The 139,210-nt window shown below is 46.5% G+C and overlaps 11 protein-coding genes and 1 long non-coding RNA gene across 18 annotated transcripts; 11 read left to right on the forward strand and 1 right to left on the reverse strand.

The window, feature by feature from the left end:
• Positions 1–945: 945 nt before the first annotated feature.
• HOXA13 (homeobox A13) lies at positions 946–3,900 on the forward strand. Its single transcript, XM_056484246.1, has 2 exons — positions 946–1,687; positions 2,298–3,900. The coding sequence occupies exons 1-2, from the start codon at positions 1,015–1,017 to the stop codon at positions 2,540–2,542; spliced, it is 918 nt and encodes a 305-aa protein (XP_056340221.1). The 5' UTR covers positions 946–1,014; the 3' UTR covers positions 2,543–3,900.
• Positions 3,901–15,222: 11,322 nt separating this feature from the next.
• HOXA11 (homeobox A11) lies at positions 15,223–21,804 on the forward strand. Its single transcript, XM_056484416.1, has 2 exons — positions 15,223–18,081; positions 19,540–21,804. Exons 1-2 carry the CDS (start codon positions 17,415–17,417, stop codon positions 19,770–19,772), a joined length of 900 nt encoding a protein of 299 aa, XP_056340391.1. The 5' UTR covers positions 15,223–17,414; the 3' UTR covers positions 19,773–21,804.
• A 7,295-nt stretch (positions 21,805–29,099) lies between these two features.
• Positions 29,100–32,992, forward strand: HOXA10 (homeobox A10). Its single transcript, XM_056484415.1, has 2 exons — positions 29,100–30,124; positions 31,559–32,992. Exons 1-2 carry the CDS (start codon positions 29,305–29,307, stop codon positions 31,831–31,833), a joined length of 1,095 nt encoding a protein of 364 aa, XP_056340390.1. The 5' UTR covers positions 29,100–29,304; the 3' UTR covers positions 31,834–32,992.
• Positions 32,993–38,144: 5,152 nt separating this feature from the next.
• HOXA9 (homeobox A9) lies at positions 38,145–41,564 on the forward strand. The gene is made up of 2 exons (XM_056484417.1): positions 38,145–39,003; positions 40,161–41,564. The coding sequence occupies exons 1-2, from the start codon at positions 38,457–38,459 to the stop codon at positions 40,397–40,399; spliced, it is 786 nt and encodes a 261-aa protein (XP_056340392.1). The 5' UTR covers positions 38,145–38,456; the 3' UTR covers positions 40,400–41,564.
• A 5,803-nt stretch (positions 41,565–47,367) lies between these two features.
• On the forward strand, positions 47,368–50,798 carry HOXA7 (homeobox A7). The gene is made up of 2 exons (XM_056485879.1): positions 47,368–47,889; positions 48,969–50,798. Exons 1-2 carry the CDS (start codon positions 47,514–47,516, stop codon positions 49,250–49,252), a joined length of 660 nt encoding a protein of 219 aa, XP_056341854.1. The 5' UTR covers positions 47,368–47,513; the 3' UTR covers positions 49,253–50,798.
• A 610-nt stretch (positions 50,799–51,408) lies between these two features.
• Positions 51,409–97,328, forward strand: HOXA3 (homeobox A3). Of its 7 annotated transcripts, XM_056485868.1 has the most exons (6): positions 63,275–64,190; positions 78,260–78,445; positions 82,060–82,141; positions 92,549–92,802; positions 93,467–94,055; positions 95,542–97,328. In XM_056485868.1, exons 5-6 carry the CDS (start codon positions 93,584–93,586, stop codon positions 96,309–96,311), a joined length of 1,242 nt encoding a protein of 413 aa, XP_056341843.1. In that variant the 5' UTR covers positions 63,275–64,190; positions 78,260–78,445; positions 82,060–82,141; positions 92,549–92,802; positions 93,467–93,583; the 3' UTR covers positions 96,312–97,328. The 7 variants fall into 7 exon arrangements, 6 of the variants coding, with proteins under 6 accessions (XP_056341848.1, XP_056341843.1, XP_056341842.1 ...); XR_008839967.1 differs by lacking the exons at positions 78,260–78,445; positions 95,542–97,328 and adding an exon at positions 51,409–52,114 and having other exon boundaries at positions 64,086–64,190; positions 93,467–93,568; XM_056485867.1 differs by lacking the exon at positions 92,549–92,802.
• HOXA6 (homeobox A6) lies at positions 56,124–59,595 on the forward strand. Its single transcript, XM_056485877.1, has 2 exons — positions 56,124–56,754; positions 58,112–59,595. The coding sequence occupies exons 1-2, from the start codon at positions 56,319–56,321 to the stop codon at positions 58,369–58,371; spliced, it is 696 nt and encodes a 231-aa protein (XP_056341852.1). The 5' UTR covers positions 56,124–56,318; the 3' UTR covers positions 58,372–59,595.
• On the forward strand, positions 60,205–63,181 carry HOXA5 (homeobox A5). Its single transcript, XM_056485876.1, has 2 exons — positions 60,205–61,078; positions 62,069–63,181. The coding sequence occupies exons 1-2, from the start codon at positions 60,517–60,519 to the stop codon at positions 62,317–62,319; spliced, it is 813 nt and encodes a 270-aa protein (XP_056341851.1). The 5' UTR covers positions 60,205–60,516; the 3' UTR covers positions 62,320–63,181.
• HOXA4 (homeobox A4) lies at positions 74,254–76,770 on the forward strand. Its single transcript, XM_056485875.1, has 2 exons — positions 74,254–74,911; positions 75,473–76,770. The coding sequence occupies exons 1-2, from the start codon at positions 74,329–74,331 to the stop codon at positions 75,799–75,801; spliced, it is 912 nt and encodes a 303-aa protein (XP_056341850.1). The 5' UTR covers positions 74,254–74,328; the 3' UTR covers positions 75,802–76,770.
• Positions 97,329–98,014: 686 nt separating the features above from the next.
• HOXA2 (homeobox A2) lies at positions 98,015–104,042 on the forward strand. Its single transcript, XM_056485874.1, has 2 exons — positions 98,015–102,020; positions 102,701–104,042. Exons 1-2 carry the CDS (start codon positions 101,639–101,641, stop codon positions 103,453–103,455), a joined length of 1,137 nt encoding a protein of 378 aa, XP_056341849.1. The 5' UTR covers positions 98,015–101,638; the 3' UTR covers positions 103,456–104,042.
• A 1,101-nt stretch (positions 104,043–105,143) lies between these two features.
• LOC130250327 (uncharacterized) lies at positions 105,144–106,688 on the reverse strand. Its single transcript, XR_008839968.1, has 2 exons — positions 106,603–106,688; positions 105,144–105,255 (listed from the first exon to the last, which is right to left on the reverse strand). It is a non-coding gene; the product is annotated as an uncharacterized LOC130250327 (long non-coding RNA).
• Positions 106,689–107,735: 1,047 nt separating this feature from the next.
• HOXA1 (homeobox A1) lies at positions 107,736–110,733 on the forward strand. Its single transcript, XM_056485880.1, has 2 exons — positions 107,736–108,876; positions 109,308–110,733. Exons 1-2 carry the CDS (start codon positions 108,258–108,260, stop codon positions 109,661–109,663), a joined length of 975 nt encoding a protein of 324 aa, XP_056341855.1. The 5' UTR covers positions 107,736–108,257; the 3' UTR covers positions 109,664–110,733.
• Positions 110,734–139,210: the final 28,477 nt, after the last annotated feature.

Below are 139,210 nucleotides of genomic sequence, written 5' to 3' on the forward strand. Positions count from 1 at the left end.
AAAAAACGCCGTGGGTCCGTGCACACACCATGCAAGTCGACGTGATATTTTACAGCCGAAAAAGATTCAAGTCGAATCGTAGGCCCAGGTTTTTATTATTACGGCAATAAATAATACAGCGGTATCGCGATGAATATCCAGTTAACTCTCCCGCTTCCCAAGACCTTCCTAAAAGATAATAATAAATAAAATGGGGATTTCCCCGTCTGTTCATCTTATCTGACTTCTGAGACTTTGTGGCGAGAGGAGCGAGATGGGTCTCGGGCTTTCGACGGGCGGGAAGGAAGGAGGAAAACACCCAGAAAAGACCCCGGGAGGCTCCGTTTCCACAGCCTTATGCGTCCCAGCGTTGCGCGGGGAGCGATCCTCCTCCCTCAGCTTGCCGTGGGCTCTCCGCGCCACCCGGACGGGGCCCCGCCAGCGCTCCCCGGGGACAGGCGGCGGCTCAGGCCGGCGGAGGAAGGGGGCAGAAGGGGTGCGGCTCATCTTCCCCCCGAGACGAGGGGAGGCCTCCGGGGTTCCCGCGGCGCTCGGGGCGGGGAGGGCTCAAGGAAAGCGGAGCAAGGAGAAACCAGGCGGGGTGCCAAGGGGAGCCCCGCACCTCGGGGGGTGCGCCGCGGCAACAACGGGGCCAAAAAGCTCACGCCTCGGTGGCGAGGGAGGGCCGGAGGGAGGAAGGGAGGGAGGGAGGGAAGGAGGAGGGACGGGCGGCCCCCCCGGCGCCCTCGTCCAGCGCGGCGGAGGGACCGCGGCGGGACCGCGCCCGTGCCCGTGCCCGCGCCCCGGGCCGGGACCCGGCCCCGCGCTGATTGCGTTATTTAATTATCTCCACTTTATTCCCTCAGATGTTTATCAGCTGCTTTGCATATCACGTGGGGGCGGCCGGGCCAATGAGGGCCGCTCTGGCGCGACGCTGGCGCGTCAGCCCTGGTCAAGTCCCGGAGATTGAGTATCTCTTTTTTCAGTCTTTGGGGCTTTTAAAAAAGAGCCACTAGTCTCAATGCGGAGCGGGCTATGACAGCCTCCGTGCTCCTCCACCCCCGCTGGATCGAGCCCGTCATGTTCCTCTACGACAACAGCCTGGATGAGATCAATAAGAACATGGACGGGTTTCACGCCGGCAGCAACTTCGCGGCGGCGGCGGCGGCCAACCCTTGCCGCAACCTGATGGCTCACCCCGCGCCCCTGGCCGCCCCCAGCGCCGCCGCCTACAGCTCCAGCGAGGCCCCCGCCGCCGGCATGGCCGAGCCCGCTGTCAAGCAGTGCAGCCCCTGCTCGGCCGCCGTGCAGAGCTCCTCGGGCGCCGCGCTGCCCTACGGCTACTTCGGCAGCGGCTACTACCCCTGTCGCATGACCCACCACAACGCCATCAAGTCCTGCGCCCAGCCCGCCTCCACCTTCGCCGACAAGTACATGGACACCTCGGTCTCCGGCGAGGAGTTCACGTCGCGGGCTAAGGAATTCGCCTTCTACCAGGGCTACGCCGCCGGGCCCTACCAGCCGGTGCCCGGTTATCTGGATATGCCCGTGGTGCCCGCCATCGGCGGCCCCGGCGAGCCGCGCCACGACCCCCTTCTCCCCATGGACAGCTACCAGCCTTGGGCCATCACGAACGGCTGGAACGGGCAAGTGTACTGCCCCAAGGAGCAGAGCCAGCCCCCTCACCTCTGGAAATCCACCCTCCCGGGTAATACACCTGCATGGCTCCCCCTGTCTCTTCTTTTCGTTCTGCCCCGCTCGCCTCTCCCGGCTATCCCGCCGGCGGGCAGGGCTCCGTGATAACCCCCTCCGACGTCCCGCCGGCCGGTCCCGGCCCCATCCCGCCCCGGTCCACACATGCCCCAGCGCCGCTGGAACGGCACCGGTGCCGCCCCCTGCCCCCCGCCGGCGCACGGCACATCCCGCCTCGCCTGGCCGGCCCCGGCGCCGGCCCCGGGAGAGGAAACAGCTGAAAAGGGCCGCGCGAAGGTCTGTGGTATTATTTTCCATAGACCATGAAGTACGCGAGCTGTGTAAATCCCTGCAGCCCCTCTCGGTCCTTCCCAGAGTCCCTGGCCGGGCTACGTGGGGTTCGTTACTATTTGTCTGTCTGAGAGAAGTGGGTCTTTCCCTGCCTAAAAGCTGTCTGCGGCGGCCAGGAAAGAGGAATCCCCAGTTCTGAGCCGGGCTTTAGTAGCTAAACCGGAGCGGGGCAGGCGGAGGAGTGCGCTCTAACCCTAACCCTTGTACCACTTGAAGATGTCCTAACCGGTTCGAGCGATTTTCTAACGCTTCCCTGCATGGTTTTTCTGTTTCAGACGTCGTTTCTCATCCCTCGGATGCGAACTCGTACAGACGTGGAAGAAAGAAACGAGTCCCTTACACAAAGGTCCAGTTAAAAGAACTCGAAAGGGAATATGCTACAAATAAATTCATAACCAAAGACAAGAGGAGGAGGATATCGGCGACTACAAATCTATCAGAGAGACAGGTCACAATCTGGTTCCAAAACAGAAGGGTCAAAGAGAAAAAAGTGATCAACAAATTGAAGACTACCAGTTAATGGATTAAAAATGGAGAAGCAGCAATTCAAGAGTTTCAGAACTTTTTTTTTTTTTTTTTTTTTTTTTTTTTTTTTTTTTTTTGTGTGTGTTCAGATTAAAGTAATTATTAATAATAATTAAAAAGAGAAAAGACAATGAACCTCTTCTTTCAGAGCAAGAGATCTGTATCTTTGGAATTATAGCCTTTCTTTTTCTTCTTCCTTTTTTTTTTTTTTTTTTTTTTTTTTTAATATTGCTGTAGCAAAATCGTGAAAACTGACAGTTCTCCTGAAATCCCAAACAGCCAGCCAGTATCACTTGCAGACTGTACAGCCCACACGCCCAGCTCCAAGAGATACATTTTCAATTAAGACAAGATTTTCTGAGAAACTTGTAAATACTTCTAAGACCTTACTATTTGAAAGAAGACCCTTCGTGGCCACGATGCAAGAGCTGGTTAACGTGAGGAGGTCGATGTGGACACATGATCTGGTTTTCTTCCATTGCAATCCAAACTGTATGTTGAATGACTGCTCAGGTAAACCATAGTGAAAAAATTACAATTACTGTATGTTTTTAAGCAATGCATTTATTGTCAAAAAGTAATAATAAACCTCAAAGGTACTGAATAAGGATTTCAGAGACATCAATAATGAAGGAAGTTCTGTGGAGGATCTATCTTGATAGTAAATTTGAACATCACAAATTAGTGAGAATAGAAAAAAAAATATTTGCTTGGAGATGTGTTTCGGTTTTATTTTTTATTTTCCACAGATGAATTCTTGTCATCTAAACTGGGGGTTTTTGGGGGGCTTTATTTTTATTTCTTTTCTCCTGCAGACCATACAATAGATACATTTTAAAGGACTCTGCCTATTTTAAACCTGAAATAATCTTCAAGAATTAGTATTTTAAGTCCCGGAAATTTTAAATATTTGAATATTGGCATTTCTTTACAGTAGGAAAAAAAAAAGGCCTGGGAAAAAATATCCAAGAACTTTGAACTGAAATACTTTTTTTTTTTCCCCAGAAGTATTTTGATTTATGTAATCTATATTTGATCTATAAGTAATTAGTTGTTTCTCCTTGTTTATTGTCTGTTATGAGGCCGCAGTAGAATGTTTAGGGGTTCTTTTTACAGCACCTTTTAATCCAATCAGTTATTTCAACCAGCACATTATTTTGTTTTTATTCACTATAAGAAGCTATCTTGTAAATAAAAAAAAAAAATCAGCGCACTGTGAAAATGTACTTATGCACCCTTTTTTTATATATTTCTACTGAAAAATTAAATCCCAAGACGTGTAGAAGTATAGTAGTATTAATACTGTTAATAAAATAGTCACTGTAATAAAACCTGAAAGAAATACTCTTTATTTTTTTCTATTCCTACTCACATTTAATAGAAAAATATAATGTATCTGCCTTACAATTGTAATACTGATGTCTTTCAGTGTGTAGCTTGCGTATATATGGTGGATTTTGTTTTATTTTTCTTGGCGGTATTTATCTGCGGGCAGGCACGCCTGATAACCAGCTTTCCTAAACTATAAATGTTTCGGTAACGTTAAACAGTGGTTTTGCAGCCGCGCTGGGGGACGGGGGGTGGAAGAGCAGGATGATACGAGCAGCGCTGCAGCTCTCGCCGGGAAATGGAGGCCGGCGGCCGACCCCTGGGATGGGGGCACGCTGCCCGGCCTGCCGATGCCTCGACGGGGAGGTGTGGGGGGGCTGCGTGGCGATGACAGGACGGGGAAGGCCCGAAACCTTGACCTTGAGGGGGAAAAAGCCGGTTTGTGACCTTGACTTTTGACAGCTCCTGGCGCCGGCGGCATCCGCGGGCCGACAGCGCCACCGCGTGGCCAGCGCCGGGTGGCGTCCGCACCTGGGCGCGCCCGCGCAGCATCCTGCCGGGAATCCCGCCGGGATCCTGCCGGGATCCTGCTCCGCGCCGGGACAGCCCGCAGATGTTCATACAGATTTGTGTAAAATGCCTCTGGGCTTGCGAGGCAGAGCGCGGAGCTGGTTATGCTTCCCGTGCTCTCTTCTGTCTCCGGCGGTGATTCACGGTGCTCACCCGGTGCTCGGCTGAGGGATGCCTGGGGCCGTGCGAGGAGCTGCCCGCCGGCCGGGATAGAGAGTGGCGGGCGACTCTGGTCGGGCACAAAGCGAAGTTTGCTTTAGCCGCCTGTCTCCTGCGGTGGTCTGTAGCTCTAATTAGAGCTATTGGGGAACCTTTACGGTACATTTAGAGGGTATCATATACCGCGCTCGCTGTGCTTTTCTAGCCTTACATTTCTGAAATTCAAAAGGACCCACCTCTGCAGGGATCAGCGCAGAGCGATTTCCGTCCCTCAGATCTGACTGTAACGCATTCGTGCAATAACTGACGTGAAAACTACCTGCAGGAGCTGGATTTATTTTCCAGGAGGCTTTTTAGTCGGGGGCTTTGCCCTACGCTCGCGATTTTAGATTTTAGCCTTGCCGCCGTGTGCGGCCGCGAAGGGGCTGTGAACCGCTGTGGTTTCTCGGGCTGCGAAGCCCTGTGGTTTCTCAGGCCGCGGGAAACCCGCGGCCGCGGAGCGTGGGAATTTCGGATGCATCTCTTCGGAGACCGGTCAGGGAATTACTGAGAGAGAAATTTCGTCCTGCTGCGAAAATAGCCTAGGAGTGTCACATTATTGGCAGGCGGTTTCCAGACCACGCAAGTCGGTTGCGCTTTGGGGTGACAGGATGACAAGCGCCCGGTCTCCCAGTGGGCTGCGGCACCGTGCGAGGGACACGGGTAAAGATCCACGGGCGGAACGCCACTCGCCCATGGCGAGCAGGGCCTTGGGCTGCCCACGGGCGAGGGGGACCACTGAGGAGCCGGTAGTCTCCAGGACCTCCGCGGTAGCCCTGCGGCCTGGGATTTTCAGCAGAGCTGGAGCAGGCAGAAAACTCCCGCGCTGGAGCTGTTCTAGCTGCGGGAAGCCCTGTTACCCTGCTCGAAGGTCCAGGATTGTGGGCTGATGACGGGGATCTGTCTCCCCCCGGCCGTACCTGCTGCCCACGGGCTGTCTGCCTCGGCTGCAGGCACGGGGCAGCCGCCTTTCCATCGTCTCCTTGCGACGTTTTCACCTGAAGGAGAGGAATTGCCTGAAGAAGGCCACTAGTCAGTTACACTTGTTCTCGCTCCGAGTGAATAATTTTGTTTATTTCGTTATATTTCGCAACCTGTGTAATTTCACAGCCTGTGTCATTATTGCATGAGACACCGCAAATTATATGTACTTCAGGTCGGAGTTGGGGGTGATACAGGGGGCTGAATCCTGCCTACCTTAGTCAGGATCTTCTATTTTCAGACCATGCCCGGGAGCGATATAATTCAGGGACGTCTTGAAAGAAGGCCACAATGAGAACATGGCCGACACTAGTGTAACTGAAATTTTTGGTTATTTGTTGGGGCGTTTTTTTGTTTTGGTTTTTGGTGGGGGTTTTTTGTTTGTTTTGTTTTTATTTTTTAAAGTAACTTTTAATCGGAGCTAGCGCTGGAAGATTATGTTTTCACACTGAACTACCTACCGTTCAAATTTGCTAAGCATTTCAAGACTGGCTGCGGATTAGCGAATTTAAATTCCCACTACTGTTCAAATAGCTCAGCCGCATATATATTTCACAGAGTAAAAAGGGGAGCATTTGACTCGCGATCGCTGGCAGGAGTAAGGTAACATTTTGGATCCGACCCCTGTTACCATGTAAGTCAGCGTCGAGGCTCCGAGGCTCTCGCAGGCTTTAGCACGACGAGCAGGTCATGTTTCCCGGCCCAGTGGTGGAGAGTCCCCACCAGGGAAGCAGAACCCCAGGCCAGCGACAGAGCCCCCCCACCCCACCGGGCTCCCCCAAAGCCTCTGGAGCGGCGGCCGCGGCCGAGGTTTCGCGCCCGGTCCCGCGGGGAGGCCGCTCGGAGCCGCGCCGCTGCCTCCTCGTCGGGCCCGGCTCGAGGCGCCTCTGGAGAAACATCCCACGGTGCGAATGGTGGGGCAGGTGAGCAAAGGCAGCGAGCTCCGTGCCTTGCTCCGCAGGGCACCGAGGAGAGGGACCGAGGGGAGGAAATGGCCGGCGGAGCGCTCCACGGCTGTGCGGCGACTCAGGGCACCGAGCCGGGAACGTCTGCGGTTTTCCCAGTCACGGAAGATTCACTCTCTGCCAGCCCTGCGTGCGCTCCTGCCCTCGCCTCGTTCGTCCCGCGTGTCGCCCCTACCCACGGCTGCACCCACGCAGCCCCCCGCGCCTCCATCGCTCCATCCCTTTGCTGGGTAGATGTGGCCTGGGAGCGTGGGGGCCTCGGAGCGTGTGTGTTCGTGTTATTTATTGCCTTCATTTACCGTCCAAAAGCTGTTGGCACATACATTTTCAAGTACAAATTGCTGTTGTACTACATATTCCCCTCTCACCAATCTGCCGCCAGAGCCCTAAAATACATCCCTAATATGTTTTACAAGTGAATATTATCACCAACGAAAATAATTAAGCAACGTGATACGTTAATTCACGACGTCCGTCCTTGCACAGGATTCAGAGAGAATTGTAATTTATATTCCCCGCGTTACAGAGAATGTTTTAAAATGGTGGTAGGGAACTTACTATGCCTGGATTGCTGGGCAGAGTTACGTGTACAAGGAGTTTTATTTGCAAAAGTTAAGAAAATGTGCCAGAAGAAGGATTTGGAAGGAAAACAAAACACAAAATTAAAAAACATAACGTATATAAACGTAGTACAGTCTTTATTTTCTCAGCGTCCCTTGAATCGAGAATGTTAGGTATCATATTTTAGCAGATGTGGAGAGAGATGCAAGGGATACAGGGAGCAAGTTATTATTTTATATTTAATGTATTTATTGGAGCATTAATATCAGAGCAGCATTTCATTCCTAGCTCAAAACGCGCAATATAATTAATGACAAAAAAAAATCAGTTTCACTTCAATCTCCACGTTGTTCACTTTCAGTCTTGGATTCAGAGACATACATTTTAATTCTCAGTGTCTGGAAATGTTAGCTTGATTCTTGGCGTCGTGGGTCCCTCAGTTTTCCCATGGGCAGAAAATGTCCTTATGTCTTTGACGCGGACAGACAGGTATAACAAATGTTACACTTTTTCCCACCCAGCGAATAATCTCGTATTTAATCTATCCCTGCCTAGAGCACTTGGCAGTAGCAAAGGTGGTTTGCTATGGGAAATAAACCTTGACAGGAGCATATTTCCGAAAAAGAATAACTCTAAATCTATTTTTTTTGCGGCTGCCTTTTTCTCAGAAAGATTCTCGTTTAAATATCCCAGAATGTTGTCCTCAATATTGAAATGTTCAGAAAATCGCCCATTACTTCCAGAAAAACGAGTTTATTTTCATACATATATATGTCTGAGAGAACGGGTAAGAATCTCGGCCTCTAGCCTATATATTAAAAATATCTACGGGTAAATAAAATCCCATTCCTGGTGCATTTCAGCATTCTCCTTGGGCAGCATGAGCAATAAAATCAAGACAGCGTTTAATACAAAAAAATATTGGCAGGCGCTAAAAGGCCGTTTGTCGCCATTCATAACATTTAGATGCGTTTCAATGCACTTTCATGAGGATTTGAAGAGATGTCCTTGCTCAATCTCGGCCGGTAAAGGAGTCCAAAAAGATGAGGGGGAGGGAACCAGGGGGTGGTTTTTCCGTGGGGCCGGGGGAATGTGGGGCGGTGGGTGCCGGGACGGGCCCATGAGCCCCGGCCCCGTCTGCAGGGTCCGGCCGGGGGTGTTCCGGCCACGCCGTGAGCCTTTCCCTGCCCCCTGGGCCCCCGCCCCCTTGAATGCAGTTGATTCATGAACTAGGGTACGAAATGCTAATGTTCATTAAGTCTATCCTCCTCTCTCCTCCCTTCGGCCTCCTTCCCGCCCCCGCACCCCCAAAAAAAAATTTTTTTTTCCTCCAGTGAATAGCTTCAACATGGCGTACTGCAAGGCAGAAGCTTTGCCCGTTCCTAGATCTGAACTGTGATTAAACATCCCCAAAGAGAGCATCTCTCTTCCTCCCGCAGCTTCCCCCTCCCTTCCCTCCCCTTAGCGTAAAGCGCCCTCTTCTACGTAGGAAAGGTCAAGTCCTACAACGCACAACCCACGGTCATTACTGTACTGTGACCCAGGGTGTACTGGGGAGGAACGGCCGGGTGTCTCGTGATCAAAAACACTGGGACTTTTTTTTTTTCTTTTTTTTTTTTTTTTTTTTTTTTTTCCATTTCTCCTACTCGTGCGATGGGAATCCGTGGAATTAGACAGCATTTTAGCCTTCTGCAATCACCTTGTGTGCAAATCGCCATCGGAAATCCTAAGGGATCAGGAGAGAAACAGAGAGAGGGGGAGAGACAGAGAGGGCGGGGGGAGAAGAGAAAGAGAGAGAGGAAAAAATGAATAGCTATAATAGTAGTAGTAGTAATAATAACAGCAATAATCGTCATTAGCCTTTGATATCGCTGCATTTTGCCTGAAGCTGGCAGGAAGGACGATGTGCCCCAGTGGCTAGATTTCTCTCTATCTAAAGGCAAACCAACAACAACTAGAACAAAAAAAATATAACCCCCCAAATCAACTGCAACCCAAGACACTGAAAAATCGAGAAGGAATGTTTGGTGGACCGTGTATATTTAATCTGTAAGAGAGGAAACCAAAAAATATGCAATCCATCCTCACTGAACTGGAGATCTACAGCCCAGCGCGGGATCCTAAACTGTCAGTCTCCGTGGGGATATATTTTTGCACAGGCGAGAGACTTCTGGATGCTGGGGTAAGATTTTCGTGCTCTTCCTGGAAGCGGCTCAATGTTTCTCCTCTCTCCCTGCTCGGTGGTGAACTAAGCAAACAAGCCAACAGCAAACACCCACCCGGTCCCCTCGCAAAAAGCCCCCTGCATGACTGGAGCGAAGTCATCGGGGAGGCCTTTGTGGAGAGTTTCCCAGGCCCCTGCTTTCCCCCCCAGCCCACCCACCCACCCCACTCCGTTTCTCCCACGGTGTATGAGGCCGAAGTGCCGCTTCTCCTGCGGGGACCTGGGGGAAGCTGCCTGAGCTGGTGCTAATAGAGCCGAAGAGCCGGTTGAGTAAAGCACGGCTGTTTCTCCCAGTTTGGGTGCCGGCTCCACCTTCCCCAGGGATGCTGCTTTCCTCTCTGGCATAGGTGGGAAGTGAAGAGGGCTCTTGGCAGGAAAGTGCGCCAGGAGAGGCTGGGGTCAGAGCCCAGGACGAGAGCAGACTCGCAGATAGAGCTGCTGGTTGTTTGGCTTTGTGCAGCGCCGTGTTGTATTGCAGAGCTGGGTCAGGCTGCGTGGAAAAGCGTCTCCTGCTTTTTATCCCCGGTTGTTTTATTCTCGTGTTCTTGCCTCTGAAATTATTTTAGTCATTCAAGTGCCGGGGAGGAGGGTGGACGGCTATGTGTGGAAGAAATACGGGGAAGGATGTTTAACCTGTCTGCTTTTCGCCATTGTTTGTGCGTATCTAGAGAGAGAAATGCCAGCCGGGCATTGTAACCTGTCAGTTTTAATTAATCTGAATTTCCTCGTAATCGCCTTGATTTGAACCCACTAAGCAAATTGCTTTCATTTATTCCTGATCGTATAAAACGACCTATATGGTCGGCTTGGGTGACGAGTAATGGGAAAGCGGGTTATTTCAAGCCTGGCTTCGAAATGCCTTCGGGTAGGCAAAGAAAAATAAAATTAAAAAAAAAAAAAAAAAAAAAAAAAAAAAGGAAAAAGGGTTTTCTTAATACAAAGCAATCTTGGATGGACTTTGCCACCAGACAGTGGCTGGTTTACGTTTAAATATGTGAGGATTTCTAAATACTGTGCTGTATGAACACTTGATGGGAAAATAAAACCGAAAGAGAAAGAACGAGTAACCCCCACACTTCGCCTGGTCCCATTTTGGATGTTTTGCCCAAATTCCCCCGGGCTCTGCAATGTGGATCTGTTATGCTTATGCGCCCCGATTTCTGGAATGAGTGATATTAGTATCAGCATTTGTTGAAAAGTCGGGAAAAGGAAACAATCAGGACAGAGCGGGCTTCCACCCGGGCATAGGCAAGAGCAGCCATATTAGGTTTAGAGGAAGAGCCGTTTTTATGGGTATCTTTGCGTTACATATGAGAGAAAAGGCACGAAACGATCCTTACGAGCTGGCTGAGTTGAACATGGGCATGTGATTGCATTCTAAATTGCAGCACGTACTTTAAGCTCGTGTTATACAAATAGCTTCCAATAAATGTTACACAAGTACAGGTACCTTAATTATAATACAATTCTGATAGTCCATCAAAATATGAAGTTGGAGCTTTGAAGTCGTTGATTTGACAGTCCTGGTATAGCGATACTTCCTGTACCCGCCCCCTAAAGCAAGCATTGATGAAGAAATGTCTTTAGTTCGGTGGGTTTCATGATATGTGAATAAGGCTCTCCTATAAAGTTAGCAGTGGTACAGTAAAATCTGATGTGTTTCTTGGCGAGTTGGGAAAAATAATTAAATAAAAAATTGAAATACCTTTATAAATCATTGTTAAAATTTAATGTGCATTAGAGAGAACCCTATATCCTATAAAATTCAATTTAGCTTAGAATCCCAGTCAATTACCTTGACGTGAATTTCTGTGGCATCGTGTGGATCTCAGCATCTCAGAAACAGTCTGGTTACGACAGACTGGTCTCAGCGTTGAAGCATTTCACTTTCTGTAGCTTTCTAGGCTTAATCCAGAGGGCACATTATATGTCTCATAACTCTCATGAGTTGTTTATACCCTGAACTGGTAGGCAGAAAATGCTCGTTTGCCAGAGACAACGCGATAGGATTATTTTTTTTCCCCTCACTGAATATATTTCCTGGATTAACAAATCTAAGGTCAAGTTCAAGGCATCGATTCTAGCAATACTTTTAAATGTAAGTCGACATGGGAATGTTTTGGTAAACATTTTTTTCTTTTTCTTTTTCTTTTCTTTTTTTTTTTTTTTTTCTTTTTCTTTTTTTATTTTTTTTTTTTTTTAATGTGTAAAGTAAAGCGGCACTCTCGGTTGCGGGTGAATTTTGCATGGGAGCATCGCCTGGGATATGGCCGTCGGCGGGGATAACTGTCGATTACTAGCACCTCACTTTCAAGGGATCACTGGGGATGCTCCCCCAAACCGCTCTGCTTATTTCTTCATTAAATACGTTGATACGAAAAGGGGACTGGTACCTGTTTACTACAAACGGTGCTAACGGCACGGTGCTTTGTAGGTCTGGGTGGGAGTAGGTGGGAAGCGCCTGCTCTTCTGTACCGGCGGATTATAATCAGGGAAATTTGCTTTCACACCAGTTTAGAGCCCGCCGCTGGCTCTAGACATCCCTCTCCCGCAGACTAAGTTTGCTAGAAGTCTCTTGCACCTGTATCTGGGTAGTTGGGGGGAAAGGAGTGACCGTGTGTATGTTTTCCCGTGCCGGGAAAGACTCCGAGAGTGTTCAGGTGGAGAAAACGAGACATTTATAGAAACATCGTGAGTCAATCAATTTCTGATATACTAGTTGGTCTGAGAAAACCCCTTCTTGCGTCCATCTTATTGCCAAACCCGCCAGCATTGTCTTTCAGAATCAGCCTCCGAGCAGTAAATATAAACATTTTAGAGGGGTTCAGAGCCCCGGGACCCTGGAGCTCAGGGCTGGGGAACCGAGGGGTGAGGAGACAGACATTGTGAGAGACTCCCCGCGTGTTGGGAAGGCGCCGGGAGGCTGTCAGAACAACAAATCGTTTGTCTGCTGGTGAGCAAGAGAATAGCTGCCGAAACATGAAGTTTTCTATCTAGAAGTAGGTTCCTCTCCCGAAGAAAACCAACCAAAGAAAAAAAACCGAAAAAAAACCCCAAAAAACCAACAAAGCCGGCAATATTTCGGCTACTTGCAGCTATCAGAGTCAGAGAGCCCTCAGATGTTCATCAGCTCAAAGGGATGCAAGATATCATGATTGGTGGCCAACGACGAGTATATCTCTGGAGGTCCGTAGTAGTTTAATCCTAAAATTCAAACTAGACAGGAGGTTCGGTAGGAAAAAAAAAAAATCACCCTCTTCACTTCAGCAACTTCAAAAGACACAGAGGAAAGGAAAGGATTTTGCTAAATGATACTAAAAATTAATCTAAAGTATTCTAGCCTAGATGAGTGCAGCCTTTTGAGGTGTTCAAGCCTCCGAAATAATGTAATGCGGGGGAAAAAAAAAAAAAAAAAAAAAAAAAAAAAAAGTCTGAATTACATTGAATCCTATTTATATCTACTCGTTCTCTTTACACGTATTCTGCAGTTTCCTAGCAAAATCACAACCACACTGTCTTACGTTTTGGAAAATAAATAGCCTGTTCCATGTCACACTGATATATACACATACACATATACATGTATAAATAAATTCACCTATTATTTAAATTATTTAGCTAGCTATAGTAGCACTTCATTCTACTGTAATCTTACGGAAACACATTTAGTTAAAATTAAAAAAAAAAAAAAAAAAAAAAATACACGTATAGCTTCTTTCCATAAGAGACAAAACTGCAAAGAGAAAAGAAATGCCTTTTAAGAATTTCTGAGCCCGAGATATTTGAAATCCAAATTATTAGCAGGTTTTTCTGAAGCTGCATTCCTGGCAGATTTTGCTACGAATTATCGCCTCGTGCCCCTATTTGCGTTGGTAAAGGTGGGAAGACGGTGCGCTTTTCGTTGGCAGCAACATCTCGAACTCTCTAATGCTATGCTTTTCTAATAAGCCTTTCTAGACTGTAATCAACCCTCCATTTTACAAAACACTGCCATAATTCCTTAGATATTTTCTCCTGCTCAAGTCGTAATACCTCTCACCCTCCCTGTGCGAGAGAAGCAGTAGAGATTGAAGCCAGCCATCCTGTAATATTTTAATTAGCTCCTCTTGACGCAAATTCCTTCTAGCACACGTTCCTCCTGTTAATTAGAGGCACCCACCCTACTGGCAAGGTAAATGGTAGGCTTCAAATATTTTTCAAGCAAAGCCCGGTACAAAAAAGACAACAATTTAGATACAATAGAACTTGACCTTTTGGAGAAGCAGCAGTGAGTTAAACAGTTCCCTTTGCGCACCATCTGTATATGTATAAGCTAGACTATCGAGGCGTCCTAGTTCTGTTTATATTCCTCCAAAGAAGAGATGTAGCTTTTTTCTCCTCCCTTTGTTTAGCTTAGCTATGGGTAACAGTCTCCCCACCTCTTGGCCACGCTTCTCCTTTGCAAAACCGTCCTGCAGCAGAGGTTCCAAATTCAGAGCGGTTTTACCCTCTCTAATCCGGTCGAAATACATGGGAAGGCGTAACGAATGCATTTTGCTTCTCCAAACGAAATGCCTGCCTTTGTTTATGTTGTTCTCAGTGAGGTTAGCGAGGGGAAGGCTCGGTTTTCCCCCTTCCTCAACGCGGAAGTCCCAATTACTGTATTAAAAGAGCAATTCAACATTAGACCAAATAATCAACATTGATAATTGTGCTGAACACAGCAACTTAACAGCAGGCTCCCTGCAATTACCCACACATTCCGGGACTTTAAGCGTACATTATCTCTTGTTTCACTTAACAGCAAATAAAGCAGAGAACAGCCTGTGCCTTGGGTGTCTACTCGCTCCCAGACGAGCTGTGCCCGCCTCGGTTTTCCCCATCACCCTTCCCGCTTGTTGTGCAGGCGGCACCCGGAGGCATTTTGGGGTACCCCTGCGTTACAAACCCGCTTGGAAAGAAATAGGCTGCTTGCTTTGGAGAGGTGGGGGAGAGAGCTCGAGCGGTTCAAAAGCAGGCATCGGGGCTGCACGTGTGCATGCTGTGCAAGCACATATATGCCCAGACACACGCACACCCACGCACACACACTCTGATTTCCAGTTGCCTTCTCGCCTTTCTTGCCTTAATTTCCCTTTGTTTCCCAGAGGCAGCCCCGACCTCTGGCACGGCGGAGCCTCGCACGGCGCCGCAGCCCCCGCTGCAGAGAGGAGCGGCAAAGAGCCCCCATACAAACCTGTGCCAGCTCTGCTCCCCATTTCTAGCCCCAAGGTTTGAAATTTATTGAAAAGCAAGAGGGCGGCTGCAGTGAGTCCGAGGAGGTGGCGTCCCGCGATTAAGTGTTGGGCAGCTCTGTCATGTCTGCTCTGACACAAGCTGAAGTTGACTGCCAAAGTGCTATAAAACCGCAGGTCAGTCTAGAACTGTTTTCGGTTCCCCTAGACGCGCCGTGTTCAATTATAGCCTTAAAAGCCCTAATACAAGTGCAAGAATTTGTTTGCCATCACACAGAGGCGGGGCGAGGCTCGGCAATGGTGGCGCCTTTGTTATCTCAAAGTCACTGAAATCCTTATACATTCCTTTTTGTTCGAAGGGAGGAGTGTCTGCGTGTGTGCAGGGTGTGGGGAGAGGTTTTCATCGACGGAATTGAACGGTGAGGGTATACAGGGAAAATAACCAATGTTCGGACACCAGAAGAGGGCTTTCAGTCCACTCCACCCACCGCCCCACCACGACCACCCCCCGCAAAAAAAACTAGGGGGAAAGTAAATGAGAGCAAAATTGCAGCTTTAAGGAAAAAGCCAACCAGAGCTCTTGCTCACCCCTCCCCACCTCAAGTTAAAAAAAAAAAAAAAAAAAAAAAAATAAGGAGGGAGAGGGAAAGCCCCCAAACCTTTTTTACAATCCCTAAACGACATTGCAGTCTTCTGCTAGCGGTTTTGACGACATGCAATCTCTTTCCATCCACTTTCTAGCAAATACGTCAAGCTGGAAGATTAATTCATTAATTTCAAGTTCAGCTCACAGACGTGCAGTAAGCCTAAGAAGTTCTTGCAGCAAACCAAAATAAAGAGTTCATTACAGGGATACGTCCAGAGCATTTGATTTGTGAACAGTAACCCTTGTAAAATAAGAAAAAGGCATATAAACATTAATGCTAATAAATTAGTTTACTCCACTACAAAGTAATTACTTGATAATATTGAATTTACAGCTTGAATTCAAACGCAATAGTTAACTATAATGTAGGGGAAATACATAATGAGAATATTTTCTCTCTGCATAACATGATTAGATTTGTTATTGAGTCAGTTACGATAAGCTAAGCAATAAATAAACAAATCGATGTTGACATTTAAATACCGAGGATCTCCAGAATTTACTAGAGAACTTTCTCCGGATATATAAATACTTCCACCAGCACTGCAGAGGAAGAGGGGGGGAAAATCCAAATATTATTTCCCTAACATTTTCGTTTCCCTTCTACTAGCCTCCCAAGTCCACGGGGGCATGGATCTTGAACTACGTCTGATTTCCTAAGAGTACTGACTTCACAATAGCCTTTTGCCATTCTGTTTTTCTATTTTGATGAAATCCAGCCGGAACTCAAATATTTCTTTTCTGAAATCGAGCATCAGAATAGCAAAAAAATACTTTTTCCGAGAGCTTAGGGATGTCCGTGCCTCAAAAGGTGCTGTATTCTTTGGCGTATTTCTCTGTTTTCTTTGGCTCTGCTCATTCGGTGGGGTGTGCATTTTTATTGGCAGAAAAGTACGTTTTAGTCTCTGCCCTGTACAATCCGCTTTCTATATCATCCCTTTCATGCAACAATAGTAAAAGTTTAACCAGGTTTTTAAAATAGGTCTCCCTGGGTCTCAGCCTTCAGCGACGACACAAAGCTAAAAAGAAAGTATCTCTGCACGGCGAGTTTGTTCCTACGGGTTAACAGTATGTCAAATAATTTTAACTAGGCTTCTGGCAATTAAACTCGGAGTATTTGTCAAGCTGGGGTAGCCCAATATCCACTGGTTTTCCAAGCATTTAGCTGCAGAGTTGAAGTGGAGAGATCAGCGAACAGTCTTTAGCTCCGTGGTCTGCACTTTAAAGGGCTTGCTGGCTTTCTGGAGCTGCGAATGAGGCGAGGGATGATTTGGAGGGGATGAGGAGGGGAAACCTGCGTGCTGGGGTCCCGACATTGTTAACTACCTCCAGTAAAGCTTGGCTGAAGCCGCGCGGGGTATTTGAGGTTAATATGTAAGTAAGGGAAGGAAGACACTAAGCGCTTCGGAAGTGAACATGAATGCAAGCATGTAATCTATTCACCATGAAAATCAGTAAAGACTTGACCCTGGCACATTCTTCCTAGTAAGGTTTCCAGAAAAACCCTGAAGAGTGAGGGCTTTTTTTTTTTTCTTTTTATAGAGGGGAGCAGGGAAAACCCAAACCGAACCCTCCAAAAAAAAAAAAAAAAAAAAAAAAAGAAAATAAGGGGAAAAAAAGGAGGAAAAAAAAAAAAAAAAAAGACGTTTTCTTCGGGAGCGTTTATCTCCTCGGAAGCAGCTTTCCACGAGAAAGCGTGCGTGCATCTCTACGGTGCCCTCCTTCTCGGAGCCTGCCGGCGAGCCGCCGAGCGCCCCAGCAAGCCCACAAACAAACAGAAAGGTCTCACCTAACCCTGGGGGAAACTGATAAGCCTCTCTGCTCCAGAGCCAGAGGGTGCCAGGGGCCGGGCGGCTAAGTCTGGGGGGCAGTGGCAGGGCGGCTGTGTGTCCCCCAGGGCTCCCCCCCGGCCAACCTGCGCTCGGCTCGCCCCTGGGCGCTGGCGACGAGCTGTTGCTTTCTTTCCCCCGCGACGGCCACAAAGGGAGCGGGGCCGGGGCCCGCCGCTCGTCAATGTCAACGTCGGGCCACGTGACCGCACCTCCCCGCCGCCGCCGGGAGAGCTCTCCACGTCAGCCTACGTCTCCCCATCCCTTACTTCACGGATCCGCTTCAAAGGGGCAGCTGCGTTAGAGAATCATGTTAAGCTCAGCTAATGCGGAGAAGCCGAGGTAGCCCTAATGATGGATTTTGATGAGCGTGTTCCTTGTTCCTCTAACATGTATTTGCCAAGTTGTACTTACTACGTCTCGGGTCCTGATTTTTCCAGCCTCCCTTCTTTTTTGCCCCAAACCCCGTCTTCTCGCCCTATGACATACTCGTACTCCTCCAACCTACCCCAGGTCCAACCTGTGAGAGAAGTTACCTTCAGGGAATATGCCATTGATCCCTCCAGTAAATGGCACCCCAGGAACAATCTGCCCCACTGCTACTCCGCAGAGGAGATCATGCACAGAGACTGCCTGCCTGCCACCAACACTGCTAGCATGGGCGAGATGTTCGGCAAAAACACAGCTAACGTCTACCACCCCAGCACCAACGTCTCCTCCAATTTCTATAGCACGGTGGGCAGGAACGGGGTCCTGCCACAGGCTTTCGACCAATTTTTCGAGACGGCTTATGGCACGGCGGAAAACCTGGCCTCTGCGGACTACCCGGTAGACAAGAGTGGCGAGAAGGCGCCCGCGGCCGCCGGGGCGGCGGCGGCGGCGGCAACTTCAAGTTCGGAGGGCGGCTGCGGCAGGGCGGCGGCGACGGCGGCGGAGAAGGAGAGGAGGAGGCGGCCGGAGAGCAGCAGCAGCCCCGAGTCATCTTCCGGCAACAATGAGGAGAAATCCGGCAGTTCCAGTACGTATAAAGGCAGCGCCGGAGCGCTTTTAGGAAAGGCAGCTTGAAATCTAGCGCACCGCCGCTGTTAAATTTTTATATGCTGTTTTATAAGCATATAAGGTTTATGAAGGGCCTTTAGATTTCCCCCAACAAAACTTTGTTATAAAAGGCGAGATCACGTGTTTAGTGCTGAAATTGGCCGTGAAATACCCACCGGGCAATGGATGCCTAATTTTTTTTTTTTCTTTTTCTTCTTCTTTTTTATTTTTTTCTGCTTTTTAAAAAAATAATCATAAGAAAAGAGTTCAGTGGTCAGCTCTTGAAAATATAATAACGTTAGTTCTGTGCCTGTAAATTCGGCCAAAAAAGGAGATCCTGACTCCTTTGGTATCAATGTAATCCAGTGATTTTATAAAAGCCATGTGTTGCACCAGAAGTCTAGTTAGGAGCCGAATTCAAAGCCTTCGCCGGTTTAACGATTGCGCTAGAATAGCGTTTAACAGATAAAGTAGCGGCCTGAACTGTAGCAATATATTAAAAGAAGCAAATTAACCTAAAGCTGGCCTTTTTGTCTAAAGGAAGCCATTTTACTAAGGCACTGTGGCAATTACGTGTTGCCTTCTGTCCAACAGTTTGTTACTTACAATTGTTATTCAATCTGTCAAAGTCTGATTTTTTTATGTGGGCTTTTTAAAAGGCAAAGCTAGTATACGGCCGGGGGAAAAAATACCTCGACAATGAACTGTACCAGAAAAGGAAGTTTTTAAAGGGATAGCAGCTACGTTTAATGTAAAGAGCTCCTGAACCTTGAAACCTTTTATATTCTGCTTAATGAACTTTAAAACCGTAATGGCTAATCGAGAGGAGAATACCTCGATGCGGTGGAAACAGCCGGCTAGGGAGAGAAGGAGACGCCTCAGCCTTGGGCTCAGGGGCTTTTCCTCTGCTCGGGACGTAGAGACGGGATTAGGCCAGAGAAGGAGGGCGAGATCCCAGCGGGTACGGGCTCGGGGAGGCTGGGCGCGGGCCCCCCCGCCCTCCGCAGCGCTGCCCGCTGCAGGCAGCCAGGTGATGGCTGCTCCCTGGGCAGCTCCGCGTGGAGCCTACAAAGGCTTTCCTCCGGCTCGTGAAATCCGCGAGAACCCCCCGCCACCGCTCCTTCCTGCAGCCGCCCTCCCCGCGGAGGAAGCGAGGCCGGATCCCCGCGTCCCGGCGGGGGTTTCGCCCTGCCCGCTGCCCGGGGCCGCGGCGCTGCAGGGGCCGGGCTGTGCGGCGGGTCCCGGCCCGGCTGCGCGCACCGCCAGGGCGGGGGGCTGGCGCCGAGCCCCGGACCCACCAGCGCCGACCCGGAGCGGGCAAAACGCGCCTTCTCCGCGTTACCGTGCTCTGCCTGAGAGTCCCCCCGTCCCTTCTCAGCAGCCCCCGCCGCCGGCCACAGCCGGGTCTCAAATGTTTCTGCCTTTTTTCGCTCCACAGGTGGACAACGTACGCGTAAAAAGAGATGCCCATACACCAAATACCAGATTAGAGAGTTAGAAAGGGAATTCTTCTTCAGTGTCTACATAAACAAAGAGAAACGCCTCCAGCTCTCCCGAATGCTCAATCTGACCGACCGTCAAGTCAAAATATGGTTTCAGAACAGAAGAATGAAAGAAAAAAAAATTAACAGGGACCGATTACAATATTACTCAGCTAATCCACTACTTTAAAACTCATAGCGTTTTTCAAGACGAGATTAAATTCAGATTTCGCCCTTGACAAGGTCAAGCCACGGGGTTACGTGGAGGAAGGAGGTGTGTATCTGACGGGACTAGAAGAATCTAAGGTTTTACACACATGTAAACCTACTCTGGAACTGCGATTATGATTTTTTTATATATATATTTACATATCAACTGGAATCGATTTGATTTTGACACACATGGGATCCATTTCTAAACGTGCACATCACCTCTGAGTGCAAAATCCATACCTCTTACCTTTCCAGGCACTGCGGCTCACCCTGCCACCGCTTTCGGCAGGCACGGGCGTGGATGGTCCTTCTCCATCCCCGGACTCGCCCACCCTCGGCCCTTTCTCGCCCCTGTGCTGCTGTGGAACAGCTGTCTGGAGATTGCCAGGTCGGGCTCACCCAGCCAGGACCACTGCAGATTATAAACTCTGAGAAATAATCTTTTGTTCTTCCTTAGGAAAATACCTGGGTTAGAGGCAGTGTTCCATTGCTCGTGGGTTTGAAATAAGAATTGAAGGACGGACACACACACACACACACATACATGGAGAATTAAAGAAAGGGGGAATGTCATGTCTACACCTTCGCAGGGCCAACCGCGAGTAGTTGTAATATGGATGTAGTGATGGTTATAGTAGTGTTTCCTTTGGGGTGTGGGGAGGGATGGGAGCGAGGGAAAAAAAGACCTAAATGAAAGAGAAAATTATTTACTTTTAAAAATCAGGTATAAATTCGCCATATATCGTAAAGAAACAATCACTAAAAATAAAATTAGAGGAATTTAATTAGCTCCTGTTTTATTTATGACAACAGACTATGCGTTGCCATCTTTTTGGAGACAAATCATACAAATATTAAAAGTAAATCGGCAAAAAAGTGTGAATTTCAGCATTTTAAAAGAAACAACTCCATAAAGGAAACTAACCTTCTGGCTTCTGGCTCACGAACTTTCTTCAGGAAATACCTGTGGAGAACGACAGTTAAGCAAATACCACACAACACTTAATTGAAACTTGGAGTTGTGCAATGTACTAACATTGGATGATTAAAATAACGCGATTGCATGTTCGTTTAAAGGTGACTAGTGAGGAGTTTAAACAGAAGCCAAACAATGTAAATATGGTAATTTTGTTGTTGTCTACTTTAAATGTCATGAGCTCTACTTTGTCGCCCAGTCGACGTATGCAAAGAATGGAGAGTTGTTTGGACTTATTTTAAATATATATATATATATATATATTTCCCTGCAGGAACCAAAGCGTGAAAAAAAAAATGCAATTTAAAAAATGGAAAAAAAAAAAAAAAAGAGAAAAAAAGGAAAATATTTAAAATTCTATATCAGTTTACAAAGGATACGGTGTTCTATCGTTGAGGTAATTTGCTGTCGAGAATATCTGAATGTATATTTCATACGAGAACGGTGTTTTACAAGACTTGTAAATATTAAAAAAAAAGAGAACCCATGACCTATTTTGTTCGAATGTCCCCCCTTTTTTTTACCCTGGTTGTTTTTTTTTTTTTTGTTGGTGGGTTTTTTCTTTTATTGTTCCTTTGGGGCTAAAGGGTGTGGGATTTCTTTACATGTGCAACAAAGTGGTGATAAGAATGTTTTTGATTAATAAATTTTACCAAATGGATGTAATTTCTTTGTCACAATTCACAACATGCAATATCTTTATATGACGTCACTGTTTTCAATATGTATCATCTATATGTATATACAGTTTTCTTTTAATATGCGAAAGTATTTGGTTGCATGTATACAGTGGAACGGCGCACAAGGAAAATAAAAAAAAAAAAAAAAAAAAAAGAAAAAAAGGAAACTTTATATTTTTACTCTGGTGTTATGTTACTGCATGTTCTTTTATCCGACGTAATTCTGGGACCCGAAATTCCTCATGACCTTGTTCGTTCGTTTTGGGGCGAATTGCTCTTCTTTTGTGAACTTTGTCGTTAAATCTTCTACTCTGGAGTTAACAAGCGAACCTAGGCTTGTTCGAGCATAGATTCAGGGCGCCACAGGAAAAGGAAAATTAAGTGTGCTCATAGCTCGCTACGTGTTAGGCCTTCTCCTTATCCTGCCAGAGCTGGCGGGGCAAGGTTCTGTGCTAGAGGGTTGGATGTGCCATTGCGGTTTGATCCCCGCCACATGTGTCCAGGAGAAATGTTTGTCAGTAGCATTTGGGACACAGTTTATAAAATGGCACCAAAGGGAAGGCTCGAGCCAGCTGATGGATGTGGCCAGAATTTGAGAGCCCAAAGAAAATTGTTGTCTTTGGGGAAAAAAAATCCACATGGCAGTGTGGTGGAAATGGACTGATTGAAATTGTCCTTGATCTCCAAGGCAGGGAGGGGGTGGACTGAGGCGAGCAGCGGGGGGAGGAGGGCTGGAGGGAGAAAGTTGGAGGGGGCGGGGGGAGAAAACCCCAAACTCCAAACAATAGCTGAGATAGGAATGTGATTTGAAAAGAGTGCTTGAATCTTTAATGTTGGCCCTAATCCTAATCAGGAGAAGAAAGTGGATTCTGTTTTTGCATTGTTTACTGGCTTTGAACTTCTGTATTGCTTGGACATCACCCATAACCTTGAGGTGAAGGACTTACTGACTTCGGGCCTTTGTTGACCACCGCCACCCAGCCAGACAACGTTTACCCAAAGGGAAGGTTGAAAAGCGAGGGGGAAAAGCGAGAACTGTGTTTGTTTGTTTGTCTAGTATGCAAGGGGAAATGCCAGTTAAAAGGAGACACACAGATGGACGGACAGACGGTGAGAGAGGGATAGAGGGATGGATGGAGAGCTGAATGGCAATGAAAGTTAAGCCTGCAAGCTTCCTTTCCTGGTTAAAAATTAACTGGTATTCAGAGCCAATCCCAGAGACAGTAAAAACATGGAGTTTCTGTGGTCGGGGTTTGGATTTCCTAGCCCAATAAAATCGCATCCTCTGTGTTGCTGTGACATTACGGCCATAAAAACTGTCCGTGACTTGTCCGCTCGCCTGTACCAAATGCATCACTATAAAGGCAGCAGAGGCTCGCCCGGAGGTTTTTTACACCGGGAGGTGAGCGACCATTGCTCTCCGCCGCCGTCTGTCCGTCCGCCTGCCCGCCCGCCGTCCTGCCGCGGGGCCCCGGCGGGCGGCCGTGTGGACGGACGGAAGGACGGACGGACGGCGGCCGCGGTTAAGGGGCTGCTTTGCCACAAGATGGCGATCTTCAGATCAATGTCAAAGCCGCCCGGGGCAAGGGGAGCAGCCCTGCAAAGGAAAAAAAAAAAAAAAAATCTTGGCCTTTGTTCACTTTGCATCCCTGGAGCCACACGGGTAATTATTGCACTTACCGGGCTCCGCTGTACAAAAAGCCGCTCGGGATGCCGGGGGAGGGGGGAGACGCTGGGGCTTCTCGGTGGAGTTAAAGCCTGTGGGCTTTGGGTTAGGAAATCCGCGAAGGTAAGTGTTTTATACATCTACCCGGCATGGAGAACCGCGAGGAGTATGCGGTGACCGGAATGGTACTCTGAGATGTGGGGTGGCCCTTGCCCCCACCGCTGAGCACCGCGGAAAAGAACTGTAGGGAGGGGAAGGGATGCAAAAAAGTTGGTGATTAGGATGTGAAATAATACAGAAGGGACTTTCTAAGTTGCAGTTGACCTTTTATTTTCTCTTTGTTTTGGCCAGCCGCGTGGAAAATCCACGTTATCTGGAATTATTTTTCCAGGATAACTTGTAGCTTTCTTCCACTTATTAAAAAAAATTAAAAAAAAAAAAAATTAAAAAAAAAAAGAAAAAATAAAAGAAAAAATAAAAAGTGTAGCATTGGAAATATTATGAAACTTGACATTTATGTGTGGAACAGTAGGTGTCTTCAATCAAATAGATCTATGGCAACACAGTCTGCAAATGACAGACAATTCTGAAGATCTTATTAGTCTTGAACTATGGTTTAGTTAGGGTCGTTTGGTAACTTTAAAGGGTAGTCTGCTTCCTTGCAGCTGGACACAGATTGTGGTAAACAACTTTTGACATACTTATGCTAAAAACTGTTCATGTGATTGCATATTAAGTCAATGTTCGTGCAAGAGCAGATTTAGATTTCGATTTTCTTTCTTTCTTTCTTTCTTTCTTTCTTTCTTTCTTTCTTTCTTTCTTTTCTTAATCAGCACATGTGCTGTAAACAAACAATAGTCACTCATTCTCGTGTGCTCAGGGCTGCTCTGGATTGTAGCTTTGAAACTCTATCCTCTTTACCAGTATCCCTAACTCCAGGTTACTTTTCATGCCCATAAAATTTTCACATGTTTTTCTTATGTCTCCATTTGAGAAGGGCGGGCGGGAAGGTAGTATTACACGGAGGAGATGCTGGTTTGGCTACATATTTTAATACACGTGCTTCTTAGGACAGAGTTTTAAGTATTTGCCCGGAAAAATGTAAAATATTGTTTTATCCTTTCTCTTCTATGTATATAATGCCAGTTGCCTGCAGTATTTTTTTTAATTGTGCTTCCAGGGAACTGTTGCAAGTGCAGTTAAAAGCACATGCTCAGTCGACAGAGAGCAGTTTCATATGATTATTGGAACCTATCGATTTCATCAAAGATGCTCCATTAAAAGCTCGGGGATGTTGATCCCTTTTGACTTCCCCTCAGTAATGCCAGGACGAGAGAAGCCACGTGAGAAGCAGGGAGATTTGAGGGTCCCTTTGCAACATTTCATTTTACACCAGTCAAGTTAAACTCCGCATATTTGATCAAATATTTATTTTTCCCCTTGTTGTTTCCCTGTCCCATTCAATACTTGGCTGAATAAATCAAAGGGACCCCAGCAGCAGTTAAAGCGCCCTCTGGTTACGAATTGTTTACTGACGGCCGCGGTCATAGGATAATATTTAAAAAAAACAAGCTTGTTTCTTACAATAACTGTTTATTATTTCACATTATTTGGGTTTGCATGTTTTGGAGGGAAGAGGGGAAGCCAGCTCAGTGTCTACACTGTGTTTAATTAATCGTGTACTCAACTTCAGCTCACATACCACATCCAAACCCCTGGGAGGCTTTTTCATAAGCTCGTTGGGTTTATGTTTTGTTGTCTACTTTTTTTTTTTTTTTTTTTTTTTTTTTTGGTCACAATCTTTTCATTAAATGCTCTGAAATCGAAACTTCTGGCCAACGTGTGTGTCTGACAGCCAAGCTATACCACAACAACAGCAAAAAAAGATATTTGTGTATGCATTCAGATCTTCTTTTAAAGGAAGACAGTTACAAAAAGGGAGAAGGGCTACAGTTTCAAGTACTTCATAGAGCTGCGCGGCCCATCTCTCGCAATAGAAGGGGTACACTTAAAAGACAGACTTGGGTATGCAATATTTTCCCCATACATATATAACCTGATACCGTTGTTGCTTCTGCATGGTGTTTGGGGCTCTCCGGACAATAGAAAGCCCCGTTGTTCTCGTCAGTGCCGGAAAATGGCGAGGAAATAAAGCCCTAATGAATTGGTTTGGGTGTATTTTGTCCTGCCGCACACCAGCATTTGAAGCTCGTCAGAACTACTCGCAAAATATGTTCCTAATCCAAATGAGTAAAACGATACATGTATAATATAAAACATAGTTAGGAGAGCAAGCCGCCGGATGGCTGGAATAAAATTAAATAGCAGCCTAATTTTTAACAAGATAATCCGCCAAAACAAGCCAAACTCCCCAGCACCACCACCAGCGTGAAAGAATTTCTAGTAAAGATAAAATTAGTGGGGCCGTCATTTGTCACCTAACTTGGCACAGACGCAGTTCCTGAACCTCCTGTCTGAAATCCGCCTTCTTTGGAGCAAATCCAGAAAAAAAGAGGGGAAAAAAAAAGTAAAAATAAAAAAGGGGAATCTGGCACACACACACACACGTTCCAGGGAACTGACAGTTCCAATATTAAATAACTATAGTCTGATCGCATTAATTTTTGGAGCTGTATAAAATGTAGTCCACGGCTGTATTCTCAGATAGGCGGCGCATGCACTCCTGCACAGACTGCATAGCCGTTTACGTTTTCACAAATTGCAGCTTGCCCGTGTCTACAAATAAAAGCATATTTTAATTAGCTCGCAAAATGCGTCTCTGGATTAACAGCGCTGATCTTTTGGGTTATACGGGCCAATAATAAAAAGATAAATCACGGTTTAACACGATACGTTTTGAGATTTCCAGTCAGAGTTTGCTTAGGCTGAGCTGTCGGTTTTTATTTATTCCCTTTTTGTTTTTAATTTTAGTTCAACCAATAAAACAGCTTAACGACGCTATTAATGCATCTATTATATTTTTCTTAGATCAATAAAATTTTATTTTGATAGTATTGTCTATGTACGCCATGAATTTAGATTCTCCACGAAAACACCTTCTCGCCAGCTTTGATATTTATCAGAATTTTATTTGCTCAGTTTTATAGACCCTCGGATAGCCTTACTTACAGAAGTAGAATTAAAAAGAAAGTAATTCTCGTCCCCTGGCGTCCACAATATTCTTTAAAATTTATTTTAAATAGGGGTTAAGTTCCAAGGGACACATTGTTAAGCGCTGGTAATGCAGTAGCTACATAGAGCGCATGCCAAATTAGCTCAGTTTAGTCAGAATTGACCATTATCTTTTATAGTTACGAATCAAGTGAACATTATTAGTTTTACTTCGCTGGGTTTGATGATGCTGGTTACTATTTGCCTTGGCCTTGTTAGCGATTAAAGAAAGCGGAGATAATGCAACGCCGAGCTGAGTTCATGATCTAGACGGAGTCGGTGCCTTGACCATCAAACCGGCAGCGTTTTACTGCTGTCAACACAACACCCACGGCACCTCCCGCAGGACCTGACACGGGCGTGGGGTAACCCACTGCTGCAAAACCTAAACGGGGAGGCTAAAGAATACCTTCAAAAACTCTCATCGGCCTTTTGTCTGATTCCCCGGCATTAGATCGCACAGGGAGGAGAAGCCAGCTCGCCGTCTCATCGATGCACTTCCAGTTATTTTATTCCTGACTGACGAGGATTGCACCGTACTTTTTATAGAACTTTCCTTCACTTTAATCCAATTTTTTAAAGGGAGCTGCTTATTTTAAAAACAGCTTTGGAAGGATTTCAAGCGTTTCTCCTCGGTTGCGTATGGCTTTTAGATTTGCAATCCCTTTCTATTTAATTTGGCAAATGCAAAATAAACATACCGCAAGAGCGGACTTCCCCAGAGTAATTTTTATACCTGACTTGTGTAGAGAAATGTATTTGGAAGGCGGCGCTGGGGCTCGCGTTTCTTTTTATTTAGATCTGTATTTATGAAGCTAAGCCTATTGATAATAGCCTTCCTGTATACCAGCCAATAAACCAGTTCCTTATGTGGTATTAATTTCGTTAGTAATGATATGGCTCTCATAGGAATCTGATAAGGGTTCGTCCATCGCACATTAACACATCCGAAGTTAGTCGGGTTGGAAAACTGCGAACAATGTTACAGGATGAAATGCGGGAAGGAAAAAAATCCTCGAAGGGTTTCTATAGGCTGGGAGATCTACCCCTGTCACCGCATCCCACGGGCCGGTCCGAAGGGAATCGCGCTGTGATGCTCACCACGCCACGCTGGAAAAATCAGGCGCCTTTCCACAGAAATTTTATGGATGTTTCAAAGTTATAGCATCCCCTGCCTGCCCTGGTGCTCCGCGGGGGCGCGAAGGGAGTCTGGGGAGAGCCCCACGGGAAGGGACACTGCCCTCCTGCCGCAAGGAGGGAATCCTCCAGGGGAATATCACGCTGTGGAAAAAAAGCTTTTCCCCGTGGCAGGCAAACACTGCGGGACAAGACCACGTGGGGCTTGACAGATCCGTGGGGCGAGGGGAAAGAAGCGTTCCCTGGGGGTTTTGGAGGCCGAGGGTAGGGGCTGGAGAATTCGGGGCGCCGCGCCTGCCCCGGCATCACATCTCCACGCAGGCAGCGACGCCCATCGCCGCCAGTGCCCTCCCGGACAGGCAGCGGGGTGTCCGGCGGCGGCTCTCGGCCCCGGGCGGTGACGACGCCCGGGCGGCGGCCGCTCTCACCCGCCCGACCTGCTGGAAGCGGAAATCGGCCGGCGGCTGCTTCTCCAGGCGGCGTGCGGGCGAGAGGAGAGAGTGATGCTCCTCGGGGATGGGCAGAGAGAACCGGGCAGCCTCAGGCTCCCCTTGAACTAAAGTGCCCTTAGTTCCGCGGGCCAGGCAGTGAGGCGACTTCAAAATGGCATAAGCGAGAGATGATGGAAGTGAAAGCAAGTCATCATTAAGCATTTCATTACGAAATCTATCTGTCTCTCTGCCTGCGTCCCTGCCTGTCTGCTATCTGTCTGCTACCTCCGCCACAATTACATATTGACTGGACTGGGCTGTCTAGTATCTCGGTATTTATCTAGCTACTCTTATTTCTATTATTTAGTACATTGCTTAACGGAGACGATGCTTTTGAAGAGGCGAAAAGTGAAAAGACCCAAATGGAGCCGGAGGGAGGGGAGATATAAAAATGATCGTCCAAATATAAACACATCAATAAACACGGTGCGCAGCATCCTGCGAGGATCCATTTGAACTGCTCGCGTCTGGATTCTTTCTGTGACATATGTCTGGGTTTATATTTTAAATGGTAATCAGACCTCAAGAAGAATCCAGCGTTAACTAAAGCATTAGAAGCTGCAACCGCACAATCAATCCTCCCAGAGTGGTATTGCTCCCTAAGAGATTCCTCAGCGCAGCGGCGAGCATTTTATCTCCGGGAAAATTAAGCCCAGCCTGGCGTCGTGGCGGTGATGTTAGGCTGCAAGCAGCCCCCTTCCTCGGTAGTTTAACGCGGGAGGCACCAGGCCCCTTTACGGTTTCCAATGATCCGTGATAAACAATAACACGTCTTTTATTTCTTAAAAAAACGAGACAATCAAATAAAATGAGCAGAGGCTGAGCATAAAACACCGGGCGAGCCGTGGCTTTATTAATTTCGTGTGACACATAGGCTGCGCAGGGAGGTGAGCAGGCATTGCTGCTGGAAAGCCCAACCACGGGGAGAAAGGAGCGATAGTAAAAGCTTCATCTGGACACCGCTTCAGCCTAGGTATAATAAACATCAGGACCGCCGGGCTATTTTATAGCGGTGCGTGTGATAAGAGGGGAGCAAAACTTGGAGCCAGTACCAGCACAGCCCGCTTCTTCCCTTTCCCCTTCCTCTTCCCCTTCCCCCTTCCCCCTTTCCCGTTCCCCCTTCCCCTTCTTCCCGGGAGCGCGGCTCCCGCCTGGGCGCAGGCGCTCGCCCATGTGGTGGAAGCGCGCGCGCCTGTGTGTATGGAAATCCATATTACACATTAATATACATCTATCTTCCAAATTCAGAGGTCGACCTGAGAGCAGCTCTGTGCATACGAAACCAGACGGGGAGGGGTTGCTGGGGAGGCCCGGGCTTCCATTGGCTGCGGGCGCCTGCCGTGGTGCGGGGGTATCTCTCATCATATTCAGCATGTTTTGCACAAGAAATGTCAGCCAGAAAGGGCTATCTGCTCCCTTCGCCAAATTATTCCACAACAATGTCATGCTCCGAGAGCCCGGCTGCAAACTCTTTTTTGGTAGACTCCCTGATCAGCTCGGGCAGAGGGGAAGCGGCGGGAGCAGGAGGCGGAGGCGGAGGCGGAGGCGGCTACTATCCCAACAGTGGTATCTACCTGCCACAGGCGTCCGATCTGTCCTACGGGCTGCAAAGCTGCGGACTTTTCCCCGTTCTGGGCAAACGCAATGAAGGTACTTCTCAAAGCATGGTCCCCAGCTCGCACTCCTACGTGTCAGGGATGGAAGTGTGGCTAGATCCCCCCCGGTCCTGTCGCATGGAAGAGCCGGACAGCCAGCAGGCCACATCGTGCTCCTTCGCTCCGAGCATTAAGGAGGAGAGCTCCTACTGCCTCTATGACTCTGAGAAATGCCCCAAGGGCTCGGCTGCCACAGACCTCGCTCCTTTCCCCCGGCTGAGCGCCGAGGTCAGCCCAGCCAGCAGCGGTGGCGGGGTCCCCGTCCCGGGCTACTTCCGCCTCTCCCAGGCTTATGGCACTTCCAAGAACTACGGCGCGGGGCCGGCTGGGGCTGCCCCTTTCCCTCCGCAGCCCCCCGGCCGCTTCCAGACGCCTCCATCTTTGCCTCCCGTCCCGGACGCGGGGAGGAAGGAGGATGAGGAACGCTCCCCAAGCCCCTTGGCGTGCGTTTCCCAGAGGGAGGACGAGACTCAAGCTTCATCTTCCACCGCAGAGGAGCTCTCACCAGCTCCGTCAGAGAGCAGCAAAGCTTCTCCCGAGAAAGAGCCTGTAGGTAAGCCAATGATGATGGTGATGGTGGTAGTGATGATTAAAGAGAGAGAAAAGGAAAAAAAAAAAAAAAAAAAAAAAAAGAAAGAAAGAAAGAAAAAAAAATAGTCGTTGAGGATCATAGCGGCATTGAGATGCGAAAGGAGGATCCCAGCTGCCCCGCGGGGCTGCCAAGAAGCGCTGCTCAGACTGACCTTCTGAACTTTGTAATATTCGGGCATGGGGTTGCCGTAAAAATTAATGTCCATCCTATAGTTTAAAACCCTTAGAGCCTCCGCTATGGGCAACGTTAGCCTGCATGCTGCTAAAACATATAGAAAAACAAGATCAATCTCTCCCCCGTGATGTGAAGGTGCCTACCAGATAACAGAGATGTTTGTAAAGCATCCAAAATAAGCAATAGGCAGTGCCAATAAATAAACCTATTAACGCGGTAAGTTATATTTTACGATCCAGAATGCTTTTCGGAATAACAACCGCGCTGAAATGTGCCATCTATGAGCTGCTATCAAATTATACTGATGAATGCACGGCGAATATCCTTCAGTATCTACACTAGATAACAGAGCTGTTATTTACATATTTCCTTATTTATTTCGCTTTCATGTTCTCATGCTAAAAAATAAGTCCCCTTCCCCGGACTGCAGACTTTTCAGGAGCTTCTCTCCCTCCGCCTTTCGGACGCCCTGTTATTCCTTTCAGGAGACCCGTTGGAAAGTAGTATTTAGAGAAAAGCGGGGGAAAATAGGGTCAGCGAAAAACTGCTAGAGAGCCAACCCCAAACCACTAACCACTCTGAGCCATCAAGTGATTGGTGTTACCTCTTTCCCATCCAGTTCCACTGATAGAAACCACAACGAAATCTTTTTATTATTGTTATGACTGTATTTTTTCTTCCCCGAAATGGTGAGAAAGGAGAAGGCCATGGCGAAACTCTCCGGAAAGGCAGGGGCTGAAGGCAGGGAGGCTCCAGCTCCCCAGCTCACCTTGTTTTCCACCTCCGTAGCACACGTACAAAGTCCAGATCCGGAGGCTTTGTTTTTTTGGAAGCAGGTGCCTGGGGGGAAGGAAATAAGACTGCAGGCCTTTCACCAACTGCCCCCAGTACCAGAATGGCCGAGAGGGCGAGGGTAGGAGCTCGTTTTGGAGGGTCGGAGATGAACTACAATCTGGGGCACGCTGCCCCACCAGCGGCTGTCCGGAGGTTTTTGAGCAGTGGCAGTTCTTACCCGGACATATCCAAAACCTTTGGGAAACCGCTTAGAAGCTCTCGGTTCCCTCAAGGACACCCCACATTCCAATTCTCCGCAGCTGGCGGAGTGAGCCCTTCGCACACGCAGACACAGGCACACGCACAGATGCTCCTTCCACCCTCTCCCCCACAGCTCTTTGCCTCCTACCCGATGGTAACGTCCATTTTTTACTTTCTCAAAACTAGGCAATTCAAAAGGAGAAAATGCAGCAAACTGGCTCACGGCAAAAAGTGGCAGAAAGAAACGATGCCCCTATACCAAGCATCAAACTCTCGAGCTGGAAAAGGAGTTTCTATTCAATATGTACCTGACTCGTGAGCGTCGCCTAGAGATCAGCCGCACAGTCCACCTCACAGACAGACAAGTTAAAATCTGGTTTCAGAACCGCAGAATGAAACTGAAGAAAATGAACAGAGAGAATAGGATTCGGGAGCTCACAGCCAACTTTAATTTCTCTTGATGAACCCATAAACACATCTTTATGGTTTAAAGAGCCAGTATCATTTTCCTAGGCTGTATTCATCCGCACCTGTATGGATTAACGATTTTAGGCGCTCTCAATATGTCTTTAACCTCTAAGAGCTACTTTGGGGGGTGGGCGGACTAAAGTCACGCTAAAGCACAAAATGCCGTGTGTGAACCTCCCCTCTTCCTTCAGCCTTTCCCGGGGCCAATTTGTTCCTCTAAGCTTTGATACACAAAAATACCATTTCAGAAGCTGCAAATATGTTTCCCCTATCTCTCTCTCTAAAAAGTAAACAATCCTGGTTAAGGTGCATTCATTTAAAATATAAGTGCTGTATCTTGGACCGTACGTAGCTGCACAATGAAGAATTTAAGCGTTGCCATATTTCTATATATTGGGAGCTTTCCCCTTCTCTGTTTGCCTTTTCTCCCCCTCCCCCTTTTTTTCCTACGAAAAGCGGGACTTAAAATAATGAAATGCAGGCATCTTTTAAAAGGGTTTCACGGGAAGGGGTGTTAGGAGTGATTTTTTTATTTTTTTTTTTACACTTTACCTTAAAAGCCAATATTACAGCTTTAAATTTGGCCAGGAAAATGAAATATCTTCTCTTTAAAGGTATAAAAGAGTTCGTTTTACTCATGGACTAAATTATTACAGTTACCTCTTAATTTCTCTCGCTGGTTGTAGATATTTACTTAATGTAGTTTTGCTTAAATATGTGAATTTGGTGATTTTCTTTTGTGTCTATATATAACGTTACCATTGGTAACGCATGACAAGCACACAGAAATTCCCCCTTGAGAAGAAAATAGTCACTTTTTTCCTCACTAATTTCACTGAAAAGTATATATATCCTGAACATCAGATGGACTTTCTGAGCCAGAGTCTGAGATTGCGAGGGAGAATATGTTCGTCTTCCTTTATACTGTGAAGTTACATGCATTAAAGGGTCAAACATATAGGTGAAAAAAATTAAAAGATTTTAAAAAAAGAAAGAAGGGGGAAAGCTATAAATACAGATATGGATAAATGTCTATTATTATTAAAATGCCGATACTGTTTTAAGCAAATGCATTCTATCGTAATTATAAATGTTAGTTCTAGCTATATCTAGTTCTTACCTTAAATCGGAATAAATTAATATTGTAATGCTGCTGTGCGTGAAAAAGACGATGTTTATGTTCTCATAGAAGAATAAAAAAAAAAAACGTGGAATGAATCCTTTTAATTTTACCTCTTTTTGTGACTGTTTATCCTCAGGTTCTACTTTATGTCTTCGAGAACTTTTACAACAGGAATAGTTGCCTAAACCCCCTGCAATTACTTTAGGAATCTATTTAAATATTACCTAGACGGTCGTAATTTGTCTGGGCCATATAGCGATGGTGCTCTAAGGTTTGTCGGCTTTTGTTCAGTTTTATGACTTGCTAGTATATCTGGATTGTTGCTGTCTTGAACGAGTGGTTTCAGTTGACTGAGGAACTGCATAGACTGAGGAAGCAAATTACTATTTCTTGAGGGTAGGGAAACGATATATTTCTTCTCTTTTTTTTTTCCTTTTTTTCCTTTTTTATCTTTTTTTTATTTTTTTGGTTAATCGAACACCTACAAGTGTGCGGAGATCTTTAACTCCAGAGGACGTTGACAAAATTCTAGCTTTATCTCAGGGCTGAGAAGAAATCGTAAAGGTGAGCTCATGGGGAGGGGTGGGGGGGGACCCCAGCCTCGCCTCCCTGCCAGCGGGCCCCTCCAGACAGGGCTATTCCCTACCTGGCTGCATGTGGAAGAGCTTATTTCTCACAGGCTGCTTTCCTTTTTTTTTTTTTTTTTTTTTTTTTTTTTGGTCCTTTTTTTTTTTTTTTTTTTTTCCTCCCCCTTCTGCATCCTCTCTTCCTTGCTGCATGTTTAGCTAATAGGGTCTTGCACAAAGGGAAGGCAAAAGGAAGGCTGGAACAGAAGAGTCAGCTAATGCTTCCTTGCAAGGGTATACGTATGTCGGGAGGAGGGAGGGGGGAACAGACTTTGAACCCGGGATTCTTGGGAGCCGTTAGCTTTTCGTGATGTAACATTGTCGTGCACGGCCCTTTTTTCCCCGATTACATCTGCATGGAAAGGCGAAAGCTGCCCGCGCGCGTGTGTGTGGGTGGTTGTTATTATATTTTACTCTTGTTTTCATTAACCCACCCGAGGCTGGCCGGGGGGCGCGGAGGGGCGCCGGCGGGGTGGGCGGGAGGGCGAGAGGGATGTTTTAGTCACGTTTCTGGTTTTATTTTCGTAGCGGGATCCTTGCGTTAAGGACCACGGCAATGGGGAAAGTAATAATTAGCGCCTGAGAACTGCTCTGTGGTTTAGGTAGTTTCATGTTGTTGGGGCTCCACCTTTCTCTCTACAGCACGAAACTGCCTTAATTACTTCAGTTGATATCATCACCAGGTATGCTTGGTGCGAGGGTCCTTTCTACCCGAAGAAATCTTAGCGCTGAAGTGAACTGTAGGCGTCAAGTCCCAATGCCATTGTTTCCCATCTGCAGCGGAGCCTCCTTTGATTCCTCAGATAAACACGGCAGCCGAGGGGGGAAGCTTGACAAGTTCTTCAAGGTTAGCTAGCTCCTAAGCGAGTCCCTGCCTGCTTGCGGGTTTTTAATATATCTCGCTGGCTGCATTCAAGGTCAGGTGCGTTTTCGCATTCCGCTCGGCGTGAGTCGAGCTCGGGGGGCCGGGGGGAGGTGGGTGGCTGTTTAATTTTTCAATCTGGATTTATTAAAAACCAGGAGACCTGAAAGCATGCCTGGGGGAAGGGGTGGGGATAGATCAAATCTTCCTGCCCCGCTCCAGGCGTCATCAGAAACAAGGGCCCGGAGCGCAGCGCCCGCGGCCGGGCGGACCCTCGGGCGGCTCTGGGTGCCCGCGGTGCGGTGGCCGATGCCGCCGGAGCCTGGCGCCCGGCTCCGCCCGCTCCGTGCCTCCGCCGTCGGGCCCGCTACCCCGGGCAGCTCCTCGGCCCGCAAGGCCTCGGTTACGATCACGATTGCGGTGCGGGCTCTCCGCGGCGGCGGAACGGGCAACAGCGACCTCTCCGGGCCCGCTGCCGTCGCCGCCACCGCCGCCTTTTGTGTTCGCAGCGCGACCGCGGGCGATGGGCGGGCTCCCGCCGGGCCCTCCGCCAGCAGCCAGCGCCGGCGTGGCCGCGGAGCGGGGCACCCTTCGCGGAGAAAAGGAGGGCGGGGAAATGAACAGAAAACTCACTCGTTGCTCATTTATTTCTATTTATTTTTTAGCGGTCGTAATTATTTTTGCCTTAAAAAAATAGCAATAGTAAAACCTAAAAAGTTTTTCGAAACTTCAGGCTTGGCTGCGGGAGCTCAGATGGGTTTGGATAGCGGATTTCAGCCATCCTCTGAAAAGCTGCTGTCCCCAGCCGGGGCAGGAGCAGAGCTCTGCATTGCAGTGAAATTGAAGTGCTTGTGTTTGCCTCTACACACAAGGTCTGCATGGTCTGTGTACATTTCGGGGAGTGTGTTTACAGTGCCTGTGTTTCTGTGTGCCTGTATGGCGTCTTTTGCCTTTGCCCTTTCGATCCCCATTTTAATCGCCTCATCCTGATTTTGGACTGCTTCCTCTAAATTACGAATCATTTTTTCTCTTCGCCGTGCCAAAACCCCTCCGTGGCTTCGTACCACCACTGGTTCCGTGAGAGAGGTCTGCAGTGGCAGGAAACCCTGGGGAAAGGCGATCCTGAACTTCCCGTTCAGGAGAGATCGCCAACGCCCGCGAATTCCTGGCCTGCGCCCGCGTATGCTCCGCGCCTCCGGGGTGCGTGGCTAATGAAGCAGCGCTTGCAGATGCCCCCCCGCTTAAAAACTGACGAGACCCTTCCTGATGCAGCCGGGGGTCTGAGCTAGCGGAATGGGAGCTCTGCTAGTTCGGTTATGTTGGGATGGAGGACAGGGAGTACTTCTATTCGGACACGATCGCTCCAGAAATGCTTAATTCCTGGGAATTCTGGTTTCATATAGCATTTTAATGTCAATGTCTGTTTCTGCCCTGTTTGGGGTCTTTTGCCTCTGAAGGTGTAAGTCACCAGAACCTTAAGTCATTTGCAAAGTAAATTGACGAAGCGAAATCGCCTTCGTGGCTCGTATGAAAAATGCACTTTGGGTGAAAATGGATCTAAAACGGCGATAAAAAAGTCGAATATCTCAGCGTTATTAACAGCAACGTGACCGCGTGGAAAATGTCTAATTATTTGCTGTATTTCTCCTCTTACTTTCTGTACGACCTCTCCTGCCTCTTGGATGCTGGCAGTGAACAAATGCGGAATTTTACAGGGGAAATAAAAACGCAGTCACGTTCTTTTAAACGCTATTGTTATTGTTATTCATTTGCTATTAGTTTTGGTGAGGAACCAAAAAAATAAAACCCGCTGCTGAAGTTGAGAACCCAAATTCGAATATAAACATCCAGGACTCCTGCAGCTAAGATTATTTTTTCTGAATGGAAAAAGGAAGTTCTACAATCACATTTCACCACAGCTGACTCTTAATAATAAATACAAATGACGTGGAGTTCCGTCTTTCCAGGAAAGAAATACAATTATTTTTTTCTATTACGGAGTGTCTACACAATGGGAGAGAGGGAAAAAAAAAAAAAAAAAAAAAAAAAAGCCGAGAGAGCTTTATTTGAATTTTTTAAATTGTTAGAAAGTAACGGGCCCTTGTTTATTGAGATCTTGCAAATGTTTCACGATTTTCGAACTCTAATGGGCGATAATAGTTTCATTATGGGCCTTTTTAATTTTGGATGTGGGAGAGAGCGGTGTTAAAATAGGACCTCTGTAAGATTTCGGATTAAACTGTTGAGAAGACATGAAAAGAAAAAGAAATAAGGAGAGAGAGGGAGAGAGACAGCCCACACTGCGATGTAAAACTAATTAGAACCACACTTTCGCATGCACAATATTTACACGCGATTTTAATCATTACTCAGTCGTCCCTACCATTTGCTGGGCTCTATTTTCAATACAAGATATTTCGAGTAAATTGAGCCTCTCACGGAGATTTTTTGTGCCCCCTGCATCTTAGTGACCGCGCTCCTTCGCCAGCCACGGGGATAAACAGCGTGAATGTCCGCCAGGGAGAAACCAGGGAGTCGCAGGCGTGTTTGCCAAGAGCTCAGCCACTACTTTAATTCCTAACACTGGACTTGGATCTGGCCGCCTCTTACTTTCCCCCGCGCACCCTCCCCTTCTTCTGCGGAGGATTGTAACCCTCCGCTCGGCTTCCGATGCCGCTAGCGTGTGTCCTGCAGTCACAGGAGGTGCCAGCAAGTAAATAACTATATTTGCACATAAATTTGATTCACCAGAATGCTGGACGGCCGACTGCGAGCGCCCCTTTGATAGCCGCCCGGAGAAGCAGGGTGCCTTTCGGCAGAGGGGAGACGGGGCATTTTCTCCCCTTTCCCCCCGCTGCTTCCCTGCATAGTTGAAGAATTAATAGTGGTGATAAATACCGCCGCCCGGCTCTGCCCGCGCTCCTTCTCTCCCGGCCAGGACGGCGGCTCCTCTCCGGCCGCCGCCGCCGCCGCCCAGCCCCGGCTCCTCTCCCCGGCCCGGCGAGGGGGTCCCGGTCCAAGGGCAGGGGAGGACGAGGAGGGTGTTTCGGTCACTGCCGCGCCATGCCCGGCCGGGTGGGGTGGTGAAGTGCAGTTTGGTGCGGGCCAGGCTAAATACCGAGCCAGCGCCTGCCCCTGTCCTTCTCCGGCCGGGCGGGGAGGGCCGGCTCTGCGCCGGGCTTTCGGAAAGGGGATACGTTGAATTTGACTTTCCGCTGCCAGCTCTGAGCCGAACGGAACGGTATTATTTACAGTGGGTTCCCAAACTAAACACAATAGTATAATTTAACCTTTCCAAGCACTCGTAAATTTTTACTGCTGTGAAACACAGCGATGCAAATGAGCGCGCTCATAGTTACTGACTTAATAACAACCCCGTGGCTCCCGAAACAATAACTCCTTATGAAATATAATAAATGTATATTTAAATACAGTATACCGCAACTACTATTTTGCTCTTTTTATTGCTTCGGTTATTGTATCATTTTATGTGAAGGTCTCCGATCACAAGGGTGGCGGGATTTTTTTTCGCGGAGAGCACGACCCACTGATGGGATGATTAATTTTGATTTAAAATAGTCCGCTTAAACGGAAAAAAAAAAAAAAAAAAAAAAAAAAAAAAAAAAAAAGAGAGAAAAAGAGAGAGGGGAGAGAGAGAGGAAGAGAGAAAGAGGGGAGAGGGGGGCTGTAATACGGAATCTGATCTTTTAATCTCAGTTGGCCGCAATTAAAACAAACCCCGCCGTATAACTCAAATATCCCTTTGCATAAAAACATATGGCCTCGCTATAAAAATTATGGCTGGAAAACACTGACCCATTAATAGCCCGCGGACTGATTTATACTTTATTGTTCTGCTCCCCCGCCACGTGACAGGCGCAGCCAATGGGCGCCTGCGCTGCCCTCAACTTATTACTGACTCTACTTCTCCGCCAGCACCAAGTTGTTACGTGAAACCCGCAGCCCCGAACCGCGGCGGGTCCGCCGCCCGCCCGCCCGCCCGCCATGTCGGCTCCCGGGACCCTCAGCAATTACTACGTGGACTCCTTCCTGGTGCCGGAGGGGGACGAGCTGGCGGCGCCCCGCTACGCCCCCGCCCCGCTGGGGCCGCCGCCGCGGCCGGCGGCGCTGGCCGAGCACCCCGAGCTGGCCCCCTGCAGCTTCCAGCCCAAGGCGCCCGTCTTCGGCCCCCCCTGGAGCCCCGCGCACCCCGCCGGCGCCAGCGGCGTCCCCGCCGTCTACCACCCCTACGCGCACCACCAGGCGCCCGTGGCACCGCCCGACGGCAGGTACATGCGTTCGTGGCTTGAGCCTGTGCCGGGCTCCTTGTCTTTCCCCGGGTTACCTACCAGCAGGCATTACGGCATTAAACCTGAACCGCTGGCGGCCAGGAGGGCTGACTGTACCACGTTTGACACTCACACTTTGTCTCTCTCTGATTATGCTTGTGGTTCTCCTCCAGTTGATAGGGATAAGCAAAGCCACGAAGGCGCATTCTCTGAAAGCAATGGAGAAAGTGAGGCAAACGGAGAGAAACCGCAGATCGATCCAAGTAAGTGGGACGGCAAGGGTAATGGACTTCAGGGCTCTGCGCCGGCCGCGGGGAGGTGTCGAGGCGCTGGGGCTAATTACGCGGCCGAGCGCCGGCCGCTGCCGCCGCCGCTGCGCCAGCCCGCCGGGGTCTGCCATCTGCAGAAGCCAGCGCTGCCTTTTCCAGGCTCGAACGGGATCTAGGACCGCTCTGGCTTTCCAGGGTGAAAGGAAAGCAAAAACTCACCCTACAACTGCAGCTTAAACAAGCATTAAAGAAAAAAAAAAAAAAAAAAAGGCAAATCAAAAAAACCCCAAAACAAACAAAAAAAGCAAACAAAAAGGGAGAGAGAGAGAGAGAGAGAAATGCAATAGCCGCCTATTCCCGCTCCTGCCACCCCAGCAAACTCAGCAGGACGTGTCACATCCTCCTGCCTCGCCGCGCTCCCAGGCGTGGGCAGACGCCGGGGAGAGGGGTGCCTAGAAAGCACTGGATGTGAATCTGATCTTTTTTGAGACGGCTCTCAGGCCAGGGCGGCTATTGCTGGGCTGAGAACAGAAACCTCGCCGTTTACTTGGTTCATCCCCTCCCCCTTTCATCTCCTCGGTGGAAAACCCCGGGCTGGATGCTCCCAGGACTACGAGACTGGTGGCAGAACGCTTTGGGATTATTATCGCGATTAACGCCGTGCGAATAAGGGTACCAAGAAGGCGAGGGTATAATTATGCCAGCTGTAGATTAACTCGCCAGCTCCCTGGGTCTTGCCAGGGATGACACAGGAGAAGGTAGAGATTAAAAAGACAAACAATTTCGATGACATGTTGTTCTGGCACTTTGAGGTGTGGGCAGGCCAGAAAGGAGAGAGGGAGTTAGAGACAGAGGAAGATAGAGGAGGAGAAAATATTTTAAAATTGTATTCTCCAAACAATAAAAAAGGCAAGGGGAGGCGGGAGCAACGGGGCTTTGCCGCGTGTGGTTGCGTGTGACCTCCCCATGTGTCTGTATTTTGGAATCCATTGTGCCTCACGAGCCTCTGTGCCTGGGGAAATGAGAGCCACGTCCTAAACACGAATACCGGGACACCTGATGGGCTGTTTCTGCGTGGATTTCCCTCCCAGCCCCCTCCCTCCACCTCCCACCCTCCCCCTCAGCCTGAACTTCTGTTGTTTTCGTTGTAGATAATCCAGCTGCAAACTGGCTCCACGCAAGGTCCACCAGGAAAAAGCGATGCCCTTACACCAAGCATCAGACACTGGAACTGGAGAAGGAGTTTCTGTTCAATATGTATCTCACTAGGGACCGTAGATACGAGGTGGCCAGACTCCTCAATTTAACAGAGAGACAAGTGAAAATCTGGTTTCAGAACAGAAGGATGAAAATGAAGAAAATCAACAAAGATCGAGCGAAGGACGAATGATGGCGACACGTGGGTTAAAATGAAAATGCATAATGTAAAAGAAAAAAAAAAAAAAAAAGAAAAAAGTTAAAACAAAACAAAAAAATCATCCCCTCGAGCCCTGCCATGCAATGCGTCTGGGTCCAGGCCTCATTTTTCCCTTGGCAAATTCTGATTATGGTTGTACAATGATAGTCACAGAGGCCAGATTGCCAGGAGAGGTACAGTAAGACTTTTAATTTTCTAATAGGAAAGAAAAAGGGGGCATTAGCACGAAAAGGCTGTTTAACTGGCTTGTATAAATCTACCTGTTTCTTCACTTATGGAAAGAAAAAAAAAAAAGAAAAAAACTACCTTTTCATAATGCACAACTATTTACGGACTGTATAGTTTAGTCTACGTAGTTAATTTTATTCGCTCTTTGCGTGGCAGAGAGATCTCTGCTCTAATACTTGAACACTGTGTTTTATTGTGGTAATTATGTTTGTGACTCAATTTATGTGCTTGGGTGCTGTACCGGATGTAATGGTGTAAGCTAGGATTCAATTTGAACTCAGGTTGTTTATTATAAAAATTGCATAGAGTATAGCTCTGTAGTGTATTAAGTCTTTTCTGTATAATTAGACAGTTAACCTTTGATTGTAAAATATATATATTATATATATCCCAATGCAAAATAATAAAAAAAATGGTAGAAAAAACGTTCGTTCGGGATGTCTGGGAATTACGGTTCTCAAAATATGAAGCAAGTCATTTTAGTATGCACAGTTGATATATATATAGTACTGTCTTCGTCGGTTGTATATATAATCTATATATTAAAAAAAAGTAAATAAACAGACTAGCTTAAATATTGTTTTTGCACCAGTAAGCAGTTAGCAGATTTCGGAGCTATACGTATATGTGAAAAGGGTAACTACCTATGGTTTATGTTTGAATTTTAATCGAATGATTTGATGGTTATTGTAATGAAGGTTAATTTTATTGATAATAAATTATACGTTATAAAAACCTACATTTGGTTATTGTAAATTTGTATCGATTTAAAAAAGAAAAAATCTGGGAAGTTATGTTGATGCAGAACGTACACTGTCTATTTTGAAACAGTTACCTCATGGCCTACTGACCAAATCGTTGTGTTGAAATGATATTTAACTTTTTGCCGAATAAAAGATATTGATTCTTTTATATTTTGTGATGTTTTAACATTATTGAGGAGAGGTTCTTCCACGGCGCACCAAATCTCGCCAGCAGAAGTGGCAGGGCTAGGGCAGCTGCAGAGGTGAGGCGAGGAGCGGTATTATTTTCGAGCCAAGGCAAACCCACGGTTTTATAGACGCAGCCCCCAGGTGATGGAAATTTGGTCTTAATTTTATCCTAAATGGACAGATTCAGGTCCTAAATGCCGCAGCTTCGCGGAGAGTTGGGAGTTTTCCCCCTTTTCCGGTGTGATTTGGTAAGCGGGTGCTTGGCGGTGTGCGGAGGGAGCCCCTTGGATGGCAGCGGGGCGCGGTGCCGAGCTCACGCCGTTTTAATAAAACTCGCCGGCGGGGCGGGGGAACTAGGACCAAACCAAAATGTCCGACGTTCTTTACTGCGGACAATAATGTAAATCAGCTCAGATAGCGACATTTAAACTGAGATTGTTAATTAGCCCCCTCCAGAAAATGTCTAGCGCTAAGTGTGCTTCCACAACCCATGTGAGAAGGCTCGCCTTACCAGGGCGTTCATTTCAAATTCCCTGTTAGAGATAATTGTCCATGCAAAATATGTTATTTCAAACGTCATCCACTTTTTTCCTTCCCTTACCTTCACCTTTATATTTTTCTTCCCTTTTAAATGTCCCGTGGCAAATAAATACAACCCGTCACGTTTTACTAGCGCCTCAGATTATATATGTATTTATAGATAGATATAGAAACAGATAAAATTTTACTGACAATTATGGTCGAATTTATGGTGTCAATTTTAGTCGCTGATTCAGCCGAAGGAAAGAGGTGGGCTGGCAACAGTCTACAGCAGAGAGCACGAAATTGTATTTATTTTTTAAAAAGAGAAGGATGGTTTCTTCGGAATGGAAGATTTCCATACATTCCCTCCCCATTGCACCTACCCCTCCTCCGCCGCCCCAAGCCAAACCAAGCTCAGCAACAAAAGAAAATAGCAAAGTCTATGAGCTTGCTGAAATTTACCCTTGTTTTGGGCGGACATCTTACTGCTCACAGTGGATATCCTCCATAACATGAATGGCAGTACAGCTCTGCATCACACCGAGCCTTGTTTGCAAATATGGCGAATAACAATAAAATGCTTCTTGTTTTATTAAGGTACATTTACACATATGTACATATGTACATATATACATATATACTTATATACATATATATATATACACATATATATATATGTGTGTGTGTATTTGTATATGTATTGAAAGCAAAATAGGACGGAACATGCTTATGGTCTTGGCAGAAGTTGTTGTTAGGAAAATTCAGAGCCATACTACAGTGCAATAAAAGAAAATGACTGCTGTAACCGTTTATGGGGTGTAAAACGCTGCAGGGCTGAAGACAAAACTTAGGGAGCCGGCAAGAAGTTTACAGATGTGCAGAACTGCGAGAGGAAAAAAAATGCTTTCGACTTCACCCTGGAAAAAAAAAAAAAAAAAAAAAAAAAAAAGGAAATAATTCCGAGGTAAGATTTGATGAAGTCTAATTAGCAAAAGGGAGCTCGTTCTGGCGTGCACACCACAAAAAAAGCCCCTAATTGATCCCCGAGCCAGTATTTGGGGATGCTGGGACGCCCTCTGTTGTTGCAGACAGAGGCAACTTCAAAGAATCAGCATTAAGAGTGTGTAATAAATGACGGGTCTGCAAACTGTCTGGAATTCGGCTCTTAATGAGTTTACAACTGTCCAGCCACAATTAAGATTTTCTACAAAAGCCTTTTCATTTGTTTTGTCTGGCTGTTTTAGATAAAGCGGGAGAGCGGAAATAACAACCTTTTATTGGCCTTCCCGTGCTTAAGCCCAGGCTGGGCGCTGGACATTTATCTTGCCGCGGGCCGGCGGGCCGGGCCAGGCGCGGGCTGCGGCGGGCCGGGCCGGCGGCGGCGGCGCTGCCCTGGCGGCCGAGCGGCGGCAGGTGGCGCTGTGAGCCCGCGGAACAGCGCCCGGCCGCCCTCCGCCATCAAGCGCTCGGCCGCCTCCCCGACAGCTCCTAAAATGTCGACTTTGTGGGAGCATAACTGCGCTTGGAAGCGCTGAGATGGTTTTGACGAAGGGCGATAGGTTTGAGGGTGCTTTCCCCCCACTTATCTCCGAGTTTTTTCCCATTTTATCCGGCCGACTTAGCGCCGTCAGGGTGGCGTTTGCCGTCTGGCCACGCTCAGTGCACTCGTGGTGAAAGTAAAAAGCTTGGTCTGCACCAAGGTTACGCTGTGCATTTTTTATTCTCGAAATACCGAGACATTTTCTACTATGCGATAGAGACGGATGGAGCCCTGGCACCGAACTACCAGCTTCTCTTTTTCTCCCTTACCCCAAACCTTTGCCCTTCTCTGAGCCTGCAAACACGGTATCCTGATTTCCCGAAAGGCTGGTGTGAAATGAAATATTGGGAGAAAGGGGGAATTGAAGGGTTCGGGCAGGATGTGAGAGGGTCTCCCCGGCTCAGCCTGAGAGGGGAGCGCCCGAAGAGCTTCACCCTTGGAGCTCTGGGGCCAAACCGATGGATTTTCCAATGTCCTTGTCCGCTCCGCGTGGCTGAGACAGACGTGCGGGAAACCGGCAGTGCTGCAAAAATCTTGTTTGAAAATTATTTACCGGCGGGTGAAATTCTTCAACAGCTGTCTTTGATACAAATAAAAAGCCCTGCTTGTGTCCGAAGCAATTTCAGCTCTGTGGGACCCGTTGTGATTATATTACACAGATGTGAGAAGGCTGATGCTCTGCAAACTTGACATGTCTCTCAAAGTCATTCCTAACTTGTTCTCGCCGTCTATTTTGTTTCCTCGAATCGTTTTCCTATTTTTTTCTTTTTTTTTTTCTCCCCCCCCCCAACTTTGCTTTTGTTGGCTCCGGCGTCTTGAGAATGAGGCTTAGTGTGGAGTTGTGGAATATTTTCAGATGGCAATTGCCAAAAGAGACTGGGGAAAAAAGTAATTGGAAGGAAAACAAATGCAGGAGGAAAGGAAGCATAAAATATGGGCTGAAGTATAAACGTTGTATTTTGTAAGTTTAAGCCAGACAACTAAACAAATCGCTGCATAGTATTCTGTAACAGAACTACTTTCTCTGCATCTTACTTACATTTCCTTAAATCAAAGCCATTCTCTTTATATCGAAATTCAGCACTGGGTATGCACTGAGCTAGTTTTTTCCCGCACTGATTCAAAGATTTAATTCTTTCTAGGGATAAAGACTAACAGCCACTCCCTGCTTTCTAACAAGAGCCTTGCTATCAAATGTTTGTCTACAATGGCATTGCTAAACTTATTATGATTAATTTTTTTTTTCCTTGGGCAGTAAAATTATACTGAAATTAAAAAGTGTTTATGCATCGTCATACTAAGTAATAACTTGGCACAGCATGTTCCATTATAATCGTGGATAAATTATGGTGAGAACAGATTCCAAACCAACAAAATCTTCTCTAGTATGAACCACATCAAGATACTGCTTAGTACACAAGCCATAATCATGTAGTGCTCCCAGGTCGCTTATAACTTACGAGCACCGTTTTATCACTACATTTTACTTCCCGGAAAAGCTCAGTGCCAAAGAGGGGTAGTCCAGAGCATACAAGGAAAAAAAAAAAAAATACAACTAATCCATCGTAGAGGATTATTCGTAAAGCATGTGAGAATATTGCCATGACCAAAAACTTGAAATCTGCGCCTGTTCACCCTTTCTCGATTAGAAAAAAAATAAGTTCAAATGAAAAGCGCGTTTAAAGGCTCGGGGATTCAGCTAATCCTGTAAGCGACAGAACGAGAGGTTTCAGAGGATATTTTAGAAGCAGAGTTATGCCTAACTCGCACAGGGTGGGGGGAGCCAACAAGGTGGCGGGGACCCATATCCAGGAGTCTTTCTAGCATTTATTCAGCGAAGGATTTTTAGATAAATCTAAAGGGTTGGCAGGAAAAAATAAGCTGAAAGCAAAACACATTTTAAAAAAACGTGGCGGCAATAAACACACGTAAGCAAAGGAAAATACATAAACGTGCAAATTGTAGAGAATCAGAGAGCTCGAAATACAGCTATCCAGACAATCTATTCGGTCCTACCCTATCCAAATTTAAGTCTAGACACTGGTTATATTTGCTGTTTCTTTTTTCTTGCATCTTGGTATGTTGTCACCAGAGGAGCAATTTATTGGTCTAATGCCATCTAATTCAGACTCTTTGATCTTTTTGGTCGTCGTCTTGTTTGCATCGCATTCGTTTAAGTTCTTGGGCCTCTATTCCCTTCCAGCAGCCTCTTCTGCCGGCACGTTCCCGCGCCGTGATTGCGACCGCAGGGATATTGTCTAATATTGGTGAATTGGATGAAATAACCGAAGGGGCTCTTTCGGCGGCTTCTCCCTTGTGCCTGCGAATAATAACTGCGTTTTCACATACTTAACACTTGGCAAACATTTACATACATCCACCACATCAGCATGCTCTGAAGCACCAGTATCTCAGGGATCTGGCTTTCAAGAATTGACTTGCTTCTGTCAGTAACCTGTGTTCATGGGGCTGCAATAACCACCACGCATAAAGGGTGCCAAAGGGTGCGCGGGTGTGTGTGCGGGTGGGTGCTGGAGGTGTGCAGGGGGGGAGAGGGTGCTCCACGTTTGCAAAACATAAAGTTTAGGGTCCGTGCGAAATATCGCCAAGAAAAATTTTAACTGGTGAGAAAGTCTTTGTACACGGGGCACCAAACTATAATTGAAAGGAGAATTTCCGGGGCAATTCCATTGTGCTTCTTCCAGTTTATGATGTGCAATACAGGCAGGCAGTAAAAGCTGTCTTTACCAAGACTCCCTGTCTGAGGGAAGGAAACTCATTTTACGATCCGTTTAAAGGAAGGGCACGGAGCAGCATCCTCAATGGAGAGCCATTCGCATTGTTGGGGATCCCAGTGTTTAGAAAAGCAGCAACTCTCCCCGTCATGCGAGCGTACCGCTGCCGCCGCACGCTCTGGACTGCAAGGTATGTAGGGCGGAAAGGTAACTCGGGCAGTACACAGGCGGCGGCGATTTGAAGCCATTTGCAGGCGATTTCTTCAACTCTACAGTTTCGGTTTATTCTACTTTTTCTTCTTGAGACATTCAGAAAGTTGAATCCTCTATTTTAATTTTTTTTTTTTTTTGGCCATTATTTGTGGCGGGTGGTAGGGGGTTTTTGTGTGTTCTGTTGTTGGGAGGGAGATTTTTGTTTAATTGGATGTCGTAGTTGGTTTGGGGGTTTTGTGTTGGGGTTTTTTTGTTTGTTTTTTTTTTTCTCCTTTCCTTTCTCGGGGAGGCTGACTGCGATTTTTTCACCCCCCCGGGGCTGACTGCTGGGTAGCGCTCTGCAGCGGATGGGGGGGTGCCCTCAAACCCTGTTGCCCCTGCGAGAAAACAGCGCGGGGCGGCGGGGGGGGAGCGATCCGCCTCCTTTATCCCTGACACATACAAATAAATTGGTAATTTTTTTTGTTTTGTTTTTTTGGAAAGGTTAACCATCAGATTTTTGCCAAGCCCCCCTGCTCGGGTGCGGCGCGCCCGGGGCCGGGCGGGCGGCGGCTGGAGGGCGCTGCCGGTCCCGGCGGCCCCAGCCCCGGGCCCAGCCCGTCCATGGCCGGGCACCGGCGGGCGCGGGGCCGGGCGGGCGGCGGCTGGAGGGCGCTGGCGGGGCCGGCGGAGGCGGCGGCGGCCCCGGGCCCAGCCCGTCCATGGCCGGGCACCGGCGGGCCCCGGCCGGCACCACCTGTGAGGCGGGCGGGGATTGGCGGGCGGCGTCACATGACCGGTCACGTGCTGCGGGGCAGCTCGGTCCAAAAAGAAAATGGGGTTTGGTGTAAATCTGGGGGTGTAATGTTATCATATATCACGCTACCTCGTAAAACCGACACTGAAGCCTGCCGGACAACAAATCACAGGTCAAAATTATGAGCTCTTCGTATTATGTGAATGCGCTTTTTAGCAAATATACGGCGGGGGCTTCTCTTTTCCAAAATGCGGAGCCTACTTCTTGCTCCTTTGCAAGCAACTCCCAGAGAAGCGGCTATGGACCAGGCGCGGGTGCCTTCGCCTCCTCCATGCCCGGCTTGTACAATGTGAACAGTACCATATATCAAAGCCCGTTCTCTTCCGGATACAGCCTGGGCTCTGATGCCTACAACCTGCATTGTTCCTCTTTTGATCAGAACATTCCCGTCCTCTGCAATGAGCTAACCAAACCCAGCTGTGAGAAAGCGGAGGAAAGCAACCTGCACAACCAGGCTGAGCCTAATTTCCGGATATACCCCTGGATGAGGTCTTCAGGTAGGGGCGAGCGGAGAGGGCTCGGAGCCGTGGCAGCCAGGCAAAGCGTGTCGCCAGGATTACTGTCAGCACAGCCTTTATGGTTTTAATTATAGCCGAGGCGCCATTGCGTAGAAAGCCCGTGGCATTGTATGTAAATGAGTATCATAAAACTTTTTATTGCCCAATTAATGGGTTCTAGCCTCGTAAATTTATTTAACTCCATTTGCTATGGAATTTTAGCATTGAGTTGATTTGCGCTGTTTGCTATGAAAAAGCGGAGAGTTGGCTGCGGGCTCCCAGAGCCCCCACGGATAAGAGTCTCCCCTACCCTCTTGTCGGAGTTGGGGAAAAAAAATCCCACTCGCTGGGTAAGGCGGAGGGGACAGAGGCGTTTAGGACCGAGGGACGGCATGTCGAGGACTTTGCCAGCCCGCGTTGCCGAGACGTGCCACTCTCGTCCCCCCTGCCCTTTCCACGGAGATAAGGATCTATAGAAATGTACTAAACAGGAAAACGGAGGGGGGAGGAGGGGGCTGGGGGACGAGTGTGTGTGTGTGTGTGTGTGTGTGTGTGTGTGTGTGTGTGTGTGTGAAAAAGGAGAGCTCTTTTCTGGAGCTAAATGCTATGTATTGTTTACGATCCAGGCGGGATGGGTGGGGGGAGCCCACGACATTAAAATAAAATAAATACAGCCCAGCCTTCCAGCTTTTTATTTCCCCTTGCGAAACGTGAAAGTCTGGAAGGTTTTAGGGAAATACATCGCCTGGGGGAAAAGTTCCTCCTCCCAAAAGCAATTTCCTCCCCCACCTCCTCTCCTGAATGCTTTCTCTTCACTTTTTCTAGGTCTCGAGCAACTTAATTTTTGCCCTGCCTGAGCAGGGCAGGTCGTGTGGCTGAAATGTCTTTGTTAGGGCAAAGTGGGGGGGCGGGTGGAAGTCGAAGAAGGGGATCGTTCACTCTGGCTCGGCCACTTTTTTGTTTATTTATTTATTTATTTATTTATTTATTTATTTATCAAAACAATCAACAAGAAAAATAAAAAGAGAAAACTTTCAACTTCTTGTCTAACTCCTGGCCGTGTGTGTGCCTGTTTTCAGGTCCAGATAGGAAGCGAGGGCGCCAGACCTACACCCGCTACCAGACTCTGGAGCTGGAGAAGGAATTCCACTTCAATCGTTATCTGACTCGGCGGCGAAGGATAGAGATCGCCCATGCCCTCTGCCTGACGGAGAGGCAGATCAAAATCTGGTTCCAAAACCGGAGGATGAAGTGGAAGAAGGAGCACAAGGAGGAGAGCTCCAGCACCCCGGCTCCCAACGAGCCCACGTCAGCTGCAGCCTCTGTCGAGAAAGTGGAAGAAGATGAAGAGGAGGAAGACTAAGGAGTCCCAGCCGAGGAAGAGATCTCTTAGAATAGTGTATGCACATGACAGTTGGAAAAACTCCCTTTAAAGGAGAAAGGAAAAAAAAAAAAAAAAAAAAAAAAAAAAGACTTACGTTTTTATTAAAAAAAAAAAAAAATCAATCCCCTTTAATAATCATCTTAAAAGCGAGCGTTTGCAAACATGAAAACATTTCTTGGGTGGGCTTTCCAGCCTTCTCTCCACTCTCCCATACTCCCCAAACCTGCCCTATGCCGAACTTTTCGGTAATATCTCCTAAGAGCATCTTACCATCAGTTTGGTTTTTTTCTTCATTAACCCAAACCTGGGTGGGCTTCTTCAGGGGACATTTCAAGGGGAGAACTGCTGCTTGCACAGATAGTAAACCATGACCTTCCGAAGTAACTACCTGACTCCATAGTCCAGATCGTGTTTAAGGGGAAAAGTGCATTAGGCTCACATTAAGAAAAACTACCTAATTTTGAATAAGTAGCTCTGCACTTCTCTTTTTGTTTTCTTTTTTTTTTTTTTTTAATTGTTGTTAGAAAAGTATCATAAGTAACAGCTACACTAACAAAAGGTTAAACAGCAACTAAGGGGGGGAAAATGTTCCACAAACCACTACAAACTACAGCAATTATTTGTACTACCTATTTTCCAGACTACCTACCTATATATCTTGCTCTGCCTACCTATCTTCGAAAGTATACTGTATTTTAGTAGTCAAAAGGATGTTACAAGATTACTAATGTGAATCGCAAAATGCTTTTAGACATGTAAGTGTAGTCGTTCGAAAAGCACGCATCAATAGCTTTGGCATAGAATTTGGTACCGAAAAGTCTGAATATATTTAAATTTAAAATAATATATTTATTCCAAAGCAATTATAAATGAAAACCATATGCTGCAATACATCTTTGTTCTCGATTTTTTGCTATTCTGAGAGAGGAAGCAAACACACGCCAATATTGTACAAAGCGGTTTAATATCTCCCGTTGGCTTCTACCTTCAGCTGCTTCTGCTAAAGGCCGTTTTCTTACTCTGTGTTGATCTTACTTAATATAGCGGAAAGTGTTCTTTGAAAAGTGAATTTAAATGATCATGTAACCACCTTTAAAAAAAAAAAAAAACAACAAACTGTTTGTCCTGATTATCTGAAAGTGTTAATATGTAATACCATGAATTTTCCTGCAATAGTAGATATTGTAATTTTTTTGTCATTTATATTCGTCTTGAACCTCATTTGTAAGATCATGTCATAAATTGGGAAGTATGTAATTAATTTGGAAACTTCGTAGCATGATGTATTGTTAAGAACTCTGTATAAATCCGTCTTGAAGGTTTGGCTAAAGTTTATTCACAAATTGTATGTTACAATGTGTTTCGGTGTGTTCGTTGTGAACATTTGGGTATGCCGTGTAAGTATTGGAAGTGGGAAAAAAAATGTCTGTGAACTCTCTTTGGAAGTGATACCGTGTTCAACTATCTCCCACGATAAATGTGTTTTATGTTACACAGAAAATAAATATGCTTGTTGACAAGGAAATGCGTTTCTTTATTAAGGAACCAGTTCGAGGGAAGCAAAAAAAAAAAAAAAAAGTTACATAGACAAATATAGAAATTAGACCATCTAAACATTTTTTGAAGGGAGTGGTAATCTGAACGGGGAAAAAAAAAACAGCAAAAAACAAAAATCACAACAAAACCCCAAGGTGATGAATTGATAGGAATCAGTCAATATCTCTATCTCTACTTTGTGATTTTTTTTTCCCTAGCGTTGTTGATTAATAAAGCGGAAAGCCTTTTTTATGGGAGAGCTTCCTTCCACCGTGTTCCCGTGTCCTCTTGCAGTCATAACCCCAGTCCAGACGATCGGCGATCAAGTTGAAATCGCACGCAGTGAAAGAATATTTTGTAAAGAACAGAAAGTGAAATGCGAAACTTCCAAGTGTAAATGATCTGATCGGGTACATATGTGGTTTGTGTGCGCGGCTTTCGGGGGCCAGGGGGCATCACGGTGGCACGAAAATGGGGGGAAATTGCCCCGCTTTAGAAAACGTCTTATTTTTGCCAGGTACAACGTAATGTCAATGAGGTCCAATAGTCCCTCTTTTTCTTTTTTTCTAATTAAAAAAAAAAAAAAAAAAAAAAAAAAATTAACCCGAAAAGTCCTTTTATTCGGCCGGATAAATACAGGTAAGACCTGGAGCATTATTTGCCCTGAAGTTCCCTTTTTTCTGCTACACTCCATTCCTGCTCAACGCACTAATTGTAATTTTAATAAAATTAGTACAAAGTCCAGGTCTTTTAAAAAACTCCAGGGCTGCCTCTGTGGTAAGATGGCGCCTCTCTAAGACCTGCCTCTTCTTAGTGATGAGGAAAAGGCCATAAATCCGTTGTTGTTTATGAAAATTTACAACTTTGCAATACAACTTTATGAGTTGTTCGGTTTTTCCATTGGTCGTTGTCGGTCATGTGGATGGTAACCGTGAACATGAACTTTTTTATAATTTCCCTTGCGAGAATAGAGCCGCATTCTTTTGCTGAGCTCTGTCCTGCTTCGGATCTCTCTGGCTTTCAATCCCCATTTCATTTGTTCTTTGTAAGGCAATAGTGAACAAAGTGTGCGGAGGTTCGGCATAAGCAGCCGCCTAGAACACAGATCCGGGATGGCAATTTCCAGTTCCCCCGCTGGAAGGTGTGGCATATTGGATTCAAAGCACTGGCGTGGCAGATTTTCAACTTGCAACCTGGCTAATTTCCTGCTTCTTCTGGCACCAAAAGGAGGGCGATTCGTCTCCTGTGCAGCCAAAGCGACAGCTGTCAAAGTCGCAGGGGCTCCTGTGAGCCAGAACCTAAAAGGTGAGAAATGTATATGACAGTACTGTAAGCAGGGAAAAATTGTTTAATACGTTTGAATATTAGACATGTGCAATTAAACCAAATGGAAATGTTACCGGCCAAAAATAGAGATGGCTGCAGCTCAGTTGATTTTGACTTAACCAGTGCATGCAAAAATATGCCTAAATAAAATGTTTATTTGATGTGATTTAGCAAGGAAGAGGTGATTTATTTTTTTTTTTCCACGAAGTTGATTTCTTTTTGCGTTAGCCAAGGGTATGTTGTGACGTCCAGGTTATTTTCTATTAATTCAGTTTTATAAGTGGAGGGGATTTTTTTTTCCCAGAAAGAGGGGGGAAAAGTGATATCCCCAAACAATTTTGAATATTAATTTGCTGCATTAACTCATTAGCTTAAATTTCATTTGCGGTTGACGAAATTTAGATGTAATTTATTTTTTACTATTTCATAAAAAAAAAAAAAATCAAACAGCACAATGTCTCTTAGCTTCTCTGCCGTGTCCGGGAGGAAGGTTATTTCTAGACAGGGGGAAACAGCGCGAATGTATCTTAGATTTTCTTTATCAGATCAAGCGCTGCTTGCGTAAATCCCTTGCCCCGCCGTGGGTGCGTTGCCGGCGGTTCGCGGCGCGGGCGGCTTGCGCGCCTCGGCTGCGCGGAGCGGGCTTGGCGGCGGCTAAACCCATTCCAGCGCCGGAGACGGAGCTTTCCCCCCCCTTTCTCTCCTTGTTGTGACTGTTACGGTGCGGCGCTGGGGCGGGGGAGCGGCGGCCGGCGGGCCGGTGCCCCGCGGTGTGTGCCGGCGGGGGGCAGCGGGGACCCGGGGACGGCGCCCCCGGGACCCCCCGCCGCTGCCGCCCGGCTCCGATCCCGCCTCCTCACGGCGAAGGAGAGGCTCGGAAGGGCTTGAAGCTGCGGCCCCGGCTCTGCCAGCGCCGCCGGGCTGATAAAGCACTGCATTTGCATTGCATTGCGGTATCCGCCGGACTGGAGCTGCAGTGAGCGCCGGATTATTTATTGCGGGTCGCGGGTGCTCAGTGCTGCCACGGCGTGGCGGCGCGGCGGAGGCGGGCGCGGAGCGGAGCGGCCCCCGCAGCCCCTGGAACAGCAGCGCTGGCAGCCTGCGCTGCTCGGGGGAGCCCAAATAAAAGACCGAGAGGGAAAAAAAAAAAAAAAAAAAAAAAAAAAAAAAAAGATGCGGCCTATCTTTTTTTTTTTTTTTTTCTTTCTTTTTTTTTTTTCTGTGGGAATATCGGAGCTCACCCCCGGGCAAAATATTCCGGCAGGACCGGCTCTGCCCACTCCCCTTCCCCTCCGCTTCTACCTCGGTGTGTGTCAACTGCAAGTCACCACGGTGGGAGCCGGCTGGGGAGGAGCTGCCCGGGTCCCCCCGGCCGAGCTGTGTACCCCGCCAGTCTAAACAACGGTCCGCCTTGCCCAAACTGTTTGGATTAGGAGCTATTAGTTAAAGGTTGGTTTTGATGACGCTGGCGAGCACGAGAATGATTTTAAAGTGGTTTTATATACGAGGAGAAGGAGGCTTTTAAGTTTAAGAGGGTAACTAATCCCGCACCTGTATCCGAAAGTGGCTGGGGTCGCGGACGCGCTTTCGGCGGGAGGAGGAAGGCGAAATGTTCTGTGAAGGAGGTGCTGGGGGTGCGTGGAATTATGAAAACAAATAAACGGGTTATGAAATGCACAGGTATCGTGAAGTGTGGCTGTTACGGTGGCAAAATGCAGCGACTGGCTTTTTTTTCTGCTTTCCAGAGTGGGGGTGGGAATGGTGAAGGAAAACTGGTGCGAAATGTGTCCAGGCCGGACATTTCCTCGGCAGACCTGGGGGGTAGCAGATTATTGTGATTCGGGGTTTTCTGGGGTAGGGGGAGGAGCGGAAAGGACGCCTGAATGTGACTGAAGCAGAGATTGCGGTGCAGATTGTTTAGCTGTCACTGTAACTACCCGAACACGACTCAGTCAGGCAAACGTGCAGATTTCATTCCTTTCCATATTATGGGATCAACGAAGAAATATTTTCGCTGCCTGCGGTTGTGTTTTCACAACTTGGTTTGGATGCAAACAGCAACTTGAAAAACGGGAAAGAAACAAAAAGAAATAGAGGGGGAGGGAAATCCGAGTGTAACCGATGCTATAAAATGTAAATATAACTAAGCCTGGAGCGAGTTCTATTTTAATTTTTGTTTTGGTCTTCGTGTGATGGATTCAAACAAAAGATTGTCTGCCCACAACTTTTTAGAAGTAAGGCCGGTGGCGTTTGTTTGTCCCGAGTATTCATTTTTTCATGGTGCGTTTTCGTTCTGACCTAAACTGGCGAAAATAAGCTCTTTTAAAAGACTTTTCGCATTTAGCGTTCTGTGTATGAGTGATTGCTTGTTGGTGTTTCCTCCTTTTAAAACTCCATTCTCACTGAGTAAAAAAACCTTATTTTTTCCGGAGAAATCTGCTTTTCAGGAAATACGTGTTTCTGAAATGACCTCTCAAAGCATGCAGCTAGTGAGCTGTAATTCTACCAGGTGTGTTTGTGGATTAGCTGGGCTGAAGGGGCTAAGGAAGTTGAAAAAAAACCCGAAGGCAATCAACATCTGAATGTGAAAGTCCAGCTGAGACTGCAAACAATACAAACTATTGTGGAGCGATGTTTTAACTCGCTACTGTTTTATAGGTATCGTAATCTGCCCCCGGAAATGAGACAAATAGTCTCCCAACAACAACAAAACTCTTCTTTGAAAGCTGCTTTAGGAAACGGTGCTCGTACGAATGTCACTTTACGTGACAGAGCGCGTTTAAAATTAGTCTATTCAATCTGTTGTAATGGGCGGATTATGAGTAAACACAGTTTAGAATTAACAACCTCATGTTATCTGCAGGAACTGCAGGGTTAGGGCTGAATTAAATGCGCATCAGCGAATTTCATCAGCACTGCTACTATCCGAGCCCTGGGCCAAGAATTATATTTCCGCTATGGGGTAACTGCCATATTGAAAAATGAAGGTGGAAATGTTTGTTTCGTGTATTGTTCTTCCCCTCTTAAAGACACAAATCCACGTTTAATCAAATTATTCTGAGCAGCAACGAAACCGATTGGCTTCTGCTGACTCATTAGCGGAGTTGTATTAATTAGGAATAGTCCTACTGGCTCGTTTTTGAATTTGAGTGTTTGATTCCCTCAGCTCTACTCTGGCGGGAGGAGGGTAGACTTGGGGAGAAGAGACACATACAACTTCATCTGGGCTGCCGGGGGGCGTCGGGAGCCCATGCGGCTCTTCCTGAGGCCTCCTCGGGCACTTGGTGCAAATCAAAAACCCCACTCCCCAGAAGGCCACCTCCCCAACCTCCTAATTACGGGGATGTTCATTAATATACGAGACCTCTTCCACTGCAGGACGCGTTAGCCTCTCTCACAAAAGCTGGGTTCTGCGCTGGGGCGGGCTCCCTGAGCTCCGAAGGGAAGCCTTAGCGGAGGGGCAATTTTAGACTGGATGGATAAATAAATACGTTTTAGAACAGCTTAAAAATTCTGGGATGCAGCTGTGGCATCCCGAGGGCAAAATGGAGAGAGGCCGCCTCCCCCCTCGCCCCCCACGCTGCGCGGCGCTCCGCTCCCCCTTTCACGTGCTCCCTCCGCTCCAAAGTTTCCCTTCGCAGCATCCTCCACCTCCGTCTCCTTCCCTCCCTCCTCCTTCCCTCCGCCGGAGAGCCGGGGGCTGTTCGCCCACCCTTCCCACGGGGTTGCGCGACTCCCCTGTCGTGGGGCCTCCAACTTTTAAGGGCGCCCCCCGCTACAAACACCTCCAGCAGCTCTGGGGGGGCGTCCCCGTTAGCCGCTCTCGCACCGCCGGGAATTATCGCTGCTGCCGGTGTCGCTCCGGCCGGCTGTTTTCCCGCGCGGGGGCGGTGCCGCGGCGGGGGCGCGGCCGGTCCCGCGGGTGCGCGGCGCGGCGCGGGGGGCGCGGGGCGGCGCGGCGGGGCCGGGGCTGCCGGTAACTTGGCGGCGCGGTGGCGGCGGCCCCGGGGGAGCGGGCGCCGCGCGCGCTCCCATTGGCCGCCCCGCCGTCAGCTGCTCCTATTTTCTGCTGTCGCTTTTGGCGCTCGGCCATCCAGAAACAAACCACTTCGATGACTCCTAATAGTTATCGCCAGATGTACTAATACACAACAAATCACGGTCCGGGAGAGGGGGAGAGCAAATGAGTTCCTATTTTGTGAATCCCACTTTCCCGGGGAGCCTGCCCGGGGGCCAGGACTCCTTCCTCGGGCAGATCCCCCTGTACCCGGCGGGCTATGATGCTCTCAGGCATTTTCCGGCTTCGTACGGGGCAAGCAGCCTGCAGGACAAGACTTACACCTCACCTTGTTTCTACCAACAGTCCAACACCGTCATTGCTTGCAGTCGGGCTTCCTATGAGTACGGAGCCTCTTGTTTTTATTCGGACAAGGACATTAGTAGCGCCTCTCCTTCCGGCAGTGGCAAACAGAGGGGGCCCGGGGACTACCTGCACTTTTCTCCCGATCAACAGTACAAAACCAGCGGCGGCCAAGCCAAAATTATAAATGACGAAGGCACCGACCGGAAGTACACGAGCCCTGTTTACCCCTGGATGCAGCGGATGAACTCCTGCGCTGGTAAGGCATCTCGGTGCAGTCAAGGGCGGAGAGGGGAGGAAAAGGAAAAGTTTCTTTTTTTTTTTTTTTTTTTTAAATTTTTTTTTTCTTCCTTTTTTTTTTTTTGTTGTTGTTGTTGTTAGATAAAGTTCAGATTGCTGGAGAAATACGGTTCCTGCAGGGCCATATGTAACATGAAACCTTCCCAGGTTTAGACCTGGCACGTTGGCACCCAGGGAATGGTGGCCAAGATCCCAGTATGTAGGTTTACTGGTGAAAGTTACAGGGGAATCCTTGGAAAATAGGGGGTGGGGTAAAAAAAGAAATAAAAAGGAACAAAGCACTTTTATCACTCTCTTAAAGCCACCCCAAAGCCTCTGCTCTGCTTCTTCATTGTCAGAGAGCAATGCATGGAATATGCCCTCTGTACTGAGGATCCAAAGCATTTGTGGTACATTCCTCCTCGCCCCCCTCCCCCAGCTCATTAGCCTGTGAGTATTGGATATTGAGAGCACGTTTCTGGGGCCGTGGGCGCACTTCCATGGCATCGTGAATTTTTTCAGACTTAGGAGTGAACTTCACATAATTGAACTATTCTGTACGGGAGTGATGCTGGGGGAATGGGGGGGTGGGGGTGGAGTGGGAGGGTTGTATTGGGATGATATTTATTTTTCATAATCCCAAATTTAAACCTTTGCCTCAAGTGTTTGCAAATGACTCGCCTTCTCTCCCATCCTCTCAAGCTTATATTTGCTGCAGGGTAGGTTTCACTCCTTTTTTTTTTTTTTAAAATTAAAGTTTTAGCAAGACCATTCCGATGCTGCTTTGCATTCAAGAGCAATAAATTCCGGAGCAAATGGCAAAACGCTCTTGCATGATCTTCAGCTAATGTCTATAATTATACTTAGAGACCTTCTGTAGTCCCAGCCATGGCAATGGCTGTGTGTTTGTGTCAACACAGCCACATGTGCGTGCACACACACACGCACAGGCACATGCGTGAGGCTTCCCGGGCAGCACACGTGTGCCTGTGCCTGTGTGTGCGCCAGGCTCCCAGCGCGCACAGAGCAGCCTCTGCTCAGCTCTGCTCGCACCGTGCTACCTCCTGCACCTTCCTCAGGTCCTCCTTAAAGCCTCTTTTTATCCCACTTACCCCGCCACCGTAAGCACACTGCACATCCGCATTAACAGTTCGTCAGGCAGGAGAAAAGGAAAAGAGATAATTAAAAAAAAAAAAAAAAGTCTCCAGGAAACCAGAGCAACTTCCCCACTCCCCGTGATTGTGCCTGCAAAAGGAGGCAGAATATACTAATCGCTCTTTCTGGTCTGAAATCACTGGGCCCTGTCCAATGCGATCGTTTTGTCTTTACTTCTACAGGTACAGTATATGGAACACATGGGAGACGAGGGAGGCAAACTTACACCAGATACCAAACGCTAGAGTTAGAGAAGGAATTTCATTTTAACAGATACTTAACCCGAAGACGACGCATTGAGATTGCAAACGCTCTCTGCCTTACTGAACGCCAGATTAAAATATGGTTTCAAAACAGGCGGATGAAATGGAAAAAGGAAAACAAATTCATAAATTCCACACAGCCCAGCAGCGAAGAAACAGAGGAAAAGTCAGGGGAGTAGAACCACGTTTAATAAACGCTACCAGGCCTTTCCTTAGCGCTTACTACTGCTACTACTACTATTATTATTATTATTTACCTTGTGTTCCTTCTGCTACTGAAATCCTATAGGTTTGTCACAGTCTATTAATCCCCAAAAGGCTTGGTTAAAAGATGTACATTTGCAATCATCTGTGACTTGCTCTAATATATGTGGAAGCCCCAGCTTTTGAGCTATAGGCATGTATGTATGTAACCACCTTCTCAAAGCATATATGGCGTTGGTTAAAGTATTAGAGAATTGGCCCAGCATTTTAAATATATGAGATGAGCATCTGTGTGTGGGTGAATGTCCCTGGTGTGCTTGTGTAAGAAAAGAAAAACAAATTATTTTTATTTTTTTCTCTTTTTTTTAAATTAGAAATCCTCATATTGTAGAAAGACAAGAGATTTTAGAAAATATTTGGTTGATGTTTTTGCTAGCTCCCGCCATGGCGGCCCATCTCGTTATGCTGTGTTTAGGAGTTTATGATCTGCAGGGGGAAAATAACTTTTAGTTATGTTTAAGATATTTAAATAGCAAAAAGAAGAAAAAAATCTTTTAAAAAACGTCATATAAATCGCTGTGTAAAAACTTTCAGTTAAAGCGGAGATGAATTTCAGGGAGATTTTTTTTTTAAATGCCGCTAAACTGCTTAGTCTGCACTACTAGAATTGAAGTAAAAACTCGGCGTTAAACTTCACGGGAAGCGAGGGAAGAGGTTTCAAAGCGGGCAATTTTCTGTGGTTCCCGTTGAGCTTACGCTAAGGTTTTGGTAAGCTCAGCTCTGCACTGAAGGGACTTTGAATTATGGACTACATTTATTGGGGCTTCGTGAGCTTAGATCGATCTTTTTTCCTTTTATCTGTCTTTCCGTCTTTCTTTCTTCCTCCCTTTCTTCCTTCCTTCCTTCCTCTCTTTCTTTCTTATTTGAAGAAAAGGTCTTATTAACTCGGAGATTTTCTTTCCTGCTTCTGCGGTATCTTAATTCACATTCGCATTACTTAGCACTGGAAAAAATAAATTGATACTTTGAAGAAAATAGCTGCCATAAAATGCTTCCACTTCGAGGTTTGCAGAAGTAAAATAAGCGCAGCAAAAATATTGATTAATATATATGTTATATCTCTCTATAATATATTGCGTGTGCATGAGTGTGCATGTGAAGCTGTGTGCAAATGCACTTGTATACGCACCGAGGCTCTTTTGTTTGGAAGGCAGCACAATTTGGGCTACAACTCTAAATGTTTTAAAAGCCAAATCTGGAGAACATAATGCAAAATGGCTACCGCCGCATTTAGAGGATTTTTTTTCCTTCCGAGAGGCGATGAAATAGCGGCAGCCATAAAGTCGCCTGGAATTTGACCCCCTAGTTGGAAAAACGCTGCACGATATTTATCTTTAATAGATATCTACCATTTCGCATCGGCAGGACCCAGCTGCCTTTCGAACTCTCCGGCACGGGAATAAGTGCGGGGGAAATTATAAATACATATACAATATGTAGAATGGACACAAGCCTTGCCCGCGCCCGAGAAGGGATCGTATCGGATTTGAGAACTGGCGTAAATAAGCCCCGCACGGAGGAGAAGGCAGGCACAAAGCGGAGCGCTCCCTGCACGCCCATCTCCCCGGCGGCCGGCTCGGAGGAGCGATGCCCGCCGGCCCCGCAGCCTGGCCGCCGGTCGGCGGTGCCGGTGGCGGCGAGCCCCGCTCCGCTGCGCGCCTCTCCGCTTCTCTCCGCGCCGCCGTCGGGGGCCGTCACCCCGGGCCGACCCCGCGGAGCCGCCGCCATCCCCCGCGCCGCCAGCGGGTGGCGCTGGAGGCCGGCGGACGGGCGGGCGGCGGCGGCGGCGGCGCGCACGGGAGGCGCGCCCCGGGCCGCCCGCGCCCTCCCAGCTCCCCCACCAGTGCACGAGTTTACCTCTAGAGGTCATCAGGCAGGATTTACGACTGGACAACAAAAGCACGTGATGTGAAGCCGTACCCCATATTTGGGTGCCTACGTAGGAGGGAACCAAGTACATGTCCCAGTCATTTCCATAATTCATCATAAATTGTGCAAGGGTGCTATAGACGCACAAAACGACCAAGAGCCACAAATCAAGCACACATATCAAAAAACAAATGAGCTCTTATTTTGTAAACTCATTTTGCGGTCGCTATCCAAATGGCCCGGACTACCAGTTACATAATTATGGAGATCACAGCTCGGTGAGCGAGCAATACAGGGACTCCGCCAGCATGCACTCCGGCAGGTACGGATACGGCTACAATGGCATGGACCTCAGCGTCGGGCGCTCTGCTTCCACTCACTTTGGTGCCAATGAGAGACCCCGCAGTTACCCGGCCAACACCACCTCTGCCTCGACAGAGCCCAGGTACAACCAGCCCGCGACGTCTTCCCACTCGCCTCCCCCTGACCCTCTGCCCTGCACCGCCGTGGCCGGTTCGCCTGTCAGCGAGAGTCACCACGGGGTGAAAAACTCCCTCGCCAACTCCACCAGCACTTCGTCCAATTCCAGCAGCAACACGCACATCAGCAGAGACGGGGTTGGCACCTCGTCTGGGACTGAGGAAGACACTCCAGCAAGCAGCGAGCAGGCAAGTGCCCCGACCGACCAAAGCACAGCCCAGCCTTCACAGCCCCAGATCTACCCCTGGATGCGAAAACTGCACATAAGTCATGGTAAAGCAAATACCCTGTTCTTTCTTTATTTCTCTGGAGGAAAAGGAGGATTTAATGTAAACCGGGTGGCTGCGCCGAGCAAGGTCGGGGAGAGGGGGAGAGGAGGGCGTGAGAGCGGGCAGTCTCCGCGCACACCACAACTCTGCTCGCAGGGAAGCACGCTCCCTTCTCTGGGCGAGTCCCCCCCGAAAGGAAAAAAAAAAACCCCTCTCGGCCCCGAAAACACCGCCCGCCTGGCTCCCAGCGCCGGCGGGGGAGTAGAAGGAGCCTTGCCGAAGAGAGATCGGGAGCAGAGGCTGCTCCCGGCTCTCCTCTGAATGGGAGATCTTCCAGTGGGAACGGCGCTGCTGACCCCATTTATTTTGCTTAGACATATTAAAAAGAGAATAGGAAAGGGCGAGGAGGGCAGTTTTCACTGCTGGGAAGCCGTGGGGGAGGGGGGAGGGCTAGTCGCCCCAAACTCGGGGTAGAGGGCTTGAGGGGCGCGGGGGAGAGAAGCAACTTTCAGCCCCGGGTACCTGCCCTGCCCTCGCTGCTGGGAGAGCGGCCGGAGGCTCGCTGCCTCACAGAGCTTTCCCCAGCTCTGCCGTGGGAAAGGGCTGCACGTTTCAGCCTCGCTCTCTCAGCTCTGAAAATACAGCTATCAGCAGAGACAGCCTCCAAATCAGCTTATCTGAGGGAGGCATGGGGGAGAATGAACCTTATTAAAAACAAAATTTAAAATTAGAAGAAAGAAATTGAAAAAAAAATTAAATAAAAAAAAAAATCGAATCGCAAATCCAAGCGAAAACTTACCGAGACTACCAAATCCCCCTCCCCCAAGCCTTTCCTAAGAGGGGCTGGAGGGGGAAACTTGTTGAGCGTTTATCCAAACCAGAAACAAAACCAAGCAGGACTGAGAATAACGGTCCTGGTCGCTGGTAGCTGCAATAAGACACGAAGGCTCCGAGAGGCTGCTGAGAATCTAAATCATGTACTTTTCTCTTCCAGACAACATAGGGGGACCAGAAGGGAAAAGGGCTCGGACTGCTTACACCCGCTATCAGACCTTGGAGCTCGAAAAGGAATTTCACTTCAATAGATACCTGACCCGCAGAAGAAGGATTGAAATAGCACATGCTCTTTGCCTCTCAGAGAGACAAATAAAGATCTGGTTCCAAAACAGGAGAATGAAATGGAAAAAGGATAATAAGCTGAAAAGTATGAGCATGGCAGCTGCAGGAGGGGCATTCCGTCCCTAAGCGTTTGATCAATTAAAAGTACTGAGCAGTATTAGCTGACCCTGCGTCGTCTCATGTCAGTACTAAGTTGACTTTCTAAAACTTCCTTGTGTTACTTCTGTGAAGAAACCCTGTTCTTGTCGCCCTTATTCATCTTTTAATCATGAGCCTGTTTATTACCATTCTCTCGCGTGTATAAGTAGATCTGCTTTTATCGTACATTTCTTTGTCTTGAATGGCTTTGTCTTGAAAAAAATAATAGATGTTTTAACTTATTTATATGAAGCGAGCTGTGTTACTTGAAGTAACTGTTAAAACAAAACAAAACTAAACAAAAAAGAACAAAAAGGGAAAAAAAAGAAGTTAAAAAAAAAAAAAGGAGAGAGAGAAAGGAAACCCTCCCCCGGTTTAGTACAAATGTTATGTGTTGCACTCAACCTGCTTAACTGTGCATGTGTGGTCAAGTGTTAATGTCTGTATAGCTCCAAGCTGTTAAAAATATTTTTATTCAAACTACCTATATAATTCCTGTGTAATTAATGCTGTTGTAGAGGTGAAATGATGAAATCAACTGAACTTGTCCTACGTGTAGTGAATAGTGAATCTGTGACGAAAACTGTGATTCCAAGCAGTATGTCCTTGCTGTGCCTTTGTATATGACTCTTTGCACGAACTCTTAGAAGTGGCTCTTATTAAGCGCAGCTTCTGTGATGTATGTTTTTTGTGAACAAAGTTACAAATATAGTCAAAGTCTGGCTGTTTGAGCAAACTGTGATCAGCTTTTTTTTTATTATTATTATAATTATTTGTTTTTAAAAAAAAAAAACCTGACTGGAAATCAACAAAAAAATAAACTTTCTATTGTAAAGTTTTTGTGATCTGATTTGTGCAAAGCAAGAAGTTGTGCTTCCTGATTTGCCTCTGAAAAAGAAAAAAAAAAAAATAGCCCTTGCAGAGTTTGTTATAATATTTTACCTGGCTCCTACTGCACGTTGCATATGGCGGGTGCTGCATTTGTCCGCTACCAGTATTTTTAATTGAAAGTTTGACCATAAGTTCTTCCTTACTTGTTTCTCGCTAGGTGGAAAGCTGCATCGCAGGACCACAATCAACACCCTTTGTGTCTGAATCAACTGTTAACTGTCTGCTGATGGTTATAATTAAAAAAAAAAAAAAAATCACCACCAAAAAAAAAACCCACCAAAAAAAACCCACAACCCAAACCCCAAAACATGTGCTTTGTTAAGAGACGCTGGGAACTCCAGGGTGTGTTTGCATCGCTCTAGAATTTCTCCTGTGGTTTCATTAAGTATATTTTAGGACAGCCATGTCCAAGCCCTCTGCGTCTATTAGTAGCCCTCTCTAGCCACATTCCCACTCTTTACAGATTTTTGGTTTTCTTCGCTACAATTAGTTTGCTATAAACGCAATGTTACTTACCCCATCAGAGCTTGAATGGTTAACTCTTCTGAGCTTCTAAGAGCAACTAAAGATTTGCACATTTACTGACTGGTTACATTGATGCCTTCCCTTAAAAGTTATAAAACAGTAAACTTTATAAGCCCCAGTTCCGGCTATATGACATTTGGGTGCCAAATGAATAGGGTTTTGTCTATGAATTAGATCGTAAAATCATCCATAGCACAGACAGATAGGCTCACTGGCTATAAAAAGTCACGTGGTGCCATTAAAGTAAGTTTTATGGTTTTGGGGAGTTGACATCCAACATTATATACCACATAACATATAATCTCACTGACGCTGGACTTCATTTGACTCTTTTGCAGGCTACGTGTGCCTCCTGGCCATTCAAATTGTCAGGTTTAGGGACAGAAGTATCCAAACCACAAGTTCTCAGTACTATGTGAAAAATGGCTCCTTGCAAGTCAAAGGTAAGTTTTGTGCACAAGTTCCTTAAAGTTTATTTGTACAGTGGGGAAGCCGAGGCTCCTGCTCGCTCTCGCTGCCTCTCGCCTCTCTCTTTCTTTCTCTTTCTCTTTCCCTTCCTCTCCGCCTGGAGGTTTTCAGGACGGTCCCACCGAGCCCGAGAGGCAGGATCAAGCACTAATGATCCAGGTTGCGCTGCAAATACCTCCCCCCCACCCCTTCACTCGCAGCAGCTAGCTCTCTATTTTAACGATCAAATCAAAGTAAACCACAATAAGCGACTTTGGCAGAGATGGATTTTGGGGCCTAGCTTTAATCACTTTGACTACCGCAGAAGATAATTACTTCCTTTGCTCCAATAGACTCTCCAAGTTTGGAGAGGTTTTGTTTAGCAAAGAGTAGTTACTGCAGGCGATTAAAAAAAGGGGGGAAACTAAATAGATTGGGCTTGATATTATCTGGGCAGTATCTTATGTAGGCATGATCGAGTTGGAGGCGTGATGATATGGCAATAATCTTTGGATTGGTGAAATATGCTGCACATCAGAGCCAGTATTAAAATGGCACAGACTGTACTGGAGTGTTTAGATACATATTTTCTGCATTGGGCTGTGCAGAAAGCCTTAGCCATGTGTATTTGTGCATCTGCGAGCGAGTAGTGTGCTTTGGGGGTGCGTTTGTAGCATTGCTATAACTTTTTCCTGGTTCTATACGTAATGGCATAAATAGAAATATATTTAAATCATATGCACGTGTGCCTGCATGTACAAATGAGTTTGTAGGTCTGTCTAAAGCCATGCAGATACATATGTGTGTTTAATATTGGTGTATTCATGTACACAAAGGGTGTGTACGTGTGTACACATACATATATTCCTGTGACTTCCTTTTTTTTTTTTTTTTTTTTTTTTTTAAAGTGAACCAATTGACTGTAACTTGTAGCATTAATACAAGAGACTACAGGTCATTAGAGTGCTGCAAATTATGAAATACGGGCTTGGTTTATTGAAGATTGTAAATATCCCCCTAGCTCTGCTCTCTTCCTTTCTGCCTTATATTGCTGGCTGCCATTGTGGGGTAGGCCCCAGCTGCGTGTTTACTTCAACATTCTTTTTATTTAAGTGGACTGTTCTCACTAGAGTGTGATTACTCAGCAATAAACTTTATGGCCGGATTTAACTTCAGTCTTTGAATTTCCAGGACTTGAATGAAAGGGTGAAAGGAACTCTATCTTTCTCTGGGTAACATTAAGGCCTGATCCTTATCCTCAGAGCTGTTACTTTGGCGAGTGATCTCGGGGGGGTATAAACAGACTAGTCAGGGACTAGGGTAGAATTTTGAGAATTGCCTATTATCTATCTATCTTTCTATCTGTCTGTCTATCTATCTATCTATCTATCTATCTATCTATCTATCTATCTGTCTCTCCAAACCAGCTGTGAGTATCGCCTTCTCTGCGCAGGTTTGGATTAACATTGATTCGGCAGATTGCATTGTTTTCCTTTATGTGTCATAAAGTCGGGTTTGCAAAAGAACTGAGTGGTTTGATGTGAGAAATGGTCTTTGTTTTATTTCGCTAGTGCTGTGCCATTTGAATGTTGTGGTTTAGGCTGGTTTGGCTACTGTGAGCAAAAATGGGAGAAAGGCGCAGTGTTTTAGGAGGGTAAGGTTGTTGTGTACCTCTGCAAGGTCTGCATATTGCTGACTGATTCCTATTTTTAATTTATTCATCTTTAATTTTAAAGAAATGGTAGTGTCTAAGGTGGGTTCATCCCAAAGAGCTCAAATGTTTTTTGAAAACATCTAATATTTAAAGTCCACCCTTGTGGAAGATAGAGTCTGATGCCTTTGTGTCTGTCGATCCTTCCTGTCAGCACTAAACAAACATATCTGCATATATTTAATATTAAAAAAATGAGGAAGTCTTTAAAAGAGCATCCAAACGCACATTTGAAAATAATTTCCTTATAAACAGCTGGAGATTTTATAATACTCTAGTTGACACGTTTTCGTCAATAGGAATATCAGAAAGTTGAATATAATAGGCGTGTATTATATTATACTATATGCCATAAAATTTTATCGTTTGAGGCAAGGCATGTAAACCCTTAAAAGTTTGGTCTTCGTTTATATACGGGTTCTTTTCCAAGGAAAACCATTTGCTTGTAGACAGGAATAATACTAGACACAAACAGCTCATGATTACTCAGTATTTAACAACTTGCACAATTTGAATTAACTGGCCAATATACGCACAGACACCCGTTCGACTAATATTTTAGGATCCTGGATATCATCCTGAACTGTAATTTTTCATTGCCTAGAGTGAAAAGATTTGCTACTATGTATTTTCCACATTTTTGAATGTGGCTTCTGGACCATATCCCACATTAAAACCATTTATAGAGGTTCGAGAACTACAGAAAAGAAAAATATCTCTAAGTCCAGAAGCATATAAACCCGCCTGTACTGCGAGAAACACTAGCAACAAAAGAAAGTTAGCTAGTAATGACAACTTCATGTTTCTGGCCCTGCCCTGTCCTAAGCATCACAGTTGAAACCATTCAAACCCAGAAATGCATTAAGATTTCCTAATACGCTTTGAAATTTGAAATTCAAACGAGCCCAGACTGCGGAATTCTGAGAAAATAGTCCCAGGTCCGAATTGTTTTCCGAGGGAAAATGTCATGGGAAATTATCGCTGGGAATCAGGAGAGAGGTTTTATCTGCACACTTTAGTTTTTCTGATGCGTTTGGGGGATTAATAAGTGCGAATTTTTCTATCTTAGGAATGGCAGGTTGTGTTCTGCGATTTGAAATACAATTTTCCAAATCCTTTGAAAGAAATACATGCGTGTAGTGCCTCATGTCTAAGTGTAAAACCAATTAAAGATTAGGCAGCCCTCTTAATGTGTGGAACTGGTGACTTTGAGAGACATAACTTTCTCTAAACCAGAAGTATAACAATCCAACGGAAAGTCATCCGTAAATTACAGCTCTGCAGCCTTGTCTAAACCATGCAAACGCCCTAATTTCAGAACATTACAGGGAAATTATTATCCTGCCATTTCCTTACGTTTAGAAAGTGTGTATCTGTGGAAGGGTGACAATAGAGGAGTTTGCAATTTGCTGCATGGGAAATTGAATGGAACTGTTAATGAGGGGGGGATCAGGAGGTTTCTATTTCAAACCCTGAATACGGGAGCAATGCCTTTTTCCTACCCGCAAACACAGATTTAACGCATTTAATGCAGACACGAGTAAACCTCCTGACCAAGTTAAGATGTCGTTGGCTTTCTTAGTCCTTTCTCTTTCTTCCCTCAAAATGTCCTCGGTTTGAGGCTGAGGTTACTAGCTAGAGCGGGAAACCACAGTTCCCACAGTCGTCTGGTCACCTTTGAAAATATTATCCCTTTCAAATTAAAGCATCTTCACTAATGTCTCTCTGTAAGGCGAATACTCACGGACCACCCCAGTCACATGTTCCTGTAGCTACGCGCACAAACAATTTCAAATCTGACACAGAGAGCGTGTAAAATTTGCATGGATTTTGCCTTATAACACGCAAAAGGAATCTTTTCTATATCCCCTCCCCCCAAAAAATGTCTTTTCAATAATAATATTTGCTATGAAGGTTATTGGGTAATTATTGCAATTTTGTGGAACAGTCCTTGCTTGAGGTGAAGTCTGTCTCCGGATAATAAATGGCAGCCCGTGCAGTTCACTGCCAGGTTAAGTAAATGCAGAAAAGATAAATCTGCACACCCTAGGAATCACCAGCAGAGCTCGCTTTAGACCAAGTTCACAGTCAACTCGTTTGCCTAGACAAGGCTTCGCAAACAATTAGACTTGTTTCTTTATGTTTAAATCAAGGAGAAATGACTAAAACCCTTCAGCAGAGAGCTGCAGCTTTTCCCCCAACGCTCGTCGCTCCATTCCTTCCAACCTCACGCCCAGAACTTACCCAGCATTTCACCTGCAATTGTAACCATATAGCGCCTTTGAGTAACAGGCTTCCCTCCAACGCTGCCGAAAGGCTGTGCAAACTGATCTAACAGCATTTTACAAAGCTGCGAGATTAAGGAAAAGAAAAAAAAAAATTAAAAATGCAAACGTATCCGATTTCTCAGCAGCAAGAAGAAAATAAATAAATAAATAAATAAATAAAAAGCTCCCTTAGAAAAGTGGGGGAAACAGGAGAAGTATTGAAACAAACAGTGCGAGTCTCTTGCTCCTAAAAGAAGCTGCATAGCTTTTGTATATCTTTGTGGTTAAGGGCGTTACAACTGCAGGTCAAAAAGTTGAGGGTCAAAAGTTTACGTTTTGCACCACTCTTAGTCATTCGCCCAGACAGAGTTTGATGTCAATGTTATAGCCGAGATCTTGACTATCAGCACAAAAGATAAAATAGCTTTGAGTTACGTGTGTATCACAGTATGGACTCCAGGTGAACCCTACTGGCTGAATGACCTCAATTACCAAGGAAAGGATAGAAAATTCCTCTTTTCAAGACTAATACACGTTGTATTTCATCTTGAATTATCAGCCACATTTGTGTCTGAATATCTCGGGCTCTGCCGCGGCAGGTAAACACGCGTGTTACCCCCACAGAAGCCACAGATGTTGCCTCCTCCAAAAGTCAGGTAGCAAAATGCCTAACCCTTGTTTATTATATAATAACCTGCTCTAAAAGGTTTAATGTTAAGCCTTCTCACTTTGCAAAATGGCAGGAAGATAAGATAGGAGCGAAGCTATTAACGCGTGTATCGATCCTAGCCGCGTCTTTGTTTTTGCTCTCATTTCTGTAGCGACCGCTAAACTGTGCTTAAACAGGACATGCCGGAGATAATACGGACTATATGTTTGGTCCGAAGGAGCTCGTTTAAAATGCGGAGCGGTGGAGCTGTGTTGCGATACCCATGGAAAATATTACGGAGAATCTGGCGCCCTGCGCCTCTCCGTGATTTGGAGGGTTCTCACAGCCTTCTGGAATTACCCGGGGCGGCAGTTCCCAGCGAAATTGAGAGTAGGACGCTTTGTTTCTCCTCTTGCCACCCACCCCTCTTCACCCTTCCAAGAAAAAGTTTAGTGGAATTTCTTAGAGCAGAGAGATTCCCACATTGCTGGGATTTTTTTTTTTTTTTTTTTCCCAGTGCTGCCTCTTAGTAAAAGCTTTAGCTCCTTGGTTAGACATGTCTGCAGGGAGAACTAGCCAATATTGCTCAAGCAACTTCATTTTGGAGGACACCATCGCAGACGGGATTCAGCTTGAAATTTTAAGGCTGAGGGGTCTGTGGAAGAGGGAAAGGATGTTCCCAAATAACCATAATCAGATCTGAAAGGTGTGGAGGGGTGGGGACAGTGCGACAAGGAAATCCGAGAAAGAGCGCACCTCATCCCCACGCACGCATTGCTGCCTTTCCACCCCCAAGGCAGCAGCCTACACCGGCCTCTGTGTAACTGGTACGCGTGAATTATTTGCCAGAGACACAGCTGGATCGTGGCAGGCGAGCGCTGTATCTTGGGAACAAGTACGCGAGAGGTTAGATATCAGATTAGCCAAAGTGATTATCGGAGATTGTGCCTAAAGTACCTGCTGAAGCCTGGAAAGTGTGTAATGCAAGTGTTTGCTCGGCGTGTAGACGCTGTTCACAAGTTGTTGCTGCTGCTCACTTGTAGCGAGCCCTGGCATTAGGGAGCCTGCCCGCTCTGGAGATAGTATATAACCTTTCACATCCAGACTATTTATTTGGTGTAAGAGCGAAGCCTGATAACAAGCTAAAAACCGTAGCCAAATATCTATTTTGTTAGAGAATAGCAGGCGGATTGTTTCCAAGAATAACAATGCGTCTTTGATATACCCAGAATGAAAGCTGTTACTATAATCGGCTTACTCAAGAGTAGGTGACAGAAATCCATTTACTTCCTCACTAAAACAATTAGTGGTCCGGATTCCATATTTTAAATCTGGTTTAGAATAAAAATATAAATGAAAATAATTTCTAAGAAGTTAAAACCGCGTCTTACATAAATATTGAATCATTATAATTATTGTTTAAATTGTTTCACCCTTCAAAAAAAAAAAAAAAAAAAAAAAAAAAAAAAAAAAAAAAAAAGAAGAAAAAGAAGAAAAAAAGGCAACAGGCTAGAACAGAACAGTTAATAATTTGAGAGGGACTCTTTCTGTCCTTTCACTCCCTGCATTCAGCACGCTGCTCTCTGGCGTGGAAGGTCTGCTCAAAAGACCATTCATTTAAAATCCGGGCACAAATCACATTTTACGTCTGTTTATTTAAGCGCACCAGGACAGAGTGAGCAAACCCCGCCAACTATGCTGTTGTTAAGAGGAGACTCAGTGCCAGGGAAACCACCGCTTTTACCAAATGCTGAACTTGGGGCAAAAATGCCAATATTGCCCCGGCAGCGCCCATCGGGAAGGACGCTCTCATCCGCGGAGGCAGGAGCAGCCTTGGGGCTGCATCTTTCCCAGGAACAAAGAAAGGAATACAGTCGATACATTCCATAACGTTTACATTTTCCCTCGATTTTTTTCTTATTTTTCCCTTAGAAGTAGTGACCTGGGCAAAGCACCCTGCTATCTAAAAGACACTGTTATAGACCTTTTAGAAAAACTAAGTCCAAGGCCGAGGTGAACTTCAGGTCACCGCGTCTAACAAATATGAAAATGTCGCCTGGTGAAGGGCACGCCTTGTTATTTAACAAAGACTGTCAATGTGTAAGATTAATAAGAAACAAAATGCACACGGTGTCACTTTTCGGTCACTTTGAAACTTGGGACAGCCTCGCATTCAAGAGGGGAAAGCTGGGACTAAATATATTCAAAATGGTTCAAATCAAAGTCAAGCCAGGCTGCTAGTGCGATTCTTCCTCCTCCTACCGCTCTCGGTGGAGGATACCCGGCACGGCGAGAGGTTGACTTGAATTATTATTATTATTATTATTATTATTATTATTATTATTATTATTACTACACTACTACTATTATTATTGTTGTTGTTATTGTTCTTTTCTCTTTCGTGGTAATTACGCTTTAGCTGCATATGTGGAGGGTAACAGGAATGCTTGTCTGTTTCACAAGAAAAAGAGGGATCCCCTTTCCCCCCTCTTTCGGTATGTATTGAGTTGCCTCTTCTTGGTGCATGAAAATTTACTCTCTCCCTCTCAACTTAATTCCAGTGCTGTCCCCATCCCATTCTCGGCCAGCCTCGGCCAGAAAACTCTCGCTTCTTTATTAATTGATTGAAGTCTCCCTCTCCAGTGAAATCGAGCCTTTAGTCCTTATGGAAAAATAAGGGAGCTGGCCTATTTTATCCTATCTTTCTCTTTCTTTGAGGATTTAGGGTGATGGTACAAGTTTGTTAAAGGGAAGTACTGGGGGAAAAAAGGGTTTGAGATTGTTTATTACAGCCATAAATCTTGCAGTAAAATGTCGAAATGGCCGTGTGCAAGATAACACTTGGTGGTCTTGGCTGGGTTCTTGTTTATGATAACAAAACCAGAAAGACACGGAACAGGCCTTTTGGAGGTCCTGCCTCAGCACATCTTCGCAGACTAAGGGAACCACACGAAAAAGCCAGACTTGGAGCTGAGCAGCTCAGGTCACCTTGCAGATTTACACTCGTATACAAAATTGAGTCCTCCTCTCTGTAAGCAAGCGCCAGAGCCCTACTGTAGAAAGGGGCACGGTGAAACTTTGAGATCTAATCACAGTAAATAATACGAAGCAGAGCCCGGTCAACTCTCCCAATGTAGTGCTGATCTTACAAACCGAGACAACACTTTTCGTTGTGTTTTACTGTGGCGTGGGAACACGGCAGCCCGCTGTAGTGCTCCGGCCATAGTGCCTCAGGACTTATACCGAGGATAATATTTACGAAACCCCAGTGTAATTCATCTGGTGCTAGCCGGCAGGTATTTGTATGTATGCGTCTCTGTGTGTGCATGTATCTCTTTATACCGGGAAAATGCTATCGTGGTGGACTTCGGCAATCTTTCAGTTTTTACAGCCATGCAGATGGGAGCTAGTTTTTTCTTTTAGGAAATAGGTTGCTGTTGTTTTGTTGTTGTTGTTTTGAGTATAAATAAAACAATGTCCTCTTTTCTGTCAAATGTGTGCTGTTGAACAGTTGCGGCTGTCTCTGTGTGTAACCGCGTGTGTGTAACCGCATTTCCTCTCCACGCAGAGTAAATAGAGAAACTTATCTATTACCCCAGTTAGAGTTCCATAGATGTGCTGTTGGAAATGAGTAAGTAAATGTGTTTTAACTCTCTTTACAAATTAGACATTCGATAGTAGGAGGAAATGAGTGATTGTTTAGATAAGTACCCCAGTATACCCAAGTGCTGGCAATGTTCTAACATATTACAAGCCGCATGCAATGTGCGTGCCTATGTGTCTGTGGATAAAATATAAATCGATACAATGTGTGTCTTGTTAGATAGAATATATATTCAAACAGAATTTTATTGCATGTATCCATTATGTATTAAACTGCAAAAGACAATAATCTGAATTTAAACCAGAATAACTGTTAATGTAATATCTTTAGGAGGGCAAGATCTAAACTGTATCGTATTTACGCTTGATAGATTAGAAGTTTTTTCCCATACCAGCAGATGAGAATTAGCCACTCAACAATTATATTCTCTAAGGGTGTGGTAAATATTTCTATGTGTTTATATTCTTTCCTGTACAGATTAAAAAAATAATCTGTAAAAGTTCGCGCCTGTTCCAAATGTGGCAGACTAGATGATGTTCAATAAGTATTTTCTTTCCCCTTAGAATAAGACCGTAATTAGTTTAACCATCAAATTTCAATTACCTAAGGTCAGGGCGGTTGCCTCGTTTCCCCCTGAGCTGCAAATACCGTTAACAGTCTCAGTTTTAGTAACGTAGAAGTGCCCGGCTGCCCTCTCCCTCCTACACCAGGATTTGCGAGCTGCTTCTGCGAAGGCGCTTGAGATTTTTTTATGGAGGTGAAAATTAAGAAATAAACCCGAGACGAGGCGCACCAAACCAATGGACTTAAATTCGTAGTTCAGAAAGCTCTCCTTTGCGGGGAGGGATGCTCACAATGAGCCCTGTAATCGCCGGTAGGAAGTGTTTGATACCATCGTGTCCGTCTTCCCCCATCCCTTTCCCTCTGCTCCCCGTTATTCTCAGGCTCGCTCTATGCCTCACAGCCCGCAAGCCCCTCGGGGACTCTCCTCGGCCTCCCCGCGACCTTCGTTCTAACTTTGGCGTCTATTCCTCCAACCAGCTCAGCTTCAAAGGGGCAAAAGGCTGTCCCTGGAGCCCGCGGCCGCCCGCGGTCCGCAGCGGCGGGGCCCAGGGGACAGACCCTGGAGGGCGGCCGGTGGCCTGTGCCCGACAGCCGCTGCCTCCCTCTGCCTGAGCGCAGCCCCGGCGTTTGGAGATGGGCTTGTTTAAAAGGATTGTGCAACGCCTTGTGCAATGCTTGCCTCCCTCCGGATCGCGCAGCTGGGCTGCGCTCCGCTTCCTCGCCCCGCTTCCTACACTCTCCCACGGGAGAACGAGGACACAAAAAGTGCTGGGGCGGGCGGGGTGGGTGGGAGACTGTCAAAGCCGGATTAGTTTTATCTCGCTTGACACCGCGACTGCTGGACGCGGCCCGGGCCGGCGGGCGGGAGGAGCCGGGGATGCTGCTGAGGAGCGGACGCGGGGCGCTCCCTGGCCAGGCAGCCGCCGCCCGTGGGGGAGGCGCGGTCCCCGCGGAAGGTCCGCGGGCGCGGAGCTGCCCTGCGGCCGCTCGTCCCTCTTCCATTTCCTGATCCGGGGTCCGCGGCCCCGCGCGGTAATTGGCGCTGGCGGTCAGGTGGTGGCGGGGCGGCGGGGGGTGCGGGTGTGTGTGTGCGCGGGTGTGTGTTTGTGTGTGTTGTAGGCGCTCCAGGGGTGGGAAGAGAGGAAGGGAGGGGAGTGCAGCGGGGAAGGGGGGGGAAGGGCTGGAGGCCCAAACTTTGGCAGCGGCAGCACTTGACAGCAGCGGGAGGGGGAGAGGGAGGGAAGGGAGGGAAGGGGGGGGGGGGGAAGGGGAGGGGCCTCGCCGAGCCCAGAAAAACGACAACGCGAGAAAAATTAGTATTTTTGCACTTCACAAATTAATGACCATGAGTTCGTTTTTGATAAACTCCAACTACATCGAGCCCAAATTCCCTCCCTGCGAAGAATACACGCAGCACAGCGGCAGCGCCGGCAGCTCCGCCAGCTACCACCCGCACCACTCGCACCCGCACGCCCCGCCGCCGCCGCCGCCGCCGCACCTGCACGCCGCGCACCCGGGCCCGGCGCTGCCCGAGTACTTCCCGAGGCCGCGCCGGGAACCGGGCTACCAGGCTCCCGCGGCGCCGCCGGGGCCGCCGGGGCCGCCTCCCGAGGCTCTCTACCCCGCGCAGGCACCGTCCTACCCCCAGGCGCCCTACAGCTACAGCAGCGCCGGCAGCGCCGCCCCGGGCCCCGAGCAGCCGCCCCCGGGCGCCTCGCCGCCGCCGCCCGCCAAGGGCCACCCCGGCCCGCCCCAGCCCCTGCTCCCAGGCCATGCCCTGCAGCGCCGCTGCGAAGCGGCCCCGGCCGCCGGGGCCGGCACCGGGCCCGCCTGCTCGCTGCTGCCCGACAAGAGCCTGCCCGGGTTGAAGGGGAAAGAGCCGGTGGTCTACCCCTGGATGAAGAAGATCCATGTGAGCACGGGTGAGTTGCCCTTGCCAGGCTGAGGTGGGGATGCGCCTGTAGAGGAGGGAAGGGGGGAGGGTGCTCCCGGGACCGGGATGGGTCGTTGCGTGTGTGGCTTTTTTTTTTTTCCCCTCCTTCTCCCTCCGCGTTTCCTAATACGAGAAAAAAAAAAGGAAGAAAAAAAAAGAAAAAAAAGGAAGAAAAAAAAAAGAAAAAAAAGAAAAAAAAGAAAAAAAAGAAAAAAAAGTGAGAAACCTTTTGTATCCGGGGTCCTTTATCAAAAGATTTACGAGACGCCAAACTGTTAGGGCAGTAATTATAGCCCCCATAAATTTAATTGCCCTGCAGTGGCTCTGGGCCATGTGTCTTTGAAGCTTTTCTTCTAACCCAAATGCCCATCACCATTTTTTATTGCTCCTCGATTGTCCCCACTGTCGATAGGCTGGGAAACAATTTTTCTTGCCGTTTACGTATCTTATGTGAACCCAGTGTCAAGTTATTATATAATGATTATGTTCCATCCCTTCCCTTCTCCTTCTTTCCGCGTGTGTATGTGTGTGCCTGTTGTGCACGTTTCAGTCAACCCCAATTACAACGGAGGGGAGCCCAAGAGGTCTCGCACTGCCTACACCAGACAGCAGGTCCTGGAGCTGGAGAAGGAGTTTCACTTCAACCGCTACCTGACCAGAAGGCGACGCATCGAGATCGCGCACACCCTCTGCCTCTCCGAGCGCCAGGTCAAAATCTGGTTCCAGAACAGGCGCATGAAGTGGAAGAAAGACCATAAACTGCCTAACACAAAGATGCGTTCCTCAAACCAGTCCACACTGAGCCAGCAGTCCAAAGCACAGACACAGGGCCATCCCCATCCGCTCGATGGGGCTACACCCAACGCAGCTGCGCTATAAATACGGTTTTTGCTTTGAGTCTTTTTGGTCCTTTTTTGTTTGGTTGGCTTTTTTGTTGTTGTTGTTGTTGTTGTCGTTTTTTAAATATATATATATATTTACCTATCTATTGGGGTTTTCGGGCTGCCTCGAGGCGGAGGCTGGCCTTTTGGACCAAACTGTGTAAAACAAAACAGGAGCAGAAAAGGAAGACGAGACGTGTCCAAGAACGGGCACATGTTTAAACCAAAACCCGGACGATTGTCTACATTGTATATAGATAATGGTTCCATGCCCATCATTTTTTTCTATTTATGGAAACGCTCTCTTGCCCTCGGTGTAACAGAGGGCTGGATGCTGTCATGGACGAATTCTCTGTACCTAAGACGGACTCTTTTTTTTTTCCCTTTTTCAATTTTTTTTTTTTTTTTTTTTTTTTTTTTTTTTTTTTTTAGGGAACACGTGAAAATAAAAAAAAAAACCAAAAAAACAAAAAAAAACAAAAAAACATTTAAAACAAAGCAAAGAGCTCGTGAGACACTTGTGTAAGGCATTGACTTGAATAGCCCTGTTTTCTGGTGTGTTCATGGATTTCTCTGTGCATGCTTGTGTGTGTGATGGTGCACAGACACGTATACACACACAGACCAACACGGGAGGGAGAGCGAGCACGTCTACAAGAGGTTAAAGACTTATGAAAAAGTCCCCTTACGCTGTCTAAAGGAAAATGTTTTATGTATCAAAGGTAACTTAACTGGTTTTAAGTGTAGTCCCCTCAGTAGTTGTGATCTATTAGTTTTTCTCCACATTCCCTATTGCATTTATTTAAAGAAATATTGCTATAAAGGCTGTTGCTGTCTTCATATTTGGCACCGTCTAAATAGTTTGGGTCCATGTACAATTTGTGGATTTTTGGTGTAATGTATAACAGTGCCAAATGCTAGTAATAAAGATTATTCTGTACAAAAGAATTAAACGCTTGAAACACAAGTCCACTACGTGCTGTTTCATCCACCTTGTGCTTGGCTGGTGTTGGCATCAGGAATGGAAAACAACAGTTTAATGCATTGTTTTGACTTGGATTCATCTTGTCAATAAGGTGATGGTTATTTTAAATGTGGTGAAAAACCTCCTTCTTTCCTGGCTGGGAAAAATTGCGTTGCAGGACGAGGAAAGGTCTTGCTCCATTGTATAGGTGAGTGGTGCTCTCTTTAGCTGACTTAGACAGAATGAGTCTGACTCCACCGCTGGCCGTGCGACAGTTTTCAGCTGCCTGACAAGAGAAACTGTGCTTCTTCTGGGAGCCAATAAGCTCCCAAGCCGTGATAACATTTTAAATCTTTAGCCAGTCGTGGTTTATTCATTTATTTTCGCCTGATTATGATTTCTTAGCTGGCTAGCACTGTGTAAGGGGAATACATGAACGGTAACCTAAAGTTTCTTTTTAAGCTGCCTCTTCTGTTTCTATTTCCTTTTTGTTTGTTTGTTTGTTTGTTTATTTGTTTTTATTTTAAGACCATTTCGAAATATGTTGAGAAAGGCTTGGTAGATACATGAATTTGGATACAACTCATGAGGCTTCTTTGACCAACATTGTCGCAACTACTGTGGCAAAATGGGATTCAACTGGTTCCAGCTCAGGCTGTGCATCTTGCTGCTCCTAGGCAGCTAAGGAGTTCAGGCAAAGCAGAGCTGCTAACGGAGAGCCCTGCTTGGGGCTTCCACAACATGGTGTAGAACCGAGCTGGGTAGGAAAAGTCTTGGAAAAGAGCTCAAGTGGTAGTAAATCTTCCAGGGAAGACCTGAAGGCCAATACTCATTTATTTACTCACCCAAATACATACAAGATGGATTCTTGGAATCAGTGCTTCTCTTCACGTGAGGCCGCCAGGACCAGGGGCATCATTGCCCTTGTAGCACCAGGCTCCAAAGGTTGTGTCAGCATCCCTGCCTAGCCATGGAATATGTACTATTCCGGAAAAAAAAATGTAATGTGCCACTGGCAGAACATGTTCAGCATCAGGGAGGTGGCAGTTGTAAACACCCTCAGCAAATACGGCTGTCCCCATACCTGACCAAAGAGCAGGCCTGAAAAGCACACTTTTGCTCACATATTGCTATTTAATAAATCCTGAGTCGCCAGTTGTCTCCTTAAAATGGGCCAAAAAAAAAAAAAAAAAAAAAAAAAAAAAAAAAAAAGCTATATGTGAGGTAACTACTATTCGTAAATGTGTAACTCTTCATTTGGTTTATTGCTTGAGAATCCCTTAATGTATTTAGAGCCAAAATTAGCACAACTGAGCAAAATTCCAGCTGAAACGTATTAACTGGCAGTGCAAGATTTCTTTAGTGTGCAGCCTGTGCCTATAAACCTGGTTTGCTCCCATTGTAAAGAGAAATGAAATCACGCTGCAAATAGCAATTTTAGCGAGAATCATTAATCACCTCCTACAATAAATACTTCTTTGTAATTCAACAGCGGTTCTGAAAGGCATTCTCTCGGAAAAGTCTGTGAAGACGCAAAGGATTTTCCTGGGGGAAAAAAAAAAGTGGTCATGTGTAAAGACACAGCATCTTGGCTGTCTGCTAAAAAAATGTACATTCTCTTGCTGGAGATTGAACTGCGGACTGCAAAATACCCCATGGCAGATTATCATCGTTTAAGGTAAATTCTCCTTCCCTCTCTTCCCCTTCTGCCTGTCTTGGGATCAGAATGCTGCTCCTGGGCTGGGAGCCCTCTGCTCCCCGTCCAATACCTCCCATCTTTACAATAACTTTGAAAATTACATCGTCCTGTTTAAATTCTCGCATTGTGCTCCCTTTGCTAAGGCAACCAGGAGTTCACCGAGAGGACAAATTTTCTATCCCATTAATTGTTTTTTTTAGAGGAGCAGACTGACCCCTCAAACCCTTGACCTTTAAAGACAGTATTCTTTTTAATCCGGCACTTGGACCTAAATGTCTCTTCCCCCCTCCCTCTCTTTCGCTCTCCCGGTGTCTCTCACACACGGATTTATCTGCTCTGGCCACAAAGGCGAGCACAGCTCAAAACGCTGGAAGTGGAAGTGTGTCAATATTTCAAAGAAAGACCAAATCACCTCGGAGTCAATTTGCTGTCAGCAGGGAACGCCACTAGGTTAACCCCGGCACCCACCTCCCCTCCACCCACCACGAAAAATACTTCTCTTCCACGATCCCCCTCCTCGTTTCTCCTGCGAGCTCTTGCTATACCTGGTGTTTCATTACAGGAGGAGCTGAACTGTGACAAGCGCCTTGTGGTATTTAATAACCAGGGCCATCCTGCACCGGGGGATTACGCAATGCTAGGGTTTTTTTTTTTTTTTTTTAATTTTATTTTTTTTTTCCCCAGGCTGCTTGCAATCCCAGTTCTTCTTGTCCTATGTTTGTAAACGAGGAAGGGGTGGGGGGAGCCCTCATACAGTGGAACTCCAGCTGTCCCCGGCCCCCCCGCCTCGGGTCGGGGCCGTACTCGGGCAGCCCGGGCTCGCCCTCCGTTCCCGCACCTCCCGAGCCGGGCGGGCGGCGCGGCCGCGGGACCCCGCCCGTCACGGCCCGAGGAGGCGGAGGCTCTGGGGCTCGGGCCGGTCCGCAGCCTCCCGGCCAGGCCGGGCCGAGCTGGGTGGGACCCCGGGGTGTCGCTCCAGGGCTGTCCCCTCCTGCGCGGGCCCCAAGCCCGGCCCACGCGGGTCCCGCTGGGGCCGGGGCTCTCCCCGCGCGGGCAGGGAAGCTCCGCGGCCGCCTCCCTCCGGCCCCGGGCAGCCCTGCTGGCTCCGCCCGGGCCCGCGGACAGGCAGCACTCACCCGTGGAAGATGGCCCGGGCAGTGCCGCCCTGATGCTGTCCCGTCCCCCTGCCAGCAGCGCAGAGCCCCCTCCCCGCTGCAGACAATGACGGTCTGCGTTCAACCGATTCATTTGGAGTGGACGGTGCAAAGCTGACCCAGCTCGCCGCGCAGAACCGGGCAAACCCGTGTAAATAATGCCCCAGAGCTCTCCCCGGAAACTGAGGAGCTGTCAAAGGCAGTAGAGATTAGGGGACCCAAGTACGAGCATTCCTGCGCTAGCAGATAAAGGTGTTGCGTCTGTTCTAGGGCAGATATTGAAATTTTAATCTTTAGGGTCACGTGACTCATTAAATAATTAATGCAGCTAGTCAGGAATGGATCTGTGGCCGTCAGTCCTCACTAGGAGTGATTCTCTCAGAAGTGAAACTCAACTCCTTATTACTAGAGTTTGTTTTTCTTTCTTTCTTTCTTTAAATTTTTTTTTTTCTTTAAAATACCCCCACCTGATTTATCTTGAAAGATTCTAAACTTCTTAAGCAAGCAATAGGGTCTGTGTTGGTAAGTAGGTAGTGTGTATTTCTAGCTTGATGACTTTAATTGTTTGTGCTTGCTTTGTCTGCTGAGAATTTGCTTAACAAGTTTAATATTTAGAAATGTTAAATCTTTGTTTTAGTTGCCTTGTGGTCACATTATGGCTTTTGGTGATTAAGTGTTACGGAGGCAAACACACTTGATAATGTTCTAATTCACACTGTGGAAGGCTGGGTGCCACAGTGCAGGAGGACCTGCTTTGTTCAATTTTCCTGGCGTTAATAAATCACCGTCTCTTAATACATGGCCAAAAAAGCAATGGAAAGGCAGTGAGCATTGCAAAGGAAAAGTCATGGGCGAATTTCTCTATGACTCATTAGTCTGAACGATTTATGTACCAACTTAGAGTGCTGCAATGAATATTAGAGTTTGGGATAACAACAAATTAAAAAAAAAAGGAAAAGTCATAGTTTTTGTAAAGTGCTTTATTGCTACTTAGCAACTCTTTCAAGAAAGAGCATACTTTAAAGGACCGTGGCAGTGTAAAATATGGTAGCGTGACCTAATAGCTCCAAAATAAATAACAGAAAGTCGCTGGCACCACTTTCAGATACACGCTCCATATTTAACGCGAGTGGGACAACCCAGTCACGACACGCTTGATCGATGATTATTGCTGTTTATAACATGATTATTGATTAGAGATCAAAACGGCTAAAGTACGACTTTGAGGCTAAAGTGCCAGGGGGTTCCCCCTGTGCTGAAGCCGAGTGGAAGGAAAGGTAGAGTTAAGGATAACCCCAGGAAGCAGCGCCCGGGCTCTGTGATTGCAGTTCGAACTTTCCATTTTCTTTTGTGTTTGCCAGTAGATTTTAGCAGTCAGCGCTCGCAAATTTATGAGACAGCAATAAACAGTTTAGTAGGCTATTATTGCATGATTTTATGTAGACTGGAGTTCAACACCAAATTTAAAATTATTAGCGTAATTATGGAACTACTAAATTACCAAAGCAAAGTATCTGCTCGAAAAGTTCTCCCAAGACAGACTTAATATTTCCAGGGCTTAGATAACACCCTTCAGCAAGAACGGTGTTATTTAATTATTAGCATTTACATTTACTGACGATTGTAAGATGCGTTAGATGGGTTTTATTAGCGAGACTGAATACAGGGGTACATTATTATATCTGACAAATGCATATGTAAAAGTAATTCAGTAAGTGGCATGCAAATAACCTCACTATTGTCTTTTTGGACTTAGCAATATTGTTTATTTTAGGGGAAAAGAAGCAGTCCTGTTTTTTCCCGTCCATCAATGGTTTTCAGTGATGTTGGTTTTTTCGTTGCTTTTTTTTTTTTTTTTTTTTTTTTTTTTTTTTTTAAGGCGTTTGGGCCCGATCCCGCGTCACTGAGGTCAATTGTTAGTCTCTTACTGAGCTTGTGGTGGCAGGATTGGGCCCCGGCTAACCGTTTGAATAAAAGCCCAACCACAATACGCCCCGCATTTAAACTGGAACCCATTCCGAGTTTTATTCAGCAGAGATGAACACCACGACTTGTGTTTAATGTCTGTTCTTGATTAAATGATCCTAAACAAAGGTTTCCCAGAGGAAAATAAAGCAGACATTCATGTAACAAGAGTTAGGAATGACAATATTTCCAAACACTTGGAGACAGAAGGCATAGCTGTCTACGGGGAAAAAAAAAAAAAAAATAAGGAAAAAAAACCAACCAAAACAACAGCACGCTTTTATTTCTCAGCACCCCGTGCTCTTCACCCGGGTGGGAATCCACGCTCCTCGCGGGAGCCCGAGCCCGCTCCATCCCCGCCCGCCCCTCTTCGGGCTCTCCCAGCGCACCCGGCAAACCATGTATTGCCAATGAAGGAGCAAAATACCTCCCCCTGCACTCCCCGGTAAGGCACTGTTTGTTGCTTGTTTACAGGGAGCCCCGAAACGAAGCCGCTCGGCCGGGGCGGTGGAAGAAGCCGGGAGCGCCTCAGCCCAACCCTGCGCAGCTGGAGGAGGTAAGAGCCGGGCAGCGGCCGCTGCTTTTGCGCCGGTGGCAGCTGTAAGAATGCGATTTGCCTGGTACCTGCATGAAGAACAAGACTGCTGGAATGAGATTTTGTTGTTGTTGCGATAAATATTTAACCTAGCTGGAATTTTTTTTTTTTTTTCCTGGATTGGCTCTATTCATCTTCCGTGGGTGGTGAATGCGCGTGTCTGGGCAGACAAAGAAGTGTACGGGACCTGAGTGATCGCCATCCTTATAAAGGCATTGGGGACAGGAAGGATGCAAAGTCATCTGAAGAGCGAAAGAGTTAGAGAATTTCTTTGTCCGTTCTTAGCTCCTTCCGAAATCAAAGGCACCAGGCAAGGGAGAGAGGGTCGGAGCCAGTTCGGTGTTGAATGGCTGCTTATCGCGGCTTGTCTGTTCGCCTCCTCCTCGAGGAGTTCCGCAGCCAGTCCTGCAAACGAGAAGTGCATGTGGGGATGTTAGAAAACCTGATTTTTGTCCGCTTGCATACAACAGAAGGGTTGGCGAATAAATTTCGGGTGTTTGTCCGTCCTGGCCTGCTTTGCACTGAGTGAAGGTCGGTGTCTGGTTGTTCGGAGTTGCTGAAGTCCATGATGTGCTTGGTCCTCTGGCAGGAGAAAAGAAATGCTTTCCATAGTGACATTCTTTCTTCTTTGCCGGCCGTCGAGAGGGGAGGATTATATAGAATTAGCTCAAATTCCTGCTAGATTTACCTGCTCCTTTTTGGATGTTGATGTACAATTAGTGTATTTTACTACCTTTTAAAAGCGGCCATAAATTACAGGACTACAAGGGCTCTTTGTGTTGGCTTAATGAGCTGCTTAAATCTTAACTACAAAAAGGCGCTGCAAATGTCTATTCACGCTTGTATTCGGAAATTGAAAGCGAAAACACGGTACGAAGGAACCTTCCTCCGGTGGCATGTACCCACAGCATTGCGGGCAGAGATATTTGGGATTCCTTAACGGACCCAACACCAAGCTCAGCTGATTCTGAGCAGAACTTCTCTCACAAGGGCACAGTCGATAACGCTGCTCTTTTTATCTACTTGGGAATGATCAAAGACCAACTTTATCAGACGCACGGATGTAGGTAAACAGCTCTCCGTCCCAGCTGATTGCAAATCTTTCGAGGTAGCAAAGAAATAAGTACTTATATCTTACGGGTGAAATAAGTACTTATATCTTACGGGTGATTCCCATTTCGTCTCCACATGGGAGTGATAGGCACACCTCTTACCAACTGGCATAAAAGTAAACTTGAAGCACAGTAAAAATTCTAACTCTAATGGTATTGAAGGTAACTTTAAATAGCGTTAATGCTAAGAGTGGCTATTAATGCCAGAACGGGCACAAAGGGTCTCCCTTAATGAAGGCACGTTACGAACTCAGATCTGTTTGTTGTTACTGAGGCTGGAATTTAAACTCAGCTCGAAGCCATGTGTATAAAGCACAGAAAAATCAGTAGCACACCTACTGATAAACTCCACATTTTTTTTCTACTAGAAACAGTCTTTCGGGTCTCCAAATCATCAAGGTAATAAAACACAACGTTGAGTGTCCAGGAACACGAACAAAGCAGTAAGTGGTGTGGCGAGGGAAGTCTAGCGCCTGCGACTCGCAGGACCATTTGAATTTGCATCTGAAACCTCGTAATCACGCTACTAGAGCAAAGAAAACTTTCTCCAAATTCGGCGGAAGGGAATAATTTTCAGCTGCAATTCAGGACAGCACAAAGTTAGGCAGACTCCCCCTTCTGCCTTCCCAAAGCACACTCTGAAAGGTATTCACACGTCAAGAAGTTACTTTTCTTAAGAATTAATTAGTTTCCCCACTATATACACCAAGTTAATTGTTAAACAGTAGTTTTAGGATTAACTTGACCATTAATACCAATAAAGATGTTCACAGAAACAGGGTTTGAAGCCAATAGCCACAGCTAGCGTTAAGGCATTTCAGATGACTTATGATTGTGATTTATTGCTTTTGTAGTTTCTATTTGCTCAAGACTGTAACTTCTAAAGCCATCTTTCTACTTTTGACTCAAAGCAGTCGATAACTTTTTACAACAGCCTCAAGAAAGAACTTGCTTTACTTTTTTCAACATCTGCTCCATTCCCCATTAATTTCAGTTTCATTGTTGCAGAAGAACTTCTGTATGTGTTTCTTCTACGGGATGTAAACGCACCAAATTTAAAAGACCCGTGAAGCCATCTGAAGCAAATATCGGCCTTGGTATATAAGTATGAGAGCTGTGGAGTTACCAGGCATGCTGATAGTTAGACTCAGGCATGTAGAGTGTGCCTAATGTCGTCTCTTTTTAAAATCTCTGTAGTTTTTATTCCAGTTCCTAGTGAGGGATAATATATGTACACCCTGGCACTAGCTTAGTCACCTCCATATGAAAAATTGCGAAGTTTTCTCCTGCTGTAACGTCATGCTGACTTTGCTGCAATGCCACTACTGTACACTGTTACGAATGGGTTTACATTCCAGTGGCCCATTTTTACAATCCAGGAGAGAGTATAATAAGGCTTGTCCATAACACTGAAAGTCATCCAAAAGAAAACTCCTTCTATTCTGTTCAATTAAGTGTAGGTGAAGCAGTAAGAGGGGATATGTAGTTAGCTACTTTGAGCTCATGGGAGATCGTGGAAAGATTTAGGCAAGGATGTATACATGATGATGCACGATGATGGAGTCACAGAACTGATCCAGGAGGACGTTAAAAGCGTGAACTATCTGATTTACTTTGACTCCTTCCAGAAAAGTTGTGTGAGTGGAGGGTTTCTTTTGTTTGTTTAGCTTATTGTGTCAATAGCACAAGTTAAACAATCTTACAGGGAAGATGTGATGGGTTCACACACAGGCGAAGCTGCCTGGCTCAGGGGCCACATACAACTTTGCTTTTTCTTTTTTTCTTAAAATTTTCCCCTTAGGCAAAGACTCCCCCTCCCCAATTTTTTTTTTTCCCCAACGTTAGAAACCTATAATTTTGTGCATCACTCAAACTAGCTGTATAGGAAATGCGTAAGCACAGGTTTAACAGCAAGGTCCCAAAAGATTTTGTAAAATTCAGAGGCACGCCAGTGAAGGAAGGTGTATTCTTCATAGTGTGTTACGAGGACAAAAATCAACTAGCCTCTTAGAAGAGACTCTTTTTGCCTTTGTCAGGTAATTATAGGTCTTTTTAACTTCTACAGGAGCCCTGATGTAGCGTGTGGGAGTCGAGCAAGCCCTGTACAATGGCAGGATAGAGGGAGCTGGGGGTGGGGGAAGGCTGATAATCGTCCCGTTTAGAAGGGGGCTGGAAATAATAGCATTAAGATTTGGGCTTTCTTCGGGGCTTGCAGAGGACATGCGACGTGGAGCGGAGTGGCAGGCCTGGGGAGCAAATGCCGGTTAATTAGGCTAAGTATCAAAGTGCAGCGTTATAAGAATTCCTCTTACCTTCCAATGGGTTTTGTGTAAAGAAATATTGGTGTGGGAGGAAAGAGAATCAGACCAATCTCCCTCCACAGTCATCTGCATCTCTTAGATTTTTTTTTCTCCTCCCTTAAAACTCTTCTTTAACATATTGGGTTAAGGCTTTAAAAAGTGAAGGCTCGCGCTAAGAAACCCTGTTCCTTCAATGATTCCCTATTTCAAATAAAAGGATTTAAGTTGACGTATGACCACGTGAGCACATAATACAGCGCATTATTGTGGCATTTGGAGTGGAGACCCGGTCTGGCTCCGTCTGCGATTACGCTTTTCCAGTTTCTGTTCAGAGCAAGCACTGCTTTCTATTATTTTTTTTTTCTCCTGCCCCCATCACCGTCCCCACAAGAGCTGGCCATTTCGCTGACAGCTTTCGTTCCTTATGGAAAGGTTATTGTCGAGCCGAGAGGACGAAATGCTTCGTTAGAAAGGATGGATTTTATTTTAAGGTATTTCCGTTGATTGTTCATTTATGTGGTGAGTTATTGCTGTTCGAGGCAAAGGTCAGTAGCAGAGGCTGGAGTGAGTGCGTGTGTGTGCGTGCGGGTGTGTGTGCACCCGGAGCCAGGCTGCTTCCCCCTTTGTTTCAATTTGCTGTGGTAAATATTCAACTCTACCCTCGCAGCGAGCAGAGCAGGCAGAGTTTGCTTCTTTATTTATTTTTCTCCATAGAGATCCCACACTGCTGTTGATGGCCAGCTGCCTCGGCTACAGCCCCTCGATTGCCATTTTACCATTATTTATGACCGGCTAGAGAGAGGAAGCCTCTTTTATTGCCGTGTGTGAATATTTCCCCCCTCAATTTTACTCTATTATTTTATTTGTGTGTTTGCGTGTTTATTTATTTATGTATTTGGGCAAGTCGGAGAAAACGATGTGGGGGGTGTGTGATGCTCCTCTGTCGGGGTCGTGCTCGAGTGTGCGGCAGCGGTTGTTGTTTTATGAGTGTTTGTTCGGCCGCTGCCGCTCCGTAAATCGATGACTGCGCGATCGTGCTGCCATTTTATTTATGATGCTTTAGTGGTACTTTGTTTATTGTGCGAGGAGCGCTGCATGAGTGCTCAGCTCTATGGCAAAGCTTCCCCTTCCCAAATGAGCCAAGGCGCTCCTCTTTATTTCTCCGCGGTGAGAAGGAGCTGAACCAAGAGCCAGCCACGGCTTCTAGCAATAAATCAGCCTTGAAAATGTGGGGGTTTGTTCTGCCTCTCTGAATGGGGATCTGGAAAGAGAGAATAAAAAGGAGTAGGAAGTATCTTCTAGGAGAACATATACTAGCTCTAAATTAATATCCCTGCCGTGGCTTACATAAATATAGATATATCCATATATAAAAATATGTAAGTATTTGTGTATACTTATCAATATGAATGCATAGATACAAATGTACTTTAAATGACGAAAAATGAAAGATTACACGGCTATCCAAAGAGGGCAAAATGCTAAATGAAACCCTATTTCGCCAGTGTGCCCTGGCTTGGGGAAAGGTTGGAGCCCTGGGACTCGCTTTCTTCCAGTTCACTCCATGCCTCTCGTTTATTCTGTTGAGCCATTTTGTGTCCATTTACGCGCTGTTTGTAATTGCTCGTCTTCTAAGGGGTCAGAAAGAGAGGGAGAGAGGGAGAAGAGTAAACGGTGATAAAAACTTCACTGAGAGCACAAAAAACCCCCGGTTATTTCCACTCGGAGGTATTCGCGGCCATCCTGCAGAGAATTCTTCAGAATTTAGAGAATTCTCTGCAGAGAATTCTTCAGGGTGATGTTTGGGATGGTCTCAGGTTTTCCTGCTCTTTAAAGTGGCTCGCGAAGCAGAACTGACCCAAATAAATTTTATTTCCCCTTCTCACCACACTGAAGCACGGTGTCTCTTCAACAAGGGAAGGAGAGCTCTTTTGCTCCCATCTGTGTGTCTAAAAGCCAAGATTGGCGTTGCCGTATTTTGAAACGGGCCAAAATGTGCCTCAAAAATAAAATCCAAGCTTTAATTGCAGCTAAATTACTTGGCAGCCTTTCCTCTGATTTATGACCCAGTTTGGATGCATATTGACCCAGTTAAAACACTCGTAAATAATAGTCTTTCTCTAGAGTAGAAGAAAGCAAGAAGAGTTCTGGAGGAAAGGGGGATTTCGGCGAGTTGTGTAAATAACTTCAGTCTGTTGAGCAAATAGCGAAAAGTGCGTTGCCTCTCCAGTGTTAGAGTTTATAAACAACAATTTAGATTGACCACGGCTTGCTTCGATTGTCCAGTCCTTCTCTAATTCAGCTGATACCCGCTTCTAACTTTCCTACTACTCGGACAGGCACCACTTCCAGAACTGGTTCCCTTCTCTCTCAACTCCCTGCCTTGCTATTTCACGTCTAAGAGATCCCCCAGAACCAGCTCTGAATTATAGTGCTGCCTGCTTCCATTTCGGGGCATCCAAGGACAAGGCGCTTTACAGGCATTATTTTATTCGGAAAATAGTAATTCGGGGGAGGTGGGGGGAGGGAGGGGAGGGAGCGCCACAGAGTGGGACTCTTCGGGGAGAAAAGGCAGGTCATTTCTGACTCAGAAATCAGCCCCAAACACTGCCCGTCCCTCCCCGAGCTGAGCCCTATCTCTCTCCGCGGAATGGAGCAGAAAGAAAATATTCGGCCTCTGGGAGAGAAAGACAGATAAAAGCAGCAGGGATCTATGCGTTGGGACACTTATCCCGACATCATAGGAGACATAAAGAAAAATAATCATCTTCTCATGTTTAAAATTACCTCTTTGGGGAGAGAGGGGGCGTGGGGAAATGGGACTAATTGGAGAAATCTCGCAAAATACTATTTGCAGGCAGTAAAATGAATGGAAGAAACACTTCCATATTCCTATGAACCACTTCGGTTCTCACGATTAAAATCTTTACATATCCTTTCATTTTTAAAAAACCTCCCCCCCGCTTCCCGTTCCCCGTTCTTAAATACAGACATTCAGTCAGAATATCCCTCTGGAGATGGCTCCCAAGCTGAAACGCGCTCTTAGGAAAAACTCGCCCGGCTTTCGGCAGGGCCCCCCAAACCGACAGGCTCCCGGTGTCCGCAGGTTTCGGCAGTCCCCATCTTTTCTCTCCCTGTCCAAATCCTCCTCGCCGGTCCGGGGGGCTCCGTCGGGGCGCAGCGCTGCCTCTCAGTATTTGGCCGGGCAAGTGGGCGAATGGCAGATCAGCAGTTTCAGAAGAAAGTGTGGGGTTGATTATTGACTAAAAAGACTTTTTTTTTTTTTTTTTTTTCCTTCTTCTTCCAAAGCAACATTCACAGGATTGTTTGAAGCAAAACGCATACGAAGGATTTTTGCCTCTTCTCTCCTCCTACGCTGGCCGCTTCCCCTTTCATGTGGTGCCTTCTCACTTATGCCATAAGGAGCAAGTGTTTTCTGTTTTAGTGCTCTGTTTACAGCTTTGGTGCACGAAGTCATAAATCTTGCATAGCCATAAATGACAAAAACCATTGGTATGCGTAAGAGGCCACCCCAGCCTTATAGTGCTTTTTATTTCTCGCTTCCCCCTCGCTTTGTTTGTGTTTAAAGATGACGCTGGGTTCCCTCGTGCTTTAAACGGACTAGTTATATTTATAATGCCTTAATTAACGAAGTAACGTCAAGTTTACACCTAGATTTTATTCGCAGGCTCCGCTTAATGCCCGGAGCCCAGAGCCCCGATACCGTCTGCCAGGCGGGCAGGACCTGCAACTTTGTTTAAGTTCTCGTTTGCACGGCCGCTGCCGTGTTTCTGTCGCAGGAAACTGGGGGACACCACCACCCCCAAACCCCGCGGCGCTGCGGAAAGAGGCGAGCGCCTTCCCTGGTTTTTTTCGCCTCGGAGAGAAGGCGAAGGCGAGCTGTGAGGCGCCGGGCCCGCGTCCACGCGAGGCTGCTGCCCACGCGTCCCCACGGGGTGCTGCGGGCACCCCGACCCGTCTGCGCAGCACATGTGCGTGCGTGAGCGCCTCTGTGCCCGTCCCGGGCGCTGGGGATATTTGAGGGGGGCAGGGGGGTGTCTGTGTGTACATCTGTGTGTGTGTGCGCTCACGCATGCATGAGTTAATAATTAGTAACTCTAATGATTTCCAGCGTGGCTCTGAAAGCATTGCCCAGAGCGGGGATCCTGGTGGGCTTCGGTTGGCTCTCCGGACCCAGCCCCGGCTCTCCGGGCTTTGCTCCCCTCCCCGGGACCCAGCCGGGGCTGTGCGGGGCTCCTGGCCGTGGGGAGAGGCAGAGGGGCTATTCCGCAGCTGCCCCCCAAGCCCACCGGTAAGAGGGACAAACCCAAACCCCCACAGCAGCACCCTGGAGGCTGGTGAGAGCGACCCTTTGTGAGCGCCGTTTGTCTTCATTAGCATAATTTTCCTGGACTTCGGTGACGCCCGGGTGCGGGGGGGCCGCACTCCTTCACTGCCGTGCTCCTGCGCTCCCTCCCCAGCCCCCACCCTGCCCCACGCTTCCCCAGGCGGCCGCCTTTCTTTCTTCCTTCCTTTTTTTTATTTTTTTTTTTTTTTTTATATTTTCCTTTTTTCCCCCCCTCCAACTCCCCCCCTCCTCCTTCTCTCTCTCTCCTTCCCTTCCCAGAGCAGCCCTGGGAAACATCCCCGTCCTCCGTGCCCCGCACAGGGGGAGCCCGGCACGCCGGGGAGCGGCTCGGGGTAGGGTGAAGAGCAGCCTGAAGCGTCAGGGGAGCGGGGTAGGCGGGTGTGCGGAGCTGCCGACCCCATCCCGTGCGGGGCAGGACTCGCCCCTCCCGGCCGGGGGGTGCCGGCTGCGGATGAGCTGAGCCGGTGCCCACCCCGCGGCCGCAGGGATCGAGTTGGGGCAGACAGCCCCTGCTCTCTGGGTTGTGTCGCCTCCAAAAAGGGAAAAAAAAAAAAAAAAAAAAAAAAAAAAGGGAGAGAGAGAGAGAGAGAGAGAGAGAGCATGCTGGCTTCCGCCTCAGTCGTCAGAAGTTAAGGTAAGCAGGCCACAAATACGCTGCTATCAGTCGTGAATGGCGGAGTTTATGTCCCAGTGATTTATGACCGTAGACTTAAATGTCGGTTCAAGAAGAGTTCACAAGCTGGGGCTTCCTTCCAGGCAGTGACTGATACCCTTACACTTCGTGTTCAGGCAGCTCTCTCTCCTCTCTTCCCCCCACCCCCCACCTTCCCTCAACTTTGTCTTTATCTTTCAGGAAATCTTTCAGGGGGGCTGCCTGGTTTTTCGTCCTAGAGTCAGAGTTTGGGGCTCGATTGGGAGTTACAGGGTAAAGATCTGGTGCGCTTGGGAAACGGGGGAAGCGTAGGGAAGGAGAGGGTAGGAGAGAGCTGAAGTGGGGAGTGGGGGAAACCAAGCGGACTTGCCTCCCCAAGCAACTTTCATCTGCTGTTTCTGGGCTGTCTGGGTGGGGGAAGAGAAGTTGGTAAAGTGCAGAGCCTTGTATTGCACAAACCGAGATGGAGCCGATAAAGAGGCATTGGAAAGATTGGGGACCCATTTGTGCTTGTGAGACCTGTCTGTTTTTGTCTTTGAAGAGGAGAGGAGAGCTCTCCCTATCCCAGGACTGGATGGGGTGATAAATCCACCTCCTCTCCCCTTTCCCGTTAGGACGCTGTTGTGATCGTTGTCGCTCTTAATCCCGCTATTCCCACTTTCTCCTGGAATGACCGGGCGCTCCTCAGGTTACCCCCGCTTCTCTATAACTTTGTAGGAAGTGATTAACTTGGCGAACCCAAACTCGGGATCTGATTTTTTTTTTTTTTTTTTTTTTTTTTTTCACTCGCTGGCAGGCGGCCGAAGCTCCAATAATATTTTGCCTTCCAAGTAAAGTTGTCTATTGTCTGCAGGCCGGCAGCTACGGGAGCAGCGCACCCCGCATCCTCGCTCCGCGCTGCCCGTCCTGCCAGCGCCACAAACTTCGCAGCGGCCGAAGGAAGGTGAAATATTTGGTGTCGCGGTCATGAAAGGCGGGTGCCTTTGTGAAATCACCGCTGGCTGATTGTTTCCTCCTTCTCCTCTGGTAGTGGTGACTATAGTCTCTCTTTCAAAGGAACTGAGAAAAATCACACCAGGCCTCGATAGCACAGGGAAGGAGAGGAGAGGAGCTGGAAATTGTGTATGCGCCTCAGATCTCTATCGGCTTGTTAGCTTAATAGCATCCAAAGAGCTTGATTAGTGCAATAACAGGGTAACCGCCCTGCTGTAGGTGTGTTACCTTCATTTTGTTACGATCTAACAAAGGGAATAGTGTTTTCTAAGAACTTGTATAACTTGAAAGGCGTAGAATGAGCTCGTTTGGTGCTTGTGTTGTGTAAGGCTTTTCGCCCCTAAGCATTTGTCCTCGTTAGATGTTTTTTTGGGGGAAATATCCAGCTGCTTAAGTACAGGGAAAGTGGTAAAAGGAAAGAGGCTCTTCTGATCTGAAAGGACGTGGTTATTTGCCAGCAAGGGGTTAGGGGGACGGTGAGGAAAACACTTCAGTTTCTGAGAACAATGTGAGTGCGTTTGGAAATACCTCCTAGATCGGAGGTTACGCACAGGTCTCCTCTCTCATTAACACGGGCGATTCTTTAATTGGTTATTTTCAGGAAGGTGACGAGTAGACTGTAACTGGGGGGGGGATCCCAGAAAGAGAGGTGGATGAGTGGAAAAAAAAAAGAAGAAGAAGAAGGAAAAAAAAAAGGGGGGGGGGGGGGGAAGAAAGGAGGGGGGGAAGGGATTCGCCCGGGCAGGAGAAGCATTCTCTGAGTTTGTGTCCACCCTCTCCCCAGCCAAGTGACCCTCATACATCAAATTACATAGCAGTTTCCAAGACAGAACCTATTATCGCTAAGTTGGAAGGAAAGTTCAAGCCGTGGTCATGGAGATGAACGCTGGTTTTTCAGGTTTCTGGTGTGTTTTTTTCCCCCAATCCATCATGTTTTAACAGGTAGGATCTGGCTGATTCCACGAAAAGTTAGTGTCTTGAAAATAACTGCTGAAAAAAACAAACCAACGACCTCCCCTGCTGGCCTCGCTGAAGGGGCTTTGCGCGGCGCCGGGAGCAGTTGGAGCTGCAGACCCACTCGCGAGTGGGATAAGGCTCGGGGGCTCCGTGGAGCTCCCAGGGGCTCTCCAGGACCGAGAGGGAGCCGCTGCGGGCGGCGGGCGGGGCTCGCCCGGGCAGAAACCACCGCTGCCAGGGTGCGTGACCTGGGCGGCTCGGGGTGGTGTGCGGGCGAGGAGGGGAGAAGGTGCTGGCTTCGTTTATTTTCCTATCGAGCATTTTATAGACAAGCCAAAATCCATCACTTGGGATCGAGGTGTTTAAATATCCCTGCCTAGGAAACCTTTCCACCCCGCTTCTGCCCCCTGCCACACGTAGACGGGAACCATCTCATATATTTCTTTGAAGTTGTATGAAGAGCAGTAACCAGGAGAGAAAGGCTAAAAATAAAACGACGCTGGTTAAAGGAGAGGGTTTGATCTTAGAGCTGGGTTGAAGTAATAGCCCAGCCCCTTTGCATTACCGATTCCTCGATCACCCTTATCTCAGAGACCGGTATTAAAACAGCCTCTTGGTGATAAACGATCTACCCGCCTGCTCTGTTCCCGAAGAAGAAAAAAATAATAATAATAAAAAAAACAAACCTAGAAAGCCTCTATCCCGGTGCAGCAAAGCACATATTTGTCGCTGCCAGTAAATCCAGGCAGCTTTTATATCGAAATGCTCCACGCCTGAGGCCAAGTCATGCTGCTAAATATTGCTGACCACTTTTTCTTTTATGGCTTTCATGTCACTTAGCTATTGAAAGTAAGATGGATTTGTACCATTTCTTCACCCTGCTCTGCTCTCCCCACACCCCAGGTCTGCCCGGAGAGGCCATTGGAGGAAGAGCGCCACGTGACAGAGGGGTGCCAATGTTATTCTCCAAGGGTGTCAAGACCCTGTCAGTTTGCGAAATAAATATTGGGAAACAACGAAATGCAAAAAGCGACCTACTACGACAGCTCTGCAATCTATGGTGCCTACCCCTACCAAGGAGCAAATGGTTTCACTTATAATGCGAGTCAGCAGCAATATCCTCCATCTTCATCACTTGTGGAAACTGAGTACCACCGCCCCGCGTGCTCCCTCCAGTCCCCTGGCAGCTCTGTGTCCCACCACAAGACCAATGACATCAGTGAGAGTTGCATGAGGACCCTCCCCAGCCAGACTCTCCAGCCCCCCAGCCTCGCTGACCCACAGGCTCCACCGCAGCCGCCTCCAGCCCAGCAGTCACAACCTCCACCTCCGTCCTCCACCTCACCATCTCAAAATGCCAGCAGCAACCCTGCCCCGGCCAACCCCACCAAGAGCCCGGCTCTTAACTCACCCACCGTGTCCAAACAGATATTCCCATGGATGAAAGAGTCTCGGCAAAACACAAAGCAGAAAAACAGCAGTTCCAGTTCAGGTACGAAACATGCTCCCCCTCTCCCTGGGTATTCCTGGGCTGACTATGCATCCGGTGGGGAGGAGGGCTGTCTTACCTTCTCTTCAGGGAGGGGAGGGTGGGGGGGCTTTTTTTACACTCTGAGTGGACCCCGTGAAACTTTTGGAAAGGGTTCCCATCATTCAGCTTATTTACTGAGGGGAGCTCAGTGAAAAAAACGCCCCATACAAAACTTTCACAGCCTAGCAGAATGGGTCTGAACTGACTTTGCTTCCTAGTGGCAGAACCACTTGTGCCCTCCAGCATCTATCACATTTCTTAGGTAATCCCCCCATCAGTAAATCATGTCAGTGTGGAGCAGCCCAGGCCTTAAGCCAGAGGCTTGTCCCGAGTACTTTGTTGGCATGGTGCTGTTAGATTAATAAGACAGTGACCTATCTCTGCTGAAGTGTAACGGGAATAAAATAGCTCATAATCATGTGCAGGCAGGATCAATGCCCTGCATGCAGTCAGAACCTCTTCCTATTTTAATAAGCTGATTGGCAAAGTTACAAGCCTGGTAAACAAAAATCATTCTGGAGTGCTATAAACTTCAACCCATAAAACATTATTTGAGGGATGGAAGTGTATATCAATGCCTTTATTACTCAAGGAAACCCAAACTGATAACACCAGTGCTAGTTTCAAAGCCCAGAAGAAAGGCTTATTCTGACTTCTTCCTCTTTTTTGTTTAAATGTGCCTTGGAAATAGAGCTCAAAACTTTAGCAAATGTTTTGCCAGTCTGCTTTTTAAAACTGTGGTAATACTGCTGTTTACAACCCTCCATATAATGTATTTATTTTATTGCAAAGCAGCAACATTTAAATATATTTCTATGCCTACATGCAAGCCTAGCTACTGTATGTTCTTCTTTATATATATAATCTTTCCCAATCACTACCACATGTTCATGCAATATACCATACATGATAAAAAAATCCACTTTACTGACAACTTTATATTTATATGTTAAATTTTGTATTGTAGACACCTAACTTTCAGGCATTTGTAGCTGATGTATATATACATATTAAAAATATACATGTATATGGATTTTCAGAGAAGAGAGCTTTAGGTCTTTACAGCAAAGAGCAGCTAGTTCTTGAAGACCCCAATCCCATTATGTCAGCAGAGCCACAGGTTCACTTTCAGAGTTTCTAAACCTCGCTGTGTTTCTCTGAACCTTCCTTGCTTCTCCTTACCAAGCTGAAGATACATTGCACGTTGTCATTCTTAAGGGAAGCAAGAGTAGTCATACAGTGGCACTAATGAGGTGAAGGAACTCTTTTGAGGCTTGGAGCTTGGTACAACTGAGCTCATGCCATGGGGGAGTACTCGTTGCACGCATGGGCATCCATCTTGCCTTTGGGAGCTGAACTCTCCAGGTGCTGGTGTTGTTGGCCATTTTCTCATGTTGCCATGTGTGGGTTTGCCATGCTGATTGTGTTCTTTGTGTGATTTACATAGGTGAGAGTTGTGCTGGTGATAAAAGCCCTCCAGGGCAAGCCTCCTCTAAGCGAGCCCGTACAGCTTACACAAGTGCCCAGCTGGTAGAACTGGAAAAGGAGTTCCACTTCAATAGGTACCTTTGCAGGCCACGAAGGGTAGAAATGGCTAATTTGCTCAATCTCACAGAAAGACAGATCAAAATCTGGTTTCAAAACCGCAGAATGAAATACAAAAAGGATCAAAAGGGAAAGGGTATGATGACCTCTTCAGGAGGACAGTCCCCAAGCAGAAGCCCCGTCCCTCCAGCTGCTGGGGGATATCTAAACTCTATGCATTCTTTAGTAAACAGTGTCCCCTACGAGCCCCAGTCGCCTCCACCATTTAACAAGCCTCATCAAAACACCTATGGCATCCCTGCATCGTATACTGCTCCTCTTAATAATTGCCCACCGCCTCAAAAGAGATACACGGGGACAGCAGCTGTGACACCTGAATATGACACTCATCCTCTTCAAGGCAACGGTTATGGGAATCCACACATACAGGGAAGCCCCGTCTATGTAGGGGGCAACTACGTGGAGACCATGACCAATTCTGGGCCTTCCATCTTTGGTCTAACTCATCTCCCTCATCCTCCCTCTGCCAACATGGACTACAGCGGGGCTGGGCCAATGGCCAACAATCACCACCATGGACCTTGTGATCCACATCCAACATACACAGACCTAACCGCTCACCATCCTTCTCAGGGAAGAATTCAGGAAGCGCCCAAACTCACTCATCTGTAAGAGACAGGAGTCACTAAGAGGAGCACCAAGCCCCCAAGTTTTGGAAAGTACTCATTCCTTCCCTTCTCTCTCCTCCCCCCAACATGTGCCCTCCCCTTCCCTTCTCGTTTCTTTTGTTCGTTTTGGTTTGTTTTGTTTCCTTTCGTAAAAGCGTTTTCTAGTTTATGTGACGTAGCAATATTCGTTGCTTGAATTGCTCTATAGTTTCACTAGTGGATATTTATCTTCTTGAACTGTAGCCTTGTGTCTCACTTTGGGAGTATGCAGAGGCTTTATACTTTACCTTCTACACTTTTATCAAAACAGGGTATATGAACAAATTTTCTATAAAAGGAATTCTTAAATGTGAATTTGTTCGTACATGATTGATCCCACGGGGAAGCAATTTTTTTTATTGCACTTCTTTTAAATAGCAAGAAAGACATCAAAAGCGCTTGGACAGGGACTTCCTGGACAATTATTGATACGTGTAAGTCTTTCAATGTGTGTATGCTGGTGAACATTCAGATTTATTTATATTTTTTTTTTCGCAAACATTGAATAATCTAAGTGTTTAAAATTTTATTTATCCCCATTTGTTCATATTTATATATATATAAAAAAATCTGTACCCTGAATATTCAGGAGGCCATATATTAGATGGCATATCGGCACGTGTTAGAAATATCATTTGAAAGGAAACTATTAACTCCTTTTATTAAAAATAGTGATAATAATGATGATGACGATGCAATAAAATCTGGGAAAAAAGATCGCGGTTTGAATACTTTATGCTTGTAACATCCAGCTAGGCAAAAAGTGTGTGAAGCTGAAAAGGCTAGATTTGTTTTGAAAGTTATACATTCCTTGCTGCTCACGTTCTGGAAAAAAAAAATAAAGTTTTTATTCTGAATAATAAAGAGTTAAGAACATGTTCTTCGCAGCGCAGGGGAATGGAGAGCCCTTCATGACGTGGGGAGTTAGGAAACTCGTCTGTAAACTTACACGAGGATCTGCTCACCCGAAGGGCCCCGCGACGCCTTTTCAGCATTTCATAGGCAGGGAGAGAGATTTTTCTTTTCCCCCGTCTCTCTCTCTCTCTTTTTTTTTTTTTTTTTTTTTTTTTTTCTCCCTTTCTCCCAGCAGGGTTTCAGGGCCCGCGGCCGCCGCCTCCTCCCGCGGCCGCTGCGCGGAGCCCGGCGGGCGCGGATCGCGCCCTCCCCGCGGGCTGCGGAGGGGATCGGCCGCGGAGCAGCGCCGGGAGGCGCAGGGGCTGCGGGAGTGGGTGTGGGTGTACGAGCGTGTGCGGGAAGCACAGGGAGGCAGGATAAAGCACCCGTGGGTGCGGCGCGGAGGGGGCTCCTGGTGGCCGGGCTGGCGCCCGGAGCCGGGCGGCGGAGCCTGCGGAGCCCCGCCAGCACCGGGAGCACGGTCCGGCAGAGCCGCCGATGCGCTGGGGGCTGGATGTGCACTTCCACTCGCTGCCCCCGCCGTTTTCCCCTTTTTTTTTTTAGGAAATGGATTTTTTTCCCCCTATTTTTTTCCCCCAGATTTTTTTTTTTTTTTTATTTTCCTTCTTAATATTTTGCTGGGGCTGATTTTTTTCTTGCTGAGCCGCCTTTCCTCCCACAGCATCCTGAAGGTGTGGGGGAGGGGAGCCTTGTGCTCCATTTCTTCCCGCGGGGGTGGGGGGGGAGTGGATGTGTGTGCGGTGTGTGTTTGTGTCGGAGTGGGGGGGACACGGTTCTGTGGAAGGGCGACGGTCCCGGCCCCAAATGGGAACCCGTAGGGGTCCTCGGTTCGAATTGGTTCGAGGTAGAATGGAGAAACCCGCAAGCTTGTGCTTAAATCCGATTTTTCTTCCTTTCAGGCGAAATGTCCGTAATTTTTAGATTGAAACTTGAAAGATAAATCAAAACGGACCTTAATAGACTAGGTAAAATATACCCCTGCACGTTTATAAAGACATATTCCTATGCTGTGTAGATAATAACGCACGCTGTTCACCATCTGTATCTTTTAGAGCACAGAAAAAAAATGTCGCCATTTTGGTCTCATGCTGAAATATTATTAATCTTTGGGCTTTACCTTGTTCCCAGAACCATCCTTGCCTGATGCCGAAACATTGTCATGCATCCGTGAATCTATATAGAGCTTTTCTGCGTAAATAGATAAAGCATGCCCAGTCAAAGAAAAGGATAGCAAATAGATTTATACCGTGCTGTTTATTGTATATATAGACATGTAACCGTGGAAGGAAAGGCTATGTAGGCTAATATTTTTCACTGAAACCTGATTATTACCCAATACAGACCAGCGGCTGATTATTGCTTTTGTAGGCGAAGGAAGCATTTTTACAGCGTTACAAGACAATGCTCGTTTTAAATGAGCGCCCGTATAAAATTCAAGCCGCCCCCCCCTTCCTTTCCCCCCCCACCCCCCTTTCCTCAGCTCTAGGATCAGTTAGGTTAGATACAACAAAAGGTAACGGTGCAGTCACGATACTTACTGAGTGGTTCCTTTAGCACCACGAATTATATTTAGGAAAACGTCCAAATAAAAGGAAGTTGGCGTTTCACTCCCCTCCCACCCCGAAGAAAGAAAAATACAGGCGATTTTTCCCCCCTTCTTTCCATAAACCGTATTCAATCCTCTCTTCAGAGCCTGTAAGTTGTAAATAAGAATTTGTAATTTTGCATTTAAGATTCGTCCGATTAAAAGATCCCCCTGGAGGCAGCAGTAATTGATTTTCCCAAGAATTTCTCGTCCTCTCTGCAAAGGTTTTGTTCCAGGTGGTTTTTGTATTAGATTGACCACAAGAAACAAATGTGCAGAATGGAGACACCCACACAGGTTTTACTCACAAAGCCTGGTTAAAGTCCAAACCTCTCTCTTTATTATTTGTCATCCTGCTCTTAATTCCAATCTTTTCCAGAGGGAAAAAAAAAAAAAAAAAAAAAAAGGAAAAAAAAAAAAAAGAAATCAGAGAAAAGAAAAGAAAACGTAGGCACCAAGAAGCAAAATAAAACCGGACTTTTCCCACAAGCAGCCCAGTCCTCTGCCAGCATATTTTAAAAGCAGCTTTTTTCCTTGTTTACTTGCGTTTCTTGCTCTGCCTCTTTTCACGGCCACATTTGATCTTGGAAAGAGCAAGAAGCTTTAAATGTGTTCTTAAGGGCCAGTAGCTGTCAAACCTTTTGGCGGCCAAGATTGATCGCGGGCAGACACCACCAGAGCTTTGTTTGGACTAAAAGCAAGAAAATTAAACCCCTTGCATTTTCCAACAGCATCGATATTTGTAAGGCATCCCTTTTGAGGGATTAAATGACAAGTCTCGTTCTATATTTTATTTAAACAAGCAACCACCAAAAAGCCCATTTAAAGCCTCTCGGCCCCTCCCCTCCCCCTCTCTCCAATGCCTTCCCAGATATGCTATATCTTGTGGGTGCATTAACTTAAAACCGATTTTTAAAATGCACTTCGTGCAGACTGGACGCAGACTGATCCACTGAGTGCTTGGGGTCTTGTTTTCTATTTTTTTTCGCCCCCCGTCTTTTTTTTTTAATTATTTTTTATTTTTTAAAATATAATTAAGAAGGCGGTTGCCTACCCCTGCTTGGCGACTCTGAAAATAAAGTGATACGGCATCTCATCGCGCTGGCGATGGTTTCTAGCTCCTGGAGGACGCGGAGAGCGGCTCGGAAGCGCCTTCCCCCGACCCCCGGCGCACCCCACCCTGCCTTGCACCCCGAGCTCCGCGGGCAAGCGAGCCCCGTCCGGGCTGTCTAGGGCGGCTGTGACCGTAGGATTCATCGGGTTGGTGACTGTGGCCATCATTGTCATCACTCTCGCTGTCGCCTCAGTATGGCTGGAAAATTATGCCAAAAGCATCCAAATTCGGGACTTGCCTCGACCTGGCAGGGGTGACTGGAGGCGGCGGCGACAAGAGCCAAGCAGCGGAGGCGAGTGCCGTCTCAAGCCAGAACCCCGTAGAATTTTCGCTCTGTCTGGCCCCTTCAAAACAAACCCGCTACCAGCCCATATATTTCCTGGTAATCGAAAATACTCACCAGACCCAGCCTACTACGGTTATTAAGCAAATTATGCCAGCAGACGGGAGTATCGTTTGCAAGCTAAGGCACGGGATATATACTTTTTTTTAAAGAGGCAACAGCCAGACGCGTTTGCAGCCTCGCAATTTGGCTCGCCCAGAGAGGTTCTCCTAGGGTTATGTGTTACGGTCCAATCCCGGGAAGCCAACTGGAGAGGGAAGTCATGAAGCGCCAGGGCTGCTGCCTATGTGACTCTTCCCCTCGAAGCAAGGTTGCTGAGGAAGATCCTGATAAACAATGGCTCAGCACCGACGACCGATTGTTCTCCGTACTGTACACCCGATAGCCACCAAAAAAGAAGAGTAAAAATTTTTTTTAAAGAGGAAGAAAGGAAAAAAGGAAAAGAAAGAAAGAAAGAAAGAAAGAAAATCAAACAAGAACACAAAGCCAAACAAACAAATAAACAAAAACACAAAGGAGCTTATTGAGACTGAGTGGGGAAGGAGAAACTAGTTTTGGAGGAAGTGCTATTCCTAGGAAAAAATCAAGACCCTCTGCTTCAGACTCCTGCCTGGGTGCAACTTCTTATGCGGGGGCCTGACGGTGTCAAAACTTTGAAGATTAATGGATTACTTTGTTAATGACTCAAGGCGTCAGATTGAGGTGCTTAAATGATTTGTGAGGTGCAAAGCGTTTTCCTGACAGTCCCAAACAATGAGAGAAGAGTGTGCGGGTGGATGCGAGGAAGGCAGCAGGCTGCAGGACAAGCAGCCACACACACACACACACACACACACACACACACACACACACACACACACACTCGCAGCCTCTCTCACAAACATATCCACGCACACGCACCCTCCTTCCCACCCCCGATCATCTCAGATTAGGACGCCAAGGGGATAGATACTCGAGATATCATTTCCTCTTTTAAAAAAAAGTGTAAATAAAGCCTTTCTGGCCCCCAATGAGGCGTTCCTTCCCGACTTTTTTGGATCAATCAAACAGACAGTGGCTTCTTTTGATTAAAGCCCAAATTGTCATTGGGCAGAGGCAATCATGTGACAGCCAATTCGGTCCAATTTCAACCTTGTCTCCATGAATTCAATAGTTTAATAGTAGCACGGTCCCCATACGGCTGTAATCAGTGAATTAGAAAAAAAACACCCCACCAGCGATCTTCTATGCTATATTTTTTTCTCCTCTCTCTCCTTTTTCCTGGGCCTTCCCCTCCCCCCGAGGCCCCTGAATCCGAGGGAACTTTTTCTCCGCGGGGGCTGCCAGTTGAAGGCCATGAATTTCGCATTTGAGCGAGAGATCGGTTTTATCAATAGCCAGCCATCGCTTGCTGAGTGCCTGACATCTTTTCCCCCTGTCGGTGATACATTTCAAAGTTCATCAATCAAGAACTCGACGCTTTCACACTCGACACTGATTCCTCCTCCTTTCGAGCAGACCATCCCCAGCCTGAACCCCGGCAGCCACCCTCGCCACAGCGGCGGCGGTCGCCCCAAGGCGAGCCCCCGCGGCCGCAGCGGCAGCCCGGGCCCCGCCGGAGCCCCGCCGCCCCCGGAGTACCCCTGGATGAAAGAGAAAAAGGCGTCCAAGCGATCCGCGCTGCCGCCCGCCTCGGCCTCCGCCTCAGCCGCTGGACCTGCCTGCCTCAGCCACAAAGGTCAGTCCAAAGACGTGCCGCCAGCCCCGCCGGGCCGCTATTTTGGCTCCCCGCATCCCCCCGGCTTCGCGGGGGGACGAGGCGGAGGGCGGGCGGGCGGGAAGGACGGAGCTGGCGGGGTTCGATGGAAACCCAAACTTTCCCCAAACTTGCCTAATGCGGGATGATTTATTTGAGTTGGAGCTGACCTCTCTTGTCTCGCCGTCCTAGAGTTAGGATATTTGACAGTAATGAAGAGTGATAGATTGCTCCCGCTCAGCTAAGCAGCTGATGCATTAATTATAAATTGCGGTATGGCTAATATAAAGTTTGCTCTGGTGTGGGGAGGTTGGGGAGCTGGAGGCAGAGATTTGGCGGAGGTGGCCGAGGGGCACGCAACACCGGGCTCTCAGCAGTGCAACACAATGGGTTTACTGCATCCAAAGGCGGCCATTTTGTTGCAGTTGCTATTTTATGCTATATGGACATATAGATATAGACACATACATGCAGAGAGAGCACTCCCCCCCACCCCCCCGGGATGCGATGTGCTGGGGTGCTGAAATTCAATCCGTGCATTTATCTGTTTTGTATGTGTGTCCGTGTGTCTTTGCTTTCGCTGTTCTGGCGGTGATGCTTTGGGGTGCGTGTGGTGTGGTGGTGTTTTTCTTTTTTTTTTTTTGTTCTTTCTTTTTTAACAGACCCCCTTGAAATCCCCGATAGCGGTAGCGGTGGATCTAGGCGCCTGAGGACGGCTTACACCAACACCCAGCTTTTGGAGCTAGAGAAAGAATTTCATTTCAACAAGTATCTCTGTAGACCAAGGAGGGTTGAGATTGCAGCCTTGCTGGATCTGACTGAGAGACAAGTCAAAGTCTGGTTCCAGAACAGGAGGATGAAGCACAAGAGACAGACCCAGTGCAAGGAGAATCAAAACAGCGAGGGGAAATTTAAGAACCTAGAGGACCCCGAAAAAGCGGTGGACGAGGAAGAAGAGGAGGAGGAGGAGAAATCCCTCTTCGAGCAAGCCCTCAGCAACGTCTCCGGCGCTCTCCTGGAGCGGGAAGGCTACGCTTTCCAGCAGAATGCCCTCTCCCAGCAGCAGGCGCAGAATGCGCACAATGGCGAATCCCAAACTTTCCCCGTTTCGCCTTTAACGAGCAATGAGAAAAATCTGAAACATTTTCAACATCAGTCACCCACTGTTCAAAACTGCCTCTCAACAATGGCCCAGAACTGTGCAGCTGGCCTGAACAATGACAGTCCTGAGGCCCTAGATGTCCCTTCTTTACAGGACTTTAACGTTTTTTCCACAGATTCCTGCCTACAGCTTTCAGATGCAGTTTCCCCCAGTTTGCCAGGATCTCTGGACAGTCCCGTAGATATCTCTGCTGACAGTTTTGACTTTTTTACAGACACACTCACCACAATTGACTTGCAGCATCTGAATTACTAAGAAATTAAAGACATTCTCTCCAAGGGTCCTGCTTTCTCCTCCTTATTCTTCTTAATTTTTCCCCCAGTGAATTAATTTTATTTTTACCCTCCCTTTCCCTCTTCAGTATTTTCTGTTTGTTACTTCCCTCCGATACGTCATTTTGCCGTTTCTTATGAAGTTTTAGTTGTGTTCAATTTTAACCTAGCCACATTCTAGGTCCTTCTATGAAAGCAATATATGAGGTCTGTAAGAAAGTGATCATATAGGAATGTATCTTCACTTTCTTTTTATTTTTGTATTGCATTAGGATGCGTTGTCATAAGTATTTTTGGTAGAATAAATTCTTGTTTGCTACAAGGAGCTTTCTCTTTTTTCTTTCTCTTTCTTCTCTCTTTCTCTCTGCTTACAAGATGGATAATATGACGGATATCTCTCTCCATTCCTTTCACTATTAATTTACTAATAATCAAAATCCAGCGTTCTGACAAGGAGCTCTTCCCTTTTGGAAATTTAGGACGTTCATTAGGGAGGAAAAATCCGTTCATTTTCTTTATTATAAGGATTCTCACAAGGGAAGGAAAATCAAACTAAAGAAATTAAAACCATTCACAGGTTTGGTGGAGATTTGTTCCTTTTAATGTATAAATGTGGCATCTTATCTCTGTGAGGATACAAAGCTTGGAAATCCTGAGCTGTAACAAAAGCATGAACGAGGACTTTCTCTGTTACAGGCAGAATGTAAGAGAGACTCAGTAGGATAAACGTCCCCTGCAGAAACCAGCCTGTTACATGAACGAAAAGGGCTTTTTTTTTTTTTTTTTTTTTTTTTTTTTTTAATAATTCTGTTTTTCTAGAAAGTAGTGCTTAGCAGCCAGCAAGATATTTCGTAAAACGTAACTTAAAAAATACCAGAGCTCACAAAGAATGTGGTTGGTAACTTCTTACGTGCTGAGTAGTCCAAGAAATCAGACCTAGGAGGAGAGGAAATGGAGAAGTTAGTGCCTAAGAAATCAAAAGGGTGGCAGAAACGCAGGGGGAAGAAAGAAGTATTTAGGGAGGAACCGGCCTCTCCACTCCATCCTTCTCGGGGGCGGTACGGGGGCAGACCCGAAGATATTTTTCTGTGTAAACCTTCTTGAGAGGTGAAAAACTGATAAGGAAAAGGGGAAACTCAGACTTTAAAGATACAATTTCCTCGGGCTCCTCTCTCTCCTGCTGAAGGAGGCAAAGACGGGCTTTCAGAGACCTCCACCAAATTTCCTGGCACCCGGCGTTGCCGAGCCCCAAAGCGGAGGGTGAGCCCCGTCCTTCGGGCCAAAACCGAGCAACAGATGCCGGCGGGGCTCTGCCGCTCCGGGGCCGGGGCATCCCGGGCGGGAGCGCCCGCGGCTCCTTGGTGCGTGTGGCTGCGAGTGGTGGCACTACACAAATGGGGCTTGGGTGGGGGCTTGTGAACGGGGCTCTGCTGTCCGCCCGTGCGAGCAGGGCTGTCTCCCAGCCCCGCTACACGCTGTGGAGCTGGGATGCGTGGGTTATAAGCTAGAAGGGCTGAACGCAATTCTTCCGAAAGTCATAAATCAAACTCTTTCTATGAATGAGAATGTCATCAAAGAGATCAATTGCAGGAACACATTCACAAATAAAAACCCTCTTACGTATTTGCCTGGGCTGGGGATCCCCGTCTAAAACCATTAAGTGAGAAGGCGTTTAGTCATAATTCACTTTTATTGCTCTTTTAAAACAACAGCTTGGCTGAGCTGCGGGCGCGGTGAAACCTCGGCCTTGGTTCTCCTCCTTCCCTCTGCTCCAGCCGTGTCCCTGCGGAAAGCGAGCGGTCTTACCGGCATTTTCACTCCTCTGCCACTGGGTTAAATTGGACCGCAACGTGCATGTGAGGGTTGGGGTTTCTTTTGTGCCCAGATTTCCGGATAGATGCTGACAGCGCTTAAAGAAAACCAAAGCAAAACGAACTAAAAAAAGCCCCTAACAATAAAACAAAACCCCCCAAAAGCCCCAAACAAAAACCAGAAACATAAAACAAAAAAAAAAAAAAAAAAAAAAGGAAAAGGAAACGTGCTATGATGTTTAAACTTCTCGCAAACTCAAGTTAAATAAATGGGGGAATCCAGCAAGAGGGAGCCGCCTCCAAGGCTCCGGGTGAACTCTGAGGCCACAGCGGGGGCACACTCCCACGGAAGAGCCTAAAGAGCCGGGATCGCCCCCTCAGCCTCAGTTCCGTGGCAGGAAACGCGGAGAGAAGCCGCGGAGGGGCGCGGAGGGGCCGGGATGGCCTGAGGGCAGGGGGAAGGGGCAGGAGCTCCCCCTCGCCTGGACGGGAGGAGGGAGGGGAGGGTGTGGTGTGTGCTCCTCCTCTGCTCCGACCCTTCTCATGATGTTGCCCCCATGCTTAGTGCGGGCAGCAAAACCCGAAAGCCCTGCCAGAGAGACAATGCAACAAGAGACAATGGCACCAAAAAGGCAGAGGAAAAAAAGGATTTCAGGATGCTGGAGACTGTAAGCAAAGTGATTTGTCGGAATTTACGGGTAAAGGGATCTATTTGTAGTAAAATATTTTTCTTTCTTGGCTGACGGAAAAAAAGCACTGAGAAGATGTCAGCCCTTTTATTAGTAAGCAGTCCTAATCGCTGTCTTTTTTCTCTGCTTTATGCAGTATTTAACACAACTGGTTTACAAGAATGAAATAAATGTGTTTACAGCTGTAACCATGGCCAAAATTGGCGCAGTATAATACCATAAATGCCTCTGGAGTGTTGTTGCTCTTATCCTCCACTCCGCCCCCCTGCAGTTTAAGAAACGGAACCTTTCCAGAGGGCCCTTAACCATCCCTGCCTCTGCATAAATCAGAACAAATAGTCATACGGAGGGCACCGGGATAGTCGCGTGGTGGAGAGAGGCGCCCTTCGGTTTTGGCTGACGGTAGAGAGGCCGTGAGGACGCCGTGGGATAGGGGCTGACCTAACAGCAGTGGGAGAGCTTTGCACTTAGGAGAGAGTGCTGTGGTTCATCTGGGAGGGAGGAGCTTGAGGGTGTGTTTGTGGGTGTGTGTATTCGTGAGTGGGGAGTGGTGGCGGGGAAGAAGAGCCTTTGGGATTTCAAAACAAGCAAGAATCGAGCGTGAGAACGGAGAGACACAAGAGTCGGCACCTGTAGAAATAGAGGGGGTAGCCCCTCCTGGGGCTGGTGTCAGGGGACATGAATTTCCATCCATCTTTCTCCGAGGCTGACGTTTTTACAGAACTTCTTTTCAAGATTTTGGTGCCGTCCTTTCTGCCTGCAGACGGCTGGGTGCGCTGGGACAGACGGATGCCCGGCCTTCACCTCCCCTTTCTCTTTCCGCATACGTAAACCAAATATGAGGTCGTAACCCACATCTCACCGCCATCCCTCCTTCTCCGGCCACGTACCCATTTTTTGACCCACCTCCCCACGGTGTTGGGGAGGAGTGGGTTGGAGCCGATGCTCAGCGCGGTTCCCAAGGGTCCTGGGGCCGCCTCTGACACTGGCCATCTGCCACCTCTCGCCACCGCCGCCCCGGGTGGCGGAGCGCAGGGACAAAGGGGCCGGGGCGGAGGGCCCTGCGCCTCCCGCAGCTCCTCTGCCCCTGTCTCGGCTCTGTCCTAGGGCTGCGACCCCCGGCACCTCGGACAGCCGTCCCCCCACCCTGTCCCAAGGCGGACGGGCGGCAGCGGCGCTGCGGGAGCGCAGCAGATGGGCTGCGGAGCCCCCGGGACCCCGTCCAATCGTTTGTCCTCCGGCCCCCGGCTCCTCCTTCCCTACCCCAGCCCTGGGCTGGCGAGGGTGAGCCCGGCGGAGGTGCGGGGGGAGCAAGGATGAAGGCCAGAGGGTGGCCGGTGAGCCTGGGAGAGCACAATGGTCGTCAGTCCCAAAAGCGCCTCATTTCCATGCTAATGTCCGCGGCCGCCTGGTGATGCGGCTGGACAAGCCCCTTTAACTCTTGGGACTGCGGCGGGGCAGGACCAGCGAGATCCCTCGGCACCGGCACTATTACCGTCTCCATCTTCACCCGCATCCCATCCACATCAGTATCCTCGGTCCCATACCTGTTCTCCGCCTTATCCTTACGTTCCTTCCTGTCCCTATCTCAATTCCCATCCCCGTAGAGGTCCCCAGCCGCATCCACGCTCCCATTCTCACTGCCGTTCCAAGGGTCTCAGCACTGTCTCTGCCTCTCTCCGCCCCATCCCTCGCCCCGTGCCGTGGACCCAGTCGCCCCCCCTCGCCATCCCTCCCGAAGCTGCCCCTTCCGGAGGCTGATGCGCAGCAGAGGTGCCCCGTGCAATCTTGACAGCGCCGGCAGCTGGGTGATGCTGGGGCACCCTGGCAGCAGCACTCACCCTGGAGAGGACGGCCGCTGGGCTCCGCGGGCCGGGCGCAGCCTCCGGGTCTCTCCTGCCGTTCTCACTCAGCTGGTGGACAAGACCCAGGGGGCTGCCGCGGCGGGCGTGTGTGTGTGTGCGTGTGCGTGTGTGTGTGTGCGTGTGTACAGCCCGGCCCGCCCCCCACCCCCTGGGGAACACGGCCACCCCCTCCCTGCCCGCGGTGCCGCGGGTCGGAGCGCTCGGCGTTTAAATGCCCCCGACGCGGCGCTGTACCGGCGACAGGAGCCGGGGAAGCCCCGCGGGCGCCGCAGCCATTGGCTGCCGCCCCCCACGTGCCTGCCCGCTGCCGGCGCCTTCGTGTCATTTTCCTGCCGGCCCCATGGAGGAAGTGGGAAAGTTGGCGCGGCCCCGCCGGACGCTGAAGACCCGGTGGCGGCGTGACAGAGGGACGCGGCGAGGATGAGCTCCTTCCTCGAGTACCCCGTCCTCGGCGGCGAGGCGGGGGGCTGCGCCGCCCGCGCCTACCACCCCGACCACGGGATTACAACTTTCCAGCCCTGCGCCGTCAGCGCCGGCAGCTGCAGCGGAGAGGACCGCTTCCTGGCGGGCCGCGGGGTGCCCATCAGCCCCCACCGGCACCACCACCACAGCCCGGCCCAGCCCGCCGCCTACCAGCACCACGGCGGGCTGGGGGTGTCCTACGCGCACCCCGGCTGCGGCCCGACCTACAGCGCGCAGGGCTTCGGAGCGGCGTACAGCCCCTACCCCCTGGGGCAGGACGCGGAGCTGGGCGGCGGCTTCCCTCCCTGTGCCCCCGCCGTCTACTCGGGGAGCATCTCCTCCTCCGCCGCCGCGCAGCACCCGCTCCCGCACCAGGGCTACGCGGGGGCCCCCGCTCAGTACGTGCCTCCCCCCTACGGGCAGGAGCAGCAGAGCCTGCCCCTGGGCACCTACAACCATGCCCTGTCTCCCCTCCACGCTGGCCACCGGGAAAACACCCGCTCCCCCTCCACCGAGACCTCGCCGCCGGCGCAGACCTTCGACTGGATGAAAGTGAAAAGAAACCCACCCAAAACAGGTCAGTGGCCGGCGGGAGGGCCGGGGAGGGGACTGCTCTCTTTCTCTCGGCCGCGGGTGCGGGGAAAGGGGCGCGGTATCCTGCGGGACGCTGGGCAGGTAGGGCGGCCCGCACCTCTGGGAGCAGCCGCGGCTGTCTGCCCGCCGAGCTGAAAGCCAGCGCCGCTTATTCCTCACTTATTCCTGACTCCCCCTTCTCCTCCTCTCCCGTGGTCATATTTCTGGTAATTCATAAACCACTTATCAAGTTTGCTCTGACACTAGAGGCTGACTCCGGTTTAGCACCTCGCACTCCATCACTCACTCTGCCGGGGTTTCCCTCTTATCCTAGGAAGTTCTTGCTCCCTATCGCTTAGCCGGTGTGGACATATTGATTACATCGCCTATAAATCATTTGCGCTCTCTTACTCACCGCTGCATGTCCCTTCGCAGGCAAGGCTGGCGAGTACGGCTTCGTGGGGCAGCCCAACACCGTCAGAACTAACTTCACCACCAAGCAGCTCACCGAGCTGGAGAAGGAGTTTCATTTCAACAAATACCTGACCAGGGCCAGGCGGGTGGAGATCGCCGCCTCCCTCCAGCTCAACGAGACGCAGGTGAAGATCTGGTTCCAGAACCGGCGGATGAAGCAGAAGAAACGGGAGAAAGAGGGGCTGTTGCCCATCTCCCCCGCCACCCCCACGGGCTGCGAGGAGAAGGCGGAGGACTCCTCGGAGAAGTCCTGCTCCTCGCCCTGCAGCGCCTCGCCCGCCTCCTCCGCCTCGGACACTCTCGCTGCCTCCAACTGAGACCGGCCGCGCCCCGACGGCCGCCCCCGCCAGCGGGCTCGCGTCCGTCCGCCGCCGTTTCGTCGGTCCCTCGGTCGGTCGGTACCCCCGAGAAGTCCCGGCGAGCTGCCGCTCCCTCCCCCGCTACCTCCGCCGCCCCCGCCGCTGTCCAGCCCTGGGGGTGCCGGTTCCGCCGGGTCCCGGGGCCGTGGTGCCAGGGGATTTTCTTCCCGACCCCCACTTCCTTTTCTGCTGGAGGAGATGTGTTGGCATACGCGTAAGGGTCTCCCTCCTCCACTGCAAGGGCGCTCCACCGAGTTTCCCTGAGTGAAAGACAGGTTATTTAGGGTACATAACCTCACAAAGAGATGCACTATTGCAAGTGTTTACACGACTTATAGGACTTTCATCCCCTTAATTTAATGTATTCTTTGTTCGTGTCAATGAGTTTGTTGCTTGTAAATACTTTGTCCGAGAGATTTATCTTTTTACAGATTTTTCTAGAATGATGTTTCGATTATCAGGTTAAGCAGGGTGAGTGCATTCGCCAAACTGGATCCATTTTTATATTGGTAAAGTAGATGACCGTATCAAGTAAACGTCTTAAGCTCAAGCAGATACCTCAAAAAAGTAGCGCTATTTCTTTAAATGTGACAAACAAGGCTTCAATTGCACTAGGTTTTTTAAACCTTACCCGGTGTGCTTGCTCCCTCTCCTTTTCCCCCTGCCCCAAAAGCTGTGTTGGATTATGCTCAGCTGAAGGGTACAACCATCCAGAAGACCTCGCCTCTTCCTATTTTCATATCAACCATCCTTTAGACTCGATGTCTTTTCAAACTACTCGTGAATGTGACAAATGGCCAAATGAATGTATCATTTCTGTGGTTGGTGTCCAGACCTTTGCATGACGCACCGTGCTTTGCTGTACTGCGGGTACACTGAGTTCTATCAGTTGTCGTGTGTGAGCAAAATGTCCTCCTGGTTTTTCTGTACAATCATGAAAGTCTCTGTGATTCCACCAGTGGTGGAATCCAGGGCAGGATTTACGGGTCCTTATAATGTCTGTAATAAATATATTCCAATTTCAGGTAGCCCTCGTCTGCCTACCTCTGCGTGACGTCAGAGCTGAGTCACAGGCTGGGCTCAGCAGTTTTGTTTCCCTTATTTTCTTCTACTGGGATCTTTCCAAGGGGAAAGGGGGGTAAGAGTCTCACAACCTTACTTACTTACAACCTATGTTCTGTCAGAGTCAGAGCTGTGTCAGCCCAATCTGACTTCCTACACAAAACTTCTTCCTCTCTTGTGCTCAAATAATATTATTTTAGACAATATAAGGCCCTTCTCTCCATTCTCTGTTACTGGGAGGAATTTATGATCCCAATCTAATTCTGAAGCACAAACAGGAGAACTTCCTGGGTCAAGTGCTAACCTTTTCACCTCGGGATGGATGCTGACACTTAAATAAACAGAGCACCCTTCCAAAGCAGAAACTCTCTTCAGCCAGTCTTTCCTCACACTGCAGGCCCCTCTCCAAGGACTGCACATTTAATTAGCCCAGGCACTAAGCTTGTGCGGCTTGGCTTCTCTCTCCCATCTCAAGCTGCAATCCCCAGCGCTTGACGGGGTGCCAAAGTGAGAGATGGCTCCCAGTGTGTTTTTGGCGCTAACCCCAGCCCGTTGCACTGTCCCTTCCCCTCTTTCTCGGTACCTTTCCACCCCCGCCTCCCCAGGGTGTGGAGAAGAGAAATCTCTTGCAGGTAAATATAATAACTATTCCAAGAAATGTCAGGCGAACAGGTCGGGAAGGGAGAGGAGCCTCTGTGGGGTGAACCTGGGTGGTAGGACAGAGCAGAGGCATGCTCAGCTGGACGGGGGATGTCTCCAGTCACTGATGCCTCTTGAATTACAACGCAAACACGCCTAACATCTTCTTCACCCGGCCCAGCTGCGGGAAGTGCCAGCGGGCTTCTCCTGAGGCTGGTCTGCCCGCGCAGGCTTTGCTTTGCGGGATCTGCAGAGAGTCAACGAAATTTCTTCACTTCGGTGTCAAAAGAGACAAGCCCTGATTTGCAAGGCGCGGCGGCCATATCAAGAGCCGAGCTATCTGCAAGGGAGCAGGGCTGTCTCCAAAGGCTCCCGCCGATGCCTCTATTTCTTTCATTTCCCCTCCTGCCATATACTTTACCTTTTGTTTATTAGTGTAAAGCCACAAAGCAAAACAGATGGCCTTCTTCCAGAGTCTTGGATATGTTAAAGTGGCATTTACATGCCAATGAGGGCATTTCAATATCGAAATCTGGATCTAAACATTGCTGGAATCCGGATCTACAACTCGATTCCACCGGTGTTGACTTAATGTGTTAGAAAGAGCGGCCATAAATTACAGCCTAAATACGAGAGACAAGACGCTTGTCAGTGCCATCTGCCATGAGCGATTCTTGGGCAAAGAGTTCCGTCTCTTTCCAAGCCCAATCCCTATATATATATCGGGATATATATGTATATATATATATATCCCTCCGCAGTCATAATGTATGCCAAGCAAAGACGCTCCAAACCTCCTGATCCTGTCTCATTTTGTTAGCGTTAACATTATTTCGATACCATCAGCTTTTGGGTTCAGGGGTGCGGCGAAGAGAAACGAAAATCTCTAGCTTATAGTTTCAACCACAAAAATACCGTTTACCTCCCCACAAAGTGCTTTCAATCAAGACACTAATTTACGCTTCGGGTTGTGAGGATTTTTTTTTTTTTTACACATTTTTAAATTAAAAAAAAAAAAATCTCTCTAGAACCTCGGGGGAAAAATGAAGAAAAAACCCCGCATCTCATCAAAACCCGTCAACACAAATCGCATTCAAATGTCAAACGGAGTTTAGTATCTTCCTATCATTCTTAAGGCCATTTCTGCTGTTCACCTTTAAAGTTTACTTTTGGAGGCTATTGAGATGCTTTGGTGTTTTCCTCTGGGGCAATCAGATTGAAACCGATCAATATTTACTCAGTCTGAAAGGGCTGTTGAAAAGGCAGCTAACAACAAACTGCTTAGCTGCTCTCCCCTCTTTAATCTCAGGTTCACCGAAAGTTCAAGCAGAAATGAATTCGGTGATGGGTCACTTTAGAATAAATCCCAGTAGTTAATCTCACAGCCTTGATAAAGGCAACAATTACAGAGTCATCCCTCTCCCTCTCTCTCTCTCGCTGTCTCCCCGGGAGCGGCAACTTTCCTCTCATTTTTGCCCAGCATATTTTTACTAAATTTTAACAGCTTTCCGCTATTTTGCGGAGACAGCAAAAACTCGGCATCTTCCCCGCGCTGCATCCGACGCTCAGGCGGGTATACCCCGGAGAGGTACCGGAGTGAGGGGAAAAAACCATCCCGCAAAGGACTCGGCATTTTCAAACGAGGGTCCGGGGTTAAAGGGAGGGGCACTTGGGGCTTTCTCCTCAGCAGTGATGAGGAAGGGGATGGCTGGAGAGGCACCCGGCAGCTGTAGGAGCTGATGGAGCCGAGCTCCCCTCTCCATCCTGCAAGGGAAAAGAGCAGAAATCTGGGCAAAACCGCTATAGACGTAGCCGTTAATTGCTGGCTCTGCAAAGGCCAAAGTTCACATAATCACTGCATAAATGCATGCTTAATAGGGATTTATTAGTAACTCTCTAATGGCAGCTCACGTTTGGGCTATAGACTCGAGCGGCTTTTTACCGGCAAACTGCTTTTCGGGAGCGATGCCCCCTCCCACCCAGGAATTGCCGGGGGACCCTGGGCACGGAAGGCGCTGAGCTCCCGGCCAGGCCCCGGGGATGCTCCGAACGGGCCCTGGACACGGCGGGGACATGGGGCTGTCTTTTTTTTTTTTTTTTTTTTTTTAAATTAAATTAAATTAATTTTTTTTTAAGGAGGAAAGAGTAGTTTAGGAATGTTTCCCTCGTCATCTTAGGAGAAAGATCTCTTTTTTTTTCTTCTTCCGTAATTAGCTCTGTGAGATCACAGTAAATTTGTAACCACAAAAAAGCATTACATAAATGATGAAATAAATAATATATGAATAAACAGATATGTAATGTATTATGAGAATCTTTCTTTCTTTCTCTTTCTTTCTTTCTTTCTTTCTTTCTTTCTTTCTTTCTTTCTTTCTTTCTTTCTTTCTTTTCCTTCCTTCCTTCCTTCCTTCCTTCCTTCCTTCCTTCCTTCCTTCCTTCCTTCCTTCCTTCCTTCCTTCCTTCCTTCCTTCCTTCCTTCCTTCCTTCCTTCCTTCCTTCCTTCCTTCCTTCCTTCCTTCCTTCCTTCCTTCCTCATTTTTTTTATCTGCCTTTCTCACTTTTTCTCTCTTTCTCTCCCTCTTTCTCTTTCCCTTTTGCCTTTCTCCTTTTCCAAGACAAACATTCCTTTTCTCCCTCAGGCACCCTACTTGGCCGACTCTCGTTGTTAACATTATTCTTTTATGGTTTATGTGTCATAAAATATTACAGGTCACAGTTACTCCTGTTTCAAACTCGGAAAAACCAATGAAATCAATGGGCGCTCTAGGGAAAACAAAAATCTTCTCTTGTGCCTAGGCTTTTGGGAGCAAACTGTGTTGGTTTTGATCATGCAAGGAACCTTCTTTGCCATGTAACTTCAAAGGGATTACACGTTTCACTAATACGAGCAGGAATGGGACCGGAGAATTCTTCTGTGCTATTTTTTATAGGGCAGTGTCACAGTGTAAGCCTTTGGTCCACACGGAGAATGTTTCAACTACTACTTTTACAGTTATTTTGTCTTTTCAATCTATTTTCCTTGAAAGTGTATATCTCATAAAGTTGAATCGGAACTACTGATTAGGATAAAAATGTGGTCGAATAATGATCAGCATCGACTATGATGAAACCAGTGGCCAGTTGATGAATTCTCCGAGTGCCCATTTTATAAATACAAACTCGAAGCATTTCGAAACTTCTCCCGCTTAAGAAAGTAAAAGTAGCAAAAAGAAAAAAAAAACCCAAGTAACTCCAAATACGAGGGGCACAGCGGGAGGTACGAAGCCAATCTCAGTCACAGCTCTCGCTCCTGTGCTCACATCGGTCTCAGGCGTGGTGCAGCCAGCGACAGGCGGGGGGATTAGGAACCTACAAGGACTCATGGAGCGTTTTGCAAGCCAGAGTTGTAGGTAGTCTGAGAGGTCGAGAGCCAGGGACGAGCTCGCCGTGCCCGGTGCTTGCCCCGGTGCCCGTCTCGATGCCCGCCCGGCGCTGCGCAGCGGCTCCTGTTTGCATCCGATAAGCTTGGCTTTGCCGAGGTACTTATGCGTGTTCTAATTCTATCCCATGCGGGGCAAGGAAAAAAAAAAAAGAATATAAAAAAAAAAAGGAAAGGAAATAAAACGAAAGTAAAAAATTGCAACATGCTATCGACTATTATAAATTAGAGAAAAAGAAAGAACAAGGAAATATCTACTTTGACTGAACACTTCTCTAACGCATTTTGTGGGGATCGATTTCATTCGCAGCTGTCTTTGTATTTGATCTTGGCGAAATTACTAATAGGAGGAAAATTCGTTGTGTGGGTTGGAATAACAAGGGAGCGGGGCTGTGACCGCTGCGCTCGGCGCCCGGCCCGGGGCCGCGGTCCGAGGGACGAGGGGACCGCTCCCCTCCCAACCCAGCTCAGCTCCCAGGCTCTCTCTCCCTCGGGACCCGCCTGCGAGGACGGCAAAAGTCAGGCTCACCCAGGGCTGCCCCGGCGCCCAGCCCATCTCTGCGGGCCGACTGGCCGAGCCCGAGGTGGCACCGCAGCGCTGAGCCGGGGATATCGCTTCTGATGTCCTTTGTCTATTAATACAGCCATCACCAAATCCCGGATAACCTCCCTTTCCCTCTGTCAACACCCCTCCGCTCCAGCCCGTGCTGGGGGAAGAGGGATGGGACCTGCCATCGGGGTCCCGCAGCAAGGGGGTGCCCCTTTTAGGGGTAACTTGGTGACAGATGTTGACGTTTCTAGGGAGCTCGGTAAACAGAAAGTTGGACTGGACTTTTTCATAGCCCATGTGTTTTTCATCATTCCCCGTCAGGCTCAGACCAAAGGCAGAAGCTTCCCTCTTCACACTCCTCATCCCCTCTCATCTTCAGCAGTCACTCAGCCCCGGTGACAAGCAATAAAGAGCAGAGAAAACACAGGAGACCAGCTTCGTTAAGTAATGAAAAGAGATGGGGGTGAGCATGAGGCTGGTGGTGGAAATAGGGGCCCTCCTCCACTGCACACCACTGAACCTTCAGGTGCAAAGCACACCTGTAAAAATCACAGACCCCTCCTGGGAGCAGTGGGGGCTTATTGGAGAGGTCGTGGAGAACAACCACGTGTCCAAACTTCCCACTTCATAAGAAGGTGAAGGTCATGGAAGGGGCTAAGCCACAGAAGTGGGAATTTCTACACAGTTTTAATTAAAACTCTTCTGTTCCAATAAAACCAAGCTCTTTCTTTACTTTTGCAATGGGTAAATTACCTCAACTCTGCTGCAAAATATCAGTTGCAGTGGAAATGTCATCCAAACCTCAATTTATTTTCTTAGCATAGTGGCTAAATATTCCCACTAGCACCCAGCAAAGGTAGACACTTGGACCACATTACTCTATTTTGCAAGAAATAAAAAATCCTTGAAGCACAGCTCTGCACTGTCAGTGGATTTAACATCCTTGCATAGTTCTGTGGACAGATGGGTCATAAAACAAAAGGCATTGGCGGGGTAGTGTTGTGTTCTTCATGCTGTGATGGGGAAAAAAAAAGGGTAAAAAAATAACACTGTCTAGAAACTGAAAGGTGATCCCATCTGAGCTGAGCCATCTGAGAGTCATGCATATTTCACTGCACAAAAATGTTATCTTGGAGGAACACTCCTACCAGCAAACAGTATTAACATGAACAATATGTTTAGACATCGAAGTGGGTATTGCAGACAGGCAGGACCCCATGGGCTTTGCTGTTCATTACATCCCCCTGTATATTTTATTTTCTGTGTTTCTGACAGTGCTATGAGGCAAGGCAGTGATCATGGAAATAGAGGGTGGGGCAAAAAGGCTCTGAGAAGACCTGTCTTCAGTGACAGAGCTCAGATCCCACTCCACAGGAAAAATAGAGTGTTTTTCTATATCTGTAGGAGCATGTTTGTCCCCTAAAACTTAGATTCACATAAAGAGGTATCACCCAAGCTTCTTTCAAGTCGCTCACAAACTGAAAGATTTTAAAGATTTTGAGGCTTATACCTGATACATATCTTGGCTTTGAGTGAGACCTACTGTGGCTCATTGCTCAGGGAGAGTCAGCTCACCTGAGACCCACAAGTATGCAAATCCAAAAATCAGCCTCACTCAGCCTGGTAATTCACCAGTAAAGATAAGTTTTGTCTCTCCAAATCACATCTTTCTCACCCCAGGGGTTGAACAGCATTTGTACAGTAAAGTTTTTAAGGAATGCAGCCAAAGCTACAGAAAATTCTGCTGAGGACCCTCTAACAAGACAGTTTGATAGCAAATCAGATGAGAGACTCTAGGAATCCAGATAATCTCTATGTAATCCCCTTTTTTGAACATCATGATATGTTTTGAGACTGGCCAACCATACAAGGTGACTCTCACTTTTGTTGGAGCTGAAAGAGAAGAAGACATAGTTATTACCTTGGGCTTTGGATCAGAACCTAACTGGAAACTCCATATTCAACAACAGGCAAAAATTTCCCCCTTTTCTTTTCACTGGGAAGACAGAAGGACAGACTGTGCACTGAAAGCAGTGAACATCTAGCAACAAATCTTCTGATCACAGGTTTGGGGATTTTTTTTTGTATCCTGTATGTAAACAACCACAGATGAATTCTGATTGTGGAAGGGGAAGGTGATGCATTTAAAGTATTTGCTGCTATCAGAAAGAACAATTTTTTCTCACCCTGTTTTGTAGGTGGGAGTCAAAATATCTTTGAAGTTTAAATACAAATCTTAGCTGCAACCAGAACTATGATATTGTTCAAAATATGGGAATGGATGAAGTCCTTTAGTAACCAGTCTTAACCAGGATAAAATACAGCATGTAATGGGACCTTCTTCTACAGATCTTATCCATTAAAATCAGTGGAGTTTTGCCTTAGAAAATTTCTCCACACAGGATTTTTCAGCCAGTAAACATTTTTCAGTGTGACATTTTATAAATTATAAAAATAAATGAAAATTAGTTACCACAAATGCAGCATTTAAAGCAACTGTGAGCCTGTGTCAACATTGACTTCTCTCTCTGTGTCTCCTTCTCTCTTTCTTTATAAAACTTATGTAGTCTGTCAATAAAATACCATCCTCTTTGATAATAAATCTGTTGTTTCAAGCTAGGATGCTACCATTTCCTTTCCCATGTAATTTATAGTTGTATTGATTCTACAGCTGTGGTTCTCTATTTCCCGCCTGCTGTATTAAAAATGACTTCTAATTGCAAGGCAGATAATCTTTGGTGGAAGGACCTCACAGTGTATTTTAACTGTAGCTAAGGAGATTTAATTTGATTAATAGAGAAATGAAAGCCTTGAAATATTTAAGATGATAATTTTCAGTTTAGGAAAAAAGAGAGACAGACAAAGAAAGGAGGTTAATGGATCCAGGAAAAGCATCCATAGATCAGCATGAGCAGATGTTCTTTTACTTTTCTGTCAACGTTTCTGGCTTGTTGTGCATATAGAAAAACAAGCTTTTCAACTCTCACCACGATTTCAGCCTGTTGCCAGCTTTGCTTGCCTGCAGGATATCTGCTTATCTAGCACGGGAGCAGGATCAGGCCTCCTCCCCTTTGGTCTAGAAGCAAAGCAACCTTTCACATGGGCTACAAGGTTTGTCACACTCCCCGCCCCCCACTCCTCTGCACGCACGTTTTCAGCCCTTAGATCTTTATTTCATAAAATTCCTTTCCTCTTAGAGACCGAGATAGTGGCCAGGAGATGAATGGAAGGGCTGAACGATATTAACTGCATTCAGGTGTGTGCTGGCTAAGACAAACCTGGCCCCTTTCCTTGAGGGCAGGATGCATGTTCAGCCACGTGGGACAGCGATCCCCACGCAGCTGCACAGGGTCCCCTGCACCCCTGGTGTCTGCACTCAGCATGGAACCTCAGAGTGGGAAGGATGCTGTTACTACATATAGGAAATTCCAACAGCCATTTTCCTTGGTGAAGCACCTTTGAGAGCTGCCCTGTGTGCTGACATGTCTGAGGTGTCTATGTTGAAGGAAAAGACTCATCTGGGGGTGCATAGGTGTGTCCTTTAGGGTTCATGAGAATGAGGCATGTTACTTCATGTTTTTAATCCTTAAAGCAGATACTTTGTTTAGTGCAATTCCATATTAGTTTGGAGCAGCAGCACTAAAAGTGATGGAGTCCAGCCTGAGCCTTAGATTTGTCTCTAAATATTCTTCAGGGCAAGAAATATATATCAGCCTTTGTAAAAACCAATCTGCATTTAAGTGAAGATGAAGTAATCTGAGATATATTGTTCACATCTCAGAGGGTAGGACTTTATTTTAATTTATATTGTAGTAAAATATTTAGAGTAAAAAAATGCCATCAGGCATCAAATAGATTTCCTTTCATCACAAAATGTTAACTCCTGCTGTATTTGTGTTATATGAAAAGACCTAGTAGTTTCAGTGGGGAATTTCTCAGAAAAAGGAGTGTAGAAGTAGCCCCAAAAGTCACACTACTAATGAGGTAACCATTACCTGAGCTCAGAAAGAAGAGGGAGAAAGGAATGAAATCTGTCAGCTGCAATGTCTTGAGACATACCTGCTTCATGTGAGTTTGTCTGAAGGCAGGCACTGTGCTCTGCTCCAGAGACCCTGCAGCTGGACCTGAAGGACACCCCTTGAGCTGTCACATGAGAACATCCCTTTAATTGTGAGCAGCAGTATGTGGGCTTAGCCAGAATGCCACTAGTGAAAATATGTTTTTTTCTTGACCAGCAAAATGAATTCTAGATGTGCTCAAAGGCTGAAGAGCTGCAAAATTCTTTTTCGGAAAATGGAGGAAATGAATCCTTCCTTGCTCCTTCCTCTTACTTAAAAGAATATTAAAAATAAAGCTTTATCTAGATGTTTCCCAGATGCTTATCCACAGCTATGAGACAAAGCCTTCAGCATCTGTTCACTGGTGATTCAAGCCTTTCCAGGTTTCCAGACTTCATGAGCTTATGCTCTCCAGCCTTTGGTGGAATCCTTCCATTGCTGTAATCTAGTTTAGAATGAGGGTGGTCAAAAGGGCAAGGCTTGTGTGAGGAAGGAAGATGGAAAACTGTGCAGGGGTTCTGTTGGACACAGCTGCCACTGCCCCAAGAATACTGGCTATAGAGCAGTGGGATATCTGCAAGGAGAGACTGCTGCCCAGAAGTAGGGGCAGGGGTGGGTGCACAGCATAGAGGAGAGTCCTCAGTGGTGATATCTTCTCCTTTCCCAAGCACAGTGTGAAATTCTGTATTACACAGAGATGCATTTCAAGTTACAATTTACTTGACTGTCCAACAGGATTGCTGTTATTCAATGCATTTTTAATTCCTCAAGTTTTTTCTTCCAGGTTTTTGCACTCTTTAGTTTGCCTACCATCACCCATGGTTTTATGCTTTTGATAGGATGTAAAAGCTTGCTTTTCTTTAAAAGGCATGAGGATCACAGGAGAGAAAATGAATGACTTGAAGATTTTTAATACATTTTTCACAAAAGCAGTTTCCTTCTTTCTTTCTTTCTTTCTTTCTTTCTTTCTTTCTTTCTTTCTTTCTTTCTTTCTTTCTTTCTTTCTTTCTTTCTTTCCTTCCTTCCTTCCTTCCTTCCTTCCTTCCTTCCTTCCTTCCTTCCTTCCTTCCTTCCTTCCTTCCTTCCTTCCTTCCTTCCTTCCCTGTGTGAGGTTTGAAAATGAGGCTTTGATCTGAGCACTGATAACTCTGCTGAAGGTAAGGGTGATGTTTAATTGCTATTGGATGCTTGTTTGTTTTTTGCTGTTAATTTCATATCTTCCCCCATATTTCTTCAGTCTGAAATTCACAGACTTCTGCTTCAGGGAAAACATGAAAATTGTTTTTTCCCTTGTCACAACGTGTCCTCTAATAGTTGCCTCCTTTTCTGCTGTCTTTTCTTCTGCTTTAACATCTTTAATAAGTGTTACCATCTGCTTGGGTGCTGGGTACTACACATTGAGAACAAGGCCAAGAGTTTCTGAGGGCAGTATTATTTACTATTAGGCATAATGGAGATTGTTGTCTTTGCCTGGGGCAGGTGTGCTGTGGCTGAAACAGGCATAGAAATGCAGAACATGTGCTGGGGTTCAGCTGTCTACAGTTTTCTTAAAAGGAAGTTTGGCTGCTGATCTGTTGGTGTTTACTTGATATGCAGGGATTCTTTTCTCCTGCTGTTCTCTGGCCCCTAACATGCTTAACTTTAGAGAGAAAGACATAACACATTGTGATGTTACTAACTGGTCAAAAGGCACTATCAATTTTAGATGAGATAGGTGCATGTCAGAATCAGCATAATTAACTGGAATGACAACCCTGTTAAATGTGTTTATGCCATTTCACTGGTAATAAAGCAGTGTAAATTTACAATTAAGGCATGTCTTTCTTCAGTACCTTGGAGACTAGTGACAAACATTAAGAAGTTGTATAGCTGCAGAAGCTGAAGAGAGGTATTTATAACAATAAAAACATTAGGTGATGCATTTCCCAGATTATCTGTCCTTCTTATGCAAATACTCTTTTTGCTGGAAATTTCAGGCTAAGTAATAATTATATTTCTGATCTGAAAGGTGATATTTCACCCTCTGAATTATTGTTTTCATTTGCAAGACGGATGAGAACCATATTGTTAACTACCTTGCATAAAGGTATTTGAAATAGTTCCCATTTCACATTATGCATCAAGCTGCACTTTCTTTATATGGAGTGCACTGCACATTGCAGATCTACAGAGAAATTTTCAGGGATGCTGTAAGACATTTCCCCATATTGTACATAGATGCTACAGCTCGTGCTGCAGTGATGGCTGGAAAACATCAGCACAAGTAAGATAAAGGTGATTTAAAGTTCGTCTGTGAGTCAGGCAGAGAACTGACAGCCATCTTTAACCAGCCTGACCCTGGGATGACCCTGAGCTCAGCTGGTTGTGAGATAGTTGGGTCTATTATGGGACAAAGGATCATATGTCTGACAGGATGCAGAGAACACATTACAGGATCACAGCTGAGTAACAGTGCAAGACATAATGTACATTTATTTGACGAACAACACAAGCAAATCTTGCCAAGAAAATTTAATTTCAACTATTTTGTTTATTTCAAGTCAATCTCTTTCTGTTGCCTATTTCAAGAAATTAATATAGCTTTTTCTCTTCTAGAAACGAAATAGATGATCATGCTAGTGAAATTTATAAAGCATGCAGAATGTACACTGATAAATTCTTATAATAGGGTTCCACATTTCTACTGTATTTCCCTCCCATGTGGGCTCAATCTGCATCTATTCAACATTAAATTTAAAATGTCTTTTCCTACAACCCTATATAATTTGGTCAAGTGAGGCTGGAAATGTCAGAGCTAGTGCAGCAGTGGCTAGAGAGAGAGCCATGGGCTTGAAACTGCATATGGTCTTGTAAGTGAGTAGCTACACTCGTGTGAAAAGTGCCAGAACCCCCAAATTTTGGCATGACAACCTTCTCAAGAAGGGGGAGAAATACCCAAGCACTTTGATAGGCTGAACTTCCTTCACTTCTAGTTTCAGAGATAATACTGTGCCAAGGGATTTGATATCTTCAATCTCAGCACTGGGAAAAGGACTGACAGAGATATGGAAAACCTGTATAACCTTGCACATCAAAAATTAGATCAGCTCTAGCCTCTCCACTGCAGAGCTCATCATATGCTGTGGAAGGGAATGATTGCTGGGATATGGAAGGCAAAGGAACTGCTGGGGCTCTCCTGGCTGGTTGGTCAGGCATTATCCAACGTGCCCTGACCCTGTTGCTGACAACAGCAGGTCTCTGTTGTGGGGGAAAGAGAAGTGGGTGTCTCATTGCTAGTGCATCGAGCAAGAGAGGTGGAGTGATGGGGAAGGAACCAGTATGTCTCTCAAATGACAAGTCTCTTGTCCCCCTGTGAGAGAGGCAGGACACATCTGCCACAACTCCTGGCAGTGCTGTGCCCCTGTCCCTCTGCTGCCCCAAAGCTGCCATCCAGCAGCACCAGGCAGGAGGCAAAAGCTTCAATCAGCAGAAGGAAAATTGAGAGTTAACCCTCTGCCCTTCCCGCGACCCCCAGCACCGATGTGGAGGGGTGATGAGAGAGGGGGATGAAGAGCTGCACCAGGCAGAGCTGAGGCAGTGCTTTACCTCAGCCAGCTTTCATGGGGACAGGGGGTTAATCTGCTTCCCAGGCCCTGATGTCAGTAGCCACACGTCCTATTGCTCCAGGCAGGCTCGGCTCTGGCTCGGAGTCCTATACAAACAGCTCACTCTTTGCAGAGCTACTGCGCTGGGTGACCTCTTCTAATGTATTACTGGTTTATATTTGTGCTGATTGCTTCCAAAGGGGAAATGACATGAAGTGAATCAGTGTGACCTCATTAGCGTGGCTCACACTGGTAAATGGATGACCACCATTAGGAAGGCTCTGTTGTGGCAGTGCTTCCATCGTGTTACCTGTGGATAGTATCATCATCTTGCTATAACCTGCTGCAAAGATTTATGCACTATGCTAACTTGCGTGCTGCAGCTGCTTTCTGTCTTATAAATATTGACTTCTGTGCCAAAAACAACAACTTGGTACAACAGGAATTAATCTTCTGCTTGACTGATGCATCTTTACAGACCAGTTTGTCTTTAGAAAATAGAGCTCAAGAGAGTTTTATGATTTAGAAAAATACTTTGTAAGTTGATTTAAAATATAGGCTGTGATAAGCTGAGGCATCATTAAAGTGACATGGGGGTTATATTTTGCCTTCTAGATTTTCCTAGCTGTGCCATCTGTTTGTCATCTCGACTTGTGTGAAATTTTAAAGAAATTGCCAGACTCTGGGTCCTGAATCTTTTCTGCGTGTTGCAGTTTCTCAGATAATTTATCTATCACACAATTCAAATGGTTTTAATTCACTTGATTTTTTTTAAATTAAAAAAAAAATAATTAGGCAATCTGATTTATCAGAAGATTTGCAGATGTCCTCCACTGAAACAGGATATCTTTTGTCGTCAGAAATAGCATTACAGTGCCAAGGAATGCAAAGCACATCTCCAGGTTAGACACTAGGATGAGGTCACAATATTACAGAATTCTGGAACTGACAGTAAATAACAGCACACAGAGACAGGGTTCTAAAAGATTAAAACACAGAACTGCAGCTTATCTTAACCAAGATCCTTCTAGGAAGACTTGTGCACTCTAATGCCTAAACAAGGGTACTGTGCAAAGAAACCATTGAGGATATTTGATCTGAAAATGAACTTACAGTATTTTGACAGTTGGGCTCTGTTGAAGTTCAGGTGTTCATGGCTCCAATTACCGGCATTTTTTGTAAGCCTGTCCATACTATGCATGACAGAGAGAAAAGTCTTTCCTACTGCGACGGAATTTCTGACTCAATTATGCTCTTATGGATCACGTGAAAATTAGAAGGGTGGTGTGGTTTAGAACAGTATTGTCTCAGATATGTTAGCATGTATTATGGTGTTATATTCCACAGGCCAGAACTGGTGGACTTGCAACTGAATTTTTGCCCAGATGGAGACTTCAGTGCTGGTTCTCTAAGGGTTTTCATAAAGCTCATTGCCATGCATTCCTGAATAAGCAGGTTGGTGGCAGTAACTCAGCTCCTGGAGTAAAATATTTATCTCCAAAATGGAGCCAGTCACTGGATTTTCTCAGAGTCCCCAACCAGGCAGATGTTTGGTTTGTGCAGTGTCACAGTGATGACTTCAGAGCCACTAGCTTATGCCCTCCACACTAAAATACACTTTCAAGGCAGTAAAATTTGTGGCAAAATACCAATAACCACTGTGGGTTGGAACCATGAATAGAGAGCTGAACTGGCTAAGGCTGTAATTGATATGAGATTTAGGAAATCCTAGACCACAACCCCACTGAAAGCTGAAGTAATCTGAATGGCTCATGTTAGTTATTCCACACCAATGTTTATTTTTGCCATAAATGTAAGGTTTATACATCTCAGAAAAAAAGAACAATTTGAAATACTACAGGTGCATAATATTAAAAAAGAGTATTTTAGAAAGCTTACTTGTTATGTAGTGATATTAAGGGTTTGAGTTTTACATTTGATAAACCAGAAGCTTTTTTCTTTTATAGCTGATCCCTGTGCTTACTCAGTAAGAATTTAAGAAGGTAGATGAAGAGTTTAAGAATTCAAGCAGGTGGATGTTTGCACTGACCGAGCTGCTTGGCAGTCTCAGAAATAGACTTTTAAAAATTTTCTGGTGTCTTGTCTGTTGGAGATGGATATGCCCATGCATTTAAAATTATGGTGCTGAGTGTCTTCAAAAGAAGGGTTGTTTTTTCCCTTCAGAGGAGACAGCTAGACAAAGTAAACCAACACCGAATTTTAAGCTTCATCCCTATATGGCTCCCGGTAATGCAAATATTCTCATATGGGAAAAGAGTATTTATTTTGTGATCAATCCCCTAAAAAAAACAACTGAACTGATTAAAATCACTTTCAATCAATAGGAATTGTAATCAGTAGGAATTTTCATCAATAGAACTTTGGAATTGTTAACTGAGAATTCAATTTCTGTTGTGATTATAAGCTCCACATCTATTTAATTACTTCAGGTGCAATGCTGTTATTAGGAAAAGGTTCATTCATAGTAAAAGACATATAATTGAAGCATTTCAATATATAATTTCAAATTGGGGCAGTGATTTGTTTACCAAAAAAAAAAAAAAAATCTTCTGCAACTGACTGATAAATTGTGCATCTAATTATAAATATGCCAAAGCACAGATGGGATCTTCAGTGAATACATGTTCACACCGCACATTAAGGGATTCATATTAAACAAATGAACATATTTTGAGCTCTAGGAATGATTAATGTATGGAAAGTAACATGAAGCTGTAATTTAGATCTGTTGCAGACTTCAGAGTTCAACGGAGGAAACCTTATGATAGCTTAGTCTTAATCCCAAAGTCAAACCTACAAAGTGTTCTTGCACCTTCCACAAGTGGGATACTGATCAACAGCAGAGTAATAGTTTGTATTGACTTTTATTTACAGACAGCAAATCCAGACACTGGCACTTGGGCAGCTCTCTGGATCTGTGGTGTAGGACTCAGCAGCAGGAGCTGTGACTGAAGGCCAGAACTGGTCAAGATGATGTGAACCCTCATCTCTTCTACTAAAAATTGCCTGCTCTGTCAGTGTAGCTGTCTGGGCTCCTTACACACTCGGCTCAATGATGTCTTTGTTTCTGAGAAGATAAAGGTTTTGTGGAAAGGGTTTTCTTCCTTATCCAACTTTAATCTTGAGATCCTAATCAAACAAGCAGAGTAGAGTCAGTGATATTTGGACAATGTTTCATGTTTTTGTGGCTCTCTTAAGGCATGGTCCACTAATATTTCAATCCCTACAGCACATGTAGTTTTTGGTGTGTGTACTGCTTGTTATTACTGATTTTCTTAGGCTGTGCTGTTGTATGCACTTGTAATGCTGTCCCAGAGGTACAAAGCCAAGCACAGACATTTCTCTGGATTTCTGGATCAAAGAAAAGCTATGAACAGGTATCCTGTTGCTTCAACCACTGCTGAATCCTCAGTCCCAGTTCTGTGCCAGTGCAACCACAAGATTTCAGGCAGACACTGTATACAAGGTGTGCAACCCTCAAGATGCCTGAAAAGTCCCCTTGGACTATGAGTTGTCCATCAGAGGGAATAAGATTTCTCTGTTGGAGATTCAGTACAGTAATTCATTTATATTTAGGAGAGGAAGGAGAGATCTTTCCTATTCCCATGTCTCCCTCCTCACTTTCTTTCTGCTGTATTAAGGTGAACCTGGATGAAACTGCTAGCAGAAAGCCTAGTGGAAAAAACGTGAGTGGAAGATGTAGCCTTGAGCCCTACTCATGTTGCTCTGAAAAAGTTGCAATCTGTTTTAACTGGAGGCCGTGTCAGGGGGAGAGGCAAGAGCAGCATTTCTCCAGGTGTCAGGGAATTCACTCCTGCCATAGACTTGTTTTTCCCCTTCAATTTCAAATACTTGTAAATGTCTCCCAAGCTTCTCTAGGGCTGAAAGGCTTGATGCTTGGTCTCAACTCACAAAAGACCTTTTTTTCCTGCTGAAATGTTGAGAAACATTCTTTGATCAAACTTTGAATCACAAAAGAGTGGGACAGTGAACCTTCTTGCAGACTGCAGCTTAAAAATAAGTAGGGAAACAAACAAGAAGTACCCCAGAGAAAACAATATCTAATTTAGACATTTGAATGTACTTTTGTAAAGGCTAATGTCCTAGCCCAAATGCACAAAATCTAAGAAATGCCATTCACAGAAAAATACTATGTAAAATCTCAAATTAGTAAAACAGTGTTGAAAAACAATTTCTAAAGGTGCATGGCAGAAGTATTCCTTTGAGAAACACAGACAAAGGAAAACCCTCTAGTGTGACTACCGGGGAACTGGAGAAGCACTGCCCATTTGGCTGAATGCCACACTGGGACCAGGCTGCTGTGAGGATTTGGAAATGCCTTCAGATGGACCCATCTGAGCCTAGTGAGGAATTGCCCATCCCATGTAACTGATGGCCTTTTTGGAAACCAGATCAAGCCCTGAATTTTAATAACTGCCTTATGCACTCAAAATGATCCAAGCAATGCATTTGCTACTAGTGTTTGCTGCATTTAAGCAGTAAGTTTGTGGCAAATATCCTACTGTTGCATTTCATATTTATTTTAAAATATTTTGATAATGGCTTTAAAATCAGTTAAAGTCTTCTAACAATTTAAAGTGATGGTGGAATGAGGAGATGGCAAGAATATATCCCAGTGGCCAATATGGAACCATAGACATGGGTGGATTTGGGCTTTGCACTAGTCATCACCTCTCTCTGTGATCCAGTAGTGAGTGTGGATACCTGCTTAACTGGATTATGGGATGTCCAAGCATACAGAGGTGCTGTTATCCACCACATTCCCTTGTGTGTTATTGGCTGCAGAAGCTCAGTTAGCTTTAATGATTTTCATCTGATGGGTCATCTAGACCTGGGCAGATATTTATATGGATACACAGATTATATTTGAAATTCAAGTGCATGTCCTTCATAAAGTGCCACGTTGATTTTGGGTTTTTTTTTAAGCTATGAGGTGCTAAGCATGTTCTGATGGCCTGATTTAACATGATGCCAAATAAAAGCTGGGAAAAGAGCTGATGCCATGAAATAATACCAGCAGGAATATGCAATGAAAGCAAAGTAATAGTGTTTACAAAATTTATCATGCTGTGTAAAGCAAGGCTCTTATTTCAGCTGTACTCAAATCTGGGCTCTTCTCACTGGTTTTGTCTTAATAAAGAAAACACATCTCATACTGGCAAATAGAGTAATCCCTATTGAGAATAAAATGCCCATTATTGTCATAATGGATCTCCATTGACACATTTAACAGCTTGAATGTATACATTTCAGACACTATAACTTACACTAATTAATCTTTATTACATCGTTAGTGCCTTGTAAAAAAACCCCAAACCAACAAGCAGAACCTCCACAAGAACGTGTGATTGGCATTAAAGGATAAGCCTGCCTGATGCTACTAAGGTTAAACTTCATTTTGAAACAGAGATGCTCTAAGAGCCTCATGCAGTGAGTGGATAAACCCAGCCGGATGAAATGCTGTCCTCCATCACTTTAAAATATAAACGCAACATATTCTTATCTGATGATGAGTTACGGGTTTCTGTGTTTAGAATTCAGAGGATTACTAAAGAGATTATCTGATCTGTCAATCAAACTGATATCTTGATGACTTGGAATACTGCAACAGATTTAGCAAAGTGTCTCTGCTCTAATGCTCATTCTGGATGTCACGGTTAAGCAACATCTTAATTACATACAATGAATAATCTCTCCAATGGCTTATTATACTAATACAAGTCTCAGGAGTGACATATAAGCATAGTACATAGCTGTGTGTCACTTAAAACTTCAGGGCCCCACAGAAGGACTGCTGTAATAAAGGATTCAGTAAGCCTTACCCAGACTGAGCTGAATGACTTTGATTATGGCATGCTTTGCAAACTAAGCACCCTTCAGCCAGTCCAGGGGACTCACAATGACCATATAGAAAGTCAAGGTACAGCAAACACATGGCCAAATATTTGGCCAGAAAAACTAGAAAACTGAAGTTGAAATAATCCACTCATATCTACTGCTGCTTCTATCCTGATGCATGTGGTGAAGAGAAAAAGCCACAGCACAGGCAGCTGAAAGAAATTTTTCTCATTAAGTTCTGGCCTGCATCCAGTTGGACCTGGAGGCTTTGCAATAGCCTTTTGGCCTCTGGGCTAATAAATTAAATTGCTAATAAATTGGCAAGCTCACCTGCCTTCTTTACCTCACTCTCTTTGCTTGCTTGGGTCAACTTTTTGTTCTCATCCCTCCATCTGTCTGGTATCTCACATAAGAGGAGGGACATTTTAATGAGGAAAAGAGGATTTCCTAGGTAGTGATGGACAATTATCTGCATGCTACCTGAGCACTGATGGTGTGGAATAAATGGTACTTTGCACTGACAGCTGTGGTGTAAGATTGTTTGAGAAAAAGGCTGGAGGGGAGGGGGCACAGGCACAAAATAATGCCGTGCACAGGAGAAGGAGTGTACAGATACTCCTCAACATCCAGTGAAAAAAACTCCTAATAAGTGGGAACAGTTTCAGCATAGCACTTCTTAATTTACCTGCCTTCGACTTGTCAGGCATGTTATCTGTGCTATTTAGGCAGCCCTGGGTATAACTGCTGAATGATCTAACATGATTTAAACATGAAAGCTTATCCTGGCTGCAGATGACAGGCCTGATTGCTCTCCATCACAGCCTAATATGGAATTGCAGCAGAATAGTGACAGTGGGCTATCACTGTCCCCTCTGCAGAGCAAGGGAATGTTGCTAACACAGCTGGATCCCTTAAAACAGGGCATTGCTGAAGGAAGCTAGTTTCACTGAAAATTGTTATAGAAAAGAGCTACACCTATGAGCTTTTTTCTTTACAGAAAGCCAGGGATGCTCTAAAATGGCTGAGTGCTTATTCTCACAATCATGCAAACTCGTCTGTGCTGTGCAGTGCATCCTCATCTAAAATGCAGATTCCTAAAAATCAATGCAATTAATTCTCTGTCTGGATAATGAAAAAAACCACAACACTTATGGTGGTTAATATATATGACATATTCCTCTGATTTGTACTGGATGTGTTTTTTGGGATGTTCTGCCATAGCTAAACATAGACAGTACAAAAATCCCCAGATTCTCAAGTGGTGCAAGCTGATATGGTGCCCCAAACTCATAGCTAGGCTAGCTGATGGGAGAACAAACATTTCTCTCCAGAAGCTCTAGGAAAAAAAAGCTCAAAGGGTGAACAAATATGATCATCCTGTTACATCCAGTTACAGCCTGTATTTTCTTTATCTGGCTCAATTTATAGCCATTTTCTGTGGAAGTTCTTGTGTTCTTGTTTCTAGATACAGCTATCCACATGAGGTACATTTGAGTATTTGCTTCAGGATTGCTCACATGCTTATACCAGTAGGAAATGGAAACCATCTGAAATGATCAGCTACAACATAGCTGCATGGCCTAATGTGAGAATAGTCTTAGCCAGGCAATGGAAAAGTTGATCAGTAAGATTTAGAAGGAAATATGGTAAAAATGATTAAAATTATTCACACTTAGCATTAAATTAAAGTTTTGGTATATTGTTACAGGGTATCCTAATGTTTGTCTAGTTGAAGTGTAGGCAGCTGTGCCTGGTATGTGTAACAGGTCCTCTGTAACTAAGATAGGAAGTAATGATCTACAGATTCCATGTACTATGTACTGTGCCCTATAGCAGTTTATGACTTAAATGTGAGGGATAGATGAGAGAGCTGCAAAGTTTCTTCTACCCCTTTAATGCACCCCTGGCATAAGACACTGACTTGTAAAAGCTGCGTGATCCTTATGGCAGGGTGGGCCACTTTGATTTACCATTTCCATGTCAAGACAGATCTTTTGCTACCACAGGATCATTGATTTCTGCATGGCAATAGACACTGTGCAACTAGAGAGGGAAAAAAATCCCCCATGTTTCTTACTTTGGGCTCAATAGTGTCAAATGAACAAATTGACCTTGCATAGGCATTACCCAAAATGATGTGCATGCCGTGTTGTTCCCAGCTCAAAGAAGCAGCACACTGCTTTAAAAATAAAATGGTAGAAATTGGTAATTTAACGGCATGTAGCAAGCAGTTCTCAGCTTTCCCTGCTGTGAATCAAGTCCATGTCTTTCTGTCTTAATCAGAATTTTATTTAAATAAGTTTCATTGTACCACAAGAAATAAAATTGTCAACTCATTCTCTTGCAGCGAGCCGTGCTGTCTGCAGGGCCAGCTCAAAGCTTTCAGCAGCCTTAGCAGGATTGAATTTTGCAGTCCCAGGGCTGGAGGACTGGGCTTGTCCTGCTGCTGGATGGGGAAGGACGAAAGAAGGGCTGGAATGGAGGCGAGTCCTGGAGAGCAAGGCTTGCTACTCCTGTGCCACTGGGGTGGGACATCTGCCACATCCCCTTAGCTGACTTTCCAGGGCTCTGCTGGTAGGCAATGCAAAAGCCATCTTGCCTGTTTCTATCAGTCATCTGCTCGAGGTAACTGCTGACTTTGCCAGCGGCAGTGCCAGCTGTGGTTATTAGCTTGTCACATTGAATGCTCTGTGGAAGGCAGAGCAAATACTGGGGCCACTGAGCCACAGTGGGAGAGAGCTTTCCATTGGCAATGTGCCTGTAAAACTGCCTTTCCCCCAGTGAAAGTCTGGCTGCTCTTGTTTGCTACTTTATGCAGGTATTATTTCCATCTCCCACAGAACTGCTATGAAATGTGTGTCTTGCCTTTGAACTCAAAGATCAGGATGAATTCTCCCCTTCACCAGAGTTTCACTTTGGTTGGACAGGGTGAAAGGGGGAAAGGCAACATTAATTTGATTCTGGATGTAATTTACATTTACTGAGAAATGTTAAACCCTGGGTCTATCCTGTCTCCTCCTCAACAAACAGCTTTCCTAATGCCAGCCCTGCCTTCATCATCTCTGCTTACCTGTAGGATTCTTTCTTGGAGGGAACTCTCCATTGTCCATTGTGCACTGTAAAGAGTGTCACCTCAAGGATGGAAAGAATAGGAATTTAGGTTTCTTGTTTTTTTTTTTTTTTTTTTTTTTTTTTTTTTTTTTTTTTCCTTTTCTTGGAGTTTTCTTGGTCCTAAACTGGTTGAAGAGGCTGTATTAGGATAGGACTACATTGGCTTAACAGACAATATGGCCTAATCTTAAATTGCTAATGAATACAGAAACTGCAGTAACTTTGAAGCCAGATGTACCTGTGTTACCAGAGAGGGGCACCATGACTTCCTTGGGGCCAACTCAGCCTGCATATCCAGGTGCTTTTGGGGTATCTATCCCCTCTGGGAGATGTTTCGAGTGCTTCAGGTTAGTCTCTGGGTTCCAGCCTTCCTATTAGCCCAGGCTGGAGTGATTAGGGCAAGAAAGATGAGTCAAGGATGGTCTTGCACATGGATCCTTCTTATCTCTGATACCACCTACAACCAGCACAGGCAAGATACAGGCTGCCTACCCTTTGTCTTGTGAGTGTCTGGTTGTGTCTTAGGAGCAAACTGAGGGTCCCAACATTTTTTGGAGCACCACTGCTGCTCTGGAGACGCTCCATGAACACTTCTACTGCTTATAAGGTATCCTGTGATGAATATTTGAGACAGTTATGGCCTTAAATACTTGGGTTAAAGCAGTAATTGTAGCTAATCACTGAAGGGAATAATGAGACACTTCTAGATATCAGATGACCTTACCACAGTAATACCTGTCTTGTCACGTTTTATTGTCTAGTGACATGATGAAGGTTTGGAAGATAATTGAATAGCAGGCATTCATGAGTGCAGCAGTGATTAAAGGAGCAAATAGCCTAACAAGCATGGTCAGGTACTGCATGTGTTTCAGCTGTTCATTTTGCTGAAGGCCAACAATTCATCCTATGCCCAGTGGCTACCGACTCTCTTCAGGCCAGGTACATGCAATAAAAATGGAATGTTAATTGGGGCAGAATGCAAAGCCTTAAAGGCACAGTGTTCTAGCAGGTACTGGTGATACCTTACTCCAAGCTGTTTTGCTCTTAAATTTTAATTTAAATCATGATCATTGAAATGCTTAGGGAATGAATTAATAAAATAGGCAGCATGTTTTGAGAAATATTGGGCATCCTCATTTCAAAGTGAAATCCAGGGCTCATTTGTTTCCTGCAGATGAGAAGTCACATCAAATATTTCCAAGTAATGCTAGTGGTATATGAGAGAGTCACTGTACTAATAAACATGGAAAAATGCCAGTGTTGTGGAATTATTGACAGGTCTGACATAAAATTCAGTTTCTCCAACACCATTCCATCTAAACAGAATTGATGGGATATTGGACTCCAAGGGTCTGTGACTGTAGGTATATCACTCACTAATCAGTTTCCCAGCTATGAAGTTAAGGGGGAAAGGCCAATGTTACATTTAAAAGTAGAAGCCCATTGATACTTTTTGTACAGCAGGTGTACTTTTGTACAGCAAGTCTTGCTGCTTGCAGGATTACTGACCCACTGTGGAAATAGTTAAAATCTGTTCCCCACAGAGGCTGAACTTTATAGCAGATGCAGAGATTCTTGAAACTTGGGAACAGCTTGAGAAAAAACTCCTCAGGAGACAGTTTAAATGTTAAGTGCCCAGGCTCAGTTTCACAAAGGTGTTTAAGGTTTAACTCTCCAGAGACTAAATGCCCACTAAGACCAAAAGGAAGTACCCCTGCAGGTTTCAGTTTTTCAGATATCATTGTGAATTTGACCTCTAGCATCTATAAAGCCTCCTGTTGAGTGGCATAAAATGTTTCCACTCTCCAGAGATTAAGCATATTGGTTAGCTGCACTAATCCCCATCTGTCATGGAAAAAAAAAAAGAAGAAAAAAAAAGTAACTGAGATCTATAGCTGGAAAGCAACTGTCTCTCCTGTGCCACACTAACTTGCTGGCTTGCTGGACCATCAAAACAAGCTACTCTTGGAGGTTTGCCACATCTTCTGTTTTCTCATGAATGGGACACTGACAGCAGTTGAGATCCTCATATTGCCCAAGCTCTCCTGACATGAGAACTGTGCAGTGATTACAGATGAAGGGTGTTGGTTACATCTGTTTCGGGGCTGCTCCACTCTGCTAACAAGCTGAACTGCCTCAGGCCAGTTCCCTGTTGTTTGTGGCACTCCTACCTTTTCTCACACTTGCTCATGAGGCAATGCACTGATATTTGTTCTGTGTGGAGCTTGACTGCCAAGCATGTCCTTATCAGCTCATGTCACCAGCTGGATCAGCTGGACAGCAGGCTAGAAGGGAGAGATATGGTTGTGGTGCTGCTATTAAATGCACAAAGACTTAGGAGGTTTTATCTTTGCAGTTTCAAAGATCACATATCTTTTAAAGGTATATTAATTCCTTCTTAAGGAATTGTCCACATATTTCCTCTTTGGAGAACTGGTGTATTCTATCCTGTGGAAGTGCTATACCATGTTTTAATAGTTTTTGCTTAGCTGTTAAGACTGTCTCGTACATGACTCCCTTTTCAAATTTAAATCAATAAAGAGGGATCAAAAGTCTACATCCCCTGTCTTATTTAATGAGGCCATGGACCAAAACCAGAACAATAAGTGAATGCTTTTTAGAAAAAAAAAATAAGAGCAGAAATAACACATGAAAGTATGGAGAAAAAATAATTTATGGAACATAGTCATAAGCATGTTGACTTATATGATTCACTTTGTCTTTTAGATACTTTTTTTTTTTTTAAATTTCAGGGAAGACAAAGTTTCATCTTGTGGCACAGTGCAAATGATGGATGCTGAGCTGGGACCTTTGCTTCTCATAAATGGCCAGTCTTGGGGCTCCAGTAAGGTTTTGTTGTCCCAGCTCCTTTCTTCCTCCTCTTGCTATGTTTGGATAGCAGCTCCTGCAGAGAGGGGGAAGAATGCTACTCAGGGAGGTGGTCAGTTCCTCAGTTCCTTCAGTTCCTCAGAGTACATTGTCCTTGTAGGACATTTGTCACCTAGCCTTACATTTGGGATGAAAGAAATGAGTCTTTCAAGTGATCCTTCCCATCTTTTCAAGTCTCACTTTATTTCCAGCCATCACAGTCAGGCAATATTGAGTTCTACAGCCCAGAATGCAGTCTTCAGCAATCTCTGGTTTGATGCCCGGGCCAGGATATCTCAGCTGGGTCTTAATTTTAATTTTTAGGACCTCACTGGGTCCCAGCTTATTTTATTCTTGTTTTCTTCTGCGTGGGATTAGAGTGCCTCTGCTGTCAAAATTACTAATAGACCCCTGAGGCAGAAAATGTTTCTTCTGTAATGATATGTACTGTGCTACTTCACATCTGGAGTGCTGCAGGGCCACTATTTTGGCTACCTCTCACTTTGCTAGGGAGTGAGATGGAAAAATGACTGTCTTTCCTGGTATACCTTTAACATACTTTAGTTTAGTTTACATTAAATACCCAGGAGTGAGGACAGAATGACAGCTACTGTACTGTGTGAGCTGCCCAAAGGTAGACTCTGTTAATACAGAAGTTAGACAGTGTGACAGATAGATGGGAGATAAGCAAAAGGCTATTATCCCAAGGTAAAGTTATTTCAACATACTGCCAATAACCTCTACTTATAATTTGGATGAGAGGTGGGAGAGGCATGACTTCAGCTGAGATCCTTTGACTGCCATCTACACCTTTCAGTAAGACTCTGACACTTTATCAAAGGAAGGGAAAAAAAAAGAAAGATCAGTCTTTATATTCTGGGCAGATGGCCAATAAGAAACTCCAGCAGAAGATTAAAGTCTTTAACATGAAAGGGAGATCTAGTGCAATGTGTAATATCCAGCAGTTCTAAAAATAAGCATGTTTGTCAAGTCTGCAACAATCAGGCTGATTGCTAGCCTTGACAGCATGACATACAGCTCACAATCTGGCACAGGGGAAAAATGTGATTCAAATATCTTCACAGACAAGCTGGCCTTTGCATTTACAGGAGAGGGACTGCACACCAGCTCTGGCCCAGCATGTCTAGTCTCTCCCCTGCTGTGACATCCCATTCCTGAAGAGCTCAGGAGGAGCTGGAAGATGGTTTCTGAGGGGGATTCAACAAAAATATCTGCCTGATGCTGCAGGTCTGACCAGACCCTTCTAATGGTCACTAGAGAGGGAGTCCTTGGTTTGTCTGCTGGAGTGCCACATGTTGATGGGTTGCTCAGACTGCCATCAGGAGATGGGGAAAGATAAGCCAAGAGAGAGTATGACTTTTCAGCAACCAGTAGCTGAGCAGGGGGTAGCACCATTCTCCACCCCAAAACACAGAGCAGGTCACTGACCAGAGAAACACAGCAGATGACTACATGTGTGCAGATTGATTTCACAGTGTACTTCCTTTTGAAGGCCAAGTTCTCCCCTGGGAGCAGGAAAGGAGCACTACACCAGATCCAGTGATGGGGGTGGATTTTGGGAGTGGAAAAGACATGTAACTTGACCGTAGCTTTTAGGGAAGCTGAAGTTCAGAGTAGGATTCACATATGGAATTGCTATCTTCCACTTCTAAGCATGCTGAAGGAAGATTAAATATATGTTCAGGATACAGACAAACTACTGGTCCATGCTCAGAAAGCTTCCTGATATTTATGGCTAGAAACCTAAAAAGTGGCACACAGAGGAATTCAGTTTGCTTCCTGGGAAGGAGCTGCTGCCTTTGGGCTCTAAGTGGTGCCTCTGTAGCAGTGCTCTGCTCCTGGGCTGACCCCTGCTTCTCTGGGGGAGGCATCAATGCCCAGGCAGTCCTCCTGCAGGGACTCAGCTTCAGTCAGAACTGAACTGGCACCAAAAGCAAACTATTTGCCCTGATAAAGAAGTCCCCAGACAGTAAGCATTTGTTCTTTCTGAGAAGCATGATCAACCTTGTTTTCTCTTGAAGGGAAAAAGGTTTTAAAATTTAAAGAGCTTTCAGCTCTTCCTAAGAAGGAATGCAATAGGACCCTCAGTGCTTTCTGGGAGTCTGAGACCTGCAGTAAAGTCTCTGAGTATGGAACTCTAATACTGGCTCCTTATCTTTCCTGGCTAAGCTTACTCATCACTCCATGAGTTCCACATTTGCAAATCACTCCTTTAATTTCCAAGTGTCCTTCTGATCCCCTTCGAGGCATAGGATTTCTTTTATTTAATTTTACTTTCCAGTAAGCCAAACCCTAAAATCTAAATGTGAACATAATGTTGACCTTTCTATGCTCTATTACTGGCCAAAAGAGCAGCCACATTAATTACATAGCTAATGTTCTTCAGAACCTCATTAAAATCCAGGACAGCTGAATGCAGATGCTTACATGACCAGAACTGCAGGCATTTGCAACCCTTCACATTAACAAAATTCCAGAGTACTTTGTTAAAACATTGCAACTCCACCCACTCCTCAACACACCTCTGGGGTCTGTGAGCCTGAGGAAAGAAAGCATCAGGCAACAGAACTATTTCTGGCTCTGGCAGGCATCCTCTGTTCCAAGATGAAGTCTTTGATTCCTGTAGCTTTTTTTCTTCTTTTAAATGCAGAACTTATGACTTCATACTTTCTTCCTGGGGCTACCTGGTGCTGGTTCACACCCATTACTGCATATCACCTTCTAGAGTAAATAACTCCTATGTTCTATTCCTGTGAAAATAAAATACAAGCTCCTGAATCCTGTCATCTGAGGCAGGTCCTGTTTTCATGGCAACTTACTATTTTTGGAAAAATACAAACATTTTAGGGAAATACAGCCACAAATAGCTGGCTTAGTGTCTCAGAGTTTGTCCCCAGGGCTGGACTGGATGGGGAACACCCAGTTTCTCTTACTAGAGGTCAAACCAGAGTTCATTTCTTCTTAACTGTTCCTGTGCCAGTCCAGAAGGCTGCTGTCCATGCTGTTGAAAGCCTACTGCATCTCTGAGGGACCCTAAAGGAATTGTTCTATCCTTGCTGTAGAAACATTGGATGCATTGGGTCCATTAAATGATATAAAATAGTTCAGAAATTTTAAGGAATGAGAAATGACCTTCTGGCAGTGTTTTGAGTGAGGACTGGAAAAGTGTCCCCATATACAAACATGTCCAAACTGTTGCTGTTTTCTGGGAAAGCCTTGTCCAATTTATCTTTGTAAGGTAAGCAATTAGTTAAATACTATAATTTATGTGCTTACTCACCCATAAGTGTGAATTACAATTCCTTGCCTCCCTGACCTTAAGAAGATATGTCTGGGTTTAATGACTCTAATTCAGCTGGTGTTTTACCCACAGACACTGTTGGCAGCATCAGCACTTCTAGCATGACAGGCTGTGGGTTCATTACCCTGGGAAAGAAAATCCAAACCCCTTCCTAGGAGCAGATCCAGCCCTGCTCTAGCCATGCTCCAGGAACCTGTGTCTGAGCATCCAACCACCTGAGCACTGCTGATCAAATCCACCATCAGCAATGTGTTTTTGAGATCCCAGCTGTTACCCCAGGCTCATTAGGAGGACTGGCATGCAAAGCTTTCAGGAGGGAAAGAAAGATTCTGTTTTCTGCTGGTTTCAACACTACTGTGTGATGTGTAGGAGGCAGCAAAGCATGTCCAGAAACCAGCTAAGCTGGAAGAACAGCCAAATCTTTCATGAGCAAGGTTCCCACTTTCAGCTGAGCAAATGTTTCCTGAATGCATTATTTCTGACATTTAAAAATGCCTGGCTTTAAAAAATTTCAGTAAAACTTGGCTCTATGACTGTTGGTTTGAACTTTATCATTGATTTCAGCAGACCTAGAATTTTATATAGACCCACAAATCATCTATAAAAATCCACCTATTTAAGCTTAGTCCAAAATGTTTTTATATTCAGGTTTATGATAGAGGATGGAAGACCACACTGCCAGTTTGAGCCAGATGCTGAAAGCTCTTTTACATTTAAGACATGATACTTGGGAATAGGATGACAGCCCATGCCATTGCACTCTTTAGTAGCACATAATAGAGCAAGTGCCACCTGTTTGGAAAGCTGTCAGCGCTCTCTTTGGCGGAAGGGTGATCGAACAATGAAAAATGCTTCTCTGATCCAGACAGGATTTATGATTACATGCTGCTGAGCACATTTTGGGGTTCAGCTCTAGGAAAATATACTAACATGAATGCATCTGTCTGAATCACTGACCTCTGCCCCTGAGCTGGCAAATGTATTTATTCCTTCTTTTGCCTGTGACATATTTT

This window comes from Oenanthe melanoleuca, chromosome 2 (assembly GCF_029582105.1).
Source record: "Oenanthe melanoleuca isolate GR-GAL-2019-014 chromosome 2, OMel1.0, whole genome shotgun sequence".
Taxonomy (NCBI): Eukaryota; Metazoa; Chordata; class Aves; order Passeriformes; family Muscicapidae; genus Oenanthe; species Oenanthe melanoleuca.

Bases quoted from the DNA above. Each gene is read 5' to 3' on its own strand.
- HOXA13 (XM_056484246.1), top strand. From the start codon at position 1,015: ATGACAGCCTCCGTGCTCCTCCACCCCCGCTGGATCGAGCCCGTCATG. The intron at 1,688-2,297 runs GTAATACACCTG...TTTCTGTTTCAG, and splicing joins CTGGAAATCCACCCTCCCGG to ACGTCGTTTCTCATCCCTCG.
- HOXA11 (XM_056484416.1), top strand. From the start codon at position 17,415: ATGATGGATTTTGATGAGCGTGTTCCTTGTTCCTCTAACATGTATTTG. The intron at 18,082-19,539 runs GTACGTATAAAG...TTCGCTCCACAG, and splicing joins GGAGAAATCCGGCAGTTCCA to GTGGACAACGTACGCGTAAA.
- HOXA10 (XM_056484415.1), top strand. From the start codon at position 29,305: ATGTCAGCCAGAAAGGGCTATCTGCTCCCTTCGCCAAATTATTCCACA. The intron at 30,125-31,558 runs GTAAGCCAATGA...TCTCAAAACTAG, and splicing joins TCCCGAGAAAGAGCCTGTAG to GCAATTCAAAAGGAGAAAAT.
- HOXA9 (XM_056484417.1), top strand. From the start codon at position 38,457: ATGTCGGCTCCCGGGACCCTCAGCAATTACTACGTGGACTCCTTCCTG. The intron at 39,004-40,160 runs GTAAGTGGGACG...TTTTCGTTGTAG, and splicing joins GAAACCGCAGATCGATCCAA to ATAATCCAGCTGCAAACTGG.
- HOXA7 (XM_056485879.1), top strand. From the start codon at position 47,514: ATGAGCTCTTCGTATTATGTGAATGCGCTTTTTAGCAAATATACGGCG. The intron at 47,890-48,968 runs GTAGGGGCGAGC...GCCTGTTTTCAG, and splicing joins CCCCTGGATGAGGTCTTCAG to GTCCAGATAGGAAGCGAGGG.
- HOXA6 (XM_056485877.1), top strand. From the start codon at position 56,319: ATGAGTTCCTATTTTGTGAATCCCACTTTCCCGGGGAGCCTGCCCGGG. The intron at 56,755-58,111 runs GTAAGGCATCTC...TTACTTCTACAG, and splicing joins GCGGATGAACTCCTGCGCTG to GTACAGTATATGGAACACAT.
- HOXA5 (XM_056485876.1), top strand. From the start codon at position 60,517: ATGAGCTCTTATTTTGTAAACTCATTTTGCGGTCGCTATCCAAATGGC. The intron at 61,079-62,068 runs GTAAAGCAAATA...TTTCTCTTCCAG, and splicing joins AAAACTGCACATAAGTCATG to ACAACATAGGGGGACCAGAA.
- HOXA4 (XM_056485875.1), top strand. From the start codon at position 74,329: ATGACCATGAGTTCGTTTTTGATAAACTCCAACTACATCGAGCCCAAA. The intron at 74,912-75,472 runs GTGAGTTGCCCT...TGCACGTTTCAG, and splicing joins GAAGATCCATGTGAGCACGG to TCAACCCCAATTACAACGGA.
- HOXA3 (XM_056485868.1), top strand. From the start codon at position 93,584: ATGCAAAAAGCGACCTACTACGACAGCTCTGCAATCTATGGTGCCTAC. The intron at 94,056-95,541 runs GTACGAAACATG...TGATTTACATAG, and splicing joins AAACAGCAGTTCCAGTTCAG to GTGAGAGTTGTGCTGGTGAT.
- HOXA2 (XM_056485874.1), top strand. From the start codon at position 101,639: ATGAATTTCGCATTTGAGCGAGAGATCGGTTTTATCAATAGCCAGCCA. The intron at 102,021-102,700 runs GTCAGTCCAAAG...CTTTTTTAACAG, and splicing joins TGCCTGCCTCAGCCACAAAG to ACCCCCTTGAAATCCCCGAT.
- HOXA1 (XM_056485880.1), top strand. From the start codon at position 108,258: ATGAGCTCCTTCCTCGAGTACCCCGTCCTCGGCGGCGAGGCGGGGGGC. The intron at 108,877-109,307 runs GTCAGTGGCCGG...GTCCCTTCGCAG, and splicing joins AAGAAACCCACCCAAAACAG to GCAAGGCTGGCGAGTACGGC.